Source organism: Pseudopodoces humilis, chromosome 10 (assembly GCF_049639895.1).
Source record: "Pseudopodoces humilis isolate 2021_Gansu_Grassland_sample_001 chromosome 10, ASM4963989v1, whole genome shotgun sequence".
In the NCBI taxonomy this organism is placed as follows: Eukaryota; Metazoa; Chordata; class Aves; order Passeriformes; family Paridae; genus Pseudopodoces; species Pseudopodoces humilis.
The window spans coordinates 27,663,174-27,801,429 of record NC_142209.1 but is presented as its reverse complement, the minus strand read 5'-3'; the positions used below and the strand labels follow the sequence as shown (position 1 = coordinate 27,801,429).

General features: G+C 47.2%; 3 protein-coding genes across 5 annotated transcripts in view; 2 read left to right on the top strand and 1 right to left on the bottom strand.

The window, feature by feature from the left end:
• The window catches only part of FYB2 (FYN binding protein 2), a 22,717-nt gene extending 9,181 nt beyond the window's left edge, over nucleotides 1-13,536 (top strand). The window contains 16 exon segments of the mRNA XM_088060697.1: nucleotides 15-100; nucleotides 821-849; nucleotides 1,993-2,024; nucleotides 2,836-2,920; nucleotides 3,224-3,377; nucleotides 5,216-5,336; nucleotides 5,435-5,478; nucleotides 5,774-5,843; nucleotides 7,646-7,729; nucleotides 8,974-9,002; nucleotides 9,748-9,805; nucleotides 10,314-10,406; nucleotides 12,061-12,139; nucleotides 12,141-12,145; nucleotides 13,266-13,390; nucleotides 13,499-13,536. Coding sequence (XP_087916823.1) covers nucleotides 15-100; nucleotides 821-849; nucleotides 1,993-2,024; nucleotides 2,836-2,920; nucleotides 3,224-3,377; nucleotides 5,216-5,336; nucleotides 5,435-5,478; nucleotides 5,774-5,843; nucleotides 7,646-7,729; nucleotides 8,974-9,002; nucleotides 9,748-9,805; nucleotides 10,314-10,406; nucleotides 12,061-12,139; nucleotides 12,141-12,145; nucleotides 13,266-13,390; nucleotides 13,499-13,536 — 1,132 coding nt within the window.
• A 3,063-nt stretch (nucleotides 13,537-16,599) lies between these two features.
• PRKAA2 (protein kinase AMP-activated catalytic subunit alpha 2) lies at nucleotides 16,600-38,516 on the bottom strand. 3 transcript variants are annotated; one of them, XM_088060461.1, is made up of 9 exons: nucleotides 38,407-38,516; nucleotides 32,883-33,024; nucleotides 30,823-30,916; nucleotides 29,361-29,505; nucleotides 28,457-28,544; nucleotides 25,766-25,990; nucleotides 24,299-24,803; nucleotides 22,527-22,653; nucleotides 16,600-17,123 (listed from the first exon to the last, which is right to left on the bottom strand). In XM_088060461.1, the coding sequence occupies exons 1-9, from the start codon at nucleotides 38,498-38,500 to the stop codon at nucleotides 16,993-16,995; spliced, it is 1,551 nt and encodes a 516-aa protein (XP_087916587.1). In that variant the 5' UTR covers nucleotides 38,501-38,516; the 3' UTR covers nucleotides 16,600-16,992. The 3 variants fall into 3 exon arrangements, with proteins under 3 accessions (XP_087916587.1, XP_005521258.2, XP_087916588.1); XM_005521201.3 differs by having other exon boundaries at nucleotides 16,990-22,341; XM_088060462.1 differs by having other exon boundaries at nucleotides 16,990-17,633.
• A 25,733-nt stretch (nucleotides 38,517-64,249) lies between these two features.
• Nucleotides 64,250-107,834, top strand: PLPP3 (phospholipid phosphatase 3). The gene is made up of 6 exons (XM_005521200.3): nucleotides 64,250-64,466; nucleotides 88,786-88,943; nucleotides 93,452-93,735; nucleotides 94,719-94,776; nucleotides 101,547-101,723; nucleotides 106,000-107,834. Exons 1-6 carry the CDS (start codon nucleotides 64,328-64,330, stop codon nucleotides 106,123-106,125), a joined length of 942 nt encoding a protein of 313 aa, XP_005521257.1. The 5' UTR covers nucleotides 64,250-64,327; the 3' UTR covers nucleotides 106,126-107,834.
• The last annotated feature ends 30,422 nt before the right edge of the window (nucleotides 107,835-138,256 follow it).

Sequence of the window (138,256 nt, the reverse complement as noted above, 5' to 3'; positions counted from 1 at the left end):
TTTCACCTTCTCAGTGCTCAGCTTGAAGAGCAGAATAATTATGAAGAAACCCTGTACCTGAATCAGTCTGGGGACACCACAACCTTGTGTGTCATTGAAGGTACTTTGAAAGGCAGGACTGTGAGGTGAATTATGTGCTAGCTGGGAAAATGAGCCTTTAAAATAGGAAATAATACAGTTTCTTGTTGAGAATAGTTGAGAAGAGCAGCTGCACAGTGGTCTAGGAGAACAAGGATCACTGTCCTGTCCCTCTGTGCAGTGTGAGGACTCTGGGGCAATGACAAAAAAAGCTAAAATTTTGGGGATAACATGATGCTTATAGTAAAACTCAGTGGGGAATATCATAAGACATTGCCCATGCAGAGGAGAATAAAAAGAAGATAGTGAGGCAAACCTCAGCATCTCCTTGGGAGCAGAAAGGCACAGACTACAAGACTTTTCCAGGCCCATCAATATTTTTTCCCAGTATAATTATCTCTACCAAAGATGCCACTGCCCCGCTTTTGGGGAGGATATTTCTGCCACATGCACTGATTTTGTCTCCCAGTGGGAAAGGAACCCTTGGGGGGGACTGCCTCAGCCCCCTGGGATTTCATAGAGCTCTGAAAATTGTGGCCAGTGAGGCTTGGAGCTGCAGCCCCCTGCATGTGAACCAATGCTCAAGGAGCAGAGGGAAGGAGCTGCAGGACATGCTGAATATCCATGCTGAATGTGTGCCTGCATGCTGAGCATCCCAGCTGAAGCTGAGTTTTGCACCTACAAGTGCAGTGACTTTAACATGGACTAAATATTAATATCTGTTCATAAATATCTTTCCTAGTACCCAAGGCAGAGCCTCAAAAACACGGGGTAAGTGTCTTGAAAACTTCTAATATCTTTGTTTCTTACCTGCCAAGAATTTCTCTGTGTGTTGTCTGTGAAGACTCTCAAAAATTAAATAAGAAATTGCAGAGGGGACACAAAGACTGATGAGACCCCCAAACATCCCAGTGGGAAGAGTCAGTAGCCTTGACTTCCACTGCAGAAATGTGAGGAAGTGATAACACCAGCTAGATAAATGTTGGTGGTAGACCAAGTGTTAAGCAGCAATATCAAGAACGTGAATTTTTTGGAGAAAAAAAAAAAATCCACTGAAATGTTCTGGAACATTTCCTGCCAAGGGTGAGCTGGTGCTGGTAATCCCTCTGTGAGGATGTGAAAGCAAAATTGAGCCAGGCTGCTTGGCTTGGCAGCACACTTGGAGTTCATAAGTAAGGACAAGTGTGGTGGGCACAGCTGTAGGGGCTTTCATCCCCTGCTGCAGGGATATCTCTGCTGACTTTTCTCACCTCCCCCTGGCTGCAGAGGGTGGCAGGGGGCACATCCTGCAGGGAAGGCAGGATCCTGCGGGGCGCAGGGCAGGAATTGCTGTCCCCAGGGAAGCCCTGCTTGGCTGAGCTCAGCTGAGGGCACACAGAACCTCGTGCCAGGAGATGTCCATGTCCTGGCTATCAATTCTGGCACTGCTGAAACAGGGGGAAATACCCCTTGTGAAATGTCAGACTCCACTGTCAAGTCTTGTCTTGCAAAGCCATCAAACTGCCTCGGAAATATCACAGCTCTCTACCTCTGTGTGATTTGCAGAGAGGTTCTCTGGCTTGGCTGGAGTCTCATTTTATGGCGGGCTGGGAAATCTTTATTTAAATTTAAAAAACCTCCTCCTCCTCCTCTCCAAGCTCTCCTTTCTGTAGTAGCTTCCATGCTGACCAGTGGCTTCATTGGTCCAACCCTAGCACTGTTTTATTATCCCTGTATAATTTGTCAGTGTGTGTATTCCCTGTCCTGCAAAGTAGATGAAATATCCTTGTCTGATGACTATTCCAAACATAAAATACTTCTGGGCTTTCTAAAGAAATATTTCTTTAAATGCTGGTTGACAGCTGAGGCCTTGTATGAAAGCTTGACTGCTGAGAAAAGCACAGTGGCTGAAGGTTTTCCTCTTCTTTATTCTAGAAACAGAAGATTTTTCCGTTTGCCAAATCCAGGTAATTTCCTTTCCTCTCTCTCAAACTTCTTCTAGCCCCACAACTGATTTGGGTTAGGAATTAAATATTGTAGCACTCAGTAAATAGAAATAAATTTCATATATTTCATGACCAAGACAGTGTAGATGATGTTTTTCTGTGCCAGCACTCATGGTTTCTAAGATTGTTTTCATTCTAAAGCATATCTGGAGGGGAGATTGTGAATCTGTCTATTCCTACTGAAACCTGAACAGTGTAAAGGGGGAGGGTTATGAGGCTCTCAAACTGGGGCACCTGGTTCTAAGTCTAAGGAAAGGTCCACTCTGAATTTTACCCTACAAATGTCACACTTTGAGCTCCTTGTGGTGTGTATTTATGGTCACTGTCCAAAGGCTGTTTTTTTTGGTGGTGATAGAAGAGTTATGTGATAAAAAGGGGTCACTTTCCTGGGAAATGTTGTGATGTTGGGAAATAAAGATAACAAGTCCTTCATCCTGTTGCTGTTTCTTCTTTCCTAAATCTCAGTACAGTGTGGTGAGAGGCACATTGTGTGATCCAGGTGCCACCACAAATGGATCTATTTTGTCCTTCCCTGCTGTGAGGAAACAATCATATTAATTAGTCTCTCTCCCAAGAATGATTTGCAGTATCCTTGAGTGATCACTGGCCCTTGGGTTTAGATTTGCCCTTACTTTGCTGGTGGTCATTTGGGCATCTCCCTCATTCAGAGGGAAAATGAGCTATTTATTTGGGCACTGTCATAAGGCAATGTGTTTGTGACTTTGCTGAAGTGTCTGCGTGCTGAGATCTCTCTCATTTCTGAACACTTCAGCCCAGAAAGAGCTCTAATAGAGGACGAAAAAGAGGGAAAACCAAGTCATGAAAGAACGAAACTGGAAGAGAACAACATTTTCAAGGTATTGTATCCTTGAGGTTAATTTTAATAATTATTATAGGATGTCTCTTCTCCTTCTGCCCTCCCTCCCTTTGGGAAACAGTTGAAACTCAAGCCCTTAATCCCAGGGGGTTTCCACCTTCTATTTTGCTTGTTGATCACTCAACTGCTTCAGCCTGAAAGGTTGATGGAGAAGGGTGAGAAACTGCTTTAAGTCCACAGATAATTCATATTCTTATGGATGCATAGATGTGTAATGCAAATACATATTAGAATATATTTGTTTCTAAGGACTGCAGTGACCACACCAAGCGTTTGATCCCAGACAGGTGGAGGTGAGTACATGACTCCCAGATGCCATGCCAAGGCAGATGGCAGAGGTGGGCTGAAGGTTCTCCAGGGGAAGCAGGATGTGACCAGTCCCCAAATTGCAACGTATCCAATCCCACCAGGGCTGGCAAAAGGCAGAGCAGAGCACTGTGAGTATCTCATTGCACCACTGAGTGTTTCCTCAGTCCCCAGCCCCATCTGCTGCCCAAATGTCTCTTCCATATGGGAAATAACGTTAAATTTGGATGCAACTCTTGAACCAATTTAGTTAAACCGGGGCAAAAGGTTGCAGGAGCGTTTGTATTCTGGTCTGAATCATTTATTTTGGCTGTGCAAATAGCTTCCTAAGTTGGTTAACCATCTGCGTAACTCGGGCCGAGGTGTTTGTTTTCCTAGCAGATTGCCCTTATCCATGGGAGCTGAAATCCATCTCCTCTGCTCCTTGTAATTTATGGAGTCTCAGGAAAGGGGCTGGCTAGGGCTTGGGGTAGAAATACGTGTGAGCAGCACGAGAGCCTGAAGTGTCCCTGTGTCCCTCACTGAGATGGATGATGGCTCCTTGCTCCACCTCCTCGTGGTGCCAGGCTGACTTTGGGCTCCTCCTGTCAGGGGACCCCGAGGCAGTGACCAGAGCTGCTGCTGGGCACCTCAGCTGCACAAATAAACCAAATCACATCCCCTCTGTGAGCACAGGTTTGCAACTCCAGCCGGAAATGCTCATGGGTCGCATCCGGCAAGGGCTCTGCAAGCCACTGCTGTGATAGGGCAGCATTTCAAAGATGAGAGAGAGAAAAGTGCCTCTGTTGGGCTCTGTGGACAGACCCAGGGGTGTGAGGGAGAAAGTGTAAATTGACTGTGACTGTGGTTATTTTTATTGGTGTGGTTCTCAGGTATTTCTCTTTTTTTTTTATTATTATTATTATTATTTTAAATCACCTCATAATAATTTTCTGGTTTGGTTGGTGTCTGTTTCTGTAAAAGATCTTGCTGGTTTGCTTGACCTTTGAACAGCTGGAGGTAATTTCTGCTGGGATTTTTTTCTTTTTTTTTTTTCCAAAGTACTCCAGGTGGGCCTCCTGCTTCAACAGAGGCTGATTTGGAGAATTGTTTGGTCCACCCATACCTGCTTTTCTAATTCGCTGAATTTGGATGTTCTGCAGGAGTTTTGGTCTGTAGCTGGACCATATTGAGGTGGTGCCTATTTCCAGCAAGATCTGCTGCATGAATCAGAATGGTTTGGGTTGGAGGAACCTAAAAGATCCTCTCATTCCTCACCCTGCCATGGGCAGGGACACCTTCCACTAGCTCAGGTTGCTCCAAGCCCTGCCCAACCTGGCTTTGCACATTCCCCCTGTTCATTTACAAGCACTATCTGCTTTTACTTGTGTGGCTGTGTTTCTGCCTTGCTCCAACTCTCTTAAATCCATCTTAAGGTTTTAACATTGCCACTTAAGAGTTCTCCATTAATAATCTGTTTCTAACCTTGTGAGGTCCAACTGCCAGGCTTGATTCCAGCCCTCAGTGAAATCCATCTCAGAGGTGCTCATCCTCCTTGGGTCCTTTCCAAGATGTTGATTTACAGGTGTATTCCAACAGACTGGTTCATTATTTGGATCTTAACATTTCCACCAACCATGCCAAGCTTTCTCTGCAATCACTTCTGTGGAGATCCAAGAATAATCTCTTGGATGCTCTTAGGTGAGGAAGATTTGGGTCAGAGCTGCCACAACTGAAAAATTCTACAGACATTTTAAGTTTTCTAAACATAAAACATTTTTATGACATTTAAAAGTTTTAAAGATGAAAACTTTGAAAATCGTTCACTTTCGTTTCTTGAAGTGTCTCAGAGCAGAGCATTTCCTGGACTCCTGGAATGGAAAATAAATCTGTAGGCTCTTATTTGATGTGTTACTCTCAACAGTTGTCCCTTCTCTGAGAGAAGTTCCTCAGAAAAGCCCCCAAAGCAAAGGTCCTTCCTCATTTCCAGGGCACAGCGTGGCTCTTGGTGCTCCAAAGCCAGAAGGACCAGCCTTGGACCAAAACCCTTGGCAGCCTCTGCAGGCACCAGAGGACATCTATGATGACATTGAGGAGCTGCAGGACAGACTGTGAGTGTGGACCTGGGCTCTTGCAGTGCCTGTGTCTATGAATTGTCCTTTCAAATCTCTCCTGCAGCAAACCCCCATGTCACACTTGTGTCTTCCAGCAGCCACGGCTCAGATGCCTCAAGTTCCTTCACTTCAGACAGCAGTAAGTAAGGAAGCTCAAACAGAAGCTGCTTTTAATTTGGGCTGGTCCCTGGGAGATGCTGGGAATGGTTTAGCTTCACTTTCAGCATCCACAGTGTCTCCTCCTGGCTGGGCTGCTCTGAAAGCCCATTAGAACCCGTGGGGGGTAGTGTACATGTCTGGCATGGAATTCATTTGAGCAGCCCTGAAGCCTCTGTAAGAGTGAAATGTGAAAGGTCTGGGTGCAATTTGTCCAGCAAACCTCACCTTATTGCTACTGAACAGGACTTGTCTTAATGGCTTGCCTCGGTTTTAAGTTTCAGGAAACAGCTACGAGGAAACATATGAAGATGTTGAGATTGGGGGTGATAACCCAGCAAAACCAGAGTAAGTTGCAACTTCTGTAGCCTGCATGTTGAAATTCTGGCCATTCAGCCTTGCTCTCACATGCCAGGTACTGGCTGGAAGCCTCTTTTTTTTCTCCTGACTCAACTGCAGAAAAGTTGTGTGGGTGGGTTTCTTCCCTTCTTCCTCCCTCTTTCCCCTTTGGCTAACACTTAGGGAGCAAAAAGTCATTACCAAAATTAAATCCCAAAGCAGTGTGGGGGATTTTTATTTCCTGTAACACTCTCCATCCTTTGGAAGTACTGCCCTCCCAGACCTCCTCCTGCACCAGGCACCCAGGACAGTCTCACTTGCCTTCTCTTGATTAGAAGTGTTGCTCAGCTGTAGCTGAGAATTGGCACCTTATTTGTGTGGTGGTGCTCAAGGGACAAATTGTCCCCATAAAACAGGACAAAATGCTCACATTTGAGATCACAGAAGGCTGGAGAAGAACCTGATGTGCTGTAACTAACTTACAACCTGCTCTTTTTTTATGTAGCCTCTCAAGATACTTGCTTCCACGGGGCGTGCTATAAAACAAATGAGTTTTGCAGCCTCGGGTTTATGCGTTGCCTGAGCTTCCCAAACGCATTAAGAGGTGTAATGTGAAGTTTAGTTGTGTTTTCTGTGGCTCCCTACCCTCATGCAGTAAAAAGTTGCCTTTGTAAGGAACTGAGACAGCCTTTGGGAGAGGCATGTGTGGCACAGAATTGCTTGGAGTGCATCTGGTGGCTCTCTCCTGAGGAGCAGCGTGGGAGGAATAATAAGGTGTTGCTGCACATCTGCTTTTCCCTTACGGATGGCCTGCATCTGGATCCCAGTCCAGCTTCCACGTGGGTGTAGAGCCTGTGTGTGACAGAGAGGGAGGGAAAAGGGGAAAGCTGAACCCCTGGAGGTGACAGGATGGTTATTAAAAGAAGGAAGTGTCATTTCTCTGCAAATTGAGTTGTGTGGTGGGGAGTGCACCAGCTTCTCCATCCAGAGGGAAGCGTGTTCCCAGATGGATCTTGCACATCCCTGGCCCCTGGGAAGCACATCAGTGCACATGGGTGCAGAAATTAAACCCTCTTGCTGATTCACAAAGGGAGCAGTGCATCTTGCTGGGGCTGCAAAGGAATTCCAAGACCATTTGGGACCAAATTCACAGGTTTCAGAGGTCAGGCTCTTAATCCCCAGACCAGCCTTTCTGTGATCTCTCTATTGATCCCACGTGCAGGATTAAGTGTGCTGAGACACATAAAGGGTTTTTAATGGTCCTTGTGCAGGGGTAATGACCCCCAGGGGAGGATCTTGGTTGCTTGCAGATCCTTTACAAGAAAATTGCTGTGTAGGTTTGCAGCCCTCTGTAAACTCCAGAGAGGAGTGTGTGCCATGGAGCATCCTCCTCAAGGACACACACAGTAGAAATGTGTGATGGAGGGTGGCTCAGAACGTGCCCCTGATGTCTCCTTTAATGGTCACTGCAATGCTTCTGGGTAATGCTGCCCTTTCCCCAGGAATTTTCACTCCAAGGAAACCTGGATCACCCTCTAGTTGTTGGGTCAGAGGAGAACAACTTCAATTAACACAGAAAAGCTTAAAGCTAAGCAAAAATATCATCTTGGACTTAATAATTAAGCACCTTTTGCTGTGCTGGTGCTTATCCCAGCGAGTTTGACATCCATATGATGCTGTTAACACTTAAATTCTCCTTCTGAGTTGAGGTCCAGGGTCTGCTGCCCTTCCCTTCCCTGCCTTATTATCTCTGGGGCTGCTTCTGCACCTCGTGCCTCTTTTAATCTAAAACCTGTTTCTCTTTTGGACAGAACAGAAAAACAAAAGAGATTTGGAAACCTGTTTAAGATAGAAAAGTTGAAGCTGAACCATTTCAGGCTCAAGGACAGCCTAAGGTAGGAAAATGTTGTTGGTCCCACCCTTTCCCCCTTCAAACCTGAGCATTCCTCCTGGCAGTTATTTGAGAGCAGGAGGTCTAGGGGTAAGAAATAAAGCTTTTTTTGGGAAACTTAGGCCAAAAGAGCTTCTATCAACTCACTAGGAGCTACTATGTCAGATGTGGCCAATGCTCCATCTGTGCAGCTTCTCCAGAATCTCTGGCATCAGGAATCTCCAGGAACTGGTCCTACAGCTGTTTCCAGGTTTTCATAGATTTTCTGCTGCCTTTGGTACCTTTCTGATACCTCAGCATGACACAAGGTGCGCAAGGGAATGCAGAAAGGTGCTACCTGCTGCCTTGACCTGTGAGCCAGGATTAGGGACAGCCTTGCTGATGTGGGGTTTTATTCCAAGCCCCATTCAGAGCCAAGCTGGCAAGAGCATCTGCTGAAGAAGTCTAACAGTGAGTTTTCATTCTAACAGGATAGAGAGGATTGCATAACTTCCTGCAGTGCCTTTTTGGGTACTCTAATATCCAAAACTGTCAATAAGTTTCCAGGGAAATTGCCTTTTCCTCAAGAGTGCAGAACCTGCAGAACCTGTCCTCCACTGCTGCCAGCAAGTGCCTCACCCTGTGCACTGTGCCTGAATTCCAGGAAAACACCCCCTTCTCTTATTTGTTTGGAAATTCCAGGTTAAACCTTCCCTCTTTCCTCTTTCATGTCAGGGAGCTTTGTTTTCCTTACAAATCTTTTCACACAAGGTGCCCTGCAGTGGCTCCTTCAAATACAAATATCATTATAGGGAAAGACTTGCCAGGTTTTGTGCCATTCTCTTGTCTCGAAGAACCCTTAAAGCTCCTGAAACCACCTTCAGTATCTACAGACATTGTCACTTTTGAATTCCTGGACACCCCCTGGTGTTGGCAGACTTACAGGAAGGAATTACTACTGACTAAAAATTCCAACTATCCAGCACCCCACTTGCTGTTGAGAGGGGCAGCAGGAGTTTGGGCTGTTCTTTGGATGCAGGGTAGATCTTTCCTGCTTGATGAACACTTGGCTCTTGTTGCTGTCAGGAAATGCTTATTTAGCAAGGGATTTCATTTTGGGAAATGCTGTTGGTACCGTGGAGTCCATGCACCCCAACTTGTCTCTGTCACTTCAGCAGCATCACAGGCAGCTTTTTGGGGCTCCTCATGGCTTTTGGGGCATTGCTGATGTGCAGATTTGTTTCTAAAAGCCTTTTTTTCTATCCACAGACTGGTTTCCATTTCAGTACCAAATTTAGGTAAGCACCCCCCTGTAGCTGGCTCCTGGGGATTTGTGTGTGTTTGAAGAGGCAAATGCTTTGTACAAACAGCTTGGTGCACTGTGCCTTTCTGAAAATCATGTATTTGGTAGCAGTAGCTTTGAAGGTCTGATAGAAATTTGTGTTCCATTTGGGAGGGGGGTGGTGTTTGCTCATTTTTGGGTGGTTTTACTTTATAGAAGAGCATTCCTCCTGCAGATCTGGATATATCCAGGAAGGTAATGTGTGAAACAGTCCATGCAGAGCCACTGCTCCTAGGCTGGCAGTGCTGTGTGAGCCCATGGCACTCTAGCAAAACTTTATTTTTGTAAAACTCTTTATTCCTGATTGTTGGAGGGTCAAAAAATGGGGTGGATACAGCCTCAACCTTGAGGAGGTGCAGGAGTGAACACAACCAAATCCTTGTGCTGGGAACCCTGCCTGGGCTGGCTGCAGAGCAAAGCTGGGGCTTTGCTGCTGCTCCTGCTCCATCCTCGGAGCTGGATGGCCAAACCCATGCAGAGAGCTGCCCAAAACCACAGCTAACCAACCCCAGCATCATTCACTGTGCTGGACCTTTGCTGGGTGTTTGGCAGCTCCGAGGCTCCTCTTGCATTTCCTCGGCCCCTTTGGGCTGAGTGACGAGCAGCAGCCCAGTTTTTCCTCTGCAATAGATTACTTGGGGTACCAGGCTCAGAGTGACATCTCCTGCTCATTTTCTGTCCTGCACTTGGATTGACAGCAGCTGCCTCCCAGGAGGAAAACGTGTACGATGATGTCGAGGTGGGGCAGGCAGAGACCAGGTGAGGAGCATGCACTGTCCTGGGGTTGGGATTTTCCTCCTGGCACAAACCCATGCCTGGTGCTGTAAGCCACTGAGGAGCATGAGCTGGTTGGGATTCAGCCCTCTGGAGGCAGTCCAGGTGCCCTCCCTGTGTGTGTTGAATTTGGCAGGATATTTCCTCGCCGTTACCCGGTTAGCGCCAGCGATGCGAAAAGGAGAGAGCAGCTCCCTGAAACACGTGAAAAATCAGATCTTTTTCCTAAGGAAGGAAAACTCCATCTCCCAGACACGATTATCAGCCCCATCCTGGCAGGCTCCTTGTCAGAAAAATTACTTTTAATAGGAACAGCATGTCCTGGTGTCTTGCTGCCAGATGACTGCGGTGGCTGCGCGTGCTGGTGTAAATCACAGCAAGTGTTTGCATTTCAGGGCAGGGCGTGGGGGGAGACGGAGAAAAATCACGGCTCTGGGGAGGGGACACAATCTGCTGGGAAAAACCTGAATTCCTGCCTGTCTGTTCCTCTCAGAGGGAAGGATGAGAAGTACAAAGTCCGCATGCCAAAGCTTCGGGTGATGAGAGAGTACAAGGACAAAAGGAAAAGCGTCGAGAGCGTGGAAAGGTCCTGATTTCCATCCTGTGTTCCCGTTTTGTCTGACTTTTGTACATGTCTCTTGAGTGGCTTCAGGATGTCCCTGATTGCACAGACATTCTGTGTTGGTTGGTAGTCCAGGGTCCTTTCCCTCTGAAGCCAGAGTTCAGGAATCTCTGCAGAAAATATCCCAAAGGTGAAACAAGCTCTTGGGTCTGAACTGAGGAGCAAGGGGGGGATACCCAGAGGTCTCATCCTGAAGTCTTGTCCTGACTTTCCACTGAGCTGAGACAAAAAGTTGTTATTTGCTGTATATTTGTCTCCTTTTTACTATCTTAGTAGGTTTAGATTAGATTTTAGGAAGGAATTATTCCCTGTGAGGGTGGGCAGGTCCTGGCACAGGGTGCCCAGAGAAGCTGTGGCTGTCCCTGGATCCCTGGAAGTGCCCAAGGCCAGGCTGGACAGGGCTTGGAACAGCCTGGGATAGTGGGAGGTGCCCCTGCCCATGCCAAGGGGGTGAAACCATTCCATGATTTTGGCAAGGGCCTTGTATTTTAGAATATTGATTATTTGGGCTGATTGCATGGATTTTTTCTGTGCCATTTCTGCATAAAAGCAAATTTTTATTTTTATTTTTTTGTTACTGGTGCTGCAAAAATTCACATGAAAGTGGGAGATTTCCTTTCCCTATTAAATCACAAAAACGTGCATCACAACAACCCTTTTCATGACCTACTACCTGGGATTTTGAATGTAAATCAGAGACCCATTTTTCAGGTACTCACCACAGAGCTCCTGTAGGGGGCTGCTCTAACACCACTGGTTGTGCTGTGCAAAGGCACAGGTATAACTTTACAGACCATGGGAGAGTCCATGCAATTTCAACTTTCCCTTAGAGACCACAAGTCCTGCCCAAGGAGGAATCTCTTCACTGCTTTAAAGTCCCTAATTTCAGCTCTTGTTTCCTTTCCTCTTTAAGTGCATCAAAATGAGCCAAGGATGAATAATTTATTACAAGTGGGTGGGGGAGATTTTTGTTTGGTGTTTTTTTTCCTGTCTCAGTTTTGAAATGAATGCTACAGCTGTAATTTCGTGTGTCACAAAGAGTGGCATCCCCCTATGCAGGGAATGCCCCACTCCCTTTAAGTGGGTTGTAAGAACTTGTTTTCCACTTCACAGTGCCATAAAAATGTCTGCTTGTGAGACTTTCTCCTCCATGTGCTAAAAAACCCAAAGAAAATCTGGAGAGCTGTGTCAAACCCCACTTCCATAAATGATTCAGGATGAGAGTTATCTGGGGACCCTTTATTTCTGAGTATAAATAAAACCAGAAGGAGACAAACTGCTGGGGGAAAAGTGAATTGTTGACTTCCATAAAAATGGGGCTGATTTGAAACACTCAATAGAGTTTATTTGTTCCCACGCTGCTTACAGACCAAAAAAATAAAAATAAATTATCCTAAATGGCGATACAAAATGGCTCAAGTTGTGCCTCACTCAGTTTGAGTTGTCTATTCACCCTTTTGTGAGAAATAGGGATGTGAACAGTGTGCTTTGCTTTTCCAAGGGTTCCTTGAAGACAAGGCTGGAATTAGGCTCTGGGTTGCAATTTCAGATGTGCCAGGGGTTATTTAAATGGAGCTCAAAAGTGCATATATGCGTGTGTGTGTGTGTCTTGCTGCAGAAATATCTTCAAATTCAAGAAGAGCAGTGAAGAAAAGGGCAAGAAGATGGACAAAGAAGAGCAGCTCTTTAGAGAGACATTCATGGTGCGTTTCTAGCTGTGTTAGGGGAGGAAAGCAGCTCTGTGGCTTGTTTAAAAGACACATCTTGTTGGTCCTCAGCTGTACTGGGAAAGTTGTCCCCTCACCTGTTGCCTTCTCACCTAATCTGGGGTTTCCAGAGGAGAAAAGCAGCTCTGTGGTTTGCTTAAAAGACACCTGGTGGAATCTTCTTGGTCCTCAGCTGTGCTGGGAAAGTTGTCCTGCTGCCTTAGGATTTAGCTTTTAAATTTTTCAAATCCTGTACTGCATTAGTGCATAACTCTAAACTCCATGTAAAGCATTAGTCACTGTCTTCACATTTTGGTCAGACAAAACAATCCCCCTAGGCCTGAGATCCAAGGACACCTCACTGCCTCAGGCCCTGAGAAGTGTAAACAAAAGTGAATCGAGGGGGAGCAAACTGGGGGTAAAAGACTTCCTAACCCTAAGCTGGAATTGGAGCATTAACCCCTGATATCTAAATGCACCAAACTCATAATTGTCTGAAAAACTGGTGAGCATTGTCCATCCTGGGTGTAGCCTCTGGGAGGCTTCTGACTGCCCCATAAATATACATATATTTACATACAATAATATATAGTAAAGTGGCTTTAGGCAGCCACTTCAAGGCAGCAGTCCCACCCAGCTGTTGCCTTCTCCCCTAATCTGGATCTTCACCAGGTGCATTGCTGGGGTTTCTCTCCCTCCCTCTCCCCAAAACCTCACAACCCATCCCCAAATCTCCTCTGTGCCTCCCTCCCCGCTTGTTGGCTTTCAAGCGAGGCAAACACCCCGGTTCAGAGCCAGCACGGTCAGTCAGTGGTCAGTGGCCCCCTTTGGCCACTCGGACCATAACCCACAGCATCAATGTGATGGATGGCGACTATGGTGTTCATTGCAGGGGAATTTAACATTTTATAACCTAGGGTCACCGTGTTACTCCCCTCTGCTTTCGTCACAGCCAGGTGCTATTGGCTAATTGCAGGGGTCGTTACCGTATTACGGAGAGGGGATTTACTAACTTTCCGTAACACCCCGAAGTCTTCCGAACGCCAGGCATTAGACTACGACACCTGCTGCCCTCAGCGAGGTGCAGGATAACCACAGGCCTCTCCCTGTCCCGCAGTACCACGAGGAGATCCGTGTGCTGGCCACGGCGCGCTGACCTCCCGCTCACAGCTGGGGAACAGCTGGATGTCATCGAGGCCGTGCAGGGCCACGCCGTCATCTGCCGCAACGCCCAGGGCAGATGTGAGTGTCTGCAGCCCAGCTCTGGGTGACAAATCACCCCCCAAACCACAGCACGGCCTGCCTTGGCTCGGGTCTCACTCATTCCCTTCCTTCTTCCTCTTCCCTCAGATGGGTACGTTCTGCTGGAGCACTTGAACTTCAGGTAAACTCGGATTTTTATTTATTATGATGCACGTTTTCCTCTCTCTCTCTCCTCCTGTGTGGAGGTAGCTGGAGGAACGTGCTTAAAACTTCTGAAGGCAGGGGGAGTTAATGTAAACAGCCAGTATTAAATATTAAATAAGTATTTCCAGTTTTGCTCTGCCCCTGGACAGGTTTCCAGTCCAACTGCAGCTAAAAAAAGCCCTGTCCAGTCATGATTTGTATAAATTGGAGATTCCTGACTTGCCTTCAGATATGCCATATTAATCCACATCTGCTGCAAACATGGGCCACTCGGTGTGCCTTGCCTTGCCAAAACACACCCTTAAATTCCCTGCTGCAGCATTTCCTTGCATGCTCATGCATAATTCATAGAAATGAGCCTCCTCTTACCCAGGTGGCCCTTGCTGGGATTTTTTTTTAATTTTTTTTTTTTCCTTTGAGACAGACAGTACTAACTGCCCTGAGAGCTGCTCTCCCCTGGAGCATCCCTGAAGGTCTCTTTTGTGCTTCCTGCCTCCGTGACAGCCCACATTAGTCAGCTCTGGGGTGGTGATGGGAATGTAAATAAAGCTGGGGTTTTTTTACACTGTTCATGTGCAAGAGATGTTTCCTTCTTTCTTTTTCTTTTCTTTTTTTCTTTTTTTTTTCCTGCCATTTAGAGCATGTCTTCACTGATTATTAGTTATTTTCAGTATTTCTCGCTTTTTGGAGTACCTTGCTGGTCAGCTCTGAAATAGCCATAATTATTTCTACATTTTCAGGAAAATAGTAATGATAGTGCAGTTTAGTTGCTCAATCTCACTGCTGTCAGAATTGCAAGTTCCCCCAAAAGATTTGCTCTTTAAAAAGCAAACCATATAAGTTGGAACTGGTTTTGCTCTTAAAAGTATTGGGAGAAGCATCACCACTCCTGCTATGTTAAATATATAAAATAGTGGAAAAGTTGACTCATTTCTTTGCAAAAAAAAAAAAAATTAAAAAAGAGTAAATAAAGCATTCAGTCAAAAATTATTTTTTTAAGCAAACTTAGGCATCCCAGATATGTAAAAGCTGACTCCTGGCTCCCAAGGACTCACAGCAACAGGGAATTACCCAACAGTTGCCCCTGTGTTCAGGCTGGGCTCTCCCCACTGTGGGCCTGGAGGATGATTACTTATTTTCAGAAAAATGCTCCTAAATGTAGGAAGAGAAATATAAATTGCTCATGGCTTCTCCTCCATGTACTCAGTAGATACCTTTTCAAAAGCAAAAAAAACGTGGATAAAGTTTTTACGTGGCTTTGAAAGAAAATAAACCCTTAAATCTGACTGTAGTGTACAGCTTTTACCCCTTCCTGGCACATTTTAGGAACCCATATCAGTTTGCTCATAAATATCCTAAAAATGTAAGATGTTTTAATTAGAAATGATTAAATGTTCCAGGCTTAAGAAAAATAAAAGTGATGTTTGCCACAAGGCCATTTCAAAGCTGGCATAGGAGACATCAGTAAAAAAAAAAAAAAAAAAACAGAGCAAATATTTAACATTTACTTTTAAGTCTATACAGGCATTCTTATTTATTTTACCATGTGGTTACTATTAAGTGCATTGGCCTGCATCCATCCTTGCAGCAAAAAAAAAAATAAATAAAGCACTCCCCTGTAAGCATGCGCAGCTTTGCAGCCCTGCCAGCCCAAATATTTGGATTTTTCTGGTGGAGAGGGAGAGATTGGGGAGCTGGAGTCTGTGTTTGGCTCTGGCACAGCCTGGGACGTGCTCTGAGCCCTTCACCTCCATCCCTCTGCAGGGAATCAGCCCCAGGGAAATGCTGGAGATGGTTTCTCCACAGGTTTCTGTTTGTTTTTTTTCCCCATGGTGATGTTTAGGATTAAAACCTTGAAGCAAACACCCCCTTCCTCCGCTCCTTCCTCATCCTCCTCCCCGCCAGCGCTCCTTCACGACACGTGCAGTCTCTCCATCACCCCCTCTGTAAGCACTGTGGGAAAATCCTACTTTAGCCACACGTGCAAGTTCTTTTTTGCCTCCCAAGGAAGTTATTAAATAATCTTTTCTTACTTTAAAGGAAGGTTTCTGTAGGGATCTCCCCCGTGTCCTGTGGCAGACGCGGCCCCGATCCCCGTGCGGTGACGCACGGTCCTGGTGGGGCTGTGCCCCAAATCCCTGTCAAACACAAACTCTGCACGGCCACAGGCAGCTGATTTCATGCAAGGATGCCTTGCAATACCCTCAGAAATGTTTTGGGGGTTTTTTTTCCCCTCATGGACACATTCCAGTGCATGCAAAGAAGAAAAGAGTTTGCTATGGGCTGACTCCAGATAATACAAAAATGCTTTAGACACAAACTTAGATTTCCTCAATTAAACCACAGGTTGGCTATATTTAGGTCGAGGGATTGGTCAGGAAATTAAACTCATCCTTTTCTTTTTTTTTCCTCCTTTATGATCTTATTGGTACATCCTAACCACATCAAAACCTAACATAATTCTCATGTGAGTGTTAAGCCCTGTTCCTCCACGTTTCTCCTCAGAGGGGAAATAATCATGATAACAGCTGTGAATCGATGAGTCTGAGGGAGAACTGAAATTGTGTCAAAAGGGGATAGGACAGGGACAAATGTGGAGCATTCCCTGCAGCTGTGTGCTTGAACTGGAGTTACATCCTCCTGCATCACAGGCACAGAGGAAACAGGTGCCCAGTTTTGTCCCCAACACTTTTTTCTGCAGTGAAAGGTTATTTTTGCATGATGTCTTCAAAATGCTTCTCTCTCTTTTACTCCTTGCTGTAAGGAGTCAGGATCTGAGTCAGCACGTGGAAATACCCAGGCCTGGCTCCTGGCATGGATTTTGGGTTGGGGAAGTTGTTTAAATGGCTCATGTAGAAATTTTACCTCCACCCCCCCTGCCCCTTTGTCCCCCACCAAGCCCTGAGGAAATCTGTGGTCCCACAGCTGGGATGTGCAGGGATCTCCAGAGGGAAACTCCACTAGCCAACCCCAGCCTGCAGAAAGGGACTGTGCAGTAAGGAAATCCAAAGGATTTGTTGCTTTTATCTCTTTTCATCTCTGAGTTTATTAAAGTGCAAATGTCAACCATGGAGACAGCTATCACATGCAGTGCAGTACACCGAGAAACACTTTCCACACCATAAATGGAAGGAAAAAGGCTTCGTTGTGATTATCTAATGCACAAAGGACAAAACTGAACCAGGGCTCTGTGCCCTGCCATAACAGAAAGTACCACAGCCATGAACTGGAAAACAAAAACCTCTCCAGGCCCTCCCTATCTGACAAAATAGAAAATATGGAGAAGGATGGAGTGTTTATAGAGCTCAGGGTTTTTTTTTTTCTGAGCTTTGTGTTACTGATATGTTTGAAGAGATGCTTCTATTCAGAACTTTTTAAAGTTCAGTATGTTTTTCTTAAAATCATAAATACATAATATTATAAATCATAAATACTCCTTAGAGTACGAATTTAGGAACTGCAGTGGACAAGTCCACCTCACCTCTCTCACAGGGCTGAGGTTTGTCTGCCCAAAGATGCTGGGCCACGGACACCACAGAAATCCTGGGATTCAGTTTTGCTTTGTGCTCTAAAAGAAAAAAAAAAAACAAATGCATTGAGGTACAAACCACGTGAATATAACATGATACAGAACACATGAACATGCTTTCAGCAACAAGAATAAATATTACCATGGCTACAGGGTCTACTTCACAGCTTTGTGAGATGAGGATAAATAAACTATTTCCAAACTCAAAAAAAAAAAAATAATCAGAGATGAGTCTTACAAATAAACTTTGACTTTTTAAATTAAGGCAGCTTCAGCAGGAACTTCAAGGCTTTTGTTGGAAACAGACTTTTCCTAACACCAGAAGTGTACTCGTGCTTGCAGGTAGAGCTCTGATTCACAGTCCAGTTCTCCTAATTTTGACGACTGAAATGAGCAAGGATCTGTGCATCGAATACCAGGAGTGCTCTCTGCAAAAGTCAGTGTTCCATCAGTAGGTGTCATGTGGGAACTCTGAAACCCAGTTCATCTCTCAGGCATGGGAGTGAGGTACCTCTGGCTGAATCATTAGCTCCATGGCCGGGAGGCAGACTGGGAATTCAGAATTACAAGAAGCTGTTGATTTTCTTTCTTTTTTTTTTTTTTTTTCATAAGTGAATGATGAAAAAGGGATATAAAAGGGGAGGGCTGAGGAAGCCAAAGGAAAGCACTAAATGAAAAGCCCATACCAAAGTAAGACCTTAAGAAAGGTGACTCTAGTAAGGTACATCATCCACCTGGAACAAAACCAGATCCTAAAGCTTTCCAGGAAAGAAACAGCAGGAGCTCGAGCGGGGGTTGGTTTGGCTCATCCAGATGTGCGATTCTTCTTCCCCCTCTCCTCTCAGCTAATAAAAGGGTGAAGCCAAATAATTGCACAACAAATGGTACTTCAAGTATTTAGAAACACGGCCTGCATGTCTCAGAGGGGGGATCCTGCATGGGCTGGGGAAATTGTGCACCTCGTGAAACAAAGCTGCCACTTGCAGCGGTCCCAACGCGCAGCGAAGGCACGAGTTCATGTCCTGCACACAGCTCCCTCCTCCTCCTGCAGGGCTGCACGCTGGCAGGAAAGAGCAGTGAAATGAAAAGGAGCAGACAGAAGGGTTATTTTGTTCAAACCTCATCTATTCCAACACGAATGCCACCACAGCCACACGTAAGAACGCACACACGAGACGCACTAACCAGCTGGTTCACGTTTTCACAACACTGCAGATATATTCCCTTGTGCTTGTACACACCTCATGAAATGCTGAACTGGACACACAGCTGAAGATGAGTTTCTGACCCGTTCAAGTGAAGGAAAAAAAAAAAAAAGTCCTGCTGCCTTTACCTGCTCAGCTGCAGCTCCTGAAATTAAACTTACCCCAAACCCCAGCTGGCACCAAGGCTTTGGCCAGGGGGGTGGAAGGGCAGGATTCTCACAGCTCCTGGTGCCACTTCCCCTCCCACCCCTGGCCAAGGCCATGCTGAGCCTGGTGGAGTCAGCTAAGCTACTCAGGGGCTTTACCTAAAAGAGGGTGTAAAAACAGCATCCCCTTTGTCCAGGTCCTCTCAGAGGCTGGGATTAGTGAGTGGTGGCAGTGTCCAGGGCACACCTGCCCTGCTGGAAGAATAAAGCTGAGAGGTCAAAGACAGGGATGCCACCTACATTTTATATATATGCATGTGTGCATATATAATATTTACGTATATATAGCTTCCAAAAAGAACAGCACAAGGTATTTCTGAATTAACTCATCCAGGAGCTGGAGGTTTCTGTTGGAGCCTATCTGAACTCTTTATCCTTTGCATTTTGTCTCTCTCCCCCTCGGGCTGAAGCAAAATTTGGGTGAGTTTGTGGCTTGCAAAGCACAGCTGTCCAGTGGCTTCTGAAGAATTGCACTTGGAGTAATTCAAGTTTCTGTAGTTCAAATATTGTCTACCCTGCTTTTCCTGACGCTTGTGCATGTACCAGCATAACTCAAAAAGAGCTGACCACGGTGTAACAGTGTGAAAGTTAAACTCTTCCTCTGGAAAACGTAACGAGGTCAGCAGCTCCTCTGCAGCTGGGAAGCAGAACACAGCCTACCTATTTGAAGGTAAAATAAATAATAAAAAAGGAGTGAAAGTCCTCAGAGTATTTCAGAGTGCAGCACGGATTAGGGTAAGGCTGTGATGGACCCTTCAATCCGATGCGGTCGCTGAGGAGGTGCTTGCACCAGTCCTGCTCCCTCTGCTGCCTCTGCTGACCCTGAGCAGGGAAGTGCTTCATCCCTTTGTGTCTGTCCATATGGAAAGCTGAGTAACTCCAGGCAGGACTGGTTTTGCAGATCCACACAGCAGTTAATGCTTGCACGGGTCTGAGAAGATGCCAAGTGCCACAAGGGACTTATTCTACCAACCTAAAAATCCCACCCGCCTCCAGGAAGCAAATATTTCCTCCCAAGGGCATTTGCTGCTGCTTAATACTATTAGCTCTGCTGGGAAGGAAATCCCAGAGGAGAAGGGTAAATTTAAAAAAAGACAAGCAGTACATCTACCTGCTCCTGAGCCCCAGACTGTAACACCCCAGCCCCTTAGCAAGGGGGCTACAGGTGCTGCCAGAATTTGGCAAGATGCTCAGCTGGGAGTAAAGATTTGAAAAGCCTTTAACATTTCAAACACATTTCACTCATTGCTCTTTCCTGGATGGAAATTAATGCCTGGCCCTACATCTGCTCCTTTGCAAAGGGATTTATCTCCATCACCCCAAAACCATTCAGGGCTCTTTGCTCATCTCAGCCTTGATCCAAAAGCTGCTGAAGGGCTGGGTGCTCCTCAGCTTTGACTCTGGGGTGGGGTTTGTATTTATTTATTATTATTTTTCTTTTGCATGCAGGAGTTTGGATTCTCCATCCAAACTCACACCACAGCACTGGTGACACAAATCACCTGGCAGCCACCAGGCACAGCACCAAAGCCATCCTCCACCCCAGAGGATTTATTTAATAGTCATAATATAATAAAAGGCTCGTTACAAAACCTAGGAGCACTACAAATATTTCCAGTATTTCTTTTAAAAACAGAGCTGTTCTGCTGTGGGCTTACAGTCCAACCACTGCTGTGTTGGATTTAGTGCTCAAGAGCTTAACAGCAAAACTGATTTTTTTCTTTTTTTTTCTCTTTTTTCTTTTTTTTTTTGTGTCAGCTTTCTACTTTTCTACTTTGTGCGGCTTCTGGAAAAACTGGAGCTCTAAAGTCACATTAGTGAGGATCCAAGCACAATCTGTAACAAAAGTAAGGCAATTTTGTGGTTCTTTTTAAAAAAAAAGGGACTTCAAGCTGAAAAGGTCCATTTAACTGCCAGTAGATGGCAAAAATATCCTGTGTTTGTCTTGATTACCTTAAATAATTAGTAAAAAAGGCTTAATGTGTTCTCTTCCTTGCTTCTCATAAAAACTTGCAGAAAGTATAAATTAAAGTGCAACTGTACAAAAAAAAACCAACCCAAAACCTAGGAAAAAACCTCAAGGGGTCATAAGGAGCTATCAAAAAGACAGATGAAATTTTTTCTTCAAGTTGAATGACTGCATACCTGGGACCACCAAAAGTTCTTTGCTTTGTTTCTTAAAACAGAACACAAAAGGAAAAAACAAAAAACCAGAACAAAACCAAACCCCCCCCACCCAGGATTTTTTTGGCAAAGCTCTCATAAAGCATTTGTTCCTTGATTAGACTATTACTTCATAATCAAGTAAATGGAATTAAATACCATGTCAAAGCCAAGCAGATGCCAAAGCTGCCCGTTAGATTAATCCCGTGTAATAAAAAATAATAACTCTTTAAAACAAAGAAGTCACACATGCATTGGGGTTTACCCTTGGGTAACAAGAATTTAACCTTAAAAATCCCTGCTGTTTGTCTTAAAAATTAAAATCCCATCCTTCAGGGAGCCAGTAGCAAAGGAACAGTAAAATTCCGGGTTGGGATATCCCTGCCTGGTCAGCAGCGTGGCGAAGGTCACGGTCCAGTGGGCAGCAGCAGGACAGGAGAGCCCTTGGGCAGGAGCAGTGAGTGTCCAGCAGCAGGGAAGGCAGATTTGGCAGTGATTTTGGGGAGGTGACAACAGGCAGAGCTTCCTAGGTGAGAGGTGAGAGCTCTGGAGCTGCTGATGGCTCCTGCCCAGCAGGGACGATGCCAGCCCTCGGGTGAAGCACTGGGTTGTCAGGTGGGTGACCCAGATCCTGTCCTCTGCTCACCTGAACCCTGCTTGGGATCCAGGTGGAGCCCATGGTGAGGCAGGGGAGGGGGAGCAGGCTGGAGGGAGGATTAAGGGCTGGGGAAAAGGCAATGTGCCTTCGGCTCCGAGCGTGGCGAGCAGGTCAGCGCTGTCCGGAGCTCTCGGGAGGAAATGAAGCACCTTAGGGACACTCCTCTGCAAAGACTGGACACGGGGAGGCCTCCCCATGGCAGCTTTGCAGCAGGACCTTTGCACATCCCACCTTCCCTCCCCATCTTTAGCAGAGGGAAAAAGAGAGGGGAGGGAGGTCATATTGCACTAGTGCAGAAGCATCTAAGCAGCTGCTGCTTTGGGGAGAAAAGTGTTAAGAGAGGCTGGTACCTGGGTGTGAACAGAGCTGATTCATCACCCTCCATTTCACAGAGCTCCTGGTCAGCCCCTCCACCCTGGCTCAGCCCATCCTGCCCCTACTCTGCACATCAAACTCCCTGCAGGAAGCTTGGCTGTGCCTCCATTTCCTCAGGAAGAACCAGGGGGAAGGAGTTTTCCTAAAACTCCGTGATACATTTGTTAGGTTACAGCCTCGACATTCCCCATGGGCTTCACAAGGAAAGAAAACCAAAGGGCTATTGGATACATTTTGCCAGGCACAAGGAGAGGAAATGAAGTTAATTTCCTTGGTGCCTCACTAGAGGGAAGCATGTTTTGGGTCTGGACTTGGCAGTGTGGGGAGGAGGAGGAAGAACAAGGGAGCAAAAGAAAGGAGGTGTGGACGAGTCGGCGCAGATCCTCACGGCGCGCAGAGGGGCCGGTGCCATCAGCGGGCCAGGGCCATGATGAGGCTGGCACACATCTCAAAGAAGTCCATGGTGTGGCTGCCCAGGCGTGGGGGCACCGAGGGGATGCTGCCCACCAAGGAGCCGCTCAGGGAGCCCATCAGAGACTGGCACTCGCCGGCCGCGGCCGCGTCGATGCTCAGGCGCGGCCGGTGCAAGCCTGCGGCCGAGCAGGAGCGCTGGGGCGTGGAGGAGCCAGACCTCTGCTCCATCACCTCATCTTGAAAAGCCAAAAAAATAGGAAGAAAAGAGAAAAAGCGTGGTAAGGAAACGGGAACAGCAGCGGGGATGAATGGCTTGAACGTGCTTTCGCTGAAACGACACACGCATAAAGCTTCAAAATGCTGAGGATGGTTCTAAAACACCCAGCCTTGCCCTTCTACGTGTTCTCCATCTCCTACTCACCATCGATGCTTTTGAAGTCCAGCAGGTAGCTGCGGTTGTCCACCTGGTAGAGCTGCAGGCTCATCTTCACGTAGTTGCCGGTGACGGGGTTCTTGCGGCGCACCCGCAGGTGGTAGGCGTTCACCACCTGCAAGGGGAAACCTGCCCTCAGCAGGGACACTCCAGGCAGCAAGGGGAACACTTCTTTCCTTATTTTTTCTAAATTCGAGCAAGACATCTTCTGGGAAAAACGGTTTCTCAAAAGGACAACGCCTATAAAATGAAGCAAGTGGCTTCACTTCCTCCTATCTTTAAATATTCTTATTAAGGTTCTGATTCACCAGGATCAGGCTGAGGAAGCTGCAGTGACCCACCTGCCAGGCACAAAACTGATGTTTGCTCCTTCCTCACCAGCAGCCATGGCCACATGAACCAAAAAGTCCACTCATGGACCCACATACACGGACAGTGTTCATGAAATCAGAGCCAGCTGGGCAGAGCAGCCTCTCCCACCAGCACAGCTAAACCCAGTGCTGGTGGATCAGCCTCAAGCTGAGTGTTTCCCTCACTGCTTCCCACCTTCACAATCTGCTGCATCTCATTTACAATGAGATCTTTTCTCTGAGCTATATTTATGAAGCAACTGCGTGGATGGGAGAGGTAATTCTGAAGAAGAGTCACATCTGAAGTTATTCTTAGGGTGGGAAGGCTATTGTGAAACCTCCTCGTATGAAATCAGCTCCACTGCCTACACAGAGATGTTGGGCTGAGTTGGTTTGTGAGGCTGTAGCAGAAATACACTCCCTGTACAAGCATGCAGCTAAAAAATGTCTGGCTGGTGTGGGCTAGTGGCTCATCTCCTGCCTGGTGCAGGGAAATCTGATTTCTGGAAGCTACTGTCTTTAAAGACATAATAATATCAAAACCAAGGAGGAGCCCAGAGGTTTCAAAGAAGCAGCACAGTGAAATTCACACAGAACAATGCTTGGGACCTGGAGGGAGGAGGGGAGCTCCTCTGGTGATGAAGATCTGGGCTGAAATTCTCCTTACCTGGCTCCCAATGCTCACATGATGCTGCTGCCAAAGGCCACGAGCAAGGAGAGCTCACCTCAGGGGCTGCACCAGGATTTGGGGAGTCAGGCACAGCAGCAGAGATCTAGGGCTAATTTAGGGATTTATTGTTCCAGCTTTGAAAAGGACTGCAACTAAATACCTGCAGTGAGTACTGGCAACTAAAACATCTGGGTTTAGATCAAGAAACTGAGCCCTAAATTGAGGAAGCAGTAAGTGTCTGGAAACACATCACTGTGAGCACTGCTCCATCAAGGAAAAGGCCACCACATCAGTGATACAAATCCTGCACCCAAGGGCCCCTGCCCCTCCTCTGTGCATCCTCCAGGACAATTCCTACTGTGCCATTTCAGTCCTGACAGGACCAGGCAGAAATAATGGGAGTTCCTCTGCTCAGAAGCACTCGAGATGACCTCACAGGGAATTAGCCACTAGAATTAGAAATGTGAACAGCTCCTCTCATCCCTGCAGCTAAACGAGGCAGAATCATCTTTCCAGCTGAAGTCTTGAAACCCCTTCTTTCACGCCATAAATAAACACCACAGACACTGAGGCACAGCTGGCACCTTAATTCAGTGAGTTTGCCTTAACAAGGAATAGCAGGGATGACTGCAAGGTGGGGGCATTTATCTGGACACAGGTGAGGCTGTAACCACACTTCCAAACTTCCAAACCCCCCTGAGTTTATGAGATAAAGGATGCTGGAAACCAGCACTCCCTACCTTCCACTCAAAGTCCAGCTGCTTCATAGCCCGGTACACCTCGGCCATGATGTCATAGGGCTTGCTCTGGCTGCGGATCCCCAGGTGCCACTTGGCCTTTTTGACAGTCAGGGGCTTTGGCTTGGTGGTGTTGAGGGCGTCCAGGGGACAGCGGGCTTTGGGGCTGTCGGCGATGAGCGGCGGCATCCGCTCGGGGTGCGGCTTCACGCCCGGAGGGATGTGCAGGGAGCTGTCGTCCATGAAGGAGCCGGTGGGGGGGCTGGAGGCCAGGTAGAACTCGCTGGCCTGGTTCATGATGCGGCGGTTGTCGATGACCAGGTGGTAGGCCACGGCCAGCTGGTCCTGGGGGTCGCCGCTGTACAGGCTGTTCATCACCTCCGACTCCGTGCACTCGAACTTCTCGCACACCTCCCGCACCGCCTCGTCGTCGATCACCGTGGCGTCGTAGGACGGGTCCTCTGGGAACAGGTAACTGGGCAGCTCCTCCTTGAACCACTCGTGTTCCCTGGGGAAGGCAGAGGGGAGCTCCTGTGAGGGGCAGGATGGGGAAAGCAGCCAGGAATAAACCCCGGCTGATGAACCGGGAGCAAAACCCGGCCCGGCAGGGACAGCGATGGCACAATGCACGCTGGGCTTTGAAGTAAGACCTCAGCACTTCCAAGATTCTCACGCTTCAGGATTCCCATGGGCCTGATGGAGATACAGAGCACCAAACCTACGCAATTCCCACCAATTTACAGTGAGGTGAATGATAATTAGGTGTCTAAAACCCGTACGGTGCCTTGTCTATGGGTTCTGTGTGTTGACAGTAATCTCGCCACGTGTGCTGCCTCTCCAACATGTAATTAAATCCTCTAATCATAAGGAATTAAGAAATAAAAAAGGAAGCTTGCATGGGTTGACTTGAAAGGTAAAATTAAGGCTGTCCATTGAAAATGCATTAAAAACCTGAGAATTCCTGGAAGCTGTAGTAACATTTATGTTTAAGCTTAGCACCAGCTAGGTGTAATACATCCAATATTTACATATTATGTTAGTAATTCTTGGGTTTCTCCTCCTTTTCTTTTGGACATACAGCAAATACAATGATTACCCTCTATCTGGTACCCAAAGGGACGTGGTCTTGAAATAAAGTAATGAAAAATGGCTGTTGGACATTAAATTCCTGGGATTATTGCATGATATAGCTTGGTTTCGTTAAGTGCTATTAACAGATTTTTAGGGCTATTTCATAATGCAATAAAACAGAATTTTAAATATTTGTATATAATATATATATATATATATATAATCCTCATCCTGGTCTTCATCACGCACCTCCAGCCAGCACAGAAGGGGTGCAGGGCTGCTCCTTGAATCACTTGGGCCAAAAACCATCTGGATTAGCTGACTACTCCTGAAAACCACCCTGCCAGCAGGTGACCCCCAGAGGCAGCCCCAGCCCTACCCCAGCCCACCTGAGCTGACCTGATGTCCTTGATGGTGGCTCTCTTGAGGGGGTCCACCTGCAGCATGTGCATGAGGAGCGTGGCCACGGAGCGGTTCAGGTATTCGGGGATGTAAAACACTCCCCCACGGATCTTCTTGAACAGGGTGGGGACGTGCTCGTCGTCAAAAGGCAGAGTGCCACACAGGAGGGCGTAGAGGATGACACCACAGCTCCAGATGTCCACCTCTGGGCCAGCATAGAGCCTGCACGAGGACAAGGCCAGGAGAAAGCTGTCACCCCACCCTCTCCTCAAGTCAGGGTGCAGGGGTGGAACCTCCTGCCAGCTCCAGCAGGGACAGAGCTCCAGCCCACACCAGGGCTGCTCACGTGGCTCCCCCAAAACCAGATCTGCCTCAGCCAGGACTGCTCAGGGAAATGAGAGGCAGGGCTGGCACTGGCTGCTCACATCTCTGTGTACAACCCTGCCTGCACCAAACTCTCCAAAAAGCCCCACACTTCCAAGAGCCCTGCCTGGCTGTTTGCTCCCTTGCCCCGAGGGCTCAGCCAGAAATTTCTGTTCATTGAAGGAGGCAGATCAAACAGCAACAGATAATTCTATCTCTGAGTGCTTGTTTTTGGTGTGCTGGTATTTAAGTGCTCCCGAATCCAACAAGCTGCCAAATGTGGTCTCTGCCATCACCAACTCAGGACACCCCAAATATACAGTTTTTCTGCTCCTGCTCATCTCTTTTTGCTACAGCTGATGCCTCCCCAGAGATTTTGGGAGGCAAGACTTGCCCTTGGGGCCCAACCGAAATACAGAAGTTGAAACGCAACTACAGAAGTCTCTTCGTGAAACCTCAGCATCCCGCACTTGCTCCTCCTGAAAAGCATCACTGCAGAGATATCAGTGCAGAAATCATGCTAGTCACGCATGTGACCATTCTCTGAACACCCCCAAAACACTTGGTCTGCCTGTCCAGGGGTGAGACTTTGCCTGCTGAGGCTGGGGACGGCAGCAGAGCCATTCTGGAGGGGCAGAGGATCAGCTGGATGCCCCCTCAGCGCTGCCTCCATGCCCAGCTCCCACAGACCAGAAGCCTGATTCTTTTGCTGATAAGTGCACTGCCTGAACAGTCTTTTGGACCTTTAAGCCCAAATGAGATGCACTTTTACAGCTCTGAAACCTGAGCTGTCAGGCTCTACTGCTTCTGAGCTCTAGCAGGGAAGGCAGCAGGAGCCAGGAGTCAGCTCCCCCTGCTCCACACAGCCAGCAGCAGGGCAGGGAGGGTGCACTGTGCCTGTCCCCCTCAAATGCAGCTCTCACACGCTGCTGCAGCTCTGAGAAGAGGCCAGCTTGGCACACTGAGCATGAAACTCAGGTAGCCCTGAGCCTGTAGATGGGAGTGATGAGGGAGGGATGCAGTTGCAGCCAGCAAAAAAGTGCAGCACATGGGCTTGGTTTTGATTTTCCTTCTTTTGTTGTTACTAAGCTGCATTTCCTGTACCCTTGGAACACTCAGGGGGACTAAATTCTTCCTGCTGATCTGCCATGTGCCTTGTCTCCTACAGAAATTGAAAAACATGTGTCTGGCCTTCACTGAGATGGAAATACTAGTGATATTTTTTTGGAATCCCAGTAGTTTCTGGCTTTGTCCCTTTCTTGACAATGAGGATTTTCACTTGTTTCACTTCACTTCGTTTCACACACACAGAGCTGTAGTCACAACAGGGTTTTTGGATGCTAGTCTAATTCCTAGGATGCTCTGCCAACGCTTGCTCTGGTGTAAACAGGGATAAAATAATCATAATCACAGCAAACACATTCTGAACAAAATGTTCTATTCGAAAGCTACAGATATAGGCAAAAAGACACTGGATTAGGAAAAGTAAAGCTTGTGGCAAAGGGAGATTCAAAAAAAAAGGGGTAGATAATGAGATGGGCAGTTTGAAGGACCATTCAGGGGACTGAAAATTTGAAAATCTAGGTTTGCAATCTTTGCTAAGGTATTAAAGAGAGAATTAGGGAGAAATGTACATTCTATGTAATTTCTGTTCCTGACAGCAAAATACAGGAGGCAACACCTCTGTATCAACACATGGAAATCCAGTTCAGCCTTGTGGGGTGTGTTCAACACTCCATGTGCTGTACAGATATTTCATGCTGAGAGATGCAGCCACAGAAGAGGTTTGTCAGTTCAATGAATCAGTTCAAAACAAAGCTCTGAAGGTTGAACCTACTGCCATACCCCAAGCTTAAGGAACCAGGAGACAAGTATTTTCATTACAAGTGTTGGGAAGTGATTAAAGATCCTCCTGGTTCTTTTGTTAGTGAATGGCTTTCCTCATTAACACTGTGTTTTATATTGCAGGTGGGCAGGAGAGGAGGGGGTGACCTGGAAAAGCCTTTCCACCTGGAACCTCAGCATTTGCATCCAAAGAGTCATTTTCACCCTCTTTAATTAGCAATATAAACAGTCAACATCTGGCATTAATAATTCCTCCAAAGTAAACACCTGCAGCAAAACACTGTTTGCTATTACAGCTATTGAGAAGTAAAATAACCAAGAAAACCTTCAGATCTTTGCCAACAGATTCACCCAAACACAACATCCAGGTTGGAAGGATTCAGTTGCTTTTACTAGATGTGCAAAGCTGTTTCCAATACCAAGAACAAATCTGAAGTCCATGTGCTCACGCAGACTCTGATAAGAAATGGAATGTCTTACCTTCCAGAGATGACTTCAGGGGCTGCGTAATTTGGGGAACCACAGCTGGTGCGGAGAAATTCACCATCTGACATCATGTTGGACAGTCCTAAAAACAAAATGCTTGTTATACACTGGTTTTTGATCTGAAGGTCCAGACCTGAGGACCCCGTGTCACACAGAGGAAAGGCAAGGAAGTGGAGTGGAATATTTGGGAGGAAACTGTTGATATAATTTAGATAGATTTCTCTGAACTGATTTGAAAGTTTTTACTTTTGTTATTGTTGTTGTTGTCGTTTGTTATTTTTGTTGGTTCGTTATAATATTGAAATATTCACTCCAGGCTAATTTTGCTCCTCTAAGCTGCAATTCAGAGCACAGAGGAGAAGAGATATAATTCATCCCAGAGCTCTTACTTCACATGGCAATTGGGTGGGACTGTGGAATGAGTAAATCTTCAGAAGGATTTACATCACTAGAAAGGACTCACCAGGACAGAGTTGGTAGCCCAGGTATTTTAATGGATTTCAACCCCTAATGCCACTTAGAGACTCCTGTTACTGCTCATTGTAAAATGAGCTGAGGCCAAGAGCACATGGCCAAACAGAGGGAGAACATGCACGAAAATAAACACACACAGCCAGCTCACCCTGAGCTAGCTGCACCGAGCCTGCCTCAAACAGAAATTAGGTAAATTTTACATCGGGTGATTACACTGAAACACAGCAGAGATTTACAAATTGCTTGGCTGCTCCATTCTCAGTGCCAGTACAGGAGCAGCCTGCACCCAGTAATCCCTGCTGCAGCAGGAAGGGCAGTGTTTATAAGTGTGGGATTTCCAGGTGGAGCAGCAGGCTCTGGGTTTTGTGCGGCCACGCTCCGGCGGCGCTGGCTGCGCCTCTGGAATGCTGCTGGGGTCACATACCAAAATCAGCTATCTTTGCATTCATGTGTGCATCCAGCAGCACGTTCTCTGGCTTCAGGTCCCTGTGCACAACCATGTGCCTGTGGCAGTAATCCACTGCTGACAGGATCTGCTGGAAAAGGCGTCGAGCTTCTGCCTCCTCGACCTGTGGGAACAGCGGAGGGAACAGCGCTGGGGGTTGGGGTGCACGCAGAGCTGGCAGGGGAAGGTTTGACTTAGCAAGGAGCCAAAAAGCTTCCAGAGTTCAGAGAGAAAATCCCAGCGTGCCTGCCACCAGAAGCAGCAAATAAAGCAGATTTCTCACCCTTATGTTTTACAGTGTGCCAGTGTTTGAAAACGATACAGCCCAGAGAGGAAGGGTGAGACCTCGGTTTAGCTGAGATGTCAACAAGAATTTAAAGGTGGCACCTATCAGCCTGCTGTCCCAATGGGACTGTGGTACAGACCCAGGCTCCACAAAACACCACAGAGGATATTGCTGGGAGCAATTCCTCATGGATTTCCTCTGGAAGCAACGGGTGAAGCTGAATATCATTATGATTTTAATTACCTGTGTAACTATAAAGTTGTATGAGCTATATCAGAGAAGCTAAATTTTAAATTATTATTTTTACTGATGAATTCCAAAAGACTCCCTTCATGAAAAGCTGAGTTTATGAAAGCAGAAGTCCAGAAAAGATCCGAATCAGTCACTGAAAAGATCCAGATGGGTAAAATGTGTGAGAAATCAGAACTGTACATACAAAACTGAGTCAGCTCCATTGACCAATAAACTAATCTAACCCAAATTGTTGTAAATGTATTGATTTGGTGGCACAGAGAAGGAATTTGTTAGGGGCTGATCCTTCACCTGAACCCTTACTCTGGTTGTTCACTTTGGCCCATTTTTAACTCCTTGCCCTGCAACTGCTCCACGGGGCAGAGATTTTCCTTGTAACCAAAACCTCACATTTCACAGGCTCAACACACACCTCAGGTGATTTATACCCAGTGGGACTGCTGCCACTTGAAAATTTTGTTCAGCTAAGCCACATCCTTGAAAAGTCTTCAAAGAACCCAACATGGAACCAAGAGGGGGTCTGGGAGAGGTGAATGACTGGGGCAGAGACCACACCAAGTGGTCTTCCACTCCAGTGCCACAGATTTGCTGCTGATCCATGGGGGTTTTGACAGGCAACACATAGGTAAAAATCACAAAAATGAGCCAGTTTTCCAATCATTTGCCCTAAGCAACATGCTACCTTGGCTATTTTGGTTTGAGGGCCGAAAATACACCAGAGAACGCTGCGAAAAATCACACACAAGATTCATGTGAGCCGGTACGAGACACCCCAGATGAGGAGGCTGTGAAGCAACTTCTATTTTGGGCCTTAACCTTAACTGTGCTCCCTTGAGCAGTCATTTTGCTCCTGAACACCATCCTCCTTCCCACCCCAGTGAGAAGTCTGGGACTGGCACTTACACGTCCGTGCTTACAGATGTAATCAAACAATTCCCCGCCAGACACGTATTCCATGACCATGAAGAAGTCTGTTGGTGTGCTGATGACCTGGTACCTTCAAAAACACAAGCAGATTTAGAAAAAAACATTTAATTAAGAGCAGGGAAAGGCTTTTAAACAGATTGCTAATTCCACATCAACACTTCAAATAAGAATTTGTTTGGACCTTGCGTTTGTAAATGCTTTCCACTTCTGAAAAGGCGTCTCTTGTTTCCAGTATAATCTTTCACTTGTCTGTGAAAGGACCTCTTTTCCAGATCTATGATCTCCCTTCAGCCCTTTAAATAATCCTCTGAAATATCTGCCAGGCAATCTTATCACATTTAGGACTGCCCTGACTTTCAAATTTCCATTTGGGGTAGAAATGAAGTCCTGGTTAGCTGAAGTCAAAGAGAGGATCCATCTGGCTTCCCTCATAGCAAGAAAAAAAGAAGATAAAGAGCTCTAGGCACTAGAGAGAGCTCCCTCTGGACAGGTACAGAAACGAAAAGGAGACCCTCTAAAGTTATTTTTCAAATATTAAATCTCTCTAGAATGGGAGGAAAATCCTTCTAGAATGGGGGGGAGAAACCAGAGTATCACTTTCAGGTTGTAGATTTATTCTTCATTTTCCTTCAAAATGATCCCTGAGTGCTGCAAAGTGTCCCAACTGGAATAAATTGCCAGTGATCAGCTGAGGTCAATGCAGCCCCAGGAATTCACAGCAGCACCAGCTGGGACCTCCCTCTCTTTTATTTCAGATTCATTGTTTTGTTGTTGTTTGCTTTTTTTTTTTGGCTTTTTTTTTTTTTTAATTCATTTTTGCATTTGAATTTCATGAATTTTTACAGGGCTGTAATTTGAAACAAACAGATTTCAGCAATTTTCAGAGGCTGACAAGGGAATCTGGGATACTCCCATAGAGATCAATAGCATCAGCCTCATTTTTCTGAAGAGCTTTGGACCCAGACATCTAAGTCACTGTTAATTGCCCCAATATTTCTTTTATATACATTTAAAACCTTATTGAAAGAGGTGTGTGTGCCCCAGTCTCCTCACATCTTTATCACTGTATTTCATGAATGCAACATGTATCACAGGACACAGATATTGTCAAAGTGGATTTAGTTTTTATGGCTTTGACAAATGTGCAAACAGGATCCGACTTGCAGGATGCTGGGCACAGAGCTGAGGAGCCTTGCTGGCGCTTTTTTCATGAAATAATACCAATCTGTTCTCCAATAAATCCATGGAACTGTGAAGTTACTCTAAAATCAACAGTTGCTGCATGGTTAGTTATTTAACTGCAGAGAGAATTTGTTTTCCCTCGCCTCTAAGTCCCAGGTATTTGCTATATCTCATGCCAGTTTTAAGGCTGACCTAAATGTCAACTTACCCTTGCAGTTACCATTCAACAGCTTTCTTTTATGGGAATGCCAAAGATATTATCAAGTGCCTCATTAATGTGGGCTGGCTGCACAAGCTGGGGATTGAGCAGGAATCCCAGAGGCTGCAGTGCAGGTGCTGATTTACAGCCCCAACTCAGGTTCATCAAAGTGGTGACTTTCAAAACTTACGTCTGAATAATAAATTTTGACAAAAAAAACAAAACAAAACAAAAAAAAAAAAAAAAGTGTTCTTTTAAGCTCTGGGTAATCAGTCCATTAAAACATAAATCCTACTGACTGGAGGCCAAGGTTGCACTCTCAGAGCCTGACCGTGCTGCAGTTTGTGGAATCACAGAATGGTTTGGCTTGGAAGGGACATTAAAGATCATCCAATTCCAACCCCTGCCATGGGCAGGGACACCTTCCACCATCCCACGTTGTTTAAACACCCATCCAACCTTGCCTTGAGTGCTTCCAAGGACAGGGAAGCACAGCCTCTCTGGAAAACCTGTGTCAGTGGAACATTTGGCACGCAAAAACTTGACCAAACACATCTTTTACAGCTGTGATCCATCTCCTGGAAGCCAGGTAACTGTGTAAGAGAGGTCTTTGTGCACAGAGCAGCAGCTGGACACTGGCAGGGAGGATACTCACAGCTTGATAATGTGAGGGTGCCGGAAGAGCTTCAGGTTCTGAATTTCTCGCTTGATCTTCCCCACCACATCCAGGCTGCGGATTTTCTGCCTGTTCAGTATTTTCACTGCTACTTTGTGCCCTGTCAGCTGGTGCTCACCAACTATTAGAGAGAGAGAGAGCATTGCAAAGTCACTAAACGGTGCAGCAGGGGTCACACAAGCAGCTTAGGGGGCTATAAGCAAAAAGCCACTTCTGAAGGGAAAAAAACAGAAGATGAGGGTGTGAAATATTTCAAAGTTTTTGTCTCTTCACTGTTTTCCCAGTGGAGTCATAGAAGGCAGAAGAGAGGGGACTTATCTGCCAAAACCACTCCACTAAATAAAACAGAGTGAGTTGCTGGAGGAGGTCATACCCCGAGCTAATTTGCAAGGATTTATAGCATGTAAAAGCTAGATTAATCAGAAACAGATATATTTAAATGGCAGAGGAGAATCTCCACCACAACACACCGGTAGACAAAATCCCTCATAAGCCTAGTCTTAAAACTAGACCATCACACTTCTTTTTTAAAAAAATGGTGTGGGGATTTTCCCTGCCCAAAATAGGACTGTGGGATTTGCATTACTAAAATGAATTTCTATTTATACTTCCTCCAACATGCTTCTTGCTTTGATGACAAGCTGCAGGAACACTGCTGGACTGCAGGAGCAAATTCTGCTTTTAGGAAAGATGGAAACTTCAACATGGGTTTTTTTTAAAAAATGCACTTGGTGCATTGAGATGCTGATGTTTATCTCCTGTGTTCAGGGAAAAACCATAACCATAAACTGGGAGGAGCAGCCCCACTGTCACTGGGGAAATTGTACTTAATGATGTGGAACGAATTCAGCGTGGGATCCATTTGTTATCAATAAACAGACCACACAAAAAACAAAAAGCTCCCAGGAAGCAAGATTTATATTGAAATTGAGAGCAGGAAGAGCCTGAAAACGGGGTTTTTATACCCAAAAAGGGTCCTCAGAGCAAGCTGCCCCTCCTCAGTATTTTCTAATGTGATATTCAACAGGGTGACACACAGATGGTTTCCTAAAGCCTGCACAGGAAAACCTGCTTACAGTAAATATTTGTGCTCTCTAATTACCAACGTCACCCTTCCAGTAAAAACACGCGGTGCGAGGAGTTAATTACTGCGAGCAAACCTTGCTATTACATTATTAGAGCCTGTAATTTTGGCAGCCCTAATGAGCTGATCAGAAGCACCCAGGGTAAGCAGGAGGCGTGAGAAGGGCAGGGCAGCAGCACTCAGGGCACACCAGGTCACTATTATTAGCCACCAGATAAGACCTGCCAGAGATTCTTTCCTCAATAAGAGCATCCTAAAAATAAAACACTTTACTGCCCTTGAAAATTAAAGCACCACTTTGCATGTCCATTTTATTCCTCGTAATACTTAAAACTACGAGATGATGGAATGAAAATAAACTCAGCTTTGCAGCAGAGATGAAATTTAGGGATTAGCTGAGGGCTGGAGGAGGCAGATAATTCCTCTGGTGCAGTGCAAGGAGAGTGCTGTAAATAGTCCAGTGAGGCATTTTCCCTGGTGAATCCTTGGGGAGAGGACAGCAGGGCAGTGAAGCAAAATTTTTTCACTGAACTAGGAGGAAAACCCTGATTTCTGCCACCCTTTGCTTCAGGACAACGCTTTCTGGCCTTACCTCAGCATATACTTTGAAAATTTTTTATTGTACACTAGAGGAAAAAAAAAAAATGGCCATGCCCAGGATGAATAATTACTGTTTTTAATATTACTGCCAAATAGTTCATCCCCTTTCCCATCCGCGACAAACAATGTGTAACTCTGCGAAGGTTTGCTAGCACAAACACATTAATAATTAAAAATAAACAGCCTATTTTGTAATCCATCTTTTGCTTACAGTAAGCATTAGATACAGAGATATTATTGTTTCTGTCCCCAGTGACTTGTTAAGCCTCCTTGAACTCGGTGAGAGAGAGACAAAGAGGGAACACAACTTCCTATGTGGTGGGAGACTTTCAAGCCTTTGAGGGCCCTCTGGAGCTGCAGGAATTTAGGCATGGGCAGTAAGGACAACCCTCCCTCTGCTCACAGAACCTGTCTCTGAACCCCAGCATCATCTCAGAAGGGAGGGGCAGGTCCCAGGTCTCCCACGGGCATGGGAGAGGATGCTCACCCCAAGGGTGGGCAGTGATGGCCTTGGCTGGTGGTGAGGACACACTTCCTTCCCTCTCACTGCCTCCCCAGGGTAAAAAAGTGGAAAGGAGACTCCTTACATTTACTTATTTTTATAAAAGGAAAAAAAAAATGAGGAGGAATAGTGATTATAGCACCATGAGCACAGATAATAAATAAAACCCCCTGGCAGCACGGGTTTTTACATCACTTTCTTTATCCTAGCAGCTCTTAATATTTTTGCAAATGCTTCAGGGCAATGTGGAAGCTTGTGGAGGGGTGAGGAAACTCCTTCCCTATCAGCTCTGCTGGCCCTTATCTCAGCCCAAAGTTAAAAATGAAATTCATCCAAAGCGTATATTTAGCAATGCTGTGTTAATTCTGCCCCAGGGCCACTTGCTTGTGTCTTGTATCAGCCTTTCCCTGTCCCCCCTCTGCTCAGTCTCCTTTGGTTTCATCTTCCCTCTGACACAAAGTTTGTCTTTCAGCAGCAATGGCAAAAATGGGATCAGACCCCGCCTGCAGCCCAGGGAGGTGACAGAAACACAACCCAAGCACTGCCAGTCCTTCAAGGACCACAAATCAGTCACTTCTGTGGCAAACAAACAAAAAAAAGCGAGGGAAAGAAGCCACCAAGGCCCCCAGGGATGCTGTGGGAGGCATCACAGGGAAAAAAATACCTGGGTTACTCTACTGGATTTTGAGTGAAGCTCCACAGGATGGGACGTGCCCACAGCAAACACAATTTGTCTCATCTGTTCTTACCAAGCCCCAGGGAAGGAGATGCCACCTCCTTCCTCCAAGGCTTTGCTAAACTCCAAATCCAAGATCTGCTCCACAGTTCTGTTTCTGCCAATTACTCTAATCTTTGGCCTGGAGGACAGGGAAGACAACTAGACTTGGTAAAAATGCTGTGTGGTAACTTCAAGTCTTGATATGACACCTCCTATCCATGCACATCCTCTCCTCGAGCAGATGCTGTGTCCTCATCACCATTTCCAGATGGAATCTCAGTATTATCACCAAAATCCTGCCCTCATCTGCCAACCCATTTGCTCCCCTCCATGCCTTGTGTGGACTTTTTGTAAATGAGATCAAGAAACTGAATGGGCTTAAAGCAAAACAGTTTCTTGCAGTGTTCAGCCAGTTTTCAGGAGGATCAGCTCCCTGATGACCCAGGCAGTCACAGGGGCTTTTCCCATCATGTCTCTGATGGCTCAAAATGACTACTCAGCTCCAGCCATGAGTTAAAGCTCTGGTTTGTACCCCATGTCACTAAATCCTCCCTTCCATTGCCATTTCTTATTTCCTTAATAACAATAACCCTGAACAACTGTAAATTATGATTTCTTAACTTTGACAAGTAAGGCAGGAAAAAGTGCCAAAACCAAAACCTTGTGCAAAGCAGAATTTGAAGAAAACACGTCAGCAACAAGAAATGTCACTGATGGCACCTGACTTCTCCCTGAAAAAAACCTCTACTTTTCTCATGTAAATACAACTTTTTCTACAGCTTATTTGATTAAAATGCTGTAGCTCTGTATAAATGGGAGATTTCATTTTATTTCAGTGCCCAGTCCCAAGCACAAACTTCACCTGTCAGTTGCAGGCAAAATATTAAGGGAAAAAAAGACATATAAAGGGTACTACTCACCTATAAAGGATTTTGAGCTGGGAAATCTCTTTTATGTTACTTGAAAAATTGCTTTGGAAAAAGTCCATTTTTACCAAACTCGGGTCATATATGGGGTAGGGGGTATTTGTGCTAGCTAAGGAAAAAAAGGCTATTGTTGGCAGGTTTAAATTGGTCTGCAAGGAAAGAAAAACCTGCCTTTGGAGCAGTTTTGAGGTCTGCTAGTACACACTAGTGATTTAAATGGTCCTTACTGTTAGAAGTATTTATTCTGATAATTCTTTAGACAGTAAATTTGTGGTTTGGGATTAAACACAGCAATATATTTTTAGGGGCGTGATTAATGGCCACAGGTGGACTTAGCTGCAGCGGTTGTGGTGGTTTCTTTCATCTGCTGTCAATTTGGGTTTCTTTTAAAGCTCCAAGCACTGAGGGCAGGCACAGCACCCCTTTGCCCAGCCACATCTCAGTGGGGTGGGGGACACTGAGTGGGACACTGCTCCCCCACCTCAAGCTAAACCAATTTCCTACTGGGAAACACAGCTTAGACACCGAATTTTGTTGGTTTTCTGTTTTTTCAACGCCTTGTTTAAAAAATTAAATTTGCATCTAATGATAGAATTTGCAGGAAAAAGAAATACCAATGTTTGCAAACCTCACAGCCAGGTAAAGCAAAGCCTTCAGGATGTGTGTTGGCTGCTCTGGCACAACTTGCCAAGGAATTCCTGTGTGGAGCCCCAGTCTGACACAATCCCCCCCATCCTGCAATCCTGGAATGGCTTGGGATGGAAGAGACCTTAAAGATCATCTAATCCCACCCCATCAAGGGCAGGGACACCTCCCACTATTCCAGGTTGCTCCAAGCCCTGTCCAACCTGGCCTTGGACACTTCCAGGGACTCAGGGACACCCAATGCCAGGGTCCCATCACCCTCACAGGGAACAATTTCTCCCCAATATTTCCCCTAACCCTGCCCTCTGTCAGCATGAAGCCATTCCCCCTCGCCCCACCAAAAGCCCCTCTCCATCTGTCTCGCAGCCCCTTTAGGCACTGGAAGGTGCTCTCAGGGGCTCAGGAGCCTTCCCTTCCCCAGGTGAAGGCGGAGCTGCCCCATCCCTGCCCGCCCCGGCCCCTCCATCCCCGCTCCGGGGCTGCGGGCACGCTGGGCTCCGCGGGGCGATGCTCGGAGGGGCACGAACCCCCCCGGCTCCAGGAGCCCCCCGGAACCCCTGCCGCCCCTCGGGAAGGAAAGGAGCGAGGAGCGCATTCCCGGGACGGAGGGGCAGGATGCGCTCCAGCCTCCCCATCACCCCCCTCCGAGCGCGGGAGCAAAGTTTTGGAGGATCCCGCTCGCAGCAAGGGCTCCGGGGGCTGTGACAGCCCGGAGCACCGAGGGGCGAGCGCAGCATCTCCCGGCAGCCGCCCGGCAGCGCCGCGTCCCCGCCCGTGTGCCCCGGGCACGGCTCCGCGGATGCGAGAGGAGCCGCCGAGGGAGCGGAGCGAAGGGAGAGGAGCGAAGGGAGAGGATGCCGGAGCGGAGGGAGAGGAGAGGATTGCGGAGCAGAGGGAAGGGAGAGGATGCCGGAGCAGAGGGAAGGGAGGGGATGCCGGAGCGGAGGCCGCGGGAGCGGGAGCGGGGAGGCGGCGGCGAGGGGCGCGCCCGGCCCGGCCCGGCCCCGCCCGCGGCCGCGGTACTCAGCTCTTGACTTTGCCGAAGGTGCCGACCCCCAGCGTGTCCCCCAGCACGTAGTGGCCGATCTTCACCCGCCCATCGTGCTTCTGCTTCTCGGCCATGTTCGCCCCCCGCCGCCGGACCACAATGCACAGGGCCGGGCCGGCGGGGCGGGGAGCGGAGCGCGGCGGGCCCGGAGGGGCGGGGAGCGCCCGGCGCCGCCAGGTGGGACCGGCCGGGAGGGGACACGGCCCGCAGGGGGACACCTGCCGGAACACCCACCGGGGGCGGCACCTGCCGGGGGTACGCCCTCCCTGGGTGCCACCTTCGGGGTGCATTCCCTATTGCCATGTACCTGTCGGGGGTGACACCCTTCCCCAGTGACACCTTCGGGGGGAATTCCCTATTGCCATGTACCTGCCCGGGGTGACACCCTTCCCCAGTGTCACTGTTCGGGGGGTGCATTCTCTGTTCCCACCCACCTTTCGGGCGTGACACCCCTTCGGAGCAGTGTCTGCCGCAAGGGACATCGTCCTCCGGTGGCACTGACCTCCGTGTGCACCTCCAGTTGCCGTGCACCTGTCTGGGGGGTGACAGCCTCCTTTGGTGGCACTGTGCTCAGGGTACAGCCTCCTTGCGTGTACTGACACCCTCCTCGGGGTGATGCCACCCTCAGGCTCCTCCCTCCTTGGAGGTACACCTGCCTGATGTGGGGACATGGCCCTTAAAGCACATCCTCCTTTTGGGGCACCCTCCTTGTGGTGTGCCTGGCTTGGTGTGCCACATGTCAGAGAGGTGCTGGTGGCACCCTCCTTGGAGTGCCCCCTCCTTGGAGTGACCCCTCCTTGCAGTGACACCTTCCTTGGAGTGACACCTCCTTGGAGTGACCCCTCCTTGCAGTGACACCCTCCTTGCAGTGACACCTTCCTTGGAGTGACCCCTCTTTGGAGTGACCCCTCTTTGGAGTGACACCTTCCTTGCAGTGACACCTTCCTTGGAGTGACCCCTTCTTGGAGTGACCCCTCCTTGCAGTGACCCCTCCTTGGAGTGACACCTCCCGAGGGTCACAGGGTCCTGGAGGTGCACCCTTCTCTGCCTCTGAGGGATGTCGCACCTGCCTGTCAGAGGGTGGCACTGTCCTTGGGGTACATCCTGCTTTTGATGCTGCTTCCTTGGGTTGATTCCTCCTTTTGATGACCCTGCTCACCAGCCAGGGGAGCTGCTTTTGGCCCAAAGAGCAAATCCCCACGGGAGGGATGCTGGGTGTGAGGGGCAGGGCTCCAAATGCACCCTCTGCCTTGGGCTGGCGGACAAGGTGCACTCAATGGAAAGTTTCAGCCAGAATCCCAAAAGATTTAATAGTGAAAGCAGGATGTTCTCTCTCATTTCCCACACAGAACATAAACTTTGTCTAGACAACATGAATTGTGAGAAGAATGAGAGAAGAATGGCTGCTCATCCCAAGAAAGTAACATGATTGAACACCAAAATTCGCACCTAGGAAAGTGGTCCTGCCACATTTTAATAGTGTTAATTTGTAGCTCTGTGCTTCTCATTGAGCTTCCCCAAGTAGCAGCAGGCAGTCACAAATGCAATCTGTGCTCCAAGGTAATAAAGAGCTGTTTGGGAAGCTGGAACAGTGTGTGTAAACACAAGGTCCCTGATAAAATAATGACCAGCCTATGCAACTGTGCTATCATAAATAATAAAATGGCAACTTAATTCAAGAAATCCAATAACATAAATAACTAAAATAACAAGCTGGGGTTAGAACAGGAAGGTTGCTGTAACACAAAACTGTTTGTAGTATAATGAAACCATCTCTGTTCAACCAGAACAATTGATGTACATGAAGGCATAAGAGAAACAGCTTTTACAAACAATAAACTTTGGATAAGATAACAAAGCTACAATCTCCTGGAATGCCTGAGAAAGCTCTGCCTTCTTCAGGCAGCTGCAAAGTTGTCAGCCCATGCAAGCCTTTACCCTGCAAGCTCTGGGCAGCTCGGCTCTGTCTTTGGGGTTTGTTTGAACTCCCCTTCCAGTCCTGGCAAGCCCTGGCCCTGCATGAATGAAACACCACACAAAGAGGTGTGAACTCGAGTGCTGTTTGTTTCATGGTTAAACTAATATGTTTAGCAAGAGCTGCTGCATGGAGATGCCCTGTTCTGCTGTCCTGCTTGTTTCCTGGAAGCTGGCCACTAAATCTTAGAGCAAGATGATGTCATGAGTGTTTCCACTGCCTGTTGACACACAGAAGCTGTCTACTAGAAACATCCAATTAATATTAATCAGGTTTTTAACTTACAGGATATATTTTGGGGGCTTAAGGTTTACAAGAGTCTCATGGAAAGGCCTTTTCTTGGCAGGATCAAGGATGTCCCCAGGTGGGTCAGTGCCTTCCACCCTCTCCACTGTTGGTGAGAGCTGAGAGCAGAACCTGGGATGCTCCTGGAAAGCAGTGCCAGGGCTCAGGCTTGAGAAGGTTTACTTCATTTCCCTCTGGCTTTTAAGAATATACATATATGTGTGTGTACCTCCTTTGCAGCCACAGGGGAAGGGAGCTGTGCTGGCAGGCAGGAGCTGAAGGGTCTCGAGGAAAAGGCTGGGTGGGGCGTGTTGCTAGGAGATGGAGACTCCAGTGTCTGGCAAAGTGGCATTTTTATTTTTGGTGCAGATCACACAAAATGGTATTTGACTGTGAAGCAGGGTAGAAATCTCCTCTCCCTGCTTACATTCATCTCTGAATGATCTGTTTTGTGTAGTAGCGTTGTAGCTCATTTAAAACACAAATCAAATGTAGACTGTATGGTGTTCAGTCCAGCTGGACTGAATGCGCTCCATGTGCTTGCAATCCCCAAGAATTTTTTTCTTTTTCTATTTTCCTTTTTCCCTGCTCATTGAGAAATCCCTTGTCTGAGCAGCAGGATATATGCCTCTCTTTAGGGGAGGGCATCCTCACATGCCTCTGGTTCCTTTGTGGACGGTTGCCTCTTGTTTTTTCAGACACTGCGAGTTAGCAGTCAGGTTTTCTGGGTTTGGGCTTATTAAATACGTCCTACCAGGGCTTCTTCTCTCTTTCTTTGCTGCCTGTGCCTTGTTACACCCCTTTTTACACCCCAGTTCCAGCCACCCCCCATCCCACCCTCCTCACAGACAGGGACTGTGTGATGGCACAGGAAAAGCTGCCATGGAATACCTGGCCCTTCCCTCTCCCTGGTCTGGAGAAATGAGGTCTGAGTGCTAAAACATGGGATTTTTTTGCACCCTTTTGTGGGATGCAGGAGTCCTGGGCAGAAACACAGGTCTCTTAAAGTTCCCACAGAGGCTTTGGCTCATGCTCACATTTTGCTGGTGCTCCTCTCTGGCACCAAACTGCCTTCACTGGGTATTCCAAAGGATTGTTTTTGGAAAAGCAGCAGGATGCTGAAGGGCTGGGAGAGCACTGGCTCCAGTCACCATCATGAACCTACAGAAGGGTTTGTAGCTGAACATCTCCACTTGTGTCCAGCCTCCCACCTCAGCACCCTGCCCCTGGCACCACATTGGGGTGCTGTATTTTTCCAGTTCAAGTTGATCAAAAATAAATGCCAGGGATGCTGTGCATCTGTTAACACAAAAGCTCAACTTCTGGGGCATGCTATGCAACCCTTGTAAGCGCCCTAAATCTGTGGATTTTCGGTAGGATTTGCCTTCCCAGTCTGTTTTGGGAGGAGATAGTTAATGAGATAATGCAGCAGTGGGTAAACTGTGACACGTGAAATGGAGTTTTTTTGAATGTTGGAGAAACTGCATGCATCAGAGGCAGCTTATGCACTTTAGATTTGTAACTGAGCAATCCCATTTATATTATGTAAGTGATGTCATTTATCAAACCCCATGTAGCAGCCAAGAGCAGATGTTGAACCGTTTGCGCTACGGTGTTGGAAATTAACTTTTCTGGGGGTTATTAAAATTATTGGTTATTCAAACACAATCTTGTGAGTGTAATATCATGGAACATCAAGCAGCATTATTAAAAAACTGTAATGGGTGTGAGTCCAGAACCTATTATGGCCTCTTGTTGGTATTGGGCTAAAATCCGTGTGGCAATATGTGATGCTCTGGTGGGGACGTGAGCTGAAAACTCTGAGTGAGAGTGGGGAAGGAGGGGTGGTATTTCTTGCATTAAAAATAGAACATTTTAAGCATGCACATGATGAACACCCATTTCATGAGGAGGCTGCTGAGGAGAGGCTGCCTGCCTGTGCGAGCACTGGGTGCACAACACTCTAACCAGCAGCAGGAGAAGGACATTATTCCTGAGAGGATTACTCCTACATGAGAATGAGACTTCTGAATATAATTTTATTAAGGGCACAAATGAGTAATTGGATTCCTCAGCCCATTAGAATGTAACAGTAATGAATTCCTATTATCTTTTTATATGCCCTGTGATTAGTGTGATGGTTTGGTTGGGGGGTTATTTTTAAAGCAGATAGTTGTAGTTGGGCTCTATGATCCTAGAGATCTTTTCCAACCTTAAAAATTCTATGATTCTCTATTTTGTCCCTTTTGTGCAACCAAGCAATCAATCTTGATTATATGAAGCCCAATATGGGTGCTAGGTGAGTGATATGGAAAGGCCAGAGTGTATCTTTTTTTTATTTTCATGCAATCTTACCCTCCTTTTTTTACAAGTTGTGGGCAGCAGAGTTCCTACAGAAACTTTGTAGCCTCAGCAGCAAATCCTGGAAGACAACTTTTACATGGGTGAAGGCAAACTCAGTGACTCTGTGAGCTGCTTGTAGTAGGATTTTTTTCCAGTGGTTTGCCAAGTATGTTTTCTTTTAGGGCATAATCTATGAGATAATCCCAGCTCCACTGGGAAAGCACTTGCTGCTGAGCAGGAGTTTGAAGTTTATCCTCACCCTTCACTTTGCACCCTTGAGCATCTATTCCAAGGACAGACTGAGGAAGAGTTTAGGCTTTGGTCTGCTGCCTGTGCAGTAGATCCAGCCTTTTTTGACCTTGATATGAAATGTGTTTAAAGATCTGTGACCTTGCAGCCTCAGTCCACTTTTCCTTGCCCCGTCTGAAGCATTCTCTGTATCAAACAGGGAGGGACAGCATGTTCTCCACAGCCACAATGGCCAGGACAAGAGTAGGGCTAAAATTAAACCACACACAGATGGTATGAAATGAAGAAATACTTCAAGTGAGGCTTACTGGAGTGTCAGAATCTGTTATTTGGAAGGGGCCGTGGAGTGCAGATGTTCCTGCCTGGGGTGGAGGGATGCTGTGAGCTCAGTCCCTGCACGTCCAGTGCCTGGTTCATGTCTCAGCCAGGACCTCAGGATCTGGGTTCAGCCTCTGTGGGATGCTGGGCAAGCTGTCAAGGGTTACGTGCAGTTAAGGGTTGGAGTGCCCAAAGTGGGAGAAATGGAACTGAGCTAAAGTCAAAAAATGCCCATCCAAACCTTCCACTTGGCTGCTGCCAAGCCCTAATGTGGCTTTTATTTTATTTCTGCTATCAAGCTCCCCACCTGGGAATCTGCCAAAGCTTAGACATGTCTTATTAACCCAAACTGCTCCACTTTGAACAGGGCTGAGCTGTGAAGTCACTAATCCCAGAACAACCCATGGGGCTGATACTCCTCTGCATCTTAGGAGCATCTTCAGTGCTTTGTGGTACCTGCAGCTCAGGACAAAGCCTTACCTGGGGGAAATCAGGAGTTCTAGCTCCTATTTCCAGTTGTGTCAACATAACACCTTCAATCACCATTTTTTAAGTAAACCTAGGTATTATATTATTTTTATTTAGCCCTCAATCTGTCTATGTTTCAGCTCCCCATCCTCATAACTCATTCCTCCTCCCCTCCTGTGTCTGGGAGGGCATTTTAGGCTGGAAACTCTCAGACCTGCTCTGAAAAATGTATCTGAAAAATGTCTGTATTTATGGCAGGGCATTACCCTCGGTGGCAGGCTGTGAGTATGATGGGTTGGCTGTACCCTTGACAGATTTGTCCCCGCTGTTGTCCCCGGGCCGGGCTGGAGCACATAGTCCTGTTTGTGTGTGTGTTTTTAATAACCATGTTGTTTTAGCTGAAATGCCTCTCCTTCCCTGGCCCTGGCACTCTCAGGGAATCGCTCTCGCCCTCTCTCATCACAGTGGCAAGCTGAGAAAGGTTTCCTTTAGTCATCTGGGGGAGAGGAGGAGGATTTATGAATAGGAGAAACACATTCCTGATGCGGAATAGGCACATTCCCTCTTTCCCCCCACCACTGCCCCCTGCTCAATAAAAGCACCATTTGTGTGGCAAATAGCCAAGGGTTTTATGAATACAGCTCTTACTTTGCCCAGCTGCTAGAAACCTTTCTCAAATATGAATTAAAATAAAAAGCCTTGCTAGACACTTTTAGCGCTCATAATTCTGCTATTTTTGGTGTGTGGTGGGGAGTTCTTGCATCAGAAATCTTGGTTGGAGAGGCTTGAGTGGCTTCTTTCAAATAATATTAAATTGGAAAAAAAAATCTGGAAGATATATGACTTTAAATAATCTCCCACATTATAAGGATCATCAGGGACTCGATGTGATTATGCCCCTAGATTTGATGCTTCCCTTGCTGTTATGGCTGTGAAATTCTGTCTCTGATATTTTATGGAGGCTTCCCCTTCTTTCAGAAGTCATTGGGGTGAGTTCTTGAGGAACTGGTCCAGTTGAGATTAAGTATTTTTAATAAATCAGCTACTGGGGAAAAAAGATTGAGAGATTCCATGCATAAGAATATTTATAGGTTTTAAGGAAAACATTTTAGATTCCATCATGGGAATGAGTTTTGTAGGAGATGTGGGAAACCACAGTTGCATTAGCAAGATGGTTGATTAAAAGTCAAGTTAAAAACCCATTTCTGACAGCAGAACTTTTTCCACCTCATCCCCTGAATATACTTTTGAGAGAGCAGCCTGAATAACTTTGGATATCCACAACCAGTGACAGAGGGATCATCTTCCAGGAGGGAAGGGGCTCACACTGTGGCCACAGGCTCATCAGGACCTTCCCAAACATTTTGTGCATCTGTATTCCAGCCACGTGGCATCCAGCAAGGCAGGGGGAAAAGTCTGGACAAATACAAAATCTCACACACTCAGATTTTGAACATGAATCAAGAAAATGTGTCTGGGGAGTGGAATCTAGCTGTGTGTAGGTTGCAGTGGCATGAAGATGGAGTGGGTGTAAGTTACAGACATTCACTGAATGGTCTCTCATATATTCCTAGACCTGTGCACAGCAAGGAGAGGTGGAACTGAGAGCAAATCTTGCCTTATGAATTAGGATGACATGGCAACAGGATGGCTCAATTTATTTGCAAGTTTGTTTACAAGAGGAGTGGAGATTTCCCCCTTCTGTTGCATCAGCCTGAAACCCAACCAGATCACAGACAAATCACAGGGCCTCCTAGAGATGGAAAATCATCCAAAAGGGCCTTTGCATTGGGATGTATACTCAAAAATTCAGATTTTTGTTGACTGGTAGAAAAGCGTGTGTTCCCCTCATTGCACACCAATCCTGGCAGGATCATCTTTGAGGATGAGAGGTGCCATGTCTGCAATGGTCTTCAAAGGCTGCCACAAACCAGATTTGGGTTCCATGAGTGGCATTTCAGTGTGGCTGTGAGCTGGAGGCTCGTCCAAGGCTGCAGCAGCACTGTCTATGTGGGTCACTGAGCTCAGCAGGGCCACAGTGAGGAACGTGGGAGAGCTGTCGCACTCATTTGGAGAGGAGCCTTAATTATCCAGCAGCTCTGATGAGAAATAATTGCTAAAGGCTTTAGCACAAGTTGCCATTGTCCAAGGAGTTGTTGTCCATCGACTGCTCCGCAGGAATTTTGTGCACCCAGGCTTTTCCTGGCATTGATGGAGCCTGGAATTCCTGTGCTTCCATAGGGAGGTGAGACCCCTTCCATGGGCAGTGATGATCCCTCAGCTAAAGCAGGGGAACACTCCACAGCACAGCAACCTGACTGTGTACAAAACCCTCTAAAATGTGTGTGCAAACACCAGCTTGCAGCATTCCTAAGGGAAATTCCCCCTCAACCCGTGTCTCCTACTGCAGTGGAAAAATCACAGTGAGTTAGGGCCAAAGGGCCCAAGTGTTGTCTCCAAAAGGACTTTACTCTTATTTTATCAATCAAAAGATAAACCACAAGCCACACATATTAAAGGGTGTCTTCCCTGTTTCCCAGGCTTTGGAGTTAACCTCTCTCCGATGCTTTCTTTACTAACCCAGCAGTGTATTGGGAAAATAAACATGAATTTAACCATCCATGTTAGAAACAAACAGCCCAAAAAGCTCTTCCATGAGAAATAACAATCTTTTGTCCCTATTTTGTGTTCCTAAGCAGCAGCCTCATGATGCCCTAACTAGATGTGTGCAGCAGTAGTGCTAGATAGCCAGGGATATCATGTTTTGCTTAGGCTGTAATATGTGTTTGTGCATCAATTTAATTTTACAGTCTTGCTATGGCTGCTTTTATAAGCAGGGATATCATTTTACTTGTGTCCTATTACAAGCCTGTGCATTAGGATAATTTTCCACTTTTATTTCCAACGCCTGCTGAATGCAGTTGGCTTTTCCCACGGACTTCAGTGTATGTTGTGTCAGGAATTTACTGATTGATTGGAGAAATGCTATATGGTAATAATCCTGCAAATGTTTTCTGACCAACTCATGTGATACCAGACATCATCCTACAGTAGCATTTTTGGCCTGTTCTCGTGCCTCATGTAAATGAAAGCCATTTTCACAGCTGGCCTTCCCATCAGTTGCTCCTGCTGCCTCGAGATTAGATCTCCTAATCTGGTTTTATCATTTCTGTCAGTCAGCCATCCTGGTTTAATCCCTCCTGCTCTGCTGAGGCCATGGAATGCTTCCAGCCTGAGGATGCCCTCTGGGATGGGAGCCTTGGGGCTGGCGTGGCCGTGGGAGCCGTGCTCGCATCCTCTGCACAAGTCTTTGGAGACCTGCTCTCAGATGAGAATCTTCATTTTTCACAGCCCACTTGAGGAGAAAGCAAAATGTTTTTGCCAAGTTTGCTGGGCCGGGAGGGAAAATCTGGAAGGTGCAGATGTAGGTGGAATCTTGTGGGCTTCCCCTGAGAGCCCTACACCAGCACGTACTGCTGTGCAGGAATTACAGTGACAGAGCTTAATTAGTACAAAATGAGGTCTCCTTGAGTCACTCAGTGCCATATCTGGAGCAGGCTGGGGTGTGCAACAAGTGGGAAACAACAGATGACTTTGGGTCTCGTAATCCCGCAGATGGAAACGGAGCCCTGCTGTGCTCCCCCGCCATCTGAGTCGCACATGTTCAGCCAAGGTGCTTGGGATTTGGCTCTTATCTCTGCATGGGAGGAGTGGGAGATAAATCTGAAGGGTTTTCCAGACAAAAGGAACTTATCGAGTAATACTGAAAGCAGAGGGCGCGGAGCCAGGCTCGGATTTGGCCCTTGCTCGGACTGGGAGAAACCGTGGCCAAGGATCAGCTGGAAAACCATTTAACCCTCCTTGAGACTGAGCAGCAGCTTTGCTGAGAAAGTCTGATTTGGAATACAAGCATGAGAAAAATAAAGAGGGCAATGATTGATACAGTGATTGACAGGAAGTCTTGTAGGACAACCTGCAAACTTGGCTGCTGAAGGTGATCCCATGTGTGACTGTGGGCTCTGCTGAGGTAGGGCTGTAAAGTGCAAGAGGTTACAGTGGAAAAAAATACTGCTACTGATCCTTTTCACCTCTTCTGGTGTGCCTTTTCCTTACCCTGCCAGCATCTCAAATTCTGGTTTAGGCATTAAATTAGTTAGGGCTGGTAGAAGTAGAGGGATTAGCTGAACAAATGAAAGCATCCTACCACTGAGGGCTTTTTTATTTGTTGAATTCCTCATTGTGTGTTACATCTCAGTTGTCTCATGCTCTACATTCACTTGACCGTATTTGCTGTGAGTCTTTATTCTCAGTTTATAAAGTGCCCAGTCTGACTAGTTTCTTTGATTTTTATACTTTTTTAGCTGTCCTGCTCCTTCTGAAGGTTCTTGAATGCATCCAGAGGAGGGGAACAAAGCTGGAAGGCACATCCTAGGAGGAATGGCTAAGGATGTTGGGCTTGTCTCATTTGGAATCAACTTCCTGGGACATGGAATGGGACATGCTGAGTTCCTCTCCCTGGCATCCAGTGAGAGGACATGTGGGAATGGTTCTAAGCTACAGCAGGGGAGGTTTAGGAGGAATTGTTTCTTTACCAGGAGTGTGTGTTGAGGAATGGTGTTCACAATAATAAATGGTAAATAAATGCTGTCTGCTGCTTTTTCTCCTTTCTAAAGTGATTGCAGCTACACAGGTGGGGAATGGTAGACGGGATTTTTGGCTAATGGCTGCTTTTGCAGTTTAAAACAGGTTTGGGCTCTTGTACAGGAATTTTCTTGGGTCTCCATGTGCAGTAGGAGCAATTTTTACTCTTAAGGCAGCCTTGGTGCTTCTTGAGCCATAATGAAGAAAGCCTGTGGGTTTGTTTTTTTTTGTGGAACTCATAGCTGAAAGTCTGGATTCCTCGCTGCTTATCCTTCATCTGGAGTCCAATGCTTTCCTGTTTTTATGAAGGATGAGGCTCTGTATTATCAACACAGTTTTCAGCACAATCCAAAGCACAGCTCTATACAAACTCCTACAAAGAAAATTAACTCTACCTCAGCCAAAGCCAGCACAGAATCCAAAGAAAAAAATCCCACGAGAACCAATCTCCTGTCCTACTCCAGCTGCAAAGCAGAGGTTTTTGGTCTCCCTTCTTTGACATAAACACAGAGCAGTGTCTATTAAGACAGCTCTCCAAAACAAAACCCCCCCATCAAAACAGAAGGAATTGTGTTTGATATTTCCAAGGGCAAAAATGAGACTCACTGCTCAGTGAGAGTCATTTCAGTATTCAAGATATGCAAACCTGTGGGACATGTACTTATGATTACTTGATATTTCCCACTTATTTTTAACTGATGTATCATCTGATGTAAATCTCTTTTTTATAAAATGCAGAGTAGCTGGAAGAATAGAGCACCTCGAATCTTGATTCAGGCAGCTTTTCATCAACCTTTGGAATTCAGCAAAAAAACTAAGAAGAAATTAAGGATCTGTGTCAGAAAAATTGGAGATGTAAACAGCTGCTGGGCTGCCTTTTGCATCCTGTAGGGAGTTTGTCTGCTTTTTATAGAAGCTCTTGTCACCTAACACAGAGGGATTTTGAGCCATAGCTTGGGATCCCTCAGCACTGTTGCACAGCAGTCAGTTAACAGAAGACATTGTTCCCTGTAATGTAATGCTATTATTGTTTCAACTGTTTTGTTCGAGTTCTTTAATCTCTCCTCATGATCATCCCCTTCTGCATTTTTAATTATCAATGCTTTACATGAAGAAATGCTGAAGTGTGAAAGATTAGATAAGGAAACATCCAGCATCCAGCAGCCCTTTGCTCAGAGGGGCTGTGATCAGGACTGTTGCAGTGATTTGTTAAACCACAGCCTGTGTTTTATCAGCAGCACACACATCAAATGCACAAATAAATACAGCTCCTAACAGGAAAGAGACCCCTTTCAGCATGGTGCTTCTGCTTGCTGGCTCACGTGAAAGAACAAAAAGAGTGAGAGCTTTCTTGAGAAAGAGGAATGATGGAATAGGTCTACGAGAACATGATTAGGCTCATTTCAGATCTGGGGGTGGCTGGTTTGCTCCTGACTCAGAGTGATTCCTGAGCTGTCACACATCAGATGGCCTCAGTCAGCACCCAAGGGAGAGGGCAGGGCTCAGGGGGCTACCTTGGGACCTTTAGAAGGGGGAGCTGACTATGATCCTGCTTGGACACCCTTAGCATCTTCTCCTGTGTCCTCAGGCTGGGAATTTCAACCATGCCCTGTAGAGACCACGTTTACATTCCAATGTAACTGGTGAGACTGGCTCTCCCCATACCCAGTTGTCTTCCTGCCCAGAATTGCTGTGCAGAAATGCACCTGTTTCTGACAGATTTGGCTTCATTTTATCATAGAACAATTCCTAAGCAATTTAAGCCAAGCTTTACTATGGCAGGTCTAAACCAAAATGAAGTCTCACTACCCTCTGTGCAGGTTCACCTGAGGTTAGTCTTCAGAGTTTGCCCAGGTGCAGGTTCTGCTGTTCCTGATGTGTGGAATGACGTTGGGAAACATCTACCAGCACCTCCAGCTGCCTGGGAGGTCTGTTCTACTTTAAATGGGGACTTCAAAAATTAAAGAGGAAAGACATTTCAGCAGGGCCTGTTGTGACAGGACAAGGAGTAGTGGTTCCAGTTTAAAAGAGGAATGATTCAGACTCGATATAAGGATGAAATCTTTATGATGTGGGTGATGAAACACTGGCACAGGTTGCCCAGAGAGGTGGTGGATGTCCCATCCCTGGAAGTGTTGAAGGCCAGGTTGGACAGGGCTCTGAGCAACCTGGGCTAGTGGAAGGTGTCCCTGATCATTGCAGGGGGGTTGGAAGTAGATGATCTTTAAGTTCAACCTGAACTGTTTGTGGTTCTGTATGGTACTGTTTTATGGCCTCATTTAAAATCTCCCTGTGCTGCAGAAGCAGGGGAGGAAAGGGCACACATGAAACTGTTGGTGATATTTTGGGGGAACAAGACAGAGTGTGCACAGCATCTTTAAACAAACTGGAGCTGAGTATTGCTCCAGGAGCCCAACACAGGCATCCCTCTTGCTGGTGGGAGATGGAGCAGCCCCCTGCCTTGTGTCCTGCCCTCTGTTTGTCCATTCAGCACACTCCCCAGCTGCTCCTGCTCTCCTCAGGCCAGGGCTAACTGCAGCTATTTCACAGGCAGCACTACCCAGTGGGTTTCCTAAAACACACTGCAGGGCCTGGCCTGACCAAGATCAGTGGAGCAGGTATGTTCTTCCCACATTAAAGACAATTAACTTTGGATGGGGATGAATGGGAGCAACATTTAGTCCAGTTTTGCCTTCTCTGTGGATCGGTTCACGCTGGCTGAGGCCGAGTCTCACATCTTTCCTGGAGGCAGAGCCTCCTGTGCGTGTGAAGGCCGGGCTTACACGGAGCCATTAGAGCAGGGCAGGGCTTTGATCTCAAAATTGCATCACTTTGCAGATGAAAAAAAACCCCAAAACTGAGTTAATGAAACAGCAGGCAAGCCTGCAAGTAAATAATTTCAGCTTCTCCCAGAGCAGGCTCAGTCCCTGTGCCCCTGAAACAGGGGCAGGAGCCACGCGTGACCCCAGAGGTACCGGAATGTTCCCGATGGCCCCGGTGCAGAAAGAGCAGGGATGTGCCAGCTCTGGGAGGGCAAGATGTGGGCAGAAGCAGAGGAAAGCAGGATAAGGGGTGGGTGGGAGCGTGCCACAGCTCCTGGGGAGCCATGGGGAGCAGTGGAGGAGCAGGAGGCTGTGGAGGAGCAGCTCTGTGCAGCCTCCTGCCCTGGCCCCAGGCTGTGGAGCCGCTGTGGCTGGCACGGTGCCCAGGCAGACTGGGCTGGCTCTGCACCCCAGTGCAGCTCCCAAACCAGACCTGACTTGCTCCCTGCCAGCTCCAGAGCAGCCTGAGCAGGGTGGATAGACGTGCCCTGAGGATAAGTCTGCATTGCAGTGCAGAGGTGAGACCTGGGCTGGGTGAGACAGACCTGGGCTCGCCCCTGGGAGCCGTGGGGCTGCGGAGCACCCAGAACATGTGAGCTGTGTGTTCCTGGGCTCTGGGGTGTGGATGGGGAGGAGGAGGGAGGCTTTTTGCCTCAAAGAGCCTCGCAATGCTTTTGGGAACTGAGTCTGGGTTGGTGGAAGGACCCTATGGACTGGCATGTGCTGTGCTCATCAGTGGGGTGGCCATTCTGTAGAGATCACATGGAAAAATCATAAAATTATGAAATCATTAAGTTGGGAAAGCCCTTTGAGGTCGTTGAGTCCAACTAGTAGCCCAGGACCAGCAAGGTCACCACCAAAGCATGTCCCCAAGTGCCACATCTACACATCTTTTACATCCCTCTGGGAATGGTGACTCCATCGCTGCCTCCAGCAGCCTGTTCCAACACCTGATAAACCCTTTAGTGATTAAACTTTTCCTCATATCCAATGTAAACTTCCCAACCAGCAGCACTGGGAAGTGGACAAATTGGAAGTGCTGAAATTGGGAAAAATACACTGCCCTCTTCCTTAGAGTGCCTGGATCTTGGGGTTTGACTGAGGATCCTCAGACCCTGCTGCCTGGCACTGGGACAAACCCCAGCCCTTCATCTGGGTGGTTCATCTCCAGGAAACCAAAACCATCCAAACACATTTTGGGTGACTCCAGAAAACATATCCTTTTAAAGGTGTCCCATCTCCTTAATCTGTGCTGCAAATGTGGTTTCTTATTCCTGAAATTCTTCTGTGTTAGAGGAAAAAATAAAAAGGTAGATAAAGAAGCGGTCAGAAGAAATTTTATCAACCCAAATCACAGGTGACTTTCAATGGTGTCTTGAGAAATAAAGTCTGTCACAAGCCAGCAGCCGCTGGAAGAGGAGTGGAGATGATTTTCCTCCTGGCAGCTCCAAGCACCTTGGGAATTTCATCTGCTCTCAGCACTCAGCACTAGATGGCATCCAAGGTGGGAATTTGGGCTTTCAAATACAGTCCCGGGCTCTGAAATTATAGTGGTAACTGGATTAAAAAATGAGGATCCCATCTGAATGAGGAGAAAAATCGAAGGGCCAAGGAGGTGGAGTTTTCCCATCTCCTGCTGCCATCTCATTGTGGTGCAGCCCCCTCCAAGGTCTGTTCCACCACCTCAGCTGAGTGCTGGGCCTCCAGGACGGGAAAATAATGCGACAGAGGGAAGAGCAGAGGCACCATCTGCAAGGCAAGGTGCATTCAAGCCTGCAGGGATGCATTCACCCATCCTCTTTTTCCTCTGAATGCTGCCAGCCCCGTGGCTGCTTGGACACACAGCACACTGCAAAGGTTGCTGAATGCTTGTGTCCCTTGGTGTCACCCAAGGGGTGCAGCCTGGGGTGACTGGAGCAGCTGCTCTGAGCTGGAAAACATCTCCCAGCAAGGGAATTACCTTTGCATCATTCACCTTGTTTACTAAATAAGCCAAATTGTCCCTACACCGTTGATGGGATTTGGGAGAAAGCAGAAGCACCATGAGAGACAACTCTTGCCTGGTGGGTTTTTCCTCCCCTTTACCCCTGCTGATGTGGGATGAAGAGGGGGAGTGCCCAGCACCTCTCCCTGTCACCCATCTGTGTTCTCCTGGGTGGAAGGTGGGATTAGACCCTCAGCCCTCCAGCTTGGGTAGCAAATTATCTGTTGTTATCACCTCTCAACCAAACCATGGCCATGAGCAGGCTCCTCAGGAGAGGCAGCTGTGCTTGACCCCTGGCTCAGGGCTGTGGCACTGCAGGCCAGGAAGGGGCTCAAATGCACACAGAGGTGTGAGGAGCAGACAGGTGATGGTTACACGGACATGGGTGGCTGCCTGGAGGTGCAGGAGCCACGGGAGAGACACGAGGCTCCCTCCCTGCCCTGTTTGCACTCTGCAGGTGACCTCAACAACTTAATGAGCACTGTGTGATTGCCAGCACCATTTCCTGTGCCCTGGCCCTGCTGAGGAGGGTGCCAAGGTCCAGGTCCTGGAGGTGACTTTACAGCCACCTTTCTGTTTTTCCTCTGTCTCCAGCTGAGCAAAGGGTTCTGAGGTCTGAATACCTCACCACTGCCCAGAAATCATTCTCCCTCTTGAACACCTTTGTGCTCACACCTTTTGTTTTTCTTTTCCTCGTGTTTTCCTGGTGTGAGCACAGCATCAGGCAGGGATGCAGGAGAGCTTTATCGAGGCTCTGCTGGGGTTTGAAATACTTCTCTTCCCAAAAGTATATGTACCTACAAGAAATAGCTTGAACCCAAGCCCTGAGTAGGCAGAGCCACTACAGACTGCTGTTTGTGTGCCCATTCCCTGCGCCTGCAATTATGGGGAAATTGCCATCGTGTAAGCAGCAGCTGTATGAATAACTCTATTATTTGTTATTATTAGTCCTAGATGTGTGTTTTTCTTGAGATCATATCTGCACAAGAAGGCACATTAATAATAGCCTTTTGAACTGGCCAAGTTTAATTTCTATGGATCGTGAAACTTTTGAAGCAAGGTGCTGTTTATTGCTTTCTTCTGAAATCAAAGGTCTTAAGCCGCAGCAGAGAGAGCTCTGTGTTGTCCAGACTGAGTTCTTGTAAGGGCAGGCGGTCATGTTGAGCTCACTCTCCTCATCTGGCATCAGCAAAAGGGTCTCGTGTTACAGCCTGGTGCCAGCCTATTTTAGGAAGCAAGATTCCCCTTTTATGCAATTATTTTTCATGTGAGTTTAAGTTCTGTTCTCCTTTGCTCTGTTTCAGTCTTTTCTCTCTCTTCCCTTCAGGTGGGGTGTGTTATTCAGACAACAACAGCTTCTCAGCCACCAAGGTGCTGTCTGAGTATGGAAAACATGAGCAAGAATGGGTCAAGAAATAGGAAAAACCATGTGGAGCGTCCAAAAAAGGACATGGAGCTGCTGGAGGGAGTCCAGCCACAGAGATCACCTGAGGGCTGCAGAACCCTGGGAGAGCTGTGGGTGTTCAGCCTGGAGATGGTTCCAAATAGACCTTAAAACCCCTTCCAGTGCCTAAAGATCCTCCAAGAGAGCTGGAGAGGAACTTTGGACAAGGACATGGAGAGGACAAGGGGGCAATGGCTTCACACTGACAGAGGGCAGGGGTAGATTAGAGAATAGGAAGAAATTGTTCCCTGTGAGGGTGGTGAGGCCCTGGCACAGGGTGCCCAGAGAAGCTGTGGCTGCCCCATCCCTGGAAGTGTCCCAGGCCAGGTTGGAGAGGACTTGGAGCAACCTGGGATAGAAGAAGGTGTCCCTGCCCATGGCAGGGGGTGGAACAAGACGATCTCGAAGGTCCCTTACAACCCAAACCATTCTGTGATTCATGTTTTCTCTCTGAGGGCCATTATTAGGAGCTTTTCATGCAAGTACAGTAGAGAAGAGTAAGATCAGGGTCAGGTTCCTTAATGCCCATCGTGACCCACCAGCATTTTTTGGGCTGTTTGTCAGGTGCCCACAGAAGCACACGCAGTCACAGAGCCACCCAGGCTGAGGAGCAGATGAAAACAAACCCAAATGAAAACTGTGCCTTCTCAGACCTGTGTGATTTGTGCTTTTGCAGTTGCGTTTGTCACCCCAAAAGCTTTTTGCCCCGCTTTCCCAGCAGCTGGTGGTGTGAGGATTTGCTGAAGGCAGGAGGGTGTAAAGGTGGGAGTGTGCCTGGGAAAAGGTGGGCAGGGGAGAACAGGTAAAAAGAGAACCCAAAACACATATTTTGAGGAGGGAGGAGGTGTCTTTTTCTTTAATTTTTCAATCCCAGTGTTTCAAAATAGCCTCGTGGTTTGGAAACAGGAGGATTTTGACATTCAGTGTTTGATGTTGGTAATTCTGATAAAGGAGATAAAGGGTCCGTGATGGAGCACTGGAGTTATTTGTGGGCTGTTGGGCAATGGCTGTCAGTGAACCTGTGTCTTTGTGTGTTTAAAGTGTAGTCCCTGACATTTACTGCCAATTTTAAAGGGATTTGTTCTTTGCTATTTCATAATCCCTGATTCAGAGCAAATTTGCAGATTTTGAATATCAGAAGAGACCATTAATGCCATGGTCTGAGTCTCTGGATAGCCAAAGACACCTAATTTCATCTCCTCCTGTACTGAGCCAAATACTTTGTGCTCAGCTGCACCACAAAGCAAGAGATGAAGGTAGAAAGATCAACCACTAATCCAATACTCAAAAATCTGTTCCAAGGTTTGAGCATTGTCACTATTCAAAATAAAATGGGCAATTCATAATTTTTCTATTTTTCTTAATCTTAATCTACTTTTGGGTACTCATTTTTCTTAGTCTACCTTTGGGTAGAAGAATAATTTATGCCCAAAAATTCATGTGAAAGCAAGTATTTCTTCAACCCATTCAAAATAAAGGAAAAAGATAGGCTGGATACATATCCCAGGGAATCTCCTTGGCTTTACAGGGAAAATAGCCTCCTGTTAGTGATGTGATGCTGTGGTCTGCAAGGCAACTTTGTGTGCATTTGTAAAGTCATTTGAGCTGCATTAAGGTCAATATCATAACTTGAAGAGACTTTTTTTCTTCTTTACAGACATTTCTTCAGCATTTGGAAATCCAGTGTCCCAAGCAAAATTAAACTGGCGGAGAAAACTGAAGCAAGAAGGGAAGCTTGTGCACTCAGAGAGAAAATGAAAAAGTTTTTTAACTGGAAATGTGTGTGACAAGGCTTGACTATTAAAAGACTGTGTTGCAAGATAATTTTTGGGGAAAGAATTGCAGCTAGAAAGGGGGTGTGAAATAACTGGTTCATGCTGAGTCAGTGATTTGAGTGCTGTAGTTTTGCAATGTGCTACTAACCCAAACTGTGGATCCTACCACTCCTGAGTTTTGGGGCCTGGCTCTTATCACAGAAGCAAACAGCCTCTGTGAAAGGGTTCAGAATACAAATGGGGGAGCAAATCCTTTTCAGAGCTATAAAACCCTCTTGTGTTTTAAGGAGCCTCATCATTTCTGGCAAGGCTTTCAAAGAAAACAGTGTCAAGATCCTCTCGATGAATAGCAACATTAATATATTAGGTGTGTATTATGTAAATCCATGCTTCAGTGGAGCACTAGATAAGATAAATGGGAGCAAAGAGCAGGCTTTGAAGGCTGCTGGTGAGGTTCTGTGTGTGTGTGCTGTGCCTCTTGAAGGCTTGGTGCAGAAATCAGAGCCCACTGAGGTCCTGCCCTCCCCTCCTGCTCAAGCGGCTGCTGCCGTGGACCCATTAAATTTTGTCACCACATGGCACAGCCTTGCTCAGCCACAGCGCTGCAGGGCTGTGCCTGAAACACCTCTTTTCCCCCAGTTTTGGTGCAGAGGCAGAGAAGTTCCTCTGTAGCAGAACTGTGCATCTCCTTTGCATCCCCCTGGCACGGCGTGGCACAGAGGGGTGACCAGGGCTACAGCAAACCCAGTCTGGGTGCTGGAGCAAATATTTGGGGAGGGTCCAGCCTGGCCCTGGCAAACACATTGAAATTCTTGAGGCTGTTGGACAATGACTTATCAAGATAGAGAGACCTGGGAGCAGATAAGCTCAGGGACTTGTGCATTGTATACAAATACCTGGCCAAGCCCTCGAAGCTCACATGAGGAGCAATGCTGGAGCTCTGCCCTGGTGAAACTCCATTTTTTTGCTGTATAATTGTGCAAGACAGGATGAACAGAGGGTCCCCACATGTGAGGCCACATGCTTCATTTTTCTCTTGTGCTGCTTCATCTCTTGATGAGCCCCAATATTGCTCCACATTTTTTTAAATTTTTTTTTTGCTCGTGATGTCTTTCAGAAGCCTCTCCCTGTTACACACCCAGACCCCTCCAGTACCATCCCATCAAAGCAGGGTCTTGATTCACTTTGGGAAGGCAGAACCTCACGTTGAGCATCGCCTTTCCTGCTGCCCCATGGTGGCCACCACACACCTGCCCCACCAGCACCCGTGTTCATCGTCAGGGCTTCACGCTTTGAAGGCGACGCCAAAAGCTGTGGGGTGGCCCATAAAAATGGCTTGGTCTAGACATGGAACAAGATATTAATTTTTCTTTCACTCTTCACTCGGACGAGGAGCATTTTCAACCAGGTCATTGAGACAGTTTGCGACCAGAAATAAATCCAAGCCCAGAAAACGTCGGCGGACCTGTTGACTTTATAAACCACAAATGTTTGTATCCTGCAACAAATAGCTGGGAAGTGCCCGGACCAGACATTACAAACGTGTTAACTACCCCGAGTTAACCAGTAATCAATTGGGGGTGAAAAACCCCAGCGTGGACCTCTCCTCTGAGACTGCTCTTTTATAACGGGGCTTTCATTTAGGCCCTGGTAATTAAACCATGGCACATTCTTGACTTTCAAACAAACTCCTGGGAGCTGGCCAGCCCCAGCACAGACCCGGGTTTTACCAGGCTGGAAACGAGGGTGATGTTCCACCTCTTTCATGAGCTGTTGTTGATGGTGGAAATGCCTGCCCGAGGTAGAAACTGGGAATTCCACAGCCAGCCCTTCAAGGCTGCTCTAATAAACACATGAAAGGATTTGGGGGGAAATATATGAAAATACCGGTCTGTTGAGATGATTTTTTTCAATGCCACCAGTTTTGGGGGGAAGGTCTGTTACTGAGGCCTGAAATTTTTAATAATTAGCACGCATCAATAGTTAATTTAGACTGCTGATTTTTGACTTTTGCAGTCCAGGTCTGCTCGTTTCTCTGTCAATACCATGAGCTGCCGAGGTGCTTTGATGGAGCTGAAGTTTGGCATTCCCAGGCGAATGCTGAGGAATGGCAGTAGATGGTGCTGTTATTCTCTTTTTTGAGGACAGGGATGGCAGACGAAAGACAGGCACAGCTGTGACTGAACACGAGGTGTTACCAGACCCCAATGTCCCCAAATTATAAATCAGGCTCCTTCAAATCACGGGATTTGGTCTTTAGAAAATCTTAAATCAAATAACATCCTTTATTACAGCTTCTGTGTTTTGATCTTTTGGATGAGATTTCCAGCTTACGTTTTCAAACTTTTTGTTGTGATCGTGTAATTTGAAATTTATTTCATTTTTTCTTCATTTTTGTAATAACGTGAATTGAAATCCTCCAATCATGTCAAGAGCCAACAAGATTTAGGGGAACTAAATTAAATTAGGGAGAAACATCAGGGTTGTGAAACTTGGCAGGAATGCAGATGCTGGTTTCAAAACAGACTGGACTTTAAGTTGTTGGCAAATTGAATGTTGCTGACCCTGAGTGATTTGTGATGCCAGGAACGGGTCCATGACCATAGATTGTGCCACCCCTCGGGTCACTGAGGCACGTGCCTGAGGGCTGACCCTCCTGGCCTGCATCAGCCTGGATCCCCAATCCCCTGGATCCCCTGGATTCCTGGACAGCACCAAACCCTGCATCAGGATGACATTTATCAGCTAATTCTTTTTAATGACCTGAAGGTTTATGAGGCTTGATCCTTCCCAGCCTCATTGGAGGGGGCAGAACTGGGTCCCCTTTGGATTTCACTTTTATTTGCCTTTCTCTGCAGTGACAGGCCTAACCCCAGCCTTTGTAAAAATTTAACAGGGCGGTGTTGACTGTGCAGGTTGGACAACCTGGCGCCGGGGACGGTGTCCAGCATGGGGACACAGCTGGTGTCCTGCCATGGGGTGGGCAGGGCAATGCCCCCACCTGCAGCCCCTCTGAGCGTGTTTCCTCCAGCAGCAGCAGCAGCTGGTGGGGCTAAAAATACCCCTGAACAGGGTAGTGGTGGTTGAGCTTTGGAATTTTCAGAAGTTTACTGGTACTTCTGCCTGGTGACTCCAGTGCAGGCCACCTGATGTGCAGCACGTAACTGTGCTCCCCTTCGGTGGGGAACAATCTCAGATAAGGGATAACAATCAGCTCGCTTTCTTATTTTAGGGTTGCTGTAGCCACGGTCATTAGCAGCTCCAAGAAATACAATAGGCAGGGCCTGGTCCTCCCACACTGCGTGTCCCCTCTCCAGAAGAGCTGCTGCCAAAATCCTCCCTGTGACAGAAAAGCAAAGCAGGTTCCCAAGGAAGATCTGGCTGTAGGGGTGAGGGGGAAGGGGTGGCATGGCACTGGGTAGTGCCTCAAAATGAGCCTCAAAATGAGCATCCCACCGGGCACACTTCAGGCATCAACCGCTCTGCAGCAGCATCTGTGTTTGCAGCACATCAGGAAGAGCAGAAGAGTTGCAGCCTGGAGAACAGAAGGCTCCAGGGATACCTTAGAACCCTTTCCAGCATCTAAAGGGGATCCAAAAGAAGTGGAGAGGAACTTTGGACAAGGACATGGAGTGATAGAAGGGGAAATGGCTTTGAACTGACAGAGGGCAGGGTTACATTAGGTATGAGGGAAAAATTCTTCCCTGTAAGGGTGGGGAGGCCCTGGCACAGGGTGCCCAGAGAAGCTGTGGCTGCTCCATCCCTGGAAATGCCCAAGGCTAGGTTGGATGGGGCTTGGAGCAGCCTGGGATTGTGGAATGTGTCCTTGCCCCTGGGGAATGAGATGATCTTTACAGTTCCCTCCAACCCAAACCGTTCCAGGATTCTGGGGTACTCTACATTTGTGAGTGGAGCAGCCCAGAGCGCCAGGACCACGTCCTGCCCGGCCAAGGGGAGCGGGATGGGGTAAGCAGGAGCATAAGGGCAGGCCACAGGTTCACTCCCTGCTCCAACAAACAGTTATTTTACATTAAATAATGTGTGGGATAAACTGCTTCCATGAGCCTCAGAGCAGAATCTGAAGCCTTCTCCCTTCCCTTCTCCCTCCCCACACCAGCCCTGCACACCTGGTGGAAACTAAACCTCTCACAATCTTTCAAGCAAGAGGTTGGGGCTCCTCCTGCCCCAAACCAGACCTTACTGTCTCACTTGAGCACCCTTTTCTAAGAAAAAAGGAAACAGAAGAACATTTGTACTGTTGTTTTTTGGTTTGTCTTGGGGTGGATTTTTTGGCAGACACCCTTTGCCTGGGATCACGTTGACTGGTCATGGTGATTGAGTAAGGTACAAGTAAAACCTTTTCTCAATTTTTTAAGATCTTGATGTGTCATGAACAGGTTTCCACATAGTCCTGTCCCACTGATACAAAGATAAAGGGGGCAGCAACAAGTTCCTGCCCCTTTACCCATTCCAGGAATAGCCTTAAAGAGCTGATTCTCTTAAAATGACGAGACTGAATGAATAAAACTCAATTTGTCTTTTCAAATTGTTGGGCTATGAAAGAAATTTGGGAAAGAACAAGTGGTACAACAATTTTTGTTCTTCCCAGAAATTATATCAACATATTCCTTGTTCACCAGGAATTGGGTCCATGTGGGGTGGGAAGGTAGCAAAAATCAGTCCTTCTCCAAAAATGCGGAGCAAAATTCACTGGTAATACAAACTCAGTTCAAATAATTTATATAAAGAAAAACCCCAATCCACAGTGAGAATTTTGAGTCTGGCTGAAAGCAAAATATGAGGTCTTGGAGGATACTGTTGCATGGTGTATATGATAATCCCATTTATGAATAAACAATTAATTATTACTAATGAATCTCTTGCATATTATTGACAAAGGCACAGAAGCTGCTTCTTGGCACTGCTGACTTACCCATTGTCAAACGTGAACTGGGCAATTGTGGTGGCTGCTGCTCGCTTCAGAAATTGTCCAAGATTCAGATTTGTGTGCCCTGGCTGGCATCAATTAACAGCACAATCTTTTTGTTATGAAAATGCAAACATAAGTAGCCTGAGGGGTCTTGTAAATGCAAATACAAACCCATGATTTCAATTTCCCTGAAAGTACAAGAAAGCCTCATTTTTTTATTTTTTTTTTTTATTTGCTGTTACAATGATAAGTCTCAATTTTTTGTTGGTTTTTTTTTTTTTTTTTCGCCTTGCTTTGAGCACAAAATGGAATTTAACCCAGGGAATCAGCAGATTTGGGGATGTGGGGAGGCTGGAGCCAGCTGCTGGAGTCTGTGGGCTCCTCTAAGCAGGGCCAGGCTCTGAAGGGTGAGGGGAAGGTGGGTGCTTGGCCCCACGGTGGACTGGGCTGGGCAGTGTGCCCACAGTTTTGGGAGAATTCCCATGTGAAGATTTCTTTCTGCTTGCTCCAGGCATCCAAGGAGCCTAAATTAGGCACCCACACCTCTGCCACTCTCAGGGGAAAGACAAAGAGACCTTGAGGAGTGTCCCTCGTGGACAGCTTGGTCCCCTGGGTGGGTGATTGGCACCATCATGGGCCAAAAGTGATGCTTTTGTATTCAGTGCCACGGGGTGATAATGGGCAAAAGAGTCCCCTCAACGGCAAGGTGGGAGCTGGCACCTGATTTCACATCCCTGAGGCATCGCTGAGGCTTAGTGAAAGAATTGGGTGAACGTCCAAGGTCTGTTTCCCCCTTTCTTTTCACACCTCACGTGTAAAAGTAAAATTTGAAAACAACCGCTTCACTTTCTTGCTCCTTCCCAGGCTGGTCCCAGTATTCCCCATGGATGTGTCTAAAGAGATTCCTGGAAAAGCTGCCCTTGCCCCGGCGCACTCTCCAGGGCTCTGGTGCTATCTGCAGCTCCGGGAGGAGCAGCAGGGAAGGGTGGCCTTGCTGGGGGCTCTCCCTGCCCTCCCTGCCGGGGAAACAGCAGGGATGCAGCAGGATACGTGCCAGCACACAGGTGAGAGGCTGAGGTCAAATGCACGACCCCAAAAATCGGAGGAGAAGTGGTTGAACACCGTCCTGAGCAGCTCCCTGGGGTAGCAGCTCTCTCCCCACCTCCTGCAGCCCTGCTCGGAGCAGAGCATTGCCCTCCTGCCAGCTCGGGTTCCTGGGAAACCTTTCCCTTACTTCCTCGATGATTTTTAATTAGACCAAAGGAGCGATTAAGCAAGGCAGCAATCCCTGAGCCGAGTTTCCCGTCACACTCATTTGATGAAGGTGTTGCTGCGGGAGGACAGAGCTGCCGCGGTTCTGCGATGGCACCAGGCAGGGGGGCACAGCCAAACTCCAGCCTCGCCCCGCTGGGCTCTGCCGGGCTCTGCGGGTACCACACACATCATGTCCCCACCCCTGTCCCAGCACACGGAGCACAGCTGGAGGGCAGGAGGAAAAAAAACATGAGAAAAATGTTTATAAAGTTGTTTGTTGTTAGTTTTCTGCCCCTTGCACCGTTCCCAGCTTTCGGGAATCCTCCAGCCTGGGATCGGCTGGTTGTTTCCCTTTCCCCCCTGCACTCCTGCATGAACGAACGCTAGAGGCTCCCTCCTTCTGGTCCGCTGCGAGAGAGAAAACTTTAGTTCCTAACTCTTTTTTTTTTTTTTTAACTTCCCTCAGGAAAAAAATGTGGAGTTAATTATCTATGTAAAATGTCAGATGCAGGAAAGGGGCTGTGCTTACTTGGATATCCCATCCGAGGCGAAGTGACTGATTTTTTTTTTTTGATTTTTTTTTCCCTTTTTTTTTCTTTTTTTTTTTTTTCTTTTTTTTTTCCTGAGGGCTGGAAAGCGCCTCTCGAAATAAAAGTGCAGAACCGAGCCGGTGGCTCCCAGAGCGGCCGGGGCAGGCACGGCGGGAGCCCCCAGCGCAGCTCAGTGCGGAGCCCACCTGCCCCCGGGGCAGCATCGCCCCGCAGCTTCTCCCGGACTGAGACCTTCATACACACACATACGCACACATTTATATATATATATATAAACATATATACACACGCTTTTTTTTTTGTTTAGTTTTTTAAATCCTTTCCCCCGGCTTTTCCTCCAGGACTTTTCCACCGCCTTTGGAACAACCCGCAAACTTCTCGCTCGCTGCCCTTTCGCTGCTTTCTTGGTGTTTTGGGTTTTTTTTTCGGTTGTTTTTTTTTTTGGGAGGGGGAGAGAGAGAGAGAGAGAGCTTGTTTTGATTTTTGTTTTGCTACTTCGATTTTTTTTGGTTTGGTTCGTTTTTTGTTGTTGCTTTTTTTTTTTTTTTTTTTTTTTTTCTTTTTTCCTCGTCTCTCCTTGGGAAGACCCGCCTGCCTCTCTCGCCTGCCGTGCCCCAGCGGAGAGGCCGGGAACGGCTCCGGCGGCGCGGGCAGCACCTCCCCGGCGCACGGCGTGCGAGCCCGGCGGCGGCGCGGCTCGGCTCGGCTCGGCTCCGAGCGGCTCCCTGCGGCCCGGCCCGGCCCGGCTCGGCTCCGAGCGGCTCCCTCCGGCCCGGCCCGGCCCGGCTCGCCTCGGTTCGGCTCCCTCCGGCCCGGCCCGGCTCGGCTCGGCACGGCTCGTCCCGGGCGCTCGCCCCCGATAATGCAGAGCTACAAGTACGACAAGGCGATCCCGCCGGAGAGCAAGAATGGGGGCAGCCCGGCGCTCAACAACAACCCGGCCAAGAGCAGCAGCAAGAAAGCCCTGCTCATCTGCCTCGACTGCCTCTGCCTCGTCATGGGTGAGCACCGCGGGCTCCGCGTCCCCTTCTCCCCGCTCCCGCACCCCCGCCGCTCCCCGGGAAAAACTTTTGGGAAAGTTGTGCGGAGGGCGGGCAGAGCTCGGGCGGGCAGAGCTCGGCCGTGCCCCGGCCGCGCCGCTTCCCGAACAAAAGCGCAGCGGGGCCGCCGGGAGAGCCGGGCCGGGCAGCGAGCGGGGGGAGCCGGGGAGCGGCCGGGCCGGGCTGCGGAGCGCGGGGGCCCCCGGGGGGAGAGCCCCGAGCCCCGATCCGCTCGTTGCGGGCGATTTGCTCCCATTTCTGCCGGGGCCGGGGGAGCGGCTCGGCGGGGAGCAGGGGGCACTGTGGGCTCGGGGATGCGCCCCGGGGGTGCCCCCGGCCCGGGCCCCGCGCCCGGAGCTGGCTCGGTGGCACCTCGGCGGCGCCGGCGCCAGCTCCAGGTGGAGGCAGCGCTCTACGGTCAGCCCGGCTCGTGTTTTGGTTAATCACGGAAAATAGCAACTCTTGCCGCTCCGGTTACTGTGTCGCTCTGCTGCCGGCTTTGCTCTCTCTCGCATCTCGCTAAACTCATTCCTTTCAAAGCCCGGAGCGCTCTCGCGGCCCCTGGCAGAGGTTTGGGTTTGCCTGCCCTGCTCGGCTTTCGGAGATGCGATGGCTTTTGGAGATGCTGTGGCATGGAAGGGAACTGTCAACAGCGCGTCTCAAAAAAAACTTTTTGCATTCCAAAACATCAACCCTTCCATTGTGGCTGCGATGCTGAATATTTAATTGACAGACACAGGCAGGGGAAATCAACTGGCTTCCAACAAAGAGATTAATAACACAACAGCACGTGAGTTTAATACTCCAGACACCACAGTCTTTAAAACAATTGTTTCTGCTTAGAGCCCATTTTTTAAAGACTGTCAGTTTGATTTAATTTTTATGCAGTTTATTGATCATCTGGTGTATATTAGGGGGCACTAATAACATTAGGAGGAGAGGCATGGTTTTCTCTTTATATTCCCACAAGAACAGGGGCCAGTGCAGAAAGCTTCATCTTCTCGGATCTGGAAAAAATAAAAATACTTGATATCCAGTATATGAAACTAATATAAGTAGAAACATAACTAGCTGGACTTACCTCACTTATTTAAGCAAAAAGTCGAATTCCTAGTAAAACAGCTCCTGGGAGTCAGAACTTTCAAACTTTTATTTACCCAAGTTTTCTTAACTTGAGGCGTTCCTGGCATGAGTAGGTGCTATTTGAATGGGGAAAGAGTTTTGCTTCCCCTTCTCTGGGCTAAGGGTCCTAAATGAAAAAGCAGTTGGTTGACATGTGTTATTCCACTTGTGCTAGTTTGGGTAAACAGGACTTATCAAGCATCACTGGAAAGTATTGTTAGCAGGGAATAATGTGATACAGCAAAACTGTAATTGTTGCTTTGTTTCAGGTTGCTACAGGTGGAAATGGGGAAATAAACAGCAGAGCTGGCTCATTTAGGGGTTTTTGTTGGGGTTTTTTGTTCTGTTGGTTTTTTTTAAGTTGAGGAGCGTTTAAAAGTAAGAGCATGAATGCAATAGCTGAAGGAAAGTTTAGATCTGGCTGATCACTGGCAGGTGAAGAATATAGGTGGGACATGGAGAGCCCATGATGTGTGTTTGGGGATGGAGAGCCCATGATGTGTGTTTGGGGATGGAGAGCCCATGATGTGTGTTTGGGGATGGAGAGCTCATGATGTGTGTTTGGGGATGGAGAGCCCATGATGTGTGTTTGGGGATGGAGAGCCCATGATGTGTGTTTGGGGATGGAGACCCCATGATGTGTGTTTGGGGATGGAGAGCTCATGATGTGTGTTTGGGGATGGAGAGCTCATGATGTGTGTTTGGGGATGGAGACCCCATGATGTGTGTTAGGGTATGGACAGCCCATGATGTGTGTTTGGGGATGGGCTTCGCAAATACACCTGGACCAGAAATATCAGACCTGCTGGTGGATCACTGGGGATGAGCTGCTGTGAAAGCTGCCCCACTCACGGAAGCCTTGGCTTGCTCTTCCCTCTGCCTTTTGCTAAGGAAGACTATGTGTTTATAGTTTCCAAGCACATGATTCCTGTTTTCTTGTAAAAAAAAAAATCCCATAAAACCACTTGGAAAGTGGAAAGAAGGCACCCTAGCTGAAGCCTTCCTGTAAGAGAAAGCTGCACAGCTACGAGTTGATGGGTACATATTCAGTGGGGGGGAAAATATGAAAAAGCCCTATATATAAGATAAGAAGGAGCAGAATTGGGTGAAATGACTTCTTCTGAGGTGGAGGGACCATGCTGGTGCATGTGGGCACACGGCCAGTGGCCTCCAGTGCAGTCAAACTGAGTTACGCCTCTTGAGCAGCTGCCCAAAGACATTCAGAGAAGCAGGGAAACAGAAGGCTTTTTCTCATTTGAGAGGCACTTTAGGAAATATTAAAACTGGCCATTTGATTTGCAGAGGCCTGTGACGCTGCACTGGCTCCTGCTGCAGGTAATGCCATAATTTGACCTTGGATTGGTTTTCTCTGAGGGGAAAATGAAAAGAGTGCATTACTGCTGAAATGTTTTTCAGAAATGACACGCTCTCCGTGAGGCTGTAGATGTGTACAAACCCTTTGTTTACACACAAATTTAAACAAATTACCCAGAAGACAATTATCATAAACATCTAAGAAAGTCTGAATTAGCAAAGCTGAGCTATCAGGAGCTTCCTTCAGCTTTAATTTGGTGAGAGTAGTTAGATGGATTCACTTTTGTCTTTCATCCTTAAGCAGTACAATGGTTATCTTGATAGCAAATGCATAGGAGGAAGATTTGTATCTTCTTTTCTTGGGGAGCACAGAGCCATGGGCAGAAGCCCGTGGAGTGGGTTGGATGAAGACCCACTGGACCAGACCCTCTGTTTCTCCTGCATTTTCAGCTTGAGTTGAGTTGACAGGGAGCTGGATGTTATTGAATGACCAGCTCACTCCTCTAATGAGTGCACTTGGCACTCATAAATCCCTGGCTTCTTGCATGAACAAGAGGTTTGGTCGCTGACACTGTGAACTTCCCAGAAATTCCATGCCCGTACCTAACTCAGTATAAAAGGCAGAAAATAACTGAGTGTGCATTTATTAAAGCAGGTCATGCAAGGGGGGGAAAACAACTTTCTCCATCTGCTTCCTCCTCTCGGGAGGGCTCTGTTTTGAGAATTGGAAGATGCTTCCTGAAATTGTTAGGGCCACAGGCGAGCTTGGTGGTGTGGAAGAGTCCCCACTGTCCTGCCCCTGTCTCCTGATCACTGCAAAACATCTGCAAATGTGATTGAGGGGGTCTGTGTGGGTCCCCCTGCTGAGCTGGTTGGTGTCTTTGCTTTGTAGAGTGGTGGGGAACTCTCTGAGCAGTAAAACAAGAGGTGTGATGGGTGGACCTCACTCCACCTTCACCTGATCATCCACAGCCCATCCCTCTGCCAGGAGTCTCCTGTACCTCCTACCTGGAGCTTAGAGTTGTTATTTGGGGGATCTGGGGTGGCCCTGGCTGGGGCAGACCTCAGGGGGTCACTTTTCTTGGTGCCATGGGGTTTGCTGTCCTGCAATGGCCACCAAACCTCCTCCTGATGCAGGAGATGTGGCCAGCTGAGGAAACGCCTCATGCCCTGACCCTTGAGGTGGGATGTTTTGGAGCCTGGCCCCACAGATGTAGCATCTAGAGTTAAATTTACTCCTCTCAGACCTGCTGCTTTCCCTTGGCAGGGACTCCTGGTGTTCAGCAAGCTCTGAGCAGCCACCTGTGCTCTGCTGACGGGTGCTAAGTCAAGCGTTTAATCTCGGAAGAGGGGAAGGCTGTGTCAGCAAGGGTGATAGGGCAGATGAGGGTCTTCAGTAGCTTGTATTTGTGCAGCTTGTGCAGGTAAAACAGCTTCCAAAAAGTCCTTCTTGTGCCATAAAATAGAAGGATTTCATCTGGCATACCTGCTTCTGAGGCTTGTGGAAATTGGGTTTATGGGAGCACATGTTTCAGGCTGGTGGGATGTAAACTGCACATAATTTACTGCCCTTCTTCTTTTCTGCCTCTAATTTAATTTTCTCTCTTCTGTCAATCCCAGTTAATCTGTACAACACAAGTTTTACTGCCTTGGGGAGGTTTTTTGAAGCAACAGATGGATAGACTTCTTACAACCTTAATATCTCTGCAGCTTTCTCACAAATTTGGCATCTCCTGTAGCGAGCTCGATGCTAAAATGAACTTTGAAAGTAAATATTTATGCTAGCTGGACCTTGACATGTTTATGTAAGTGGGGATATAATCTTATAATTTAGGTTAACAGTTTAGGTTACTCTTGACTTTCCTCTTCTGCGTAGAAAATGGTGTAGTCCTGCAGCTCTCAGAAGCAAAAAGGATTTGAGTTCTGCCAGGGGCCCTGTTGCTTCATCACAAAAATTGGTGCAAACGGGCCTGGGATCGTCATTTAAGTGTAAGGAGTGGGAGGAATTGGAGATGAGGGGTGAGGTTAGAGTTATTTGGATGGTGTAAAGACGGATGTGATGAGCTACGCAACTTTGCTTTGTTTGGGTTGGGGCTGTTGTTTTTATTTTTAGGACTACCCCGCTGCGCAGCTCTCACTTGTCGCACGGGCAACATCTTTCTATGCACGTGAAGAAGATGCTGAGCCAACCATTTCTTGTTTTCAGCAAGGGACAGCAAGACCTGACTGTACCAAAGCAGCTGGACAGTCCCAACCCCTCGGTGTTGTCTCCTCCACGCTGTGTCTCCTGCGTGCCGGGGAGGACCGAGCCCACACCACACGTGTGGGTGGAGTGTCGTCATCGTGTTTTCAGCATCCCTAGGTGGGGTTTGGCCATTAATGTTTATGTATCACTCCATACCTGCAGGATCTCCTGGTGGCAGCCAGCTCCTGGCCAGGGAGCTCTGGAGGTGCTCTGGCAAAGGCAGGTTGGCAGAAGTGGCACCTTGGCATGGGGTTGTTGTGCAGGTGGACTCTGCCATAACTTGGGAGTAAAGGAGTTTGGGGTTTTTTTTGAGCCTGGAAAAGCTTCTTATTGAACCAACAGTCAGCAGCTAAAGCGTGATACCCATCTGTTGTGCCTCCCCTGAAAGACCAAAGGAACCAAAGATGAGTGGAAGCAAAGGCGAGAGAAATATTTTGGAGGTGTTTGAAATCCACTTTTTCTGCATTTGCTTTGTGAAAAGAAACAACAACAAAAAAAAAGACAACCGACCTATCAAAAAGAGATTATTAGTGACAATTATACTTGAGGTGTTAATTGCAGAAGAAGGAAATGCTGTACCTATGGCAGACCGAGTCCTCAGGGGTATAAATCTGTTGGCTTTCCCGAGTTGGTGGAACTTGGCCAGCCTGAAGATGTGTCTCCAGGAAAAGCAGAATTACGTGCAACTGCTTCATGGCCAGGAGTGCTTTGAATCCTGTGTACCTGCTGCTGAGACAGGCAGGAGATGGGAATCACAGTTACAGCAGATGACATTTTTATAATTGTCTGTTTGTAGTGAGCGCAGGAAAATAATATAAACATCACTCCCAGATCAAACAGATTATTTTTATACCCTTTAAATCTCAATTTAATATGCATGCCTTTCCTAGGCTGCTTTGGTCTGACTGTTTGTCTGGATACAGGCTGGTGGTGTCTCCAGATGCGTGTGCTCCGTGTACCACCCAAAAATGGTTTGCATACCACAGCTGGGGAACCTCTGGCAAACCAGGGCCCCTCTTCAGCATCTGAGATAGGCAGGGTGTTTGTGTGGCTCCATCCCTGCCTGAAATGCCTTCAAAGAGGGGGAGGCAAAGGCGCAGCTCTGCTGCCGGGCTCGCTCTGGCGGAGCAGGCTCCATCCTCCCCGTTCCCTTCATACAATGCTCCCACTTCATCCATAGTAATCCAGAAGGGACCCTTGTGGTCTCCTGGCCTGCCTGTGCCTGGAACAAGGGCCTGCCTGTTGAAGGCAGCGTGGGGAAAGGCAGCAGCCTTCAAACCCTCCTATCCCAGTGTCCACACAGCCGGCGCGGCGAACAGCAGCTTCCCTGGCATCCCAAGGGGCTGTGTCCCAGCGGGGGAAGGAAGCAGGGAAATCCCCTCCCAGGATGTGGCTTTCCCCCCTGCTAGCTGGGGTCTTGTATGAGTGCTGTCACATATTTTTTTTCATCATCATTATTATTATTATTATTTTATTTTTTACATTTATTCCTTTTCCCTCTGTCTCAAGGCCTTGCTCGGCTCTTCCGATAGGTCAGGTTTCATATTTCAAACAAACAAACAAACAAAAATTAAAAAAAAAAAAGGGCTCAGAAATGAGAATGATAAAACCTCAATGAAAGAGGTGAATTAAAGTAATCCAGCACTTATCCTGTAATTATAAAAGTCTGAAGTCAGTTTTCTGAAGGCACTTCTGTGCTTCCTCCCTTGCCAGTGTGTCTGGAGGCCCATCCTGTGGCCAGCCTTCCATCTGCCTTTCCAGATAGCTCAGCTGGGTGGGTTTTGCCAAGAGCTGGGTGGTGAGTGCCCTGTGTGTCCTGGATCAGTGGGCCCCTTTCTCAGAAGGGCATTTGTATCCCTTTCAAAGCCACCCCGTGTCCGTTTCACTCCTCCCATGACATCCACCTTGGAGGGGCACTACCTGATCCACAGTTTTAGAGCAGGTGGAAAGTTCCTCCATGTGGATCAGATGTCTGTGCCCAGGGATGTGTTGGAGCAGCTGTTGGGAAATTTGAGAATCCCTTCTTGCCTCTTAGCTGCACTCAAGGACCCAGTTGCAGTGACACAGTGGGATCGTGGTCGGCAGAAGCTGCTCCTCCAGTTCGACCTGAGGAAGCAGAATGCCACGAAAACCAGGGAATTTGAAATGTCTTCATCTGGATTTTGATGCAGACAGTTTGAAAGCAGGCCTTAAGCATAAGGTTGTTACCAAGGCAATGCATGAATGAGTTTGAAAATTAGCTTTGTCCCGGCAGGTTTGGAAGTATCAGAAATTCCTATGGAACTCCATCCTTTGGAGTCAGTCACGTAAGTGGACTTGTTTTTCACATGTGTTGGATGTTTTGGAGACAGAGGGTTGAAAACAGACTCTGCATCAAGTCACATTATCAGCAGAACATGTAATTTAACTCCAGAGCTTGTGATGCTCTGAAAATGCCTGTGCTCTTTGTGCTGCATGTTCCTGTTCCAGCCCTGGCACAGGATTGCACCCATATGTGACCTCGTCTTCTTGGAGCACATGGTGCCCTCCATCAGGGCCAGGGGCTGCCAGCCAGAGCCCAGATGGAGCTGCACTTGGTCTGACAGTGGTGGTGACACTGAGCCACTGGAGAGTGCTCATAATCCTCTGCTGCTATCCCATAGTTCTGCATCCCATGCCCAGAAAGATGCCAAAGTGTGTTAATCATAGCACTGAGAAGCTTGGGAGGTGCCTGCAAGCTTTCTGACAAAACATCAGTGGGCACAGCCTGTGATGCTTGGAAAACATCCTTGCATCCAGCAAACTGAGGCTGGAGCAATTGGCATTGCTGGGTTCACCTTGCCCTGAACACCAAGGTGGCTGTGGGACAGAGCTGTCCTTCACTGCTTCAGGAGTTTGCAGATGTCAGCCTGCACCTCTTGGAGACTCAGCATCTTTGCTAAGAACACTGGGGTTCTCCCTTCCATGGCTTTAAAGAGAAGAAGTGAAAGTTACTGGTGAGATGTTTTGGGCAGCCATCCCTCCTGAAAGAAATGATAGTCCTTCAGAGAGCTTCTGTCTCCCAGCAGTGTCAGTCTGGTGCTGCACAAAAGAAGAAATCAGCTGTTTTCACCTGCAAGTTCACCAAAACTGCCATTTTTCAGCAGCCAGCAGTGCCCCTGTGTCTGACCATGCAGGCACTGCACTCAGATATTAATTACATTCTGCTAATTCAGCATGTGGTCCTATGAAGCTGAGACCTCATCACACCCTCCAAGTGCCCAGCCGCTGAATTTGAAAGCCAAAGTGCCAAATGGGGTCTGGGCTTCCTGTCTCCTTGACACTCAGCAGGTTATTTATGACCTTTTCTGGAGGGTGGTGTGATGGGCTTTCCTTTAAGCCTGGATGGAGCAGCCAGCCCAGCCCTGGTTATCATCCCCACCCAGCTGACAGCCAGGTCTTTGCTCTGGTCTTTGTAGCAGCACAGCGGCCGTGGCAACTGGTCCCACATCCCAAACATTCTGAGGGCTTCCAAGGCTTTTCTGCAAGGCCCACCACCCTTTAAAGTGCTGCTTTCCAAAGGGAAAGTCGCAAACAGCGTGGTAAAATGCTGATAAGCAGGTCTGGTCAGTAACCACTGAGTGCATTTGTGTTCTGAGGGATGCTCAGGGAGTAATTTTGGATGGCTGGCGAGCTGATGGCAGGCAGCAAAACTCCTTTGAAGTCGATAGCTGTGAATCAGTTTGGTGTTAGCAGGTTTCTGGGGCGGCTCTTTGATCACTGATCAGATGGCCCTTGCTTTTTTGGGGAGCTGCTTCTCCCTGAATTCAAGTGCTGGGCCAAGGATGTGCCAGGCTGTGCTGCCCTTGGTCCTGCCCAGGCACGTCACAGGAGGTTTGTGCCTCTGGGAGTTTCTAATCTAGGGAGACAGGGAGCAGAGGGAGCAGCATCGCCTGGGTGCGTGGGCAGGCGCTGGAGCCCGCCGAGGGCACACTTTGAAGGCAGTGTTTCCAGAACAGAGGCACCCAGGTGCCCAGTGGGGCTTGCAGAGCTACTGAGGTACCTCTAATTCCTTCCCAAACTCCCCATTGGAGCTGCAAACTTCAGTGCTTCTGCCAGTCCTGCCAAAGTATCTTGAAATCAGATCCTCAGCGACTGTGGAGGAGCCTGTGAGTGCCAGGGCTTGGGCTGAAGTGTGTCCCTAGGACATGTGTGCACCTGTCCTGGAGCTTCCCACCTGAATTCCTATGAAAACTTACCCAGGTGCCTCTGTTCTGGTGCTTCCATGTCCTGCAGGAAAGGGACACAACCTTGGATTCACCCACTGCAGCAGGAGCTGCCTTGTCCTTCCCCAGAAGAAGAGCTGGAGTTTTTCAGGTTAAGGATATGGAGGAAAAACTGCACTAAGGCATCTGCCAATTGATAATACATAACAAAAGGGAATGATTCTCAAAGGGAAGGGCTTGGAGGGGCTTTTATCCTACTCACACTTGCCAGGCTGAGAGAAAGTTCCCTTTGCTCCCTGACCACAAGAGGCTGTACTTTTCATAGAGGATTCAGGGTTTTGTTTGGGGTTTTTTTGTTTGTTTTGTTTCTTTGTTTTTTTTCCTTTTCTTATAACTCTTATAAAAATTTGCAGCATCAGTTTCTAGCCCCTCAAATAATCCCATTTTTTTCCCCATATCTGGGCCAGATATTTTTTCATCCAGCAACTCCTAGTTTCTTGGCCATCCCTGCAGCTTTAGCATGCAGCTGTCATTCTGCTGCAGCTCCCACAAAGCGGCTGAAAACCAAGGTAACAGCAACATTTTGAGTGAAGGGGATGAAATGTGGGATAGGTTCAGCGTATTTCTTTGTCATTGTTGGAGTCCTATTCAGTCTGGAACTGAATAGGAGGCTGATTAGCATGTGGAAGCATTTCTAAAGCATTGGGCTGTGAGGGTTGGGTGGTTTGGTTTTTTTTTTCCTTAAAGGAGAAGTTTTGTGGCATTTATTTTTCTGACTGAGCTGGTATGAATCTTTGCCAAATGCAAAACCCATGGAAAAGCCAGATAGCATTTTGGAGAAAGCCTGTTTTGATAAATCAGGCTTTCTGATTTATCAGTTTATCATTTATTAAGCAAAGAAGTTTTCCAGTGTGTAAAACTCTCAGAGCCACTGCAGAATCTAGGCATGCAGCATGCTTGAAATCGCCAGACAAGTGGGATAGTGTTTGGGATACATCAGGATTGTGGATATAACAACAGCTACTTTGCTTTTGCTCTTGCTGAAGTTTTCTGCCACAAATGGCTATTGGGTCCACAGCCTGAAAATCCACCTGCTTAAATCTCAGTGTTTTGCTTTCAGAGGGAAAGATGTAACACTGAGGTAAATCAAAGCTGCCTGCAAGTGAAAAACACCTTCTTCCCCCTGTGAAATTGCTCAGGCCTGGGCCTGAGGCTGCTTTTGGAGAAGAGGGTTTTCTCTTTAGTGTCAGGGTGAGGTGTAGGGCTGGTATTCTCTCTCATTAACACTCCCATGCTGCCAGATCTGCTGTATTTTCTCTGGGGGGTGAAATGATTGCCTTGGTGCTGCCTGTGGGTCTCAGCTGGGTCAGTGCTAGAGCAGAGATCCTGCCCTGGGAGCACCATGTCCCTGCCTTTTGTGGGAATGCAGGATTTGGGGGCATTTGCAAGTCCCAAGGGACACAGGAGAGCCCCGTTGCCTGTCAGGGTCTGTATGGATGTAGCACAGTTGTGCCCTGGGTTTGCAGAAAGAGTGGGCAGTGTAAGAAAATGCATTTTATTTCTGTGTACAGTGAGTGATGGCCTTGGGGTCTGTCTTGGAGGCCTCAGTGAGTGATGGCCTTGGGGGGCTGCATGGAAAGCTCAAGGCAATACTTGGAGCCAGACCCTCTGGGTGATGTGTGCGTGGTCCAGACCTCGTGCCTGGCTTTCTTTGATGCCTTGTCTGGTTTCCTTTCAGTGGTGCCAGTTTAAGAAAGACAAAATGGTCAGCTGACTGGTGTGCCTTAATGTCACACAATGGAAGGGTTTGGGTGGGAAGGGACCTTAAAACTCATCTTGTTCCAACTCTGTGCCATGGGCAGGGACACCTTCCACTCTCCCAGGTTGCTCCAAGTCCCGTCCAGCCTGGCCTTGGACACTTCCAGGGCTGGGGCAGCCGCAGCTTCTCTGGGCACCCTGTGCCAGGGCCTCAGCACCCTGTGAGTAATGCCAGCTACTGAAGGCTGATTAAAGCTATTGTTTAATTAAGGAGAACTTAGCTCCTCTGTTCACAATTCATGATTAAAGGACCTTTTGAAGTAATTCTGCAATACTTTCTTGTTCCCTACCTTTCTCTCCTTTATCGTGGAGAAAGTTCCTCGTGCTGAGTGTGCCCCGGCTGGGCGGGCTGAGCGCTATTACGGGACCGCAAACCTGCTGGCAGATCTGCCTGCTGCCAAAGGCATCCCAACATTAAAAAAGCCCTGCAGAGGGGTGGAAGGGAGTTCAATCTCAGGATACGCTGATTTGGAAAGGGAATCCAAACAAAGAGGCTTTTCAGCAGAGGCTGAGGCTTGGCTTCTCTCAAGGGCAGTTTGGGCTTGGGGAAGCATCCGGGAGGCGGCGAGCGGAGCAGGAGTACATGAGCTGGATGCCGTGTGGTGTAAGGTTTCCCAGCACAGCCTGGTTTTGTGTTACAGGCTGGGGAACTGACTCTAAGCTCTCCTCTCCTTTCTTTGCCTTTTTTTTTTTTTTTTTTTCACCCCCCCTTTCTTTTATTTCTGTTGGAAACAAAGGAGAGGTTTAGGTTTTTTTGTTGTTGTTGTTTTTTAATAAAGGTTCCCATCCCCTGCAGGTTTGGCGGTGCCTCTCGCTGTTGATGCTGGAGGGGGACCCGTTGGTGACTGTGACCTGGAGAAACCCTTTGCAGGGTCCCACGCAGGCCTCACAGGGATGTTTTATTTTGCTCAGAAAGCTCAGCCCTCTCAGGGGCTCACTGAGGGCACTCTGGCAGGAGCTGGCGTTCCTGAGGGGACAGGCACCTCGTAAAGAAGCTCTGGCTCAGATAAGAGGTGGAGTGAGGTGGATGCTGGGGCACCTTCCTTGCAGCAGGAGGGGTGCAAAGTGGAGGGGATGTCTGCCAGGCCCCCTGTTCCCATGGCAGCCCCGACCCTCACTGGGACACCTCTGGTGCCACCACGTTCCCGTCAGGTGCCAGGAAGAGCCGAGCGGGGAGGAGGTGCTACCAACCATCCCAACCAACCAGTTGGGGTTTTTTATAGGCACCAGATGGTTTTAATAGAGGAAAGCTGAACTTCTTATGACCCTTCCCCACAGACGTTGTTTGTTGTTTTGTAATTGTGGCCAGGACAAAACCCTGTTCCAGAACCTGCAGTGAATCGAGAGCTTGGTGCCTTCTTCTCCATCCCACCATAAACCCCCCACTGTCCCCACGCTCCTCTGCCTGCCCTGGCTCCAAATGACCTGGAGGAAGCTGCTGGGCATGGAAAACTCGAGGCTTTCCACTGATCCCTGGCTAAAGAGATTAGCAAGAGTACAAGCTGGAAGAAACTGAAACATCTAAAAGCAAAGCACAAGGAAGCAATAAAATGTCAGGCCATGTTTTCCCTGCTGGTTGATTAAAAATTCTCCTGATAAGCAGGAAAGCTTTCATGGCTGGACAAGACCTGTGTCGTGTCAAATGCAGTGAAAGGTTTATTAGAGGAGGATAAAGCGGTGCGAGCGTTGGGTTGTACTTGCAGCCCTCCTGGAACTGTTGTCCCCCAGGGCTGAGGAGCAGTGTTTTTCGGAAAAGAGAAAGTCAAGCAGAAGGAGATGGAAGCCTGGATCTCCGTGCTCCCCACGGGAAAACCATCAGCAGTGGCAAACCAGTGAGCTTGGAGACCTGTGCCCAGTCAGTGCCAAGATGCTCCACTGGGCCCGTGGTTTCCCTCTAGCCTGAGAAATCTTGGGATCAAACACAAGACAGGAATGACAAAACATGAAAACAAAAGGCTCACTTCCATGCTGTTGTGTTTGACTTCCCAAGGTTTTAATTGCCAAGGGCTGCATTGGGAGCCAGCTGGCTGCAAAGGGATGCAGATCTCCACTAAGAGAGGCAAAGGGGTGCAGATTTCAAATAAGAGAAGAAAGGCTCTTTTTTGTTTTGGGTGGTTTTTTTTTTTAATCTTTTGTCAGAGAAACTAACAGCTGTTATGTTTTCCTACAGGAGATGCAGTTTTGTGTACATTTCCACTTCCAAAAATAAATTATCACTTTTAGTTACCTGCTTCCCCAGCTCCCCCAGCTGCTCTTAAATCTTCTGCTGTTGTTGCTTTGCTACCTGTAGGAGTAAAAGGGTGCAAGCAGCAGGAAAGCCAAGTATAGAGTGCAAATCATACCTCAATTTTATTTTTTTTCTCCTTGGAGCAGAAAACCTCTGCTTTTTACAAAAGGAAACCACAGTGGGTGGTTTAACTCTCAAGCCCATGGCCCATGCTCCAAGAGATGTGCATTTCCCTGCAGATGTGGTACACAGTGTCAGCAGGATCAGGCCCACCAGTGTGTGGCCCTAGAGACAGGCTGGACAATCCAAATTTTACTGCCAAAAACCTTGTTTTAATATGATAACTTGAAAAGAGGGGGAAAAGGGCCTGCTTAAAATTAATAATAGTAATAGCAATAGCAATAATAATAATAATAATAATAATAATAATAATAATAATAATAATAAAGCATGGGCTATTTGGCACGCCGGGTGTATAAATCTCAACATCAGCTACCTGTGAATCATCCAGCAGCACGTTAATTGGTACCCCTCAGTAGATGAGGATTTGGCACCAGGTCTGCATGTAATTACAAGCCACACACAGAAGGACACAGGCAGCTAATGAACTCCTGCCAAACTCCAGCTCCGCTCCTGCGGCTTTTGAAGTCCGCTGGTCTTTCAGCGTTTTGTATGGTAAGCACTGAAAGGCATCAAATCACTCCTTTGACAGTGTTTAGAAAGGGTTGGTTTGTTGAATAACCCAGTCCCTCCAAAGTCCCAAATCTGAGAACTGGAGCATCTATAGGCTCCTTTCTCAGCAGGGCAGTAAATAGGCTGGAAATAGAGGACACCCCTGAGGAGCTCCTGCCTTGCTGACAGGAGCCAGAGGGCTCTGGTTGCCACGATGGGCAGCAAGAAAAGAAACTATTTCCACTTCAAAAATACTTCAAAACAATCCCACCAATGGGATGCTTTTTTTTTTCTCCCCCAAGCCTCAGTGCTTCCAACAGGGGCTGTGCACAGCATCTATTAGGGGTTTGCAGTTGCACTGGTGTTCTGAGTGAGGTGGTAAAAGGGTTTGTGGAGGGTTTCCACTATGTTGGGAGGGCAGGTTTTTGTGGTGCTGGGTTTGGAAGGTTGTGGTGCTTTCTCGTGGATGCTTTGTTGCTGGGATGGGATTTGAGTCTGAGCCCTTCTCCTCCTCTTTTCATGTCTGAGGTGACAAAGGGAGTAATTGTTGAGATGAAAACAATTTCCATGAAAACCTGTGATTTTCAGGCAAACATACCAGGCAGGTTTCATGGCAGTACCATGGTGAAGAGGAATAATGCAGCTTGGCATGAAGCCCTTCCAAAAAGAAAAAAAAGGGGGGAGGAGAGGAAACAGAAGAGCCTTTGTCAAAATTAACTGCAATAAAGAAAAAGGGACTCCTATTCCCTTGGGCTTCTTTAACCTTCTTTCCACAATTTATTCACAAGTTCCTTGACAGCAGGGCACAGCATTGTTGCAGGAGGCTGGAAATGGGAAACTGGGAGTTCTTAATTTTTGGTTTTAAAAGGCATGGTACATGTTGTGTCCCTGGAGTCGGTGTGAATAGAGCCTCGGGCCTTGCCTGTGCCATTCGGATGCAGCCCAACTCATCCTGTCCCTTAAAGAAACAGGGTTATGGGATGTCACCTGCCTGCAAAATGCAGCTCTTATGGGCAGGTTTGGGTGTCACCCTGAAAATTGAGTCTTCTGATCTTGTTTTTCATACCTGTAGCTGCTTTCCCAGGAAAGCAACTGTAAACATAGATGTGTATGCATTCCTTCTAAGAAACGCCTTTCGATGGATGTTTCACATGACCAGTGTGCTTGGGAAGGTGGTAACTTAATTATCCAATCCCTGGTCGTTGTCAAGAATCTATAAATACTGGAGTCAGAGAATAAAGGCTGGTTCCTTCCTGTTCTAACACTGAAAAGTGTTTGTGTGAATCATTTTGTGTCCTATTGTGACATTTGGGCTGTGCATGGGAAAGGGGCTGGGGGTGACAAGGTGGCTGTGCCCACCCTGCCTGTGCTTGCAGAACACGGTGCTGAAGTTTTCAGTGTTGCTATTACACTGGATTTGCAGAATTTTCAGTTTCCTAGAGGGATAAAAGCACCCAGAAGTCCGAGATGGTGTGCAGCACGGAGCTGTGCTGTCCCAAAAAAATCAGTTTGGCTTCCAGGGGCACAGACAATTCACAGGGTCACATCCAGGGGCAGATGGGCCAGGGTAGGTAAGTCCTTGTGTGCAGCACGGGGTGGACACATCTGGTGTCACTGCAGGTGATGTCTTGCCTCCAAAATACTCCATTCCCAGCTGCTTTTCACCAAAGTAACTTGAACTTCTATGGGCAGGGAGGTGTCAGCATGGCCAAGGCAGCAGCTGTCATACCTCCTTTTTCTCCTGCAAAGTCTCCTTTCCCTGTAATACAAAACTATTTTAATTAAGAGAGTGATTTTTATTTATTTTTTATTTTAATATTACCAGCACAATCTCAGTTATATCATGTAGTGCTATACATTAGGATGCCACTCTGTGCAGTCAAAATACAGAGGAACAAGAGGAATGGTGATCTTACACTTTTTTAACCCGTTGATAAATAGGCAAAGCCTCACAGAGCTCTGCTCTGGGGACCACCAAGATCAACCCCCATCACTTTAAGGGCCTTTGGATCACTTCCACCCACATCTCTCTGCCTTTCAGCACTCTGGGCCGTGCTTTATGTCCTGGAAACTCTACCAAATCGCGACTACCAAGGGGAAAAAGCTTCATTTCCAGTTAATCAAGGGAGTTGTGTAATACCATTTTCTCCTGGGGAACTTCCAGAAAAAAAGAAAGGAGGAGAGGAAGGCGGGGGGAAGAAAGGGGGGCATTACATAAAGCAAGTATATTAAGAGGAAATAAATTATGAATTAAAAGTGATTAGTGAACTTTTAAGGAAGAGGTCAGAAGTGCTTTTTGGAATACAAACTTTTTAAGCTTCCAGTGCTTGTATTGGGTTACAGAGTTATAACCTAGCCTTATTTGTGCAGGTGGCTGCTGCTTCAAATCCAAAGAAGGATTTTGCATTTACAATAGGTACATTGACAGAACTGGGTCAAAAAGCTACTGGTGGCAGGCTCAGGGCTATGGCCAGGAGCTCTGCTGCCTCCTGCACAGGGGCAGTTGCTCCCAAAAATGTCCTTAATTACTTAATTAGTGGCACTGCCTGGCTATGGTGCTCAGGAAGATGTTTGGGAAGTTCAGTGATGAAGCTTGATGAATTTTTATTTGAGAGACCTAATGTTGACTGGGTTAACTGTCTTTATTTTTGTTTCATATGCTTTGTGTGTTTACTGAGTTAAAAATAATAGAATTTTGTTGGCTTCATTACATTGGCTGCAGTTTTATATTTCTACCTGTTCTTCTTTTTCTTTGGGGTGCCTGTGCAAAGAAGAAGAGCCAGGGCTTCTGTGTCTGGGTGTTGGGGGGCTGAGATAAGGAATTTTTCCTTGCTATTTTATGTATTAAAACAGCACCTACAGCTCACAAAATTTTCCTTTTGAGTAGAGGGTGACAAATTGGTTGGATGTGGCCCTGAGCGACCTGATCTAGTGGGTGACATCCCTGTGCAAGAGTTGCAACCAGGTGATTTTAAAGGTTCCTTCAAACCCAATCTTTTCTACCATTCTATGATTCTACATGAGTAGAACAGAGCTGTGATAACGTGGGGAAATATTGGTGTTCACCCAGCCAGGGGGATGCCAGCAACGGAGGGGAGCAACTGCATTGCTCACCCACCATTTTGGCAGAAATCTCTTAGATTTCCCCCCAAAAGAAAGGGGGTGTTGGGTGTTGCTGGGGCTGGGCAGTGGCCTGAGCCCTTCCTCGAAGGCAGAGCCCAGAGGAGTGGTGGTGAGAGGCTCGTTCCAAACCCCGCTGACCGGCAGAGCAAACCCTGCCCGCTCCATTTGTAATTGAAAACATAATAGTCACCACTCTGTGTTTTTCACGCCAGCTGCTCGCCTTCAACATTGCAGAGTTCACAGGCACATCTTTAATTTCTTTTTTTTTTTTTAATTTTTCCCCTCTATTCAAGCTGGGTCATCCTAGGTCAGGCTTGTCATATCTGTGAGACTTCCAAAGCAGAGGTGCCTCAAAAGGTGTTGACACTTTGGGGTTTTCATGGGTGCTGCATTTTATCCCTTGCTGTAGGCAATGTGAAATAATGGCTTTGTTTCCATCAAGTTTGGCTGGAGCTGGCTCTGGATTCCTGTTGGTAATGTCTTTTATATTCACCCTCTCCAAATTTGCTGTTTCCATCATGTTTGGCTGGAGCTGGTTCTGGATTCCTGTTGGTAATGTCTTTTATATTCACCCTCTCCAAATTTACTGGTTGGCCAGTCTGGTTTAAATCTGTTTTACCCCACAAATGCAGAATTTTATGTGGACCTACATACTGTGGCTTGGATAAGACCTTTTGTTCTTACTAATACATTCTGAGGTATTGAAAATAAATGTGCACTTTAATATATTAAAGGTTTTTTAATGCATCAGCTCACGCCAAACTCCCATGAGGAACAACTTAACACTCTTTGTAGAATTCCCTTCTCTTTCTTCCTTTGTATATGGTCTTTGTCTTTGAAAATAGGTGACAGCTACTCACTAAAAGCACTTTTTCTCCCAGAAAAAAACAATGGCAGCATTCCTGTTCATCTGGAGCTCTTGGAGCTTGAGGCTAGCATGTTGTGTTCCAGCCACATGAGGAAGTATTCCTTCTCTTGGTTTAAAATCCAGAGAAATTTGCAGTGCAAGAGGATAATTTGGAATTTGGCTTAAAGTATCCATGACCAAGAACCTTTTTATAATAATATCCTCCCAGAATGGCTGGGTTAATAAATATGCTGTAGGCTGCACAGGGGGGTATTAACCACAAAGGATGAATATCACGGAATTATTTGTGTTGGAAGGGACCTTATAGCTTGTCTTTTTCATGTACAGGGACACTTTCCACTAGACCAGGTTGCTCAAAGTCCCATCCAACCTGGCCTTGAACACTTCCAGGGATGGGTTTGGGCAGCAGGCCACACCTGTCACTTCTGACACCACCTTTGGTTCCTTTTAAAGGCACTTCTCAAATACCTCTGCAGCCTGGGGTCATCAATGTTATGGGGTTGTCCATATAGAAAATAAATATTTTTTGCTTTCTTCTTGTTTGCTGTTGCACTAACAGGCATGAGAAGATGTTTTGCCCAGGGTTCCTGATTAACCAGTTCTTACTAAAAACAAATGAACCCCAAAAAAGTAAGAACCCAGAAAATATCATCTAAGTAAAAATGAACCTGTGTCTGCCACTAGGGGGTCTTTTGGAATCTGTAGCATCTGGTGGACCTAAAATGGTGAGGTTTGCTTTGAAGTTCCTATGATCTAGCTGAAAAATAAAAATAATAAAATGGACAACAAAAATGTCACTCCCTTCATAGGAAGGATGCCAGACAAATTAATGTAGATGGGGAAAATGTTCATGGGAGTCACATGAAGGAACCTACAGCAAATAGAAAATTAACTAATTTTTAGTTAATTTTAGTAGGGGTTTTTTTGGTGGGTTTTCTTTTTTGTTTGTTTGTTTTTTGTCTTTTGGGTTTTTCTTTGGGAAATCAACCCATTGTGCCCAAGAACTTTTCCAAACAGGTCAAATCTGAGAAATACAATATATACTGATCCTTATTTATAGGTTCTTTAGTACTCTAAAGCAGGTACCTGTTTTACTGTAAAGTCTAGGGTTTGTTTGTGTGGAGAATTTTCTCTCCTCATGTGTAGCTGAGAGTAGTGGAGCTGTAATCGAGCTGAATGGGAATCTGTTTTGCAAACAAAGATATAAGATGTGTTTCCAAAATACAGGCAGATGCACAGATCAGTCTGCTGGACTGCTGGAATCAAAGTGAAGAACAATTAAGACTGTGCAGGTAATAGAACAGCAGAGCTGATGGTTAGCCCAGTTATCTCCTTGTCCTTGTGAATATGCTGTCCTCAAGTATCCAGATTCAGTCAAAACACATTGGGATGGAAGCACATCACTGGTGCTTTCAAGGCATTTAAAAATCTGAATTTTATAGCTTGCTCCAGTCTGCAGTAGGATCTTTATTTTGGCTGATACTGGGCTGCAAATCTGGTCCCATGAGATTATTTTTCTAGCTGACCACGCTCCTACCACTCCTTCAGATTCACACAGTGCTGCTGCAGAGCTGGGTTCTGTTTCGATTGACAGCATGTGCCTGATACGGCAGAAATGTGGAAATACTTCTGTTCTTTGGGTTATTAAATTTTATTTATATATTTATATATGTATTTATACATGTACAGTGTAAGTTGGCTTCAAGAGTTGCTCATTCTTGCAGCAGTTGCCAAGGCTGGCCTTGCAGTGCTGCAATTCTTCTCTGGAAGTTTTGGGAAGCCAACTTTTAAAGCCCAAATAAAAGCCTACCTTAGGCTAATCTAGTTTATATGCATTTTTAAATATGTACAAATATTGTAAACTAAATAAGGTTTATATGTACCCAAGATCAGCCACTAAGTACTTCAAATAGAAAGCCTTGTAGGTTCCCAAATATTTACAGAGCCTGACCTGAGTAAGGAATTAGATACCCCACTCAGCCCTGCCAAATTAATTAATGGTCTTTTTCACAAATTTAGGTAGATGTCTGATCTAGTGAAACCCTAAGAACACCCAGGGCCTGGAGAGTGGCAGGCAAAAGCATCATGGAATACTTGTTAGAAATTACCACTGCTTTGTTGAGATAGCCAGCAACATCCCACTGACCTGAGGGGGTAAAGAACAAAGATTTAATGGAAAAAAAACCCTAAACTCTATCAAAACCAGACCTTTAAAAAGGAAAAGGTGGTGATGGTGTTTATTTTGGTGCAGAGGTGAAGGCTGGGCTGGAAAGATGAGAGTGGCCTGGGTGGGTCACTGTACAAATGCCTTTTGCCTTCCACTCCTTCCACTTTTTGATGAGTGGCCAATGAAAGCTTATCCCCTTTTTAAAATTTTTTTCCCCCCATTAAATCTGCACAAGTGTTAACTTTTCAAAGACTCTGAGATTCAAAGTGCTGTACCCAACACAGAGCCCTTTTTTCTCCCGCCTTTGATTTTTATGCACATTTCAAGCTGGTCAGAGACTACACGGGAGTTTTGTTTAGGCTTGGTGCTGGGGTTTTGGTTTTCAAGCTGCCAGCCTTCCCAGGATTATTGCCCATTAACTGCCTCTTAATAAAGGTGCTGACCAAAGAAAGGAATATTTTTTCCTTGGTGCTGGATTTCCAGACTCGATTGGCTTTGTTAAATGGAAAGACAAATAACTTTAAGCCCTGCTCTGAAATACCTTAGCACAGGACACCAGCAGTTAGAGGTCACCAAGTCACTTGGACTTCCTCCCAACAAAAGCAACATCATTTTTCAGTGTCCAGCCCCACAGCATCCCGCAGTGCCTCACACAATTCCGTAGTGTCCACACCTGCTCTGTGCTGCTCGGAGCAGGGCTGAGCCCCTTTGGATGGGGCAAGATCAGTCCCCAAGAGAATTTGATTGTGCTCATGGTTTGGAGCCGTGTTTGGTCTCCTACAGCATAGCTGGATAAAAGCTTGTGGTTGGGATTTCCTTGTTCCCTTGTTATTAAAGCAAAACATCCCTGTTGTACAAAGAAAAGAAACTTTTCTTCACCTTGTGAAGGATGTTGCAGGTCAGAAGGTAATTTCAGTGCCGTTTCCCTGCCTTTATTGCATTGGAAGAAGCAAATCCCTTTGTTTTATGCTTTAGTTTCCTGTGAGATGGGGATAGCAGCCCTTCTCTGGTTGCACAGGTCCCTTTGGATGTGCCAGTGTTGTGTCCATGCTCTAGGACATGGTCCACAGGCTTCTGTGTCATTTCTCAGTGTGGAGATAGCAGTATTAAGGAGGATGTGAGGCCCTTCTGCAGAGCTCCTAGAGATATTTTGCAGTCATTCTGTGCATGTAGGTGACTTGTACCCACAGACAGAATGACCAGATAGTAACATTTTTGGAGAGAAGTGAACATCCCCAAAATCAGTGTCGTTTTTTTGTCTGTCCTGTACATCTGTCATTCACTTCTGTTCCTGAAATGAACCTCTTGTATCCTCAACAGTTTAGTACCGTGTGTAGGGATGGGAAGTGGCAGAGGTTGAAGACTTAACACCTTTATGGGGTTCAGCTGTTGAATCTGTAGATCCAAACCACCGGAGCCAGGGATGCACACTCTGAATTTCCAGTTAAAATGCTGACTCAGAGAGGCAGGAGAGGTGATGAGGCCAGATGTTCCATCCTCACAGTACAGCCCTACTCTACTTGCCTTCCATTTCCAAGGTGTGTGGGCTGAAAGCCCCACTTCTGGATCCTTTTGCCTCGGGCAGATCTCCTAGTGTGAATAATGTCTCCGTGGTGTTTTCTTTGAGGGATCCCAAAGGCATCTCTCTGCATTTAATTTTCTGTCTTCTTCCAGACTTCCCTCTGTAGTGTTTTTTCTGCAAAGCCCATGCTCTGGCAGCCTTTTGCCACCACTACAGTTTTCTCCATGCTGGAGCCCCCTTGCCAAAAAAAAATGTGGGTGGTGACCTAGTCTTTCAGACAACCCGTCCTCCAAGAAATAACCTCGTGGAAGAAGAGCCATCTTAAGCACAATTTATTGTTCTCCATGGACTGGGGTCTTCCATTCCTTGGGTGAAAGAGCAGCCTCTCACCCAGCTCTCAAAATCTAGGGCATGTTATGTCTTCTAAGTAATATTCGTTCAGTTATGGGGAGTGTGTTTATGTTTCTCATGTTAAAAAAAGGGGAAGGGAAAAAAAAGAAAAGAAAGGGAATCTGAGGTTAGTATTTTGCTGGAAAAATATCAAGACTTGATTGGCAATATCCCACTAAACCACAAGTTTGTAGGAGAGAAAACAAACCCATTGGATTTTCCAAACTATGCCTATGTGCTTTATGGAAATGTGTCCCATATAGGTCACTCATGCTCTTATTATAGCTGTGGCAAGTGCATATATAATTGAAGCACAGAAATACTACCCCATGCTGCTCAATGAATGAAGGAGAAACAAATCTTTATTATTCCTGGGTTCACAGAATATATAGGAACACTATTGTCTCTTTTTTATTATGTTTTTAGTTGGTTTTTTTTAAGGGCCAGTTTTAGCTTTCAGATGTGTTTTATTGTCTGTGGGAACATGTGTTTTACAGACCTGTCATGTGAAAGCCATTAACAAGAGGAACTGGAGGAATAACAATGAGCCACGTAACCGTGGTGTGTCTACTCCCCGAGTTCAACCCCGTGCCGCCGCTCCGGGCACGCGTGAAACCGGATTGCGCCCAGCGACCTTAGCGCTTCTCCCCCTGCCATCCCTCATCTGGAAACCTAAGGATTTTTTAAGTGGCCCATTAAAACAGGATTGCTGGCATCAGAGGCAGGCTTCTGGGGCCAAGTTGGCTGGGCATCAAAACGGTTAAATCACGGAATGAAGATCAACTGGATTCACAAGAGATGTCCGAATTTATTTACCAAATCTGAGCTGGGCGGGCAGTTCTGAAACTGTTCCTCGCTGGTTCATACATGTGGTGGAAACTGTCCCGCCTTGCCAAGCAGCTCGGGGCCCAGAACTTGCAATTAACCCATTTCCAGAGTTTTTGAGAGGATCTGAAAGGGGTCCTGAGCAGTGGCCTAGACCATTATTGGGTACCTGGAAATTTTACTTCAGTGTGTGTTGTCCCTGCTCAGAGGTGTTGGAGTTTTTTCTTAAGACTAACAAAACCCTGTAGTAATCCTGGCTTAGGCAAACCCATTAACATATAGGAAAAGGAGCCAAAGTGGATTGCGCAAAGTGAAATCCAGAGAGTGGTTCGTGTGGAGAACAAGGGGAGCATTATTTTGATGACACTTCTGGACAAACATGGATGGTGCCCTTGCTAATCACACCTAGGAGATGATGTTCGCTACAAATGTACTGTGGACAGCTTTGGGTCAGACCCAAGAGCGCTTCATTTTTTATTTATTATTTTTGTTCATTTTAGAAGGAAAAACCCTCTGATGTCTTTGACTGCTAGCTTTGTAAACAAACCCACAGATACTTAAGCAAGTTAGTGGTCGACAAGTATTCCCTAATGCCTTCGGTAGGATCTGGGTGTGAGACCTGTTGTCTTGGCCCTAGGACAGCTGGAACCACTGTGCATTTGTTTTTCCCCTTACCTGGGTTTCGCTCTGCAAGTGGGAGGAGGGTTTCCTGTACCTTGTGGCTTGTGATTTACTCTGAACATGGGTTTCAGGGAAATTGGGGCTTGGTTTTGTGGGGATGTAGTGCTCCTCTCGATGATGGGCTTAACAGTGAAGATGGAAACTGAGGCAAAGGGAAGGAGGGTGCCCTGCCCAAGGTGACATAGTGGCTGGAAAACACCCTTCTAGGTGTTTCTAGGTTTGAGGCAGTGCTGTATTTATCTGAAAAACTTCAAAACCCACAAAGTTACGGACATGTCACAATTTCTGGGTGTCGTTTCCGTACTGTGTGTCCTGACCCACGTTCTTGAGCAGATCTGCTCCCTGCCTGGGGCAAAGATCCAGCCAAGCTGTACAGACACAGGAATCCTGAGGGTTTACAGACAGTATTTAAAACCCAGACTTCACGTGGCTTTATTGTGACTGAAGGTGAACAGGCTCTGATGGGAGTTCATCGGATTTTGTGGATGCTCTGAGTGGGTGTCCCCTGGCTGCTCAAAGCACATGGTTGGTGCATTAGTAGGCGCGAACACCAGCAGAAAACTGTCAATACACGCTGCAAATACAAAGAGGAGTGAGGAGTGAGGCTTCAAAGGCAGGGAAGTGATGGGGATGGAGAGAGAGAGCTGGGCTGGCCAGGTAGGAGAGAAGCCCTGTGGATACTCGATCCTGCCGTGTTTGTTTGCACAGCTCTGGGCTGCTCTGCCCGGTGCGCTCGGAAGAACATCGCGCCCTCCCCGGAGAAAAGTGCCAGATTGGTTTTCATGGCCTTTTGCAGAGGGATTGCTCCAGGGGTCTGTTCCTGTAAGTTAATATTTGCAGTGCACAGGGCTTAACTGGAACCAGGCTGCGCAGACATCTGATAACCATAACAGAGGAGATGCTTTTTCCCTGCAAGACCAGCTTGGAAAAACAAATCCCAATGCTATCACTATTTTCCCTTTGGAAAGATAGCGATATGGGAAGAAAAGCACCAGGAATGGCGATGGGTGGTTTGCAAGAGGTTTTCTAGTTGAATTTTGGCTTGGTGGGGGTTTTTTTGCGAGCTGCTTGGTTTTGCCTGTATTGCTGATGGCTCTGGTTGTTGTCTCCCCTTCCTTGTAGCCGGGTTGCCCTTCCTCATCATCGAGACAAGCACAATCCAACCCTACCAGAGGGGCTTCTACTGCGACGACGACAGCATCAGGTACCCGCAGAAGAACGTGGAAACCATCAATGACGCGGTGCTGTGTGCTGCGGGCATCCTCATCGCCATCCTGGCGGTAAGTCCCACCTCCAGAACCTCCTGTGTCCCCCAGGGGTTTTATTGGCAGCTCTTTGTCCTGCTAATGCCGATATCTACCCGGTGCACATCTCCTCTGCTGATTGTTTGACTTTTGTAAGCCTGGAGTTGCAAACATTTACAAATGAAAGCTTGTAATGAGAGGAATGAGATTGCTCTTGAAGCTTGTAAACAGGCCCAAAGCTGTTTGGGCAAGTCTGTGTGCTTCACAAGAACTTATTCACCCTCCAGTAGGAGTTCAGAGTGGAGGCAAAAACACTTGAGTGTCAGTAAAGACTTGGCATGGTTTGTCCCTATTCAAATAACTCGTGGTATTTGCCTATTTTATAAGCTTTAAAAAACAAAGAAAGGATACATCTTTTCAGCTAACCAGTGCCTGGAAAATTTAACAGGTTAGTATTAGGTTTTTAAGAGATGGCATATTACAGCCATTTTTAAAAGACAATTAAAACCTTCCATGGGGAGCGTATTCCCAGAGTCCTCGCTGTAAAATGTAGTTAATGTCCCGCCTTCCCAACGCCTCTTCCTTTTCCTTCTGCCAGTTTTTCTAGAGCTGTGCTAGGATATGATTGCATGGCAAGAGCTTTATTTGTCAGCCAAAAAGCTGAACTCAGCCCATGAGCTGAGCCTCCTGATGCCCACGTGTGCCTGGTCTGGGGCAGGAGAAAAGAGCTGTCTCCTGGTTGTTGCTTAAACACTTCCAGCTAAGATGAAATTCCCCTGTGAAAAGTACCTACATTTTCCTTCTCACCTGCTGCCAGAACAGCTCAGGTGCTTTCCCAGAGGTGCCACCTTCCTCTTGCTCCTTCAGCTGGGAGGGCTGGAGATGGAGAGGTCAGGAGCACTTGTTCCCCTTTCAGCTTTCCTCACAGATGGAATGTCATGGGCAGCAGATATTTTAGGATGACACAGTGCCTGCTTTGGTAATACCCCATCCTCAGCCTTGCTGCTTTGTGTGGGAATGTCTCCATCATTTCCTCATCTCTCCATCATTCCCTGACCACATACACACACTCAGCAAAGCAGGTCCCCAAAAATTGCCCTGTCCCTCTGCCCCCTCCCTCCCCAACACAAACCCAAAAGGTGCCAGGCCCCCAGTTCTATAAATGCAGCAGAATTTCACCCTGCAGGTGAATGACCCCTGAGTGTGGAAAAGCCATAAAAATGAAATGAAAAAGCCTCTCATTTTCGCATTACTGCCGGAGCTATCGGCACGCCAGCTCCAAGCAGAGTGTGCTTCTGATCCCTAATGAGGCAGTGGCAAATACAGGAGTTGGAACAGAAACTGGAAACATAATCAGCTGCCTGTGTGATCCATCAACTCTCTACCACGAAATAGCAGGTCAATTAAAAGAGAAAGAAAATCCCCAAAGAATTGGATGTTTCTGCCCTGGTTTCACTGTGCCCACAACAAATGTAACTTAATAAGGTAAATTCAAAAGCTCAGTTATTTGCTGTTGAGTGACACAAATGGCTAACAAGGAACTGAAGGAACAGATTTCTTTGCTATGGCAGTCTGCATGGAAAATTCAAGTCAGCCTGACCTCCTTTTTCAGATGTAACCCAGATACCAGCATTACTGTAGCATAATAGGAATTCCTTCCAAATCCACAAAGCACTGACTCCTCTCCTTTCGCTCACATCTTTTGCCTTTGGAAGGCAGGGCAGTGGTTACGAGGACTTCCAGGGATGGCTTTTGGGATGGAGCAGCCAAAATTTCACACCTTTGCTTTATGTGGTGTCACAGGCAGTCTAGCCTGGGGTAAAAAGGTCCAGGTCATGTTTTAAGTGGCTTGAGGACACCCAGAGAGTTTGCTAAGTAAACAGCAGAGGCAAGACCTTTGCTTCCATCAGGATGGGAGAGGATATGCATTTGGTTTGAATACCTGTGTATTTACTGGCTTCAGTCAAATTTCCATGCAGATGACACTGGAGAGGCTCGTGCCCCTGGGCTGGGCACTCTCACCTCCTCCTGACTGCCCTGGTTGATGTGATGCTGGTGGTCCCTTGGATGGCCAGGGGAAGGTGACACTCCTCTTCCTGAGCCTTGTAGGGCTACCACTGCTGTGGCACCGTGTCCCCACACCTGACAGGTCTTGGAGGGCTATGAAAAATTCCTAATAAAATTAATTTGCTAGGTGATCTAAGTTACACACCTGGATTAGCTGGCTGGTTTACAGCTGAAGGTGACACGCTGCAATGTGATTAGCACAGAGAATGTTGCACCAAAAGCAAATGGCTAGAAAAGCTCTAATGGCAGGCTAATGGATTGCTGGTGATACCTTATAATAACAGTAAAATGGACTTGACAACTGAAAGTCTGCAGAAAGCATTCACAGACAGAAAAGTTTGATGTTGGCTTCTCTCTACTGAACAACTTTTTTAAGTGTGTGTGCCAGGGAATTGTGCCCATCACCTGGGAATGGCAGATGTCCCGTGTGGATGGCTCGCCAGGAGTGCAAGGCAGGAGAAGATCTTGATATCTTTAAAACTTGTTTTCTTTTCAGGGTGTCCTTCCAGTCTGTGCACATCTGTGCTGCATTAGTTTTTCACCATCCTGCTTTATCTGGGACAGCACTGCCAAAAAACCAAGTTTACCCAATTTTTATCTTCTCATTAAGTTGATCCATGGCTTTCACTAACTGGGGAGGGTTCCTGGGTACCCAGCAGCATTTCAGTGAGGGAATGAAGGCTCCAATTTACAATCTGCTACATGTGTGCAATTACCCAGACCACCAACAGTGAGAGAAAAATATTAATTCCCCAGACTTTTGTTGGTCCCTGTTTAAAATGGTCACATGTCTTTCCCCAGGCCAAGAGCCTCAGGTTTGCATGGATTTTTTTGTGAGTTTGCAGTAATGGCACATCTCCCAGTGTCAGATATCATCCTTAATTTGTCTGGTCTTCCCTTTGCGAAAGCCACGAGAGCCTCAGAGCTCCCTTTCTTGTGAATTTGGGCTTTTGGGAGGGGACCTGCCCTTGTGCAGGAGCCTCTGTGTCCATCCAGGACAACCTCCCTCTGCAGGCCTCACGCCAGTGGATTTCCTGGCTGGCAGCTTGTGCTGAAAAGAGGTTCAAAATGGAGATAAACCGTGGTCTTTGGAGACTGTGAGGATTGAAATGATGCAGCTCCCTAAACAAGCCTTGGTCACTACCAGATTTCCAAGAGGAAATCTCAGCTGTGACGTGCAAACCCCAAATGGTGGTGCAGCCACTCAAAGAATTTCTGTGCATGGTAGCTGCTCTAGCTTGGTATTTATTCTCTGTTATTACAGTTGTATCTCTCTTTGATAAAGCCTGCTTAGCTGCAATTTCAGCTGCCTTAGGTCAACCTTTGTTTTTTCAAGCCCTGGTACGAGTGAGTTCAAACAATGATACAGCTTCACTCTTCTTAGCCTAATTGCCATGCTTTTCCAGTTTATTAGTTTCCAAAGGTTGTGCCAAGCTTTTAAAAAAGGTAGGCAGGGGAGCCTCGTCTCCTGCTTATGGCTGGCAAGCTGCCACACCAGGAGGAATATTGCTGGCTGCTCCAGAGAGGGATTAACATGAAGGCATTTTTCCTGACATATCAAAGTCCCCGTCACTACAGAGAGGCAGGGACAAGGGGGCATCCAAAAAAATAAAAACCACAACAAAAAAACCTCCCAAAACCTCTGCCTCAATTTATTACTCAGGTATAAAAACATTTGGAGTAATGAATGAAATCCTAAAGCTGTAAATCCGGAGTTTAAAATTTAGATGAGTAGCGTGACGGAGAACAATTTAAACCTTTGGCTCTTTGGGAGAGGTGAGACTTTTGGGCTTCATTTCACAGCCTGATTTTCATTAACCTGCCTTTTAAGAGTCATGAGTGTGGGAAGTTGGATCCTCTGCTCCCTGACAGTGATTTATGTTGATATTGTCAAACCTCAGCACCCCTGACACAAGGAAAATACAATCTGCTGCCATGTGATGATGGCAAGACCCCTCGAAATGCCCCAAAATAGCTGGACCTTTTGGAGGCCTTGAGAGGTCTGAATTGAGTCTACTGGCAGCAAGTTTTGGGCCAGAATCTGAAAAATTTGGGGCTTTCTGTTTCTTCCATTGTTGTGTAAATGATTTTGAGGGAGGAAGATAAGCAGGCTGTGGGTTTCTTTTCCTCCAAAATCAGTTTGATAAGAGGGTAGTGTGTCTGGCCTCTCCTTCCCAACACACACTAACTCTTTATCTTTATGTCAGTTTTCTTTTCCCACTATGCCGGGGTGTTATTTCACTTTTGTAGAGATAGGCCAACGTGCTGACCCAAAAAATCTACCCTTTTTTGTTTTCTTTATTGGACTTTTCCATAAACATCCCGAGCACTGGGAGGGAAGAGGGGGAGGATGGAGAGACACTGGGCCATGGCAGGAGCAGATTCCTGCTTTGGGATCCCGCAGCCCTGCGTTCACCCCCTGCTTTTGCTCAGCGATTTCCCCACTCCCTGACCTCTCTGTTGTGCTTCCCTCGCAGATTATAACGGGAGAGCTCTACCGCATCCACTACCTGAAGGAGAAATCCCGCTCCTTCATCCAGAACCCCTACGTGGCAGCTCTCTACAAGCAAGTGGGCTGCTTTGTTTTCGGCTGCGCCATCAGCCAGTCCTTCACAGACATTGCCAAAGTGTCCGTCGGGCGCTTGCGGCCGCATTTCCTGGCGGTTTGTGACTTGGATTTCTCCACCATCAACTGCGCCAAGGGAGTTTACATCCAGAACTACACCTGCAGGGGAAATGACAGCAGGGTGCAGGAAGCCAGGTGAGAGCCCGTGGCACCAAAGCCAAGGGCTGCTGCCACTAAATGTGTCTCGGGTTTCTCTGTCAGCAGTAGAGGGTTTGAATCTGAAACTGAGAGTGGGGTTAGCTTGGATATTAGGGTGAAATTCTTCCCTGTGAAGGTGGTGAGGCACTGAAATAGATTTTCCAGAGAAGCTGGAAAAGTGTTCAAGTCCATCTTAGATGGGGATCTAAACAACCTGGTCAAGTGAAAGCTGTCCCTACCCATAGCAGGAGGGTGGAATGAGTTGGTCTTTGATGTCCCTTGCAGCACAAACCATTCTAGAATTCTATGAAATGCTGCTTTTTCTGCGAAGGCCCAAAAATCCGTTTTCCAGTGAGCAGCAGTTTCCCTTGGGAAGTGTGGCACTCAGCTGAATAATATTTCTTTTCCTTTCTCTTTCCTCCTACACTATTGTTTCCCTGAGCTGCCGCTCTGTGTGGGAATTCACCCCCAGAGCTGAGCTCATGGTGAGCAGCCCGAGCTGTCCCGTGTGTCACAGCAGAGCTTCTCCTCAGGAAAGGCTCCACCACACAGGCAGGGCTGCCAGTGCCTCCCCTTGGAGCTCTGTCACATCCATCAGACACCAAATTTTGACTTTTCCAAGGGCACATTCCTCATGCTGCAATCCAGCAGCTGGAGAAGTTGCTCTCTTCTCGTTTCTTTTGGGTTTCCCGGTTATTTGAGGCGAGATGATGAGTTATTGGGCTATCCTGGAAATAACTGCTGTCCCATGAGTAGGCCAGGAAGGGACAAACAATGCGAGCATCCTGTCCATCCGTTCGCTTTCTGCCTCACCAGCAAGCAGGGCGGATAACAGGGGTTTTATAACCCAAAGAACTGGGGGTTGAGAGTCCCTGTGCTCTGGCACCCTCAGATGCCACAGGCAGCTCACTGTATTACAGGGAGAATTCTGACATTGAGGATTATACTGGCTGGTTCTGAGCACCTGCTTTGTTTTGCAGGAAATCCTTCTTCTCTGGGCACGCGTCCTTCTCCCTATACACCATGCTGTACTTGGTGGTAAGTGACCTCCCTGAGCTGGTTGATCCCCTGTCCCCCTGTCCCACATTCCATATGTAGAATAATGGGAAGATGAGTGTTGGACATGGAAAGTTGGTTGAATTTAAAAAAAGTCTGAGCTGTTGGTGGGAAGATCCACCCTCAGCTGTGGTGTTATTTAGGATGGAGACTCCTGGGATGATAGCTGAGCTGTGTGTGCAGCTTTGGGATGTGGCCAAGGTGGCAGCTAAATCCAAATCCTACTAAATTTGTGGACGACCTGTGCAATTCTGTTGGCCCCACGTTGTGGTTTCCACTGTGGAGAGCTTGGGGCGAGCCAAAACCTTTCATGGATGGAGGGGGAGGATGCGCTGCCATGTCAGGAGGTGATGCCTGGTTCCGAAATGTGCCAGCAGAGCAGGTGGAGCAGCCTCTGCCTGCCTGGTTCCGGAGGGGAGAGCTGGGACTTGTTTTCCTTTGTCAGTGAGAAATGGCTCTGCCCTTCCTGCTCTGGGGCTGGGGCCGGGGTGGCTGCCAAGGTGCTTCCTGCCAGGACTGCGGGAGGCAGCACTGCCCACAGGGGCTGGACACACACACACACGCCCTTCTGAGGGGGTTCACAGGGATTTGTGTCTGGTTCTCCTTTTTTATAAGTTACTTATTTCATTGAAAAAATCAAGTTTCGTGTTGCTTTTAAGATTTGTGCTCCTCCTCCTCCATCCCTGCTAATCTGGGACTTGCAAGCAGAGGAACAGAGCTGCACTGATAAAAACATGAAACATGAGCTTTTATCTGTGAGCAGTTCTTCCCCCATCCCTCACCCTCTGGAAAGATAAGTGACCACTGCTCCCTCCTGCCTTTTCAGCCTTGGATCCCCCTCCCTGTGAGCAACTCCTCTAACTGAATCACTGAGCTTTCCAGGCAGTTGTGGGCTGCATATTAAATTCCTTCTTTGTTTTCCTTCTTATTCTGTTCTTGGAAAACTTTTGAATTTCTTCAGTGAACGTTTTGGCTGCTTCCTCCCAGCTGTATCACAATAAAGAGCTGCCTTGGTGATGCTTCACAGGAGGCTCAGCCCATCGTAAAACTTTGTGAGCTGAGTTTGGAAGCCATCACTCACATTTATTTCTGTCATTTATTTCTGGGAAGGTCTGTGGGCACTCAGATAAGTCAGCCCTGAGATACTTTCCAGCTCAGCATCAGGGAACAGCAAGGGGTGCCAGTCCCTGTTAAGATGGTGATGGCTCTTCTACCAGGGCTTGACCTATTTTCTACAGGTTGCTGGACAGACTTTATTTTTTCATGTGTTTTTCTGAAAATCCAGCACTTTTGGAGCAGGTGAGAAACAAATGGGAATACGGAGCTTGGGGGGCTGATGGCAGAGACCCCAAAACTGCAGAGTGCATTCCAGGTTCCCACAGGATGCACAGAAAACCTGCATGGCTCATTTTCCAGTTTTGCTTTGCACCAATGCCTGCTGCCTGACACTGTTTTTAACTTTGCAGCAGGCTTCAGAGGTGGTGTTTAGCTCGTGTGTGATGCTTCAGATGCCTCTGGTCTCTTTTTGCTGCCCTTCCCTGTCCCCACATGGGAGCACTTGAGCTGTCAGCACTCCCCAGACTTTGCCCCGCACCCCCTGACCCAGGACAACAGGCTGCTCCACTTATCCCTCTCTATGGAGGGGGCAATCCCTTCAAAATTATCTTATTTTTAATTTTTACCTTGTCCCAAAACTGTGATGTGGCTGGTAGCAGACTCTGTCTGGCCAGCTGTCCAGTTGCCTTGTGCTTCAAGATGTCAGGAAAAATTACATCAAGTATTTGGTGATAAATTGAAGGAAAAGTCAACTTGAGACAAGACAGGTGAGGCAACAATCTTAAGGCCCTCTTCCACCTAAATGATTCTGTGATTCCAGCTGGTCTAGCAGCACCCTGCTCTCCATCACTCCCTGGTCACTGCCAGAGCCTGACAGAGAAATCTCACAGAAAAAGAGAGGAAGGAAATCTGACACATTGGAGAGGCTGATAATATCAAAAAATAATCACAAGAAAAAAGAGATTATAGTAAGCCAGAGGGATTTTATTTGAGGCAAGATAAACCCTGCTGTCTTGCTCACCTCAAGGAATGAGCTGGGGTTTTGAAAGCCTGGTAGGTGGAAGTGTGGCATCCACCATGCCAGTGCCTACAGGAGGTGTGTTTGGTGGATTTAATCAGGGAATCATCTCAATCGAGATAAAGCAGGTGCTCCCCTGTTCCTGGGAAGTGAGGGCAGGTTGCTGCCCATACTTTGGATACCAGGAGTGTGCCAGGAGCTGCTGCAGAGTGGGGGTATCCATGGGGCTGAGCATGTCCTGCAGAGGCCTGGCAGATCAGCCGTGTCCCGAGCGTGTTCCTGATTGAACAATACTTCATATTTTAAGGATCAGTCACTTCCCGTCTTTCCTGGCGTTCCCTGGCTTCACTCTCAGAGCCCATTCTGAATTAAAATGTTTTCGAGTTTACTTCACCTGGTGGAGAGGGGTGCCAGAAGATTCCAGTCAGTCTATTAAAAGATCCATGGATTCCCACGCATCCCTCAGGGCTTTGCCTGCAGCGTGGGGATGGATTTGTGCAGATATTTGGTGAAGAGTGACCACTGCTTCCCCATTTCCTGGCACTGCAGCAGAGCCCTGTGCTATCCATGGGCTCCTAGCAGGAAAACACTGAGGGATGCCAAGCCCTGGAGGGCTTTGAGGGAAAAGTCTCAGGGAAAGGCACTTGCAATGCAGTAAAATCCCCTGGGATTTAGTTCTAAACGCTGACACTTCAGGGCTAAGTTTCTCGCAGCCTTCTTGTCACCAGGAATACTCAATTAACATCAGGCCTTTGTATAAAAAATTTAAAAGGGGAAATAACTCTTGGGTAATCCTCTTTGTCCTAATTTTCCTTGCTTTGTTACTCCTTGGCTGAGTGAGCTGTAATATGTATTTATAGCAGGCTGAGAAAAGAGGGGGTATGGAACAGCTTATTCCATGCAGCCCCCTGGAGCTGACCCACACCTCTTTGTTTTGTTTCTGTGGATGTGGGGGTCTTTGCAGGGAGCAGTGGATGCTTTCCACTCCCCTTGAGCATGTGAGACCATAATGCTGATTTATTTGCAGCATGGAAATTGCCTGAAATCACGCGAAGGGTGCAGAAAAGCTAAATTTAAATATCCAAAAAGCTGAATTAATATCCCTCAGCAACGTTGGCCCATTCTGGGTAAAATGCAAGCAAACCTTGTGCATTTAATATGTGTCAGTGGGTGAGGCAGAAGGCTTCAGAATGGGTTGTGGTGTGTTCTGCTGACATAAATGGAAAATGTGAATGGTGCTGGGTTGATGTGTCAGGGGGAGTGTGAGGCTTCTCCCTGGAGCTCCATGCTGAGGGGTGGGGAAGGTGCCCTGGTACAGCTGAGCAGTGATGTGCCCTTGTGAAGGAACCTCTGTGGTGGTTGTGGACTTGGAGTTGAGTTTAGGGGTGACCTAAAGAAGAGAATAAAATGGAATTACATTGGAGGCCAAGGCTGAGCTGTGAACTGAGCTGCTGAGCTGATGGGCATATTTTTGATGGGGTGAGAGGGGGCTGTGCACTCAGCAAAGGCAGGGAAGAGGCAAACAGCACATGCTGAGAGGTCTTTGCCCATCTCCTTTCCTCCCCTTCTGCCCAGCTTGGTGCTAAAACCCAAATTCTGCATTCCCCAGCCTCCAGCTGGCTTTGTCCAGCCAGGGCCAGGCATTACACTGGGAAGAGTTAGGGCTGGAGAGGTTTTGGCCCTGTGGCACTTTGGGTCCCACTCTGCTTGCAGATGGGGCTGCAGAAGGAGGTCACTTGGGGTCAGTCAGTCAGGAGCAAGCCCAGCTGTTTCTCAGAAGGAAGCTCTAGGTGTGACCAAGGGATGCGTTTGATGGAGTCCAGCCCTGTGTGTGTGAAGGGGACGGGATTTCTGGAGAGCAGAAAGCCCAGGGAGGCTGGAGGTGATGCTCTGAGCTCCTGCTGGGACTGCTCAGAGGCTGTGTGTGGCTGTGGGCTGTCCCCACCAGCACTGTGGAAGTCCCCTGGCACAGGAAGAGCGATGTGACGTCCCTCGAGCCATCTGCTTTGTGGTAACTCAGCCTCTGCCAGGAGACGGCGGATGGCAGCTCCAAAAAACTCCCACTCTGTGGGATCCCATTTCACCCACCCTTGTTCCTGTTGGTGCTCCTGCTTTTCACTGCCCTGGGATGATCTGTGGTGGAAATAACCCCGGTTGTGGTCTTGCTCTTCCACCCCCTCCCGGGAAGGGCTCCATTCCAGCTCCACATTCCCATCCAAATCTGTCAGTCTGCAGCAGGCAGCATTTCAGATTTGCTCCCAGGAGGCAAAAAATAACAACAACAAAAAAAAATCCAACCAAAAAAAACCAAACAAAACAACAGAAAAAACCCCAAACCACCTTCATAAGGAGATTTTCAGATAAATTTCTAGGAACTTCCCATTTCTTGGTAATAGCACTAATTCCTGCTTTAGGGAAATTCTGATCCTTTCAGCCTCCAAATTCTACTTTCACTTTTTGACCTTATCATCTGGGTTTTACTTTCATACTGAGGGCAGGGGCAAAGTCTGGAGCACCCCAAGTCTTACCTTGAAAGTATTTAGGGAATCCTGGTGTTTGAGAGCAGCTGTTGTAACATTGCATGTTCGTAAAATACCTGTGGAATATGAGGAGTGCTGTTATCCTCTCTTTTTTTATCCTTATGAATGGGGAATAAAGAGCAATTTTTCCATGGCTTTTACTGTGGCAGTAAAAGAAGCTCAGCTGAGATCCTCACACTGATGCTTCAGTGTCTGAGGGGCACGTGTTCAGGTGGGTTTTTGTCCTCCAAGATATAGGTGTGGGTGTGCTGGGGACACCCAGCACACCCCACACTGCTTTTTACCCCTTTTACAGAGCTAAAGATTGCACATAAGGGACACAGTTCAGCCTTCAGCCCCAGAAGTGCCTATTTTATTGTGCCTTCAAACTTGCTGTTTGCTTTTTATTGCTAATTTTTTATTGATACTTTGCACTCTCACCTCTAGATGACTTTTTTAGTCCAAGCTTGTGGGATGGAAAGATTTGAGAAGATGTCCAGACCATGCAAAAGTGGCAAATGTCAGATTATCCAGCAGCAAGTTTCCTTCTTAAGGGATTTGGTAGAACTGAGGGTGATGCTTTTTTTGGAGCTTTTTTTTTGCTGGCAGCAGCACGCTGGAACCTGAGTTTTGCACTGTCACCTGGGCTGAATTGAGGCTCTTGAACATGAAAATAGAGTCATGGACTGGTTTGGGATGGAAGGGACCATGGTGTGGGGTGTGGGTTGTGCTCTCTGGGGCTGTGGCTCTGTTCCCAGGCTCGGGCTGGTTTGCAGATTATTTTCCCCAGAATCACCATATGCATTAGCCAGCACCGAGCTGTTCTGGTGCTGCTCCCTTCCATGTTAATTGGCCAACAATCTGGATAATTTGGAGCATCTGCTCCATTCAGATGATGCGATGTTTCATTTCTTCTGAAGAGCCCAGTGTGTGTTCTTCCCAAAAAGGGGCAGATACAGCGTTTATGCAACAGCCAAACATACTAAATTGGCCAAAATGGATGCTTCCCCCTTATCAGCTTCCCAATTAGTTCTGCTTTCATAGGTCATTTTATGCTTTTATGTTGTCATTAAGTTATTTGTGGTCTCAGGGAGCCCAGTGAGAGCCTCATTCCCTTTCATATCGAGGTGGTGCAAGCTGCTCTGGGAGTGTAAAAGGGATCATAAATGGGGGAGTAAACCCCTTTGCAGCCCTCAGATGTAGCAGAGCCCCTTGAAGGACGCTGGGTCTGACCCCAGACCTTTCATTTAGCAGCAGGCAGAGCAGAGCTGCGGGGCTGGGCTGCAGGAGCTGAGCAGCTCTTGCCTCTCATTTTCACACCCTTTGTGCCTCACTGCTCCCCAAGCCTGGAGGCTGCTCCTCCCTTCCCACAGCCTTCCTCCCTGCGCTCATCCACGGCAGGAGCTGCTGTTTTCCTGCCCTCTCTTCCCGCCCAGCTTCCCCGTTCCCACAGGAACCGGCCGTGCCCGCAGCCGGAGCGGAAACGGGCCCGAGATAGTCACGGCAGGCCTACAATGTCTGCTTGACATCACCCCAGCGTCGTCTTTTTGGGGCTGAGCCGGGGCTTTGCTTGTCATTCCCACCCAGGGAGGGAATTCCCAGGCCGTGTAGTGGGGCAGCTGCTCTCTGTTTCCCCGAAAACCCCGCGGCTCGGGCTGGGAAACGCGATGGGAGTGTTGGAGGGTGGCACTGTGCACATTGTTGGTGCTTGTGGCCGTGTCTGGGAGTTTTCAGGGTGGCTCTGAAGGTTTAGCATGCTGCATTGACTTTCATTTCCTCTGAGAGATGGTATGAGTCCTAAATACCCCAAATTTGGGACCTAGTTATGCATTAATAATGCCGGGGAGGGATTTCTGTACTCGGATGGTGTTGTGTGGAGGCTGAAGCAGAGATGGGGTGCAGGGGTCCCAATCCCCTGGTCCTGGCTCTCTGAGGAAGGGCTCTGCACACCCACCTCTGTCCTCATCCCCTCCATGGGTTAAAAATCCCTCCAGAGGCCACATGGCTGCAATGAGCAGCCTTCCTTTTTGCCACAGGGCCGTGGATGCCCCACAGCCACCCCCTCAGAGCAGTTGCTGCTGCGTTTCGGGCAAATTCGCACAAATTAACGCAACCTTTTTTTTGTTTGTTTGTCTGTTTGTTTCCCTCTCTTGGCACAGTTCTATCTGCAGGCCAGATTCACGTGGAAGGGAGCCCGCCTGCTGCGTCCCCTGCTGCAGTTCACCCTCATCATGATGGCATTTTACACCGGGCTGTCCCGCGTGTCGGACCACAAGCACCACCCCACCGACGTGCTGGCAGGCTTTGCACAGGGAGCCCTGGTGGCTTACTGCGTGGTGAGTGTGGAAAACAGGGCAGGAGCAGTGCTGTGGGAGTAGCAGAGACTCTGCAAGCCACCAGTTCAGCGTGGGGGATCCCCTGTCACACCTGGCATGTGCCAGGAGGCACTGTGCTCCAAAGGCTTGGTGCAGGCAGCTTGGGGCACTGGAAAAGTCTTCAGTCAGGGGAGGGTATTTGCCTCTGCACCAGAAGCTTTGGCTTCTCCAGCTGTTCTCAGTTAGGCTTCTTAGCAAGGTTTTCCTCCAGGAGCTGAGCAGAGAGTCTGGGGTGCTTGGGATTATGGCTCTTCCACACACACTCCATCCAAAAACTCGTGTTATCCTGATGAGGAGAGGCTGTCTGATGGCTGATGGATTTCCACAGAGCAAAAGGGCTCATGAGAAAGCGGCCAACAAAAGCTGTGCCCACTTCAGCTGCTGGGCTGGTTCTCGTGCCACTTGCTCTCCAAAGGGTGACCTGATTGCACAGCCCTGTAACTCGAAGTGACACACAAAGATGTTTTAATTTGGCAGAATGGGGGGCACCAGGTCAGGCAGCTGCCTCAGATAGACACAAAGGGGGCTGTGGTGGTTTCTGTGTCTGTGTGAACTCCTGAAAACAAGATTTTTACAGCTTACCACTTTTTATGGATTTTTTGGGGTTTTTTTAAACTGTTCTAAAAGTAAATCAGCCTCGGGAACAAGGAGTTAAGTTCACCAGTATTACATTTTGCTGGGAGAGAAAATAGGTTATTTATGTACTTCCCACCCATTGATAATATTCCAAAGCCAAAACAAAAATGTCATTGTTGGGAAGCTTTTATGGAGTATTATTAACTCCGTGAGCAGTAGCTGTTGGATTTTGCCATTGCCCGGTGCCCATGTCCCACACAGGGCTGGCAGATCCCGAGGGGGAGGCAGGAGAAGTGTGTCTTTATGCTGGGAAGTGGGATAACAGCCATGTGGAAGGGGAGTGGGGTGCAGGCAGTCCATCCCTGGATGGTTCCAGAAGGACAATAGCTCTCCGGATGCTTGGGATGGGTGTCCGGATGCTCCCTGGCTGGGACGAGCAGCAGGCCTGGCTGTCCCCTCCCAGCCCTCTGGCAGCTGGAAGCTGTGCTGGGAAGGGGAGGCTGTGGCAGGGCTGGGATTGCTTTCCTGTGTCATAGGAAGCAGCTGCCTGGAGTTTCCCAGGGAGGCTCGGGTTTGCCTGCCTGGGGCAGCCTGAGCTGCTCTCCCAGCCCACTGGTGGAAGGGGCAGTTGTGTCCAAATGCTTTGCAGGAATGGCTCAGTAACCTGGAACATCTCAGGCTTCAGCTTAGCACCCAGGGCAGGGATTGAACCCAGCCCTTGTCCCATTCCATCGGCCTGCAGAGAACAGCAGTGTGCTGTTCTCCAGAACCTGGTGGAGTCTTTGCCTGGTAGGGCCTGGCAGACTTTCCTACGTTTTGGGAGGTGGCAGCAAGAGACAAGAGGAAGAGTCATCCCAAAACACCCTGGAGTTTGCACTGAAGGAGCAGTTTAGCAGCTTTCTGCTGAAATCCCTGTTATGTCCTGGGGGCTCTTGCCCAGCTCTCCTGCACAGGCTGCTCTGAAAGAGGGAGGCACCTGGAAACTCATCACCTCCAGCCCTGGGTGCTCCCAGCCACCCCTTCCCCAGCAAAGCCTTCAGGGTCCACCCTGCTGATAGCCAAGGGCTGTAAAAACACCTCAGTTATCAGGCCATAATTTTCAGTAGAAACCAGTTGTGGATTTCATCTCCGAAAGGCTGCCCGAGCTTAAACCCAGGTCGTGCTGCAGCAGACACGTTTGTCTTTCAGTGCCTGAAATAACAAGCAGAAGGCATTAATGTCAAGCACTTCCAGCTGATGAAACATTCAGGCTTGGACCCAGGGTGAAATACGACGAGGATTTCTCAAATAGAAATAGTTTCTATGCGCCTTGTAGGCAGCTTGCTGTGCCTTGTGTGGTTTATGTCTCATCTGAGGGAGAGGGAAAAGGGGAGATGTCAGAAGGACATGCTCCCAGTGTTGCTCTGGTTAGCTCAGAGGAGTTGTTTTAACCTCTCTCTGTGTATGATTAAAAATTGCTTCAATAGGATGAAAAGTAATAGGGATTGTTAGGTGGCAATGTGAGATATTGGCTTAAAATGCTCTCAGTCTTCTCCCATCAAGTTTTCTTTATGGGTGGAGAGCACCTTCTACAGGAAATGGAGCTAATCCAAGTGAAAAACTTAGTACGTTTATTAGTCTTTTTTTGTGTTAAACAGTTCAAGCATTAGGAGGATTTAGCACACTTTTAACCCCCAAAGATCACGTTTCATGATTCCTATAAATGTTTATATAACCTCCAGCCATGTTAAAGTGAAATGCAGTTTAAAGAGAAATGAAACCTCTTAAGCAGTCTCTGAATGAAACCCTGAAAAGCAGCACAGTAAAAGTAAAAATATCCAGGATGACACTCTGCCATAACTCATTCCTGTTAAAAATAAGGACCAGACTCAAAGCAATCCCCAGATGCTTCTTGCACTCAGTAACCTCCTCCCATAAATTGATTTGTCATGGCTATCTTGGTGCAGAAGTTGGACACCTTTTTGATTGGATCCAGCTCTCAGAGGTGGACAAACGAGCAAGATGGCACCAGCAATGCACCAAACCAGACAAATGGGGGGTTTATAGCTATTAACAACCCAGAAGAAAACCAGTGCCAGAGCAGTTCAATGAGGTTTTACACTGGGATGCTGCAGCAAGGGGCCAGACTCCAGCTTGTGATCCTCAGGATCATCAGCTGGATGCTGTTATTTACCCAAACATACAAAAATGCTGCCATTTGGAGGATGCCCTGTAAACAACTTTATCAGCTCTGTTATACAACCAAACAGCCAGACACCAGCACATGCATCAAGAAAAGAACTGTTTTGTACGCCAGCTCCTCCTCTGCTTTTCCACAAAGCAACACCAGCTCAGCTTCCTTCATCCTTGGCTGCAGTTGTAGGAGTAAATTGCTGCTTACAGCAGCTTTGCTGTCTGTCCAGCTTGAGCCTTATCTGCTGTGCTGATAGGGGCTTGCAAAAGTTATTTCCAAGGACAACTTGACCTGCTGCACAAGGTTCTGGGAGGTTAGAAAATGTGGAGATGCAGGTAGGCCAAACCTTTGCTTTCTCCCTGCATTACCCAGCCTGGAAGTCGTAATCTAATATTATTTCTTTGAGCACCTTGTAATTATTTTTTTCCCCTGATTTATTTGGGTGCTTAAGTGTTGTGTTTGAGTAGTGTGGGAGAAAAAACAAAGTGTAGTGCTGATTACTACAGCCATGTGCTGCTCATCCTGGGATTTCAGCATGGCTTTAGTCCAGATTATTAGGGTTTAAGGATTTCTGAGATGAACTGTCAAATTTGGGCTGGCAGAGGCAGTGGGTGGCAGGACAGAAGTTTGGGGCTGTGGCGCCAGGTGACAAAATGATGAATCCTTGCCACTTCTTGCTCCATCCAGAGGATCTGTGCTGACTCTTTTCCCTTCTGGCACAGGGCTGAGGTTTGGCAAGGGTGAAAGTGCTCTGGTCCTGGAAGGCTGATAAGCTTTGTGCTGCCGCTGCCAAAGGAGGATGTGGAAGTTTCCTCCCAGCACTTTGTTTCTTATTGTGTTGCTACCTTCCGAAATTGCCAGGCACTGGCTTTTTCACATCCGGGAGAGGGGTTACATCACGGGATATTTAGGAAGAAGGAGTCAGGAATAGCTCCTCCTCTCCTTAGCCTTTGGCTTCCACCAGACCCCAGCTCTGTACTGGGGCCTTGGTGTGGCGTGAGGAGCATCGCTCGCCATTGACTCACTGCTGATAGCTTTGAACACAGCTTTGACTTGAAAGCTTTTAGTTGCTTACCTGCTGTCTGGCTGAATGAGTTGTTTCACACCAACTCCATCCCTGAAACCACTCAGGATGAGTCAGTCCAGCCCTTTGGAGACCTTTGTTATTTTATTATAGTGCAGGCTGTGGATCTGTTTCCTGGCTTTTCAACCAGTTCAGCAGAGGTCTGGGTGTTGCACTCGGTGATTATGCAGTGAGAAATTAAGTTGCCCTCTCATGGTTTTACAATTTTGTGAGGTCTAAGCCTTTTTCTCTGCTGTACAGAAAGGTGGTAGCAGGTGCTTGGGATTTCACATCTGTTACAGGCAGGCATTCAGAAAGTGCTATTTTTGCAGCTTAAAGATGTGTATATATATTCTGTAAACCAACTTCTTGAACAAAGCATTGCCCACTGTGGCTAAGTTTGCCTTTTCCACTCATTCCTACAGGTGTTTTACGTCTCAGATCTCTTCAAGCCCAAGACAAAGACTTGCCTGCCTCCACCTCCCATCCGGAAGGAGATCCTTTCACCTGTGGACATCATTGAGAGGAATAACCATCACAACATGGTGTAGAACTTCGAGGAATCAGATGGGCGTTGTATCTTAAACTCTTTTTTTTTTTTTTTGCGGAAAAAAAGTGACTGCTGACAGCAACTACCTGCTGCTCTCAAATCTCATCAGACAGTAGAATGTAGGGAGAGACTTTCTTGCCCAACCAGTAAAGTCTTACTCTGTGGTCTTTTCAACTTACGACATTTGGATGAAAGGGGTGGTGGTGGTCAACTAAGGCAAAGGCGACAATGAGAAAGGAAAAACAAAACCCCACACAACACAAAAAGCCGAAGAAACAAAGAGAGGTGCCGGAGTTCTGGATGTGCAATTGGTTTGAGTGTTCATGTTGTAGTGAACGCCAAATTGTTCCTAGCTCAATGAACACTAAAGGGTTTTTGGAAAGCTGGCCATCCTAGATTTTTTTCTGATTACGAAGATTTCCAATGCCTGCGAGAGAAAAAAAACCAACTCACGACAAAATTGTATAGCACTATGTATGACAACAGCACTGAGTCAAGATCTGAGGTTGGTTTGTAAGAGTTGCTTTTTTCTCTTTTTGGTCCTAGTTTATTTTTGCCTCCTCTCTTCCATACTGTGACTAAATTTAGAAGAAGCTTGCCCAGTCCAAGATCTCCGAAGGGTCTCTGTTCTCTCTGCTCACACTACACGCCTTTAACGAGCGGCCCCGAGACGCGCAGTGAGGCCGGAGAGCTCCTTCCTCCGTGCAGAGAAGCCACATTTCTTCCTCCCCGCCCGCTCCCTGCCGAGGGCTCACCCCACCCGAGCCCCCCTCAATGAAAAGAGCATCCTCCACTTCCCAGCCATCCCCTTTTTCACCCCCACAACAATAAATTCCAGCAGGTTTTGTGTGCGCCCGCCCGCGGGAGCCGGCGGTTTGCGCCAGGGGAGCGGCGGCTCTGCCGAAAACTCGTTCGCACTACGACCCCGGGGCTGAGTCCCGGGGAAACTTTAATTCTGCAGTTTTGGGACGGGCTGCTGGGCGGCACGTCCTGGCCTGGGTGTCAGTCGGTTTGTGCATCCCCTCCTCTCCTCCTCCTCCTCCTCCTCCCTGGGGCACCCCGGGGTGCGCCATGGCAGTACCAGGTCCTGTGCTCCGCTGGGTCACTCCGGTGGGAAACCAGCTGTGCCTCTCTCGGGTGTGATGATGAATTTTTCTTTTGCCCAGAAGCCACAGGCGCTTGGTTTGCAGCCCTTCCACGAAGCGCATTTGCAAAGGGATCCCGCAGAACACGCAGAACGGCCATTTGCACATCCTTCTCACAGAATCCGTCCTATCATTTCAACTTATAGCAAGCTATGATTTTTTTTTTTTTATATTATAAATATTATATAAATAATGTATAAAACCTTAAAAATTAACTATGTAAAATATTATTTCTGAAACAATTTTAGATATATCCACTATGACTATAAACTGTGTCCTGACCTGTGTTATTTACATTTTGCTGCTTAAAAAAGCATTGAATTAATTTTTTTATAGTCGACTAAAATATTGTAGTTCTGTGGTAGTAATATTTTAATGAAAATAACTACAATTAGAGACATTTGTATAAAAAAACATATTAAATTGTCTGTATTTTTGTAATGTTCCATTTTGTAAAGAGAAGAATATTCAAAGACTTTTGTAGAATACAAAATTGAAGTTTGTATCTGCGAAATTATTGCTGTATAAATGTGCTTTTTAAATAAAAGCTCATAACACAACTAAACATCCCGGTGCAAGCTGCATTCTGTCTTTGGGTTGCCATTTCCTTGGCATAAAAAGAGGGTCCTTGCCCAGTGGGACAGCTGGAAGTGTGATGTGGATGTTGGATGGCATTTTGGGATGTGATGGTACAGGATAAAAAGAACCAGATGCCATTTTTGATGGGAGTGATTAGGAGGTCCCACCAGCTCCTGGCTGGGGGCACTTATGGGTTTGCATTGATCTTTTCTATGTCCAGTCTTAAAGCAAATCCCATTTTACTGAAGGCATCCCTTTTTCTTTAACAATCTTATAAGCTTTAAAGAAATATCATTAAAGTAGAATAAGGTCTGAAGGGCCACAGCCCAACTGCTGGTTTTCCTGGACAGCCCCTGCCTAGGAGGGCTCCCAGCTACCCTCTGCACAAACACCTTTCCCATGAAAAGCAGGCATTTGGCAGCTGAACCAAAACCTTGCAGCTTGCTGGGTTACAAATATAAGTGGAAGGGGAAAGAAGAAAAAAGAAAAAAAAAATCTCACAACAACACGTGCTAAGAGAGGCACATGTGCACAGCACACTGTTATGAGACAGCCTGGATCTTTTTATTGTTATTTTTATTTTTTTTTATTATTGTTATTTTCCTCCTCCTACAGAGGCAAATGAACTTGTTGGTGGTGACACACGGTCAGAGCCGCGTTTCAACCACTCCTTGAGTGAACCACATCAGCGAGATAACACGGCACAGAAATAATATGCAAGAATGCATGACAGGAAGCAAATACCACATCAAACTGCAAAGAAAGAGCAGGTGGAAATTAAGCCAGCAGAACTAAGCTAGCACTTGCTATTATTATCCTAATTAGGAGTAAAATTTTATTACGTGTGGAAAAACTTCGTAAACCCGCACCTGTCCCGAATCCAAAGGGAGTTTTCATGGTGCCACGTGTGATCTGAGCCTGAGTGTTTGGGGGTTGAGTGTGTTGCAGAGGTGAGACTTCAGCTTCGGGGCACTGGCTGTGAGGACAGGCTCTTAGTCCCCAGTTTATCTCCAAAATGTAGTGCCTGGGTCTAAATAACCCCCACGGGAGAAGGAAACACTGCCCCGTCTGCCGTGGAGCCCTCCATGTGCAGAGACAGCCCCAGTGCAGCTGGGCTGAGAAAAGTGTTTGCTTGCATCTTAAGCCCAGCTACTTGGAAAAAAACAGGAATACAGATGTCTGGGTGAAAGAGGAGGGCTTGGAGAAGGGTCAGAGGGAAGAGGCACAGGAGGCAATAAGAGCCCCAGGCAGGGCAGTGGGGCTGGCGAGTCACAGGATCTCCCTCAGGATGTGTGGGTCAGCCTGGAGAGAGGGTGAAAAGGCCATAGATAAACCTATGGAAGGCAACAGGGCTGAACTCTGTAACTGGGGCTGAGCATCAGCAGTGCCAAGTCCTGTTTGTGGCTGAGCCACGGTTGTTTCCTGCTCTGCTTCCTGCCCGCCTCTCCCGTGCTGTCCCATCCCATCCCATCCCATCCCATCCCATCCCATCCCATCCCATCCCATCCCAGGAGGGTAAGGACAGCTTTGCACGACACCTGGGTGGGTGGGTGGTTGCAACTTTGCTGGGGCTCACCCCTACTCACTGCCTGGGGATTAAGAGAAGTGATCATTTCTGGCGGCATGGGTGGAAAAAGGCAAGGTGCACAGAGACTTCTGGGCTAGCCAGTCACAGAGGAATGTTCCAGTGCTACAGGAACATTCTCTACAGGAGAAATAAGGACTGATTTTAAAGGAGCATTTCACTGAAACCCCACAGAGAAGTGGAAGCCAAAGGAGCAGAGTTGTGGGTACCACAAACCACGAGTATGGTGACAGGATGTATCTACTGTCATTGCTTCCTGAGGGGCAGGAAGGAAGAGAAAATAAATAGGTGAAATAGAAAGAAACCCGAATCCAAATCCGTATGAGCTCTGGGATCCTGAGGCCACCAGTTTCTGCAGTGCTGGAGCTTGCACCTTGCACTGCTGTGCTGCTTGGTCCTTCCTGCTGGGATGCTGAGCAGCCAGGACACTTTGGGGTTTGCACGCTGCCGCTCTCTACAGCTCTCCTGAGGAGGCAGACGGGTGTACAAACCCAGATGCGCTCATGCAAACAAGACTTGTGTTGCTGGAGCCCGGGGCTGGGTGCTGGTTGTGGCCTTTGGTGCTGCAAAGCCTGGGCTCTGCTGATGCTGATGCTAATCAGGGGCTGCGGAGCACCCAGCTGTCTGCCTTTGATGCTGGGGCCCGGCTGGCAGAGCCTCCTCTGCACAAGGGGACGTTCTGGTCAAACCTGTCTTTTTTTGCACAGAAACCGGTTGAACACGTTTTCAAAGGCAGGGATTCGTTGGTGCACCTGACAACCATGGGAGCAGGTCTTTTGTTCCAGGGGAAGGGAGGTTTACGCAAGCCCCGGGTCCGGCCGTGTCTCGGTGCACCTAAACAGCCTCACTCAGCAAGAATGCCTTGGCAGCCTGCAGAGGCTGGAGCTGTTGTACTTCTGCTCAATGATTTTCGGATATGAAGCTCTCAATCAAGGGAGTGGGAGGGAGGAGATTCGCCCCACAAGCAGAGACCTGTTTTTCTCACACTCCGAGCCTGCCTTGTTTTGGGTGTCCGAAGGTTTCAGCCAGCTCTTTGTAAAGCCGAAACCAGCGTTCATCCGTGGAGCCAGAGGATGTGTTGGGGGGAGGTCCTGCCGCACAGGAGGGCTGGTGTCAAGCCCACATCCATGGCTGGGGTGCAGCACAGCTGGCCCCGGAGCCAGCACCCCACTTCAGCTGCATTTTTTTCCCCCTGCCTTCATCCGCCGTTCTCCTCTCAAAATGCAAGTGATTCCTCCCCTGTGTTTATCTTTTCCTCTGGACACCAGATCAGAGGTTCAGATTTTTAGGAATGAAGTGAACTTCTGCAGCCATGGTTCCTACAGCTGCCTCAGACAGGAGCTGCTGCCCATCTCCTCCAGACTTCCCTAGCCTTGTTCCCTGTGATGCTCCAGGCTCAGCCCTGACTGCTTGGATTCCCCAGCAAAGCTGAACAGAAGTTGTCACCTTCACTGGAGGAAGCAGAAGGTAGAAAACAACCCCCTGTTGACTCAGCGAGGGGGAAAAAGAAAGACACACAAACAAACCCCAAAACCCAACAACTTTCAATTATCACCTTTGCACGCCACCCCCACTGGCACCAGCCGGCGCAGGAGTGCCTGCGTTAGCTTGTCTCGAGTTCCAATTTCCTCGGGGCACAGACTACACCTATGTGTGTGTTTGGGTAATAATGATCCGACTGGTTGTGATGAATCCACGCCTCATCCTATCTGTAGCTAGAAGGGAGCGAAGTCACCGGGAACATCTCCCGGTTTCCTTAGAAAGTCTCGTTCTGCGAGTTCCTGCCCTGCCGGAGCCGCCGAGTGCCACCGCGGCGGCACCTCGCAGGCAGCGCTGCTTTTAATATATAGTGCTGTGGCCTCGTGGAGCATTTAATCCTGGTCTTGAACCCAGAGTATAACCGTCTTGGCTTCTTTATTTATTTTATTTTATTTTTTTTTTTACAATTTCGCACCAGGTGACTCTCAGAGATGCGTCAAGGCGAGGCTGCCCGGTAATTCAGCGCTGGTGGCGAAGGGCTGAGCACCTGCAGGGTCTGAAGGCATGAACTCGGCAGGGTTTGATCTGACTTCATGCAGAGGGTTCATAACCAGCAGGAACAACGGGCTATTATTTAAGAAAAGCACCTTTCAGTGTTTCCACCTGTCAGCAGAAAGTTGAACAGAGCCACCAAAGCACCAAACTGTGCACACACACACCCAAGGATGGGATGAATGGGAATTGCCGTGGATTCAGCCGGCTCCCGAAGTCTTTGAAATGATTCAAAATATACCAAAACTTGAAATAAAATGTGACTTCTCTTTCCCACCTGAAAAATTAAAAACTTGAAACAATCAGTTCATTTTTACAGGAACTGGTGTGAAAAGCTGGGCTTTCCCACCACGCTTTGACATCTCCATTTCCAGGTGTGTGGTGTGAGTATGTGAGCTGAGGTCAGCCTGAGATATAAATTAAATAAAGGAGCATTTAATTATTGCTAGGCTGATCTTTCCCCTGGAGAAACACCATGAATGGAACAGAAAGAATGGTGCTGTTGCAATAAGGAGCTCAGAAAGGAAATAAAATGTTAAAAAGAGAATAAAATCTAAAAAAGAAACACTCTTTTTTATCCAAAGAAGAAAGGGAGCCAGATCTCCTGTGAGCACCATCCTTTCAAAGGGACCTGCTTTCTGCACAAGAGCGTAATTTGCTTATTTTCAAAGAAATTTTAGTGATGTTGAAGGCAAATTAATAACACTGCTCCAGCCTCCCAGGGCTTGTCTGAACAAGAAAAGTTGTTAATGTTTAATATGAGGTAAAATTTTAATCCATTTCATTAAACTGAGTAGATATTCTTAGTTCATTTTTAAGCAGGATTAGCCGTGTTTACCTCAAGTCAAGTAAGCACAAGTACAACCTCAACTGATATAAGCCTTGCTTAAATTAAAGGAAGAATAACTACCAAGTCTTATGGGAGGTAAGGAAAAGCCCATTGAAGTTTTTATTTAAAACAAAAAAATGGGGGTTTATTTTTTCTTTACAAGGTATTTCTTTCAATGGGAAAACAATAAAACCCAGAAAAAGTCTATGAAAGTTTTGCTTGTAAATGATGAGACGACTGCAGCTGAAAAAACACTGCTCAGTTCAGGAGAGGGAATTCTTTTCAGCAGGGCCAGCCTAAGCATCCCCTTGAATGGATCTGGGGGAGGCCTGTTGGATGTAGCAGTTCCAACTCACCCATCAAAGAGTCACCAACACTGTCCATCACCAAATTAATGATGCTCCAGCCCCCTCTCAGGAACCATCCAGCAGCTCTCAGATTTAGCTTTGTAGCCTATGGCCAAGGTACTGCAAGTCCTTTAGGAAGAAATCCAGGCTCAATGTGAAGGTGCCAGATTAAATGGGATTTACCACATCCCTTGGCCAGCTGTCCCACCAGCTCATTGGCCTCACTGTTAAAAAAAAATATGTTAATACTTCCCCTGGTTTTCATTAATAACTGCTTCTGTGTTCCCATGCTCCATATCCCTTTCCTTTTATTTATTAAAAAAAAAAAAAAAGTCTTTTTATTATTAAATTGTGCTATTATCCCACAGCTGAACCCCCTGGTTAACTTTTCATGGGGTTTCCTCACAAATAACTCTTCTTGCTTTAAAACTTGCTCAGGTTTTTTGCTTCCCCTACAAGAACATAAGAAATGCTGCAAGTTATCACAGAAAGTCAGTGAGGGAGGGGCCAGCTGGGGACCAATTTTGCTTTGTACAAGCAATTAAGTAAGATCACCTTCTTGTAGGTCAGATTTATTCTGATGCTCTTTTAGAGGAGAGATTCCTTACCAGGTCTTAACCTCCCCACCTTTCAGGCCCTGGGAGAGTAAAGGCTTGACAGAATTTGCCTTCCTCCAGTCTTCTTCAGTCAGGCACTGCCAGACCTGGGGTATTTCTGAGCTCAGGGTACCCCTGAACAGCAAATAACCCTCCCCAAGGGGTTTTCTGTAGCTGCAGAAAAAGCCCCTTTTAAAAGTGAGCATTAACGACTTCCAGTGTGTAAGATGAGTTTCTCCAAGCAGTGTTGAAGGTAGGCAGGGTTTCTAAGCTAGTTTGGGACAGGATAAATCACTCAGTACTTGGCATAAATTAGGTATGACATTGTTAGGCAGGTAAACTGGGCCACTATGAGTTAGGGTAGGGTGTATTGAGCAAAAAACTCTGAGGTTTGGAGGTGACTCCTTGGGGTGATGCGAAGCTGCAGGGTTAAGTCATGGAAATAAGGTTCTGTGTGGATTGGCAGGCACCTTAAAACTCACACAGCACAGCTGTCTCTAACCACCTTGGCTTTCCAGAGGAGATGCAAAGGAACTGGAAGTTACCTCTGTGCTAAATTCTTGCACTGCAGCTGATGTTCCAGCAGAGACAAAAGCAGATGTGACCTCGCAGTGAGCACAGAGCAGCACCCTGGGCTGAGGGTGGATAACTGCACAGTACCAGTGAATGTGAGATGAACAAAAGGCTGCAGGACACTCTGCAGCCACCCTGTGCTGCCAGGCTGGAGGGGCGAGGGGAGGCGTGCTAAACACAGGGTCACATCTTCACCTTTATTCACTAAGGACAGAATATTCAAATAACTGTGTGCCTGCTCCCTGCCTGAACTGGCAGGAAAATAGGAAGACAATTGCCTGGCTGAGCTCTTAGAGGAAGATTTGAATAAAGAAGGCAAGTTTTCCGGGGGCACTAAGCCATGCATGTCTTATCTTGCCGTGAAGCTCTGCCGGGTTAGGCAGCGAGCAGGTGGATTAACTGTTCAGGGGAAAGACATGGAAAGCAGCTTTCTTGCAGGGCAGGTCTCCATACAAGTAAGTCCGAGGCAGTGTGGATTAGTGCTTAAACTAATGAACCAGCCGCCAGACCTCACTGGGAGAAGATATTAGCACATAGCGGGACAGCCTTCGACAGGCTGGCACCTCTGCAAGCAGCCAGAGGCTCTGGGAGGGAGCAGCCTGCCCCTAGCCAACCTCCCAAAAATACACATTGTGCTTTAATGGGAACCTAACACAAACATCACCAGCCCAGGACCTGTAATGAGCTTCCAGTTTGCCTCAGGACGTTTTCTCCCAATTTGGTTGTATTTATGAGCAGGTATTTTTTGTTTAAGTGGAGAAAGGGGGGAAGAATGGCATGGGCGGAGTTCCACTTACCCCTGCACCCACAGTGGTGGAGGGGTGACCTTTTTGGGTGGTTCACTCATCAGATGTTGTGCTTTTTTTTTTATTTTTAGGAGGGGAAATAGGTACATTTTCATGGATAATCAAGGGGTTTATCAACAGAAAATGAGCTTGAGAAAAAGAGAGGCAAAATTAAGGTGCCAAGGTGAACAGGAGTGGGTTGAGGTTGGGGCATGGAGGTGGGTTTGGCTGTAGAGTCATCCTGCTCTGCCCATGGAAAACCTTTGGTGGGTGGGTTTGAGCTCTCCAGGAAACAGGGGCGGGTGGCAGAAGGGAAGTGTGTCCTCAAGGGACACCCCTGTGGCATTTCCCCACATCTGCACTATCAGCCAAGGTAGGTGACCTCCTGAGGGGGAAGCCAATCTGCTGGTATTTCTATTTACCAAAATTGCTTGGGGTTTCTCTTCGCCATTCCTCACACTATTAAGGTGGTTTTGAGTCTGGGGTTTTCCCTTGAGAAATTCAACTATTTCACTGTGTGCTTTCCTTCTGAACGGAGTCAGAAAATCAAAATATTAACTTTTTTTTTTTTTTTTTTTTCATGGAATGGGAAATTCCAAACAATCCCCGTTAGGAAATGTTAAACATTTTTTATGCAAATATATTTGCCCATCTAGTGCAGCCCCACACAGCTCCAGGCACCACAGAAGAAGTGCCCCTGACTCCAAGATCACTTACAACCTCAAAGGAACACATTTTCTTCTTTCCTTCAGTGCTTCAAGACGTGGCACCAGCAGGAAAAGAAAATTAATCATTACAAAGTGTGGTGAGCTCGTGTTCACCGACAGCAGCTATGCGAGTGCATTTGCCTACCACCATCCTGTGAGACATTGCCTGGAGTGTCACTCCTGAGCTCAGGAGAGCTTGGTCCTCCTGGCATAGCCCTCAGCAGGGAATTCCTGCCTCCTTCTCCCCTGGAGCTGTGCTAATCCATCCTCCGGGTTTAGGGAATGCTCAGAGATGGTGAGGCCATCCCCTGCTAAAGCCTCCGGGCAAGGTGCTTTTGTTGTAACCACCCATTTCCTCTCCCTAGAGCAAAGCAGGGAGGTAAAGTGGGGGCAAATATTCCAACAATAATGAAGTGATGGGATTAAAGTGACTCCTCCAGTTAACACCAGTCGCCCAGCTCTGGTGCCACGTTTAGCTTGCTGTATAGCATCTGCCAAGCACCTGAAGATCTCAGGGATCCGGGTGGTGTTTTGTGGGGTTATTCAGGCACTCTGCTCTTTCAGATTTTAACAGGAGCTGGCTCTAACTGGGCAGAAGAGGTCTAAAGAACCTTTTATGTACAGACCCTGAGTCCTGAGCATGAGCCCAGCACGCTGCAGCCATTCTCTGCTGCCATAAATAGCATGAATCATACGACGCTCAGCCTGTGCAAACCCGTCATAATCTGATAAATATCAAACAAAACATCCTTCACCTCCCGCAAATAACTCAGGCTGGAGTCAAAATAAGTGCCGGCAGAAAGAGCGTGTTCTTGCAGCAATGGGATTTCCAGGAATGCTGGAAATTCCAGGGTTTGGGGCTTTCCTTGCCCAAAAACCTCCGCTGTCCGAGGGCTCTCTGTTTGAGCAAGCCGGGGCTGAGCCGGAGCGAGAACTCTGGTTCCACACCAAGGAGCTGTTTGAGGGGCCTGTGTGGCTTAGTGGATAAATCACCAGGTTTGTCCCCTTGCAGCTCTCCTGTCCAGAACAGCCTGTGGTCCTAAAGGAGGAGAAACCCCTCAGCCTAAGCTCGGTGGGTTTCCATCACGGAGGTTCTGCTGTGGAGCAGCCGATGGTGCCGAGGCCGAGTCTGTGGGGTGGACCCATGGGAAACCCCAGCCCCACCTTGTGTGGGACCTTGGGAGAAGTTTTAGGATGTGGCAGTGCCAGTCCTGCCATCCACGGCTTCTCTGCGGGTCCCCTCCTCCATCCACATCCTCGGGAGCCAACAGAAAGGTGGGGAAAGCGATGGGAACCCATTGGAACACAAGCTCGAGGATGGAGCACACAAATAGCAAAGGAAGGAGAGATAAATACTACGATAGTCTTTAAATATCTGCCAAGGAAACCAGCCAGGAGCCAGTTTGGCTACAGGGGGACGGCTGGAAGGTAACGATGGATGGTCCCGATCTTGGCTAAGTGGATTTCTAACCACCGTTTTCACAAAAAAAAAAAAAAAAAGCTGAATGATCCGGTTCATTTTCCTGGGTGGGGGAAAGAACTGCTAAAAGCCTTTAATAGCTCCTGTTCAGGCAATCGTGATTATGAGCAGCTGGAAGGAAGCCGGGCCTGAAGTGTGAGATGCCAGACTTGAACCTTGAACATGGTAAACAGGGGCAGGGGAATATTTGTTTTGACAGCACTGCTCAGTACACAGGAAACATCGAGCAATGAGAGGGACGACTGCACAGGAGTTCCCAGTCCTATATTTAAGAGCAAATCAACTTAAGGGAGGACCCTGCAAATTACAGACATCTACAAATAACCCCAGAGCTTTTGTCTCAGGTGTGGGAAGATCCTGAGGACACTGATAACAGACACTGCATTGCACAACCTTGGGAAAGAGGGGGCCTGGTGGTGTGTCCACTCTGCCCAGGATCTTGGCTCTGCTCACAGGCTGCAGGGGAAGGTGGGGAAAGCCCAGGAGAGGATAATTATGGAACAACCTGTTGATGGAGGAAGTGGCTTGCCAACCTCCCTTTACTTAGGGCCTAAGTTCTGCTCCAAGCAGGAAGATTTATAGCCCTCCCCGTGGTTGTGTTGTGCTCTCCTTCTGGCCAGATTAGTTTAATAAATGAGAGGTAGGGGAAAAATCTGCTGAAAAGCAAATCCCCTGTAGCCATGCTGCATCACATCATTAAATAAGGACACTTTTTACTTAAGAGGAGTTGTTTGACCCATAATTACAGCTAAACTCCCATTTGGCTTTTGGTCAGCGGGGACTTCTCCTATAATTTTAACTGGATGCAGCCTTTGAATTCTCACCCTCCATTTTTCAGGGCAGCAAAAAGTGATCATATAATATTACACAGCAGCTGTTTTTCGGGCTGGAAGGGGCTCTTCTCTGCTGTTATCCACAGCCTCTCTCTGAAATCAAACACTCTGTAAATGTCAGACAGCACTGGGCTCTCATTCCTGAGGTCTGCACACAATTCCTTGTGACAAAACACCGGCTGAAAACTGACCTGATTTGTGTGACACAATGAGTGTCCACTGGGAATTTCCAAATCCCAGCCTCACTGGGGCACCTGGAGCTCAGAAGATTGTGAAGGTGCCACACAGTCATTATCTCACTGAAACATGGGTTAACAGCAGCATTTACTGTCCCCCAGGACTGGATTGGGCATAGCAAGAATGCAGTGGCATGTTTAGCCTTGTTGCCTCATCACCATTTTGATCTAAACCAATTATGAATCTATAAATCAGCTCTGAGGTCAGCAGGCAGCTCCTTTGGTGATAATAATAATTACATTCCTTGCATTTACACTGTATTTTTCACTTGTAGATCACAGGAGACTTCATCAAAGCAGGCAGCAGTCATTGTTTCCCTTTATTAGCAGCAGGGAAAAGGAGGTGCAGGGAAGGAAAACACCACGATTGTCCCAAACTTGGGGTCAGGTGAGGGGGGTGGCAGCAATTAGGATCTCTGTGGGACCTTATTCAAAGGAGAAGCCATAGCTGCTGACCCACTCTCTCAAGTGGATTAGCATGGACTGCTCAAAATCTAATGGTGAGAAGACAAATGGGAAGTCCTGGATTAACTACTTCATCTTTGTCCTGTATTTGTTCTTGTTTTCTTACGAAATAAGTTGTCATTTCATGTCATTTCATGACAACCAGCTCTTTCTAAGTGACCTCCCCTGAAGAATGGTTTCTTGGCACCACAACCTGCTTTGTGGTCCAAAAATGTGTGTATTTGATGGAGATGTGGGAACCCTAGACCTGTGTCAGAATTCGTGGCCAAATCTCCCCATCCCTGACAAAACTTCTGGTCATGGTCTCATCACCAGATTGGTGCAGCTGGTCTGGGTTGCTCACAAAACTCTGGTTCATCCAGCCAAAATAATTTCATTCCTGCTTCAGCTATTGCTAAAAAAAAAAAAAAAAGGAAAAGGTATTTAAAGTTATTCAATTGCCCAGTGCTTGGATTGTGACCAGTTGTGGGACAAGACATGAGCTGTCTTCCTCTGTGGAGGCTTTGAAAGGTGTTGGTCTCACATCCACTTCCCGGAGAGCCGGGCTACATTTTGATGCCTCAGCAAATTTTTCTGCCTGTCCTCATGTGGGAAATTTCCTGTCCATATTTAAGCCTTGCACAGCCTCTTTCTGCTGTCACTCCCTCTAACAATAGAGTTGCAAAAAAGGGAGTAAAACCCAAAAAGACAAGCCTGTAAAAATGTCCCCTGCATTACACCCTAAAGAAAAACATTAATAGTGCATTATCCAATTGAACATTTTCCTTTCACATCACTTTCAATCAGAACTCCAGTCTCATTTCAAGTTTGAGGTCTGGGAAAAATAGCAATTTTTTAAAATAAGAAAATGTTGTGTTCTTGGGGGAAAAAAAGCCCACCCAACCACCAGAAAAACTCCTCTTGATTCTTTCTAAGCAATTCTTCAGTACTTGATCTGCAGTGGTTTATAATGTATAAGCACATTTGTATTTTGCATGCAGCCATCTTTGAGCTTTTGCCTGTAGTTGTACAAAGTTCTGACAAAAATATCCCCAGCAAGAACTATTCAGTTTTTGATTCACATTTTGGTGTCAGCAAGGGACTGAGATCTCAAAGATGGAAAGAAGTAATTTCTCATAATTTTGCAAGTCTACATGTCATTTATTTGTCTGAATCAACTCTATGAAGGCTTCACTGCTATTACTGTCCTTGCCTCCTTCACAGGAACAGGGGATTCCCTAAGAAATGAGGAGACAAAGAGGGAAACTGGGAACAAGAGAAAGCTTGGCATCCCAACTTCTTTTGCACACAAAGGTTCACAACAAAAGCCAAATCAGCTCCATAGAGCTCTGTGCTTTGCATTGGTTTGATTTTTCTTTTTCCCCCCCAAAACAGCTAACCCACTGCAAAGCAAACAGCTGCAGACTCACAAACTCCAAACAAAACCTGACCAGGAGGGGAAACCTCCTCGTGTCCTGCAGAAGCAGCAGAGTGTTTTATGGTGAGGGGAAGCAGCGATTTTTGGGGTGCAGGGGCTGTGCTTGCTGGCAGCTCCCAGGACAGATTTGTGTCTCCACCGAGTTTTGAGCAGCCCTCACCAGGTTTTGTGCTCACAGTGAACCTGAAGTGTGCATCATTTTCTGCTTTCCATGGCTCCCAAGGGTGGGGAGAGGAATCAAACCCCATCCTGAGCAGGGCTGCTTGTCCCCAACGGAGGAGGTCTGGCATGGAGGTGCTAATGTGCTAGTAAAACCAGCAGGGTGGCAAAGCCCCTGTGGATGGAACACACCTAGATACCAGTTCTCCATGACAGCCCATGCTTTGGCTGTGTAAACTAGCAAAGAGGAGGATCTTGGCATTGATTTCGCTTCCCTAATGAATGTTCCCTTTATTCCACCTCAGGAGCAGCAGAGCTGGAACTGGAGGAGAGCGCAGTGTCATGCAAAGCAGCCACCAGCTCCTCTGGAATCTGATTTGGAGGCAGAAGGGAGAAGAGGAGCCAGATTTTCTTGGGAGATAAGCCTGGCAGACCTGGGAGGGGACAAATCTTCCTGACCTGGCAGGTGATTGCCATCCCCAGAGGAGGCTGAAAAGAGAAGCCCCCGGCAGCCAAGCACCGCCAACCCTCCTCCTCTTCCAAGGAGATAAAACCAGCCTGTGGACAGCATAAGTTTAAGCTGATTTAGACACAGCTGGTGTGCTGGGAGCTGAAGGTAATTTATTTCTCTTGGCTGATGACCCACTCCCTTCGAGGGCTGCGTTTTCCAAGCGCTCTCCGCTTGGCCGCAACGTTTGTACCTCTGGCAGTTATTGTTATTTTAATATTAGGCTAAGAGCTAATGCATTAGGTTAATGTATTAAGCTGGTAAACTCTTTAGCCATGCTGTCCTGGTGACACATGAAGGAGATTTTGTAGCTAGGCTTTTCAAACCCAGCTCAGCCCAGGTCTGGCATTTAACCGTGGTTTGCAGGATATAATGGCTGAACTCATTTCGCCCATGCCCACAGTAACTCTCTTTGAAGGCAGGAGAAGTTCCAATAAACGTGCCATTCAAATGTGGATGTATTTCGGTAAAAAATAGTGAAATTGGTGCTATGAATAACCTGCAGTGCAGTTTCTACTGCTCTCCCATCAGCCAGGACCGAGATGATTAACACCAGGCCAGCCACGATATTTATATTGCTCGGATCATGGTGTGTCATAAGCAAATGTGAAATTGGGTATTCCATCAGAACAGCAGGGATGGGAAGAGCCACGTAATGAGCCGGTTTTACAGGGAGAAACAAATGGGATTGTAACATAACCCTGGAAACAAGGGAGGGATGGGGGAGCAGTATGTGAGAGCAGTGCTGAGGATGACTTTGGGGTTAAATCAAGTCATTTCTATAAACTGAGGTGTGGGTGTTTTCTTGCCGTGGCATAGCATGCATTTGAATAAATGCTGTGAACAACATATTCCCAGACCTGACCACCTTGGGAGACCATTTTATTAAGTCAATTATTTTTGTTTATTTCTGCTAAAATAATCCCCTGCCATTTTTTTTTATTTTTATTACCCTCTCTCCATCTCTTCTATTTTATCCTTAACGGGGTTCCTGTGAATCTTCCCCTGCAAGCAGCAAGTCCCTCCCCCACCTGTGGCCCCTTTCCACCGAGTGCTATTTTGTAAGATCTCTTGTCACCAGGACTCTGTGAAGACTTAGGCACGTAATGGGAAACATGTGTCTTTCCCTGGCGCTTGCAATCTTACCCCGAGGAGCTCCAGCGAGGGCTGAAATGGGAGTGCTCTCTGTGGAGTCAGGGAGCTGATGGGGGGAAAAAGCTTTGGAGCCAGAGACAGCAACTTGGGTGTTTTCTTTTTGTTGTTTGCTCCCAGAAGTGCGGGATTTCACACCAAAATGATAGTGGCAAACGGTGGTTTCTGCTGAGGAGGTGGGGGGATTGTTGGGCAACAGCGCTTTGTGACAGGCAGCCCAGACAAAAGGGAGCAAGGGAGACATAAATGGCTTTTTGGGAAGATGGCAAAAGGAAAATGATGGGAAAACAACCCCCAGATTGGAGCCTCAGCCTGCCACAGCTTTGCACATTTTCCTGAGCAAGTGGAAGGAACTGAAGAAGGAAGGAGCTGAACACAGGAAGGAGCTGAAGAAGATACGGAGAGGTTGGGAAAGCATCGGGATTGTAAAATTATGTTTTCATGAATCATCACCATTAAAAAGAAAAGCGTTCATCATGGTACTGCATGAACGGTATATGACATATATCATACACATAATATATAGGATAACTGGCCTCATTCCTCATTGTTATTCCTTCTGGGTGACTTAATCTGTGCTTTTGTGGACCAAGTTGATCCTGCAGAGAATGCAGTGCGTGCACAAGGATGTCAGGCTCAAAGTAGACGAGGTTTACTCCAGTGATTAAACCTACTCATCACCTCGGCCTCCTCCTTCTATTTTTCTGGGGTGCCAGCCAGAAATACAGTCCAGAGCAATCAGGACCCAGACCCAATTGTCATGTCTAAAATCTGAGTGTGACTTGGCCTCATCTGGGATCAAACACCGGAATAACAAAGCACGCAGGATCTGGCTGGTGTCTGACAGCCAGTGCTTCTGGCTTTCCAACAGCCAAACTCATTCTGAGGAGGAAAAAAAAAAAATACAAAAAATCAGGCTAAGGCTGAGGCACGTTGTTGTTTCCTTACGAGTTCACTTGCAAAGGTCACTGCTCCTCTCCCCCTCCCCAGTCTCTCTCTCTCTTTCTCTGCAACTCTTTTGTTTGTGCAAGACTTCAGGAATTAAAACCTCATTTCAAGGGTTATGAGTAGACCACAGCAGCGATACATTGCCCTGATTATCAGCAGCAGGCGAGCTTTTCCCCGGCAGCCCTTCAGCTGTGCAAGTTCTCTATGGCTTACACTGATTTTTCCTGCCTGTAAATTTTTCTTTAGAGTTAACAGGGACTCCACTGCACAGACTTAACATGATAAATTACATGGGATTATATTGTTACAGGGAATTGCCATCACCTCAGCAGTAATAGAAAGGAAAGGTTAAAAAAAAGAAAAGATAAGTAGATAAAGAACAGCAAGATGGCTGGGAGTACAGTGAGAAGAGAAATGGCCCTGGTGGGGAAGCTGATAGATGTCTTCCTCAGGTGAAAATATTCATTTATGGACAGAGCACTCTGGGAAATCTTCAGATAGAAGAGCCAAACTATAGGAAAGTCATTGTCTTTATAAAAAAAAAAAAGTGGAGATTTAAGGGTTCCTGGGGGCTTATGCTTTCTAGATCTGGAGTTCATATTTTGGTGCAATGATGGGAACACCATTTTCAAAAGTGAACAGCAATATTCAGTGGCCCAGCATCTGGGCAGATAGAGGGAGAAACCTTGGAGGATGCTGGATTTCCCAAAAGAAGCTGTTCCCTCCCCTGGGAAATTCAGACTTCCTGCAGCAGGACCCCTGAAAACTGAGGGAGCCCCAAATCATTCAGTGCTTTTGCAATGGGCACATCATTGATTAAAGGCCTGGCAGAAATGTTATCTTCCCTGGCCTCTTGCATAAGGCAGCCTAGATAATTAAATTGTATAATCTTTGCATCAAGCCTGTAATTCCCTGATTGCATTAGAGTATGTCTTGGAGAAAAAGCTCCAGCCTAAATGCCCCCAGAAGCATTTTGCCTCCCTGAGCAGTCTTTACATTAGAAGGGGTCAGACTTGACATTTCCACCTCCCATTTGCACTGATTTTATCTGGGTTCAGCCTCCAGCCCTGGCACCACTTCTGATGGCTCAGAGAAAGGCTGATCTGCCACCAGCAACCCTTTCCCTTCTGTGAGCACCACCCAGCTGGGATGGAGACACCTCTTGCCCTCCTCGGGGCACTCAGTGGGTCTGAGATGCTCATCCCAGCCAGGTTTTCATCTCTTTCCAGGCATGCTGTCCTAAAACCCTCAATAATCCACTGATGCCCTCTCAGAAGTCCAGCTGAGCCAGGCACGTTCCCGGCAGCTCCACACAGGAGCAGGACGCTCACACGCTCGTAACGCCAACCTCCGCCTCTCTTTTATTTCTCTATATCATTATGGTGATGTAATAAATATGCAGAGGAGCTCCAAGCACTGGCTGTCTCCTTTGCTGGAAGTGCTGCCCCACGTTCTCCCAACTGGATATTATCCTCTGATTATACACTTGCCAGAGGAATGGCTCCCGATGTCTGTGCAGCTTCTACACCGTGTCCCTGCCTCTCTGTCCTTCCCCTCGCGCTTCCCAGCCCACATTCACACGCTCCCATTACATGCCAAGCCTATATTTTAGTCCCTCTGTTCTTGCTGCAGCCCTTCTTGGTAAGGGAAGTCTTGATAATAGGTTTGGCCAAGTGACTTAAATCATAGAAGAAGAAGAGAAAAAAAAAAAACCAAAACATGCAGGAGCGTTGCCTTGAGGTCAAAATCCGTCAGGACTTAACTTCCATCCTGGAAAACTCCAACCTTTCCCCAAGCCAGCCCAAGGTGTGCTGGGTGGAGAGCAAAATCTTCCACATGGGCTGCAAACTTCAGGCACTGGGAAGATTTCCTGCCTATTTCCAGCAGTGGGAAAATGTAGGAGCAGGGAAGTCGTATTTACATAAGTCAAGGAAAACACTGTTTCCTTCTTCGGCAGGAAACAGAAGTTATTCTCAGAGCTTCGGCAAAAGAACGAGAAATTAAATAAAGTGCTGGCAGCCTAAACTTGTTTTATTCCTGTGGTTTTACAATCTCTGAGTAAAAATAAACACATTTTCAATCTCAGGAGAATTATTAGGGTAATAATAGTGTGGGGGGGAGTTATTTACAGGCTCCGATGGAATCGCTCGATGAATCATGCGAACTGTAACAACAGATCCAGGGCAAGAAAATTCACATTTATGCAACTGTCTGGTTTGAGTCTTCTGTACTGTGCTCTGATGCAGCAATACAAGATTGGGCAAACCTTTGGGTGCTCCCAGCAGGAGTTTTGCCTGGGAGAAGGGTAATGGCCAATACTACAGCACCCAGTTTCTGTCATTTTGGAGTTTTCATGGATTTTAATGGTCCTGTCCCTCCTTAAGCCTGTGATGGACTCCCATTGGTGGGTACCAGAGCAAAGCTCCTGGGTGAGGGCTCCCATCTCAGGCACAATATGGTACAAATTTACATTGCCTTGTGATATCCAAAGATTAAATACGAATGGGGAATTTGAACGCTCACACCTTGTACTTAACATCTCAGTTATTAAAAAATAACCCAGTCTGGTTTTATTGTTGTTTATCCTCAGGACAAGAGGCAACAATCCACATCCTTCATCTTCTCTTCTGTGTGGAACAGTTGTGTTTGCCCAGGATATGACAAGGACATCCCTATGGCCAGCACCTTCCAATCTCCTCTAATTTGTGCTTTTCCTGAGAAATTCTATGGTATTGCAAAGACAGTTCTTTTTTGGGTTGAATTTCTGTCTACCACTGCATATTTTCTACATGCCCAAAACATTCACTGTTGAATGAATGGAAGAGTTAGGTGTTTATCTAATAGATACATACATATATACACTCACAATATATAATACAAGATATATTAAGGCCTATCACAGGCTTAAAGATGAGCAGCACCAATAATACATATATTTATGTAAAAATAACATAAATCAATATATTTACACTGCATGGTTTAGACATAAATATCTTTATGACATAAATTGATGACATTTAGACATAAATATATTTATCATAGGCATCACATAATCTGTCTACAGCCAGCAAGAGCTGCAGGTACAAGGACAATCCAAAGCAATTACACAAAATAGCTACAAGGGGTAGTAACAGGGGAAACTACAAGAGGTAAGTACAAGGGTAGGAGCCAGAAGTGGGTCCAAGGCTGTCAGCCCTGGGAGCATGAAGGGGACAGGAAAAGGAGCCTGTTTTTGGCTGCCAGGATGGGAATGATGCAATCAGAGTCCTGCCCCTCTCTGCAAAGCTCTCACCTTCCTCTGCGATGCCGGGAGACAAAAGCAGATAGCAGCTAGGTGAGAAAATCTCCAATTGCTCACCCCTTTCAAGCCCGGAGGAGCAGCTCGCCCTAAACAAAGCGATTCCTAAGCTTGGGCTGCTGTTCAAAGGGTAGGGGTTAAACTCGGATGCAAGCCTGTAATTTTTATAAACAAGGCTCATGTTTCCCTTCTGGCAGAACATGTATGGAAAGGCACGCATGGAGCCCAAGACATGCACGGGAGGACCACTGAAGCCTCGTTATCTTTGCTTTTGTTCTGCTTTCCTGGTGCTTTTTTAATCCCGGCACCGGCACTGCCTTGGGATCGACTCCCTTTTCCAGGACAAGCTTTTCACAGGGCTGAAGGGCTCTTTGTTCTCCTTGGCTGCCCCTCGGTGCTGTTTGTTGTGCCGTCCCTGGGGTGTGCTTTGCTCTTCCAGAGGGCCAGGAGTGAAGAGGAAGAGGCAGAGGATGTGAACTCCCATGTTGGAACGCAAAGAGAGAAAGGAGGACCTGTTTATTCTTCTGGTGAATGCTCCCTGAGCAGACAGCGAGATTTCCTCGTGTTCAAGAGTAAAACACTAACAAAAAGGGGCAAGGGAGAGGGGGATGTGAGTTGTTGGGTGTTGGAGCCTGAGATATAGAGTGTGTGCCCTTGTTTCTAATACCTAGTTCTAGGATTCAAAGAAACACTGAATTTCATATGACATGAAATTCATGAGCATGTTTTCATGGTGATGCATGAAAACAAATGTTAAAGTTAGATAGGAAAAGTGTAAGTGTGTAGATTAAAAAGTTCTTTAAATCACTGGGTGAAAAAGTAGTTTAGAGAACAAGAGACAAGATGGAGGATTTAGGGTGTTGTCTCTTGTCCTTCTTCTTTCTTCTTCATGTTCTTCTCCTAGGGGTTTTTGGGTAGTAGTAAGTGATTGGGTAAAAAATACCGTAGTGCAGCGCACAGGTGTTGGGTCATTGGGTCACTAAGAAAAATAATTTAGTTGGCATCTGTTAATTGGGTAAATGGACATATAAAAGACCTTGAAGAAGATCTCTGTTAGCCATTTTACCCCTTTTCTATCATAGTGCACATAGCTCCTTGTACCTTGTAATGCTGATAAGAAAAAAGAATAAACAACTGAGACCGAACAAGAGAAAACTGCCTCCCTCTCGTCAATCTGCAGTTCAAAGGGAAAAAGAACCTAATCCCAAAGTCCTTAACGAGACAGTTGGGGTGCTGTGGATTCCTCCCCATGGGAAAGTGCAGCCTGACTGGCTCTGTCATCATCTCAGTGCTTGGGTGAACCCTTCAGACTTGTGTGGGAGTCGCCTGTGGGGCTTCCAGGGACAAAACCTGCTGGTTCCAGCAGAGCTGCTCCCCAAACCACGGCAGGGAACGCACATCCATCCGTGCTGGGCTGGAAGGGACCACCTGCATCACGGGCCCAGTCACCAGCTCCTCACAAACACCTTCCTCAAGCTGCTCAAGCCCCGACTCCTCGGTGATTTCCTGGTTAGTCCTGCAGCTGCTACCCCTGGCTTATTAAAAGCTTGGCATAAATATTGGAGTCCTTCAGTTTGCCTCAACATTTATTTTTTTTTTGAACTGAAGTGCACAGAGCCTTTTTTCTGAGGAGCACCCCGAGTCCACCATCCATGTGCCATCACCTTTTCTTTCTTTTTTTTTTTTTTTTAGAAAACTAGAAAAATTCAGCTAGGATGCATGCTCACTTCTTGCACTGGTTGGTTGTTTTTTTTTCCCCCTGCACTCTTGAGAACTAATACCTGGCTTGGTTTTTGTGTTTGGTTGTCCACCATAGGGAGGAAAGCCGTCAATCATTTTGCAGCCCTCCTCTCCACGTCTTACGGCCCTGGTGGTCCACAGCTGAAGCTTGAGGGCTGTGGGGTTGGTGGTTAGACCAGCCAAGTGCTCTTGTGCTCCTCCCAGCAGGTTGTCGTGACTGATTGAATCATTAAAGTGAGTAATTTGTTGTAACACAAGAACAGCTGAAACACCTTCTGCATCTTCACAATGGTGCTGCTCCACCATCCCCCTTGCCCAAACTGCACAGCCAAGGTGTGAGTCAGATCCTGGAGGTGATCTGGGCTATAAACAATATTTTAGAGGGAGAAAGAATCCATTTCAGTGGGGGCAATTTCTCCACAGCCCAACATGCAGTTGGGAGAACTGGCAAGCCCTCAGCCCCAGGAAAGGGCAGGAAGGAGTTTCTAACTTTGGTTCTGTTTGCAGGCAGGGCCACCATGAAATAATAATCAAAAATAGGTATTTCAGGGGAAACAGATATATATATTTGCATGATTGAGCTGGAGGTGCTGTCCAGTGTGGCAGCCCTGCACAAATGTCATCCCAGAGTAACGGTGATGGGACCTGGGGGTTCTCCTGACCCATTGAAACTGGAGTTCCCTGCATTTATTGTGGGCCAAGGCAAGGACATGGGCAGTTAGTGCATTACAAACTGGTGCTGTCCCTGCCTGGTGGGAGCCTGCTGGAGAGGCTGTACCCATGGAAGGAGTGGACAGTGGTTATCTCAAGGTCAGGCGTGCAGGAAACAACCAGGACAGCGTGATCATTGTGTAGGTGGGAGCTGCTGGGGGGGCTATCAGAGCTTCCCAGGTCAGGCAGGACACACAGGGAGTCACCCCGTCCCAGAACAAAGCAGGAAGGAGTGAAGATGGCGCCAAAAAGCCTGGAGAGAAGGTTCAGAGTCTGGTCAGAGCAACCAGCTCTTGTCAACAGTGAGAGAGAGACACGAGCTGAGCAATACCCATCTGGAGCTCACCCTCGCAGGGTGTCCCTGTCTTGCAGAACCTGCCCTGCTGAGGCTGGAATTACAGAATCTTTTGGTGCCTCCTTGCTTGATATTTATTTATTCCTTCATCTGAGAGTATCCTGGGCCATGGAGGAGCTCACAAGCAAATAACAACAGGAACAGGGATAAATCCACCAGCAGCATCTGTATCTTCTCAAGGGTGAAAACAAACCATGATGTGGCTGCACAGCCGTAAAATCAACAGCAGCTCCCAAAAAAATCCTGAGGACAAGGACTTTGCTGGAGCACCAGACATCAGGAATGTCTTTAAGGGTTAAGGCAGAAAGCTGACAAAACCCTTAATGTTTTTACAGCACACAGACATGTAACATACAATACAGGACAATTCGTTCTATTGATGTCTAAAAATTCTTAATGGAGAAACAGGCTGTTAAAATACAGGATACTTTATAGGTTAGCTCTTCTCCATACTTCACCCTCAGGTATTTGCCAAGTTAGCAGAGGATCAGACTTCAAGTCACATTTAGGCTTCTCTAGAGCAGTTTTTTCCACTATAAAAGCTCAGCTCAAAGACATACATATTAACGAAAAAAAGAGCTATTCATTCTTGTCACACATTTTGTCCTCAGAACAGTTGCAAATCCTGCATATCATTTTTTTTTGTAATCAAAGGGAAATAAAACATCTTTTATATAGTTAGACAATTGTCCACAGTCTTTCCCAAGAATGGAAAACAGCCCTAAAAATGGAAAGCAGGTGGGGTTTCTCAACAGCAGGTTTCTTCTTCTGCACCAGAAGAAGAAGGCTGCATCCTTGTTTTCTGTTTAAAATATTCCATAATCAATGTGGCTACTAAAAGAGTCCTGTGAGCTGGGCATCTCTTGGGAGTGCTTTTTGGTGCCTGTATTAGCTCTATTTGTCTACAGTTCCTTTAACCAGATGGAGAAAACTTCCCTGCTTTCCTACTGTACCACAGCAACCTTGGCATCCCACCTTTCCTTTCCACTGCTTCAAACTTGGGAAGCTCTGCAGATTTCTTTGATGTTGCTGTTGGCTTGGGGGTGTCACAGCTGAAGGAAAAACAGGGGACATCTTCAGAGATTTTTGGGAGAAGAAGCAATTTGGGTTTTGCTTTAAAGACACCAGAGAAATGCAGAATATAAGAGAAGGGGGCAAAATGCTCAACAAAGTAATCCCCACTGCAGGTGTGGGGGTCTGAATCTCACTGGTATTTCACTGAGGATTTGCTTCATTACATCTAAAGATCTTCAAGAACTCGGAAGCCTCCTTGGTAGGAACTGAGGTGGCAAAATTGCACCCCTCTGGCAAATCCTTTTTTCCACACCCAGGTGGATCCCAATGATGCACAGAGTCACACCATGATTTCTGACATGGGTTATCAGCAACACACACAAAAAAATGCAGGGTTAGAGGAGCAACTTCCAGAATAAAAGCTTCTGATAAACCTGGAAATACTCTCAGACCTCCCGTAGCACAGGAACAGCCAGGAATAGTTAAGTGAGTGCCAAAGCAAAACCCTTGACCTGAACAACTGCACATTTCAGAGACATTTAAAACAAAATCTCAGGCTGAACTCAGAGGCATGAGAACAGGATAGAAAATTGAGATGATATTAATGAGGCACAAAACGGGTCAGAGTTTAGTTTGGGGTCAAATTTTGGGACCTTCCTGGCTTTTCTGGATTTTTGTTTTGTTTGAGTGCTCTAACTCGGTGGGAAGTACTCAGTGCACACCTCCAGCTTGTTTTCCATTCAGCAGCACAGCATCCCTCCCAGATAAACCAGTCTGAACCACCCTTGCTTACTGTGTCAGCTAATGGGGGGATAAAGGCAGAGGAGATGGTTCCATTTTGTTGTTTTTCCTCCCACCTTTCTTCTTCACTGCCTGTCACTGATACCCTTTCCTCCTCCTCTCCTCCCCCCCTATTAAAACAAAACATCTGCCACAGTTTTAAGATGCTTTGGGCCTTTTCAGGCTGCTACCAGCCAGGACAGGACTTGGCAGGGAGGGAAGCTGAGCGAGAGCCACAGCAGGTGAAGGGTTTTCATTCCCCCCGTTACTTCAGTCAGCTGCCACGACCATGGAGCGTCCACGGGAGGCAATGGTAATGATTTCCAAACCCAAAAGAGAGCTCTGGCAGGCTGGACTGGGGCTTGGCCCCATCCCTCAGAGCTCTGCAGAGCTCAGCTGGTGACTAGTCGCTGCGTCACTCCTTTCTGATTAAATTCCCGTTAAGTTTAAAATAATAACGCGTCCTTAGTGGAATAAGAAACTCTGGGAGAAGAAAGAAACAAGCCTTTGTGGGGTTCTTTTGGCCAGCAGTGAACTAAGGGCCAAACCCTGAAGAATCATATGGGAAAAATGGCTCTCAGACCATGCTTTTCTCCTGTTAAGGCACAGGGCTTATCCTTGCATTTTCTGTGACCACAGAATGCAGATCCACCGGTGAACTAAGACCCTTGATACGGTTACAACAAGGAAAAAATGCTGGACAAGGCACATAAATTATGATGTGTGAACTATGAGGTACAGAAGCGCCCAAGTCTTTCAGCAGACAGTTTCTCAGAGGGGTTGATCAGAACAACCTGCACATTTCTGTCCAAGATATTTGGTCTGACATTCTGTTCTCCCAGCTCCCTGACCCTTTTTTTTCATTATCTGTCTGCTTGCTGTCCTGTGAAGGAGCCAAGCAGATGCAGCAGAGGGCTCACCAGCTGTTTTGGCATGCCCAGTCACATTCCCTGAAGGAAAATAGGTCCATGCCACTGGATCCCAGATCAGGGAGGTCCTACCACCTTTACCACCAGGATTTGTCCATGCAAAAATTATTACAGCAGCAATATTGATAATTATAATTAATCACCTTGGCTTATGTTTCTTCTCCTGTATTTCTTACAGTCCTGCTGGGGAGAGACTATTAGTTTGTGTCTAGCCCAATGATAATACCTTACTTGTTTTAGCACTGAAATGGAAGAAACAATCCTAGAAACTTTCATTAGTGGGTCAAAATGAAATTTTTGGCTAGACGTGAGATAAAACTTTTAACTTCATTTGGGGGCCATATAATCTTTTTGGATAACCTTCTCCTTCGGTTCAAGTTAATTTTTGAAACTGAAGCATGATGAAAAGCAGATCTGAAACAGGTGAACACTCAGAAAAAAAAACCAACAAAATGAAACATTGCAGCATTTCCACGGCCAACCTTTGCATTAAAGAAACACTGATAGAAAAGTAGAGATGCTTTCCAGGGCTCTCTCTTTTCACAGGACCTGCTCACCAGATTTGAATCCATTCACTGTCTTTCTCTTCCTCATTTGGAGGGATGAACTTGTGGTAGAACTTCCATAGGAGCAGATGTGGCTGAGGCACTTTGGGTCAGCCCTGCCTCCCCATCCTGGACCAGCACCCCACACAGACCCACCCCCCCAAATTTTTGCATGGGGAGTAGCCACGTGCATCACATTCCCCTTGGAAAGTGGAGGAGCTGCTGAAATTATGGAGGTCAAGTGAATTGTAACACCCTGCTCAGCTAATTACAGCAGGCTCCCTGGTGCTCTGGTCCAAGGTGTGTAGAATAGGTAGAGAAGGTGTAAGACACTGGCAAACACTCATTTCTGCTTGTGGTCACCCAAATGACTTCTCTGCTCAGAGCTCATTCACATCAAAGTCAGGTTACACTGGAAAAGGTTTTTAAAAGAAGCAAAAGAAGAAGCTGTAAATCATCTGGAGGTCAGGGTGGATTCCTCAGGATCACGGGGTTGGGGCCAAAGGCAGGAATGCAGCTTTTAATGGCCTTGCTCATCCCCTCAGTGCTGTATCCCAGAGCTCCTCATGGTGTGCAGTGACAGCAACACCAGCTTGAGGGACAAGACAATAAAAGAGGGTCCCTGCTCCAGGCAGCACAGCCAGGCATCACACCAAGTCATCACAGCCTCATCCCTGCTGCCCAAAGACACCTCCCTGTTCATCTGCTGTTCCCACCATGTGTCTCCTGTGGACACTGATGGCTCCTGGGATGATTTGTCTCAGATTATTAAGGATTTAGAAAGTAAAAGAGAGATCCTCAAAGTCCTGGGGAACTCTACCTGGCATGCACAGAGGGGCTTGTAACATCACCCTCTGGACATGCAGCAGGGAGAAGGAGCAGAACTATTAATCTTCTGTAATCTAGCTGGAATTAAGTGACAGTGATGGAGTGCCTTGTAATGGACTTCCTGAGAGTCCTCACACAAACGGAGGAAGTGACCACCCTTGACCAGGTTTCTGCTCATGTTGCCTGTTTCCCTGCCTGTGTTACACATTTTCCCTTTTGCAATCAGCTTGCTTGAGCAAGGCCAAAGAGTTAATGCTCAGCCAGCCTGTGGGAATGGCTTCTGGAGGGGCCCTGGGAAGTGGTTTTCAGGGTGCCATCGGGCTGAAAGCCTCAGGAAGGTCGGCTGTGTACCAGGAAGGCAGCTCTGGCATAGCCAGCCTCAAGTCCCCACTGCCTGAGGAAATCTGACCAGTCCCAAAACACTGGGCCCTCCTGGGCACACCAAGAAATGCTGTCCTTGGGCTGTCCCTGGGCCATGGAGAATGTCCAGCATTCCTGGTCCCTCCTCAGCAGCAGAGACATGTCCAACAGAGCCAGCAGCACAGGAGCTGCTGGAGCCTTTCGAGCCCTTCTGGGGGAGAAGATGGCTTTATTTTTGGAAAGCATCATTTCAGCTCTATTGTCCCGGTATATCCATGCCACAGATCCATGCTGGGGACACCTCCCTACCTCATGCAGGGCTTGCACAACCCTCCTTGGCGTTGACAAGGGAGCATGACCTTCCTCTTTGAGGCACAGTGCTGCCCTGCCAGCTGGGAGCTCTGGCAGCCAGGCCCTGGCAGGATTGTGAATTCCCTGCCTCCCACCCAACGAGCCGGCCATGAACAGACCCCGAAAGCTCCTGTAGAGGAGTCAGAGTGAAAGAAAAAAGAGACCACAGCTCACGGCCCGTGGGAACTCCCGGCCACCCCAAAGGGAAGAGCCAGTGGATGCTGCAGCCACAGAAGGGCAGATTTGGAGTCTGTTCCCAGCATCCCAACCTCGGGCTCAGTCTGGCAGTCTGTGTGGGCTCTGCCTCTGGCATCAGGGCTGGCAGGAGGAGGGAACTGCAGGAGAAACAGAGCTCGGAGAAATAAATCCCTTTTCCAGTCTGGCCCGGGAGTCAGCACAAGGACAAAGAAAGGGATGCAGAGGAGGGGCAGAAGTGACCTCAGGAGGACAACAAGCAGCACAGTGAGATGTCTCACCAGCCAGCCCAGTCCTCATTAACATCACCTCCAAGGACAACAGCTGGCCCATCACACCTCAGCTCAGGTGTGGGCTTTGATTTTTTACATCTTTCCCCACAACAAACTCAGGCACGCTGAGCAGGAGGGAGCTGGAGAGAGGAACACCCCTTGACACCAGCTCTGGATTTGGCCCCTTGGCCCTGATACATTCCAAAACAAAAATTATGTTATCAGTAGCATTCTGTCCCTCTCCTGCAGCCCATCACTCAGCACAGATCCACCTCTGATCTCCACAAATGTGGATTCACTCCTGCTGCAGGGGAGGGTCAGAATCAGGCACTCTGTGCTACCCTACAGTCCTTTGTTCTCTTTCTTCCTTTTTCACCTTCTTTTTGTTTTCCCTCAGCTGGTTAAACCCCCAATTACTTGCTGCCTGAATCAGGAAGGTCTAAAGATTTAGTAAAGATTACGGTCCAGTGGATTTTTGTCACTTACTTGTCTAAATAATGCAGGAAAAGCTCCTGCTTTGCAAGCCAGGGCTCCATGAAAAGTGCAGAAGAGCAGAGGTGCAAATGGAAACCTTGGTGGCATTAGGTGTTGTTTTTCTAAACATTCCCCATCAGTAAGCACACAGTCTCTCAGTGCTGCACGGTCCCACCGAGGTCTTTAAATTGTATTTCTAGGATTTCTCTAAAACAGGGGCCTCAAGCTTTTAAATACAAAGGGAGCTGGGGAATGGTTTCTTTAGCAAGAGAATTGAGCAAATCAGAGCTTTTTGTCTTTTTTTTTTTTTTTTTTTTTTTTATGGACATCTGCTGGGGTTTGTGTTTTTTGAGTCGTGGGGGTGAAGGAGGTTGAGGGCAAAAGAGAGGTTTGCAGACAGGGTGAGCACAACATATACTGGAAAAAATCCCGGATGCTATAAATGGGAGCCCCCTAACAGTGCAGCTCATCTGAAGCAAAATGAAAATATCAGGCATCCAAGAAACATATGTGCAGATGGCTTGGAGCCCAGCCTCCTTACTAGGGTTCTGCATTAAATAAAATGCACCAGGTCATGTTGCTGTAGATATAAGAGATTACTGGGTGCAACGCGCGCTTCGCCGTGAAGCTGCAGGTTTTTAAACAATTGCAAATACAGACCATGTTTATGGATCAAGTAAATGGCTTCAGTCAAGCAGAGAAGCTCTTTTTGGAGTTTTTTTGTGGGTTTTTGGTTTTTTCTTTTGCTGGGGATGGGGTCAGGAGGCTCCTACTCTGTGAGATTGTGCTCAGGAGGAGCAGCCTCGCCACTCACGTGAGAAGCAGCGTCCAAGAGGGCTCTTGACTATAACCTGTATTTTTGAAGGATGATATGAATCAACCCAGAGCCTTGGCAAGACCTCGCTGCTGGGGCTTTTGCTTTCAGCCAATGTCAATTATGTCATTACTGAGCCTGCAGAAGCTATTACTAATGTTACTTTTACAGTTCACTGCCGACCAGAGAAAAGAGTTTTTCACACTGTTGTCGTTTTGTTGGAGCAAGACTATACGAATCACAGATGGCTTCCCTGCCAGATGTAGCCTCGCAGGACGGCAGTTTGGGGTTTACAAGAGGTTTAATGAAAACTTGGCACTTTACCAACTTTTGGCAAATACTCTTGGGCTGTCAACTCGCACACAAGCAAATCAAGATCCTAAAAAAATGTCTAATGACTTGTTCTCGCCGAACGAGGAGGTGAAAAGTTTTACCTGAGAAACAAAACCCAAATGAGCAAACCAATCATCTATCACACTGGGCCTGAGCTCATGATCACTGAGGTTCCTGAAAGCTCTCACTGAACTCTGGATCTGTTCCCAAATCCTTGCTGTTGCACTTGAGGGGTCCAACATATTTCTGCTGACACGGAACACGGATGGTGAGCTGAGGGGGGAAGTGACATCCAGGTGTGTCGAAAATCACATCATCCTTTCTTTGATGTCTGCTGCTCCTTTTTTATTGAGTTATGACTTTGCTGGCCTGGCTGAGAGTTCCTTTGCTGGCCTTTCTGCTCGGTTGGTTTCTTCCTTGATGACACAAGCAGTTCATTAAAATTGTGCTGAAAGAAATTCTCGGGTGTCTGCCTCCGGATGTAGGACTCGCCCCCTACTAAACATGCTGAAATTGTGCAGAAATAAACCAACTTCTTTGGATGCAAGCTGGAAACTCTGCATTTTTGGAGTTTTCAGGAATATTGCTTCCTTTTCTCCATTAGTGAAAGTGTGTGTTAAGCAAGGCCTGACATAGCACAGTGTCACTTTAGGCACAAATTAGTTTATAAGTCTCCACATTTATCCACTCTCAACATCCTGGACCAAGTTTCATCCTGATCCCAATGGCCAAATGGAGTCAGCTGCAGTGATTTGGCTGTGATGCTTCTTCAGTCATGGTTTGGATGGGAAATTAGTTCTTAAATCCCAGTAGCCCCCAAGTGCTGCCTCATGGGTGCAGCTTATGCACCAGTGGGATGGAGCATAAAGGTGCCTGGACATACGAAAAATGCATTTGGGCCATTCAAAAAATCATCTCCAGCAAGCAAACCCTGAAGCATTATTCACAGCACAGCCCGAGGCAGTCAGCCTGGCTCATCTGTGGGCCCTTAGCAGTCTCCCAGAACCAACTGACTTTGCCTCAGCCTGTCTGCCTGTCTTTAAATATCTTCATCCTGAGCCTCACTTGAATGGTAGATTTTTTTATGACCACTGGTGCACAAACCAGATGACTGAATTCTCTAGAGGGAGGAGGAAGTAGCGCTTTACATCCAGGTGGCAAAGGAATTAATAAAAGAGCTGGAGAAACATAGTCACAGAGATGTCATCCTTTTTCCACTGGCTGAGGTTTGGATGCAAACCTGATACCTAATCCTCCTTAGAGTTCCTGTGGATTCATCTCCTTCAGAATCTCTCTTAAACAGAGTTGTTCTGACTTTTTCTGTGCCGGGTGCTCTGGATGCTTACAGAAATTAAGTTAATTTGTAAGATGCAGATTGAATCAGCATCCCTGAGACAAGGATCACCAAGCACTATGGGTCTCCCTCTTTTTTCTGTGGTGTTTCAGATCACAGAATCCTAGAACAGTTTGGGTTGGAAGAGACCTTAAAGACCATTCAGTTCCAACCCCATCCAATCTGGCCTTGAATATTTCCAGTGATGGGATGTTAGGGAAGCTATAATGGAATGTAAATCTCCCCTCCTTCTTTCCCCCAGAAAGAAAAACTGTAAGTGTCTGGCTTTATTAAATGAGATTTTTAATAATCTGCAGTTTTATAGAAGGACTTTGGACAGGATCAGAAGAAATCTAGTGGTTTGTGATAACTAGCCTTTAAAAAGTGCCATGTGCCTTTTAATAGAACATTGCCTTGCTGGCCTGGGAGGGATATTGCAAATGAAAAGCTGCAAACCTGCATAATATTCCCTACTTTATGCAGCAGAAGAGACTCAGGACAGCAGTAGCCATGATAATAATCAGCCCTGAAATATGTTCTGCTTGAAGTTATCTTTTCTTGGAAAGGCCTTTATCTGCCCAGTGAAATGCTGAGTACCACTGTACCCCAACCTCTGCTCTGCAAGTGCTTCTCTGTTGGTGGCCCAGGAACTGCCCTTTACTGAGATCTGGATGGGGCTGAAGGTTGGAACTCTGAGGCAGTGACCATGAAGCTCAGAGATGTGGGAGAGGATGGTTTAATTCCTTTTTATCCCATAAACTGCTAATGGGCCCTCAGCTAAGGCAGCTGGGCAGATTTCATCTCACTGTGCTCCATCTGTACTCAGTGAAAAGAGGAAGAGGGAGTATTTACAGGAGCTTGTAGTGACAGGATGCAGGGGAATGGCTTCAAATTGAAAGAGGGCAGGGTTAGATTTGATATTAGGAAAATTTCTTTATTACAAGGATGGTGAGGCACTGACACCTGAGAAGCCTTGGATGCCCCACCTCTGGAAGTGTCAAGGTCAGGTTGGATGGAGCTCTGAGCAACCTGGTCTGGTGAAAGGTGTCCCTGACCCTGGCAGAGCAAGATGATCTTGTCCCTTCCAACCCAAACCATTCTGTGATTCTGTGATTATTCTAAATCTCCAGAAAAGTTGTGAAAATCTACAATCTGCACCAGGGAGGTGCCAGTGTCTCTCCACTGGCTAAAGTGGGAGCTAGATAACACAGCTCATATCCCTATGAAAATTCCTTTTCCTTGCTTCCTTGCTTCCTTGCTTCCTTGCTTCCTTCCTCCTTCCTTCCTTCCTTCCTTCCTTCCTTCCTTCCTTCCTTCCTTCCTTCCTTCCTTCCTTCCTTCCTTCCTTCCTTCCTTCCTTCCTTCCTTCCTTCCTTCCTTCCTTCCTTCCTTCCTTCCTTCCTTCCTTCCTTCCTTCCTTCCTTC

What these genes read in the sequence shown, in the direction of transcription:
- PRKAA2 (XM_005521201.3), bottom strand. Translation starts at nt 38,500, where the DNA reads ATGGCCGAGAAGCAGAAGCACGATGGGCGGGTGAAGATCGGCCACTAC. An exon ending in CACCCTCACATTATCAAGCT is followed by an intron (nt 30,917 to 32,882) that starts GTGAGTATCCTC and finishes GTGTTTTTGAAG; the next exon opens with GTACCAGGTCATCAGCACAC. An exon ending in AGCTGGACTTTGAGTGGAAG is followed by an intron (nt 22,654 to 24,298) that starts GTAGGGAGTGCT and finishes TTCCCCTTGCAG; the next exon opens with GTGGTGAACGCCTACCACCT.
- PLPP3 (XM_005521200.3), top strand. Translation starts at nt 64,328, where the DNA reads ATGCAGAGCTACAAGTACGACAAGGCGATCCCGCCGGAGAGCAAGAAT. An exon ending in CTGCCTCTGCCTCGTCATGG is followed by an intron (nt 64,467 to 88,785) that starts GTGAGCACCGCG and finishes CCTTCCTTGTAG; the next exon opens with CCGGGTTGCCCTTCCTCATC. An exon ending in CCCTGGTGGCTTACTGCGTG is followed by an intron (nt 101,724 to 105,999) that starts GTGAGTGTGGAA and finishes TCATTCCTACAG; the next exon opens with GTGTTTTACGTCTCAGATCT.